Genomic DNA, 144,179 nt, shown 5'->3' with positions numbered 1-144,179 from the left:
ATATGTGTTTATGTATGACTATTATGCACCGAGCTTATATGGCGGGTATGATATGTATTGCGCGCACCACAGTTGGGTACGGATAACCTGAGCCTTGGTAAGGCACAGTATGTTAATCACCGAGCCTTGCCATGGCCGGGTATGTGAAACACCGAACCTTCATGGTCGGGTATGCTATGAATACGAATGTGAATACGATTATGAATATGAATATGGATATGAAAATGTATATAAATATGGATACGGATATGGATGTATGGATATGTACATGTGTATGTACATAAACACGCATTAGAAATGGAAGGTCCCTATGAAAGACAAGTGTTTATGACGATGGTTCTACTACCTCCCGTCTTATGCTATTTTTATGTTGTATATATACGCTTCTATAATGATGTTGATTATGCTTTACATACTCGGTACATTCTTTATCTTGCGTCGTTTTTTATTTGTGGACGGCGTACGCCGCCGGGTGGCCGGGGAGACGAGCTTGATCCATAGCTTTATTACTCAGGGACTATGTAGCGGAGCTCCATTTCATTCGGAGCCACAGCTTTTGGTATCTATTCTTTTGTGTACATACTTATGGGCATGGCGGGGTGCTGTCCCGCCTATATAATGTGGCATACTCTCCTTAGAGGCTCGTAGACATGTGTATATGGTTAGATGTCTTTTGCCTTGTCGGCTTATATTTTATATATCATTTTGATAGCCTCGTCGGCTTATGTACTTTGATATGGGCATAGTTGTTGATGGTGATATAAATGTATTATCCTTGATGAGATTAGCATGAATGATGGATAAAAAGTATGATTAAGCTATGTGGCTCACCTAGATGTAAATGTGAATGTACGATAAGAGGTGCCCGGGTGGGTTAGCACCGGGTACCCGTCATGGCCCTCCGGTTGGGTCGTGACAGGTTGATTCATTGCACATGGTCAATAGTAGGAGCATTTTACCCTATGGATTGGGTCTGGGTCTGGTTAGGGAGGAACACGCCATTGGAACCAAGGGGTTTCGGAACACAATGCACATAAAATAACGAGGAAAAGGGCGGAACATTTGGGCAAGGACCGCTGCAGCGGCTGGTTTCTCGCCGCGGTGGGCTCGCTGCAGCGAAAAAGGGGACCGCTGCAACGGACACCTTTTCCCAACAGTTATAACATTTGGGGGAGGGGTTTTAACTTCTCCCCCTTCTCATTTACTCACCCATCCATTTTTACTCCCCCAATTACCCATTATTCCTCTCTCTCAAAACTCTCTAACTCTCCATATTCACTCCCCTTCATAACCACCCCTTACTCTCTTCTCTTCCACACTTCCTCCCAAATATAACAAGGAGAAAAGCATCCCAAACTCTCCAAGTCACTACATCAAGGGTCACTCTCCTCCGTCACTCTTCTTAGATTTTAAGGTATGTTCTTCCCACTCCTCCTTCTTCATTTCTTACTCTTTTGCAAAAATTCAACTTTCCATGCTTGGGTTGTTAAAATAGACTAGCCATGTTAAGTCTATCTAGAAGAACTTCAGATTTGTGGAGAAAGTGGGTTTGTGATTTGTTGGGGCTGAAAGAAACTCAGCTTATACAAGTTATTTAATGTCCCCATAGTCTTAAAATCGTTTCCTACTAAAGAACTGTTGTGAATGTTGGTGTAAAACTTTATTTTTGGGGTGGGGTAGTTGTTTTATGCCTTTTTGTTGTTGCTACAAATCTTAGGGCATAGAGTTGCTAAAATCATATGTTAGTGGGTGGAAAGTACATGCACATTAGTATATTACTTGATCTGGGTTGAAATCCGTTAATATTGGCAAAAATTTTGGGGTTCTATTTTTGAAATGAGAGTCTTCTGGTTGGGGACAACGAGGATTCGCTGCAGCGGTCGGGATTTCGCTGCAGCGGACCCGTCATGACGAGACTTGACTGTCATGCCCTATTTTTAACTGGTTAAAACTAGTTCACAACTTATGACTATGTTTCCTTTGGTGTTGTAAATTTCAGAGTCGCCACCTAATTTTAGGGAATATTAGGAAACCATATGTGAAAATGTAAACTCCATTTTTAGTCTTTGAAACCTGTGAGATTCTAGGTAAGGGTTTTATTTACCCCGAGGGGAAGGTATTAGGCATCCCTCAGAGCCTATCCGAGGACAGTCTTTAAACTTAATTTAGTCAACACTAGAGGGGGGATTATTTATCATTTATTATCACCTGTTTAAAGAATTGCGGAAAAGAAAACTACTCTCTCAAAACTATTTGTATAAATAAAAAAAAGGGGTTTTTAATGTAATCGTAATTATGTGAATAAATGCATATACATAAAGGAAGTAATTAATGCTAATGTGTGCATGAGAAAAATATGTATGATATTTGTTTTATCTAAGAGTGGTATGTATAATATAGGATAAGAGGATATATATATATATATATATATATATATATATATATTATAAGAAAATAACGTATATACGTGATATGTATATCATGGGTAACAAAAAAAAAAGTTATTGATGCCATGATAGTACTATATGTGTACATATAATGAAAATACGACTAAGGGAATTAACAAAAAATAAGATAGTATAGGCATGGTATGCGCGTATGAAAATAGTATGTTGGTACACCCGTAATAAAGGAAAGCAATTAAGATAAGATGTAAAATTATATGTATTAGGAATATATATATTGTTTTAAAAGAGTATGTATGTATATTTTAGAAGATGGGGTATAATATGATTGTTGTATATAAGGACAGTATATATAATGTAGAGTATGAAAATGTATATTTTTTTTATGAGAAAATAATATATACATGAAGTATATTAATCGTATAAAAACAAATATAGTGTAAAAGGTATACTTTTAGAAATAGCCATGAAAAATATAATAATATGCATAAGTATCGTGATATAGGTAAGTACACGCATAATGAAAAGATTGATTAAAAAAATAAGATAGTATATGTGTATTAAAATAAATACGTACCTTGTAGTTCTTGTAAAATAACTTGGCCACTATACATAAGCCTAATATGACGTTTTTTAATTAAACTTAAAGAATTTATTTTGCCCATATGTTAGCATCAAATAAAAATGATTGCCCATTAAATATACATCTTACCCTTTTGAAACCCCGACTTAGATTGCTAATTTTGTTAAAACGGATTTAAATAGAAACGTTAGTTTGTTGAGCAATTAACTCAAAAAGGATTTTTTATTTCTTCATTTTTTTCAGTTAATTTCCTTTAGTCGGAAATCATTTTAACCTGGCAGTGCATAGACAGAAAAGAAAAAAGAAAAAACATGGGCAATTATCACTTCTAACATGCCTAAGCCAAGATTAATTATCCAAGGGGAGAGGAAAAGTAGTGACTAAATTTACCATCATACTTAACTATTTTTCCATAAGTTCCTACACAAGCGAGAAACAAATGTGCTACAATTACAATCCATAAAAATGTTAGTCAAAAATATAAACAGGTATAAACATGATAACGCGAAAGGCACGAAATTTAAAGAGAGGGAAGAAGACGGGGACGCTAGACACGAGCAATTAAATCTTGCAACCGGTTGTTCTCTGATATGGACAGAATCCGGAGTTGCCATAACTCCAAATGCTCCCAAGGTTCCTCATGAAAAAGAAAAAGAAAAAAAAAGATAAGGATTAGAAACAATTCTCAACAAGGAAAAAGGAATCTATATAACTTTAATTATTAAGAGCTAGATAAAAGAATCAAATGTAATAAAAAAAATAATTTAGCATATTAATTGCACCCGAACTTGAGTATAGCAGCCCCACTCCTTTTTATGCAAGTTTTAAGTGTTCAAATCAGTAAACTTTCAATCAAGTATGAAAATCCGTTCTTTTAAAAGTGAGGCCTCAAGTTAAACAAATTTTTCATCGGCCTAACTGTAGTGTTTTGTTTGAATTAGTGGGACTTTTACCAAGCATAGCAGCTGAAAATATCGGGATGAAACAACTGTTCAGATCAGTGTAGTATTTGATAAAAAAAAAAATGCAGCAGTTGCTTAGCAGCCTTGAGCATTTAGAAAATGTAGTAGCAGGCATATCAAGATGAAGTATCTATTCTTCCCTTCAGCACATGCCAGTGAATTAGCTCAAGTAGCAGCAATTGTTCTTAGACAGCAATTCAAGTGCAATATCCATTTCTTTTTAAAAACAACAACTTAGCCACAAATATATCAGCAGTTGCAAACCAAGTGTAGCATCTTAAAGAACATCCGTTTCAGCTAGACACCAACAATTAGCCAAAGATACCTCAGTAGCTATACTTATCAAGTGTAACAACAACCATTTTCATCGAAATGTGGTACACGATGCCTTAAAGCGCAGCAACGTTTTGGCTTAATAATGTGGTAACAGTTCAGTTCAAATGTGCAGCATCTTTAAGGTTCCGAATGTGTCGCAAGAATGTGACATTTTCACCCTCAAAAACACAACAATCAGTTGGCCAAAATGTAGGCAGTAAATCAGTCCCAAAATGAGGTGAAAATGGACTAAAACACAGTAGAAAATGGCCAAAAACGCGGCACGTTGGCCTCAAATTGCAGCGGCATTTTTGCCCCCCCCCCCCCCCCCAAAAAAAATGTTTCAAAATGTGGCATTTCCCCCCATGTTTATGGTAGCAACTTCCCGCGAAAATGCAGTAGTAAATGCAGCCACTGTTTGGCTTAAATCAGTCCCCAAAAGTGCAGCAACACTAGGTATAAATTACAGTAACTGTTTGGTTCTAAATGTGTCTCAACAATGTGGCATTTTCAGCCAAAAAAATGCAGCAATCAGCTCCCAAAATGCAGTAGAAAGTTGCCAAAAAAAATGCAGCGACGAGATGGCAAATGTAGTAGCAAATCAGACAGCCAAGCGGAACAGAATTTTACGATGTGAGTTTAAAATAACTCATATGCATATTAGGATGCCAAGATATCTAGACACACTTCACAGAACATTTTAAACCTTTGAAGCCTAAAGCAGCACCTATTAACACACGAGAGAATACTTGCCTACAAACAATATATGAAGAGGAACCGACTCATAACGGCAGACCTGCTAAAGCCATGTTCAAACAACTATTCCTGAGGTTAAAACATGGACAGATCTGTAATGCAGGATTAACTCTTCCTTAAACCATTTTGGGACCAATCACAAGATAAAGAATCAAATACCAATCCTATCTAAACTGTTATATGGGAATCCTAACCAAGCTTAAGCAGCTAATTAGCCCCCATGTGTGGTATAAGTCACATATTGCAGCAACAAACCATGGCCAAAGACAGCCACAACAAACGACAATAAAGCAGTATATCATAGGAGGGCACTTTGAGCATAACGGAGGCTCAGCCAATCAAGCACAGTAGCTGCTATTTTAGTAGCATAATGGACCTCAAAGCTTAAGCTAAAGGCAGCAGTCATGGCCTCTAAACTTAAGCAAAATGCAGCAGCCATTTTTACTATAAATCTGGCCAAAATTCAGCTCAAATACCATAACGACAACCATTTTTAGTCAAGTCAAGTGTAGGATCTATTCCTTTTAAGTTCAGCAGAAACACCAACAAACAAAGTGAAGGCTACACCAACAGCTATCTACTTATCTCTAACCATAGATCAATTAGCTTTCGGATATGAACTCTTTTTTTTTAATTAAAACCAGTAGTTTTCCCAACCAAAACAGTAACTTTTCAACCCAAAAACAGTAGCTGTTTAGTTAAAACACAGTAGCTTTCTTTTATATCAAAACAACACTTTTCCTTAAAAGAATAACTTTTTCTCTTGAACAAAACATCACCCTCTTATTTGATCGAACTTAGTAACCTTTTCTTTTCTAGTTATAAGGCCTCATAAATTCACATATGGGTTCTACACGGAGTCATGACAAAATAGTTTTTAAGAGTATTCATAGAAAGAATGTTAGAACTGCAAAACTAGATGAGCGACCAAGTTAATCACATATTCGACAAGTTAACGAATCAGTGGTATTTCGCTAAATGCCCTTAGTTTTTATTAGCCTTTCGCATGCTAACGCTCAAAATGGCTCATTTACTATTTTTTTTAAAAAAAAAAAGACTCAAAAAATATACAGAACTCAAAAAATGAACCAGCCCAGATAATCAAACGATTACACGTTAATTCTATAAACCGAGAATGAAACGAGGAGAAGTTTTCATACATATCTATATTCCAACTCAAAATATACTTAACAAGAACTATCTCATCACCTTAGCCATGATAACATTATAAATTTATGTGGGAAAAGAAGTAGAACTGTTTTTTTTTCTTTTTCGATTTATGTTGAAATAGGAACGTCACGGATTAAACAATGATTGAAACATAGAGTTAGCCAAGCAACGAGGTTAAACACATATTCGACGAAACTAGTCGCCTTATACTAATTTACAACAAATGAAAAGAGAATACATTCCAGCCAACCAAACTAAGTAAACGACGAGAAATACTTGAACGACTACATTTCTACTTCTTACAATATGAAAGACGAAGAGAGGACGAGTGTGATTACCTTCTTTGTGACAGCGAACTGAGGCTAACGTCGTCGTCGGGTCTCCGAATCCGCTTGAGGAGCTTGTTTAGCCGAGAACCACCAAAGAATTCGACAAAAACAAACTTAAAGGTAAAAGAGAGAGTTTTTTTTTTTTTTTTTTTTTTTTTGTAAAGAAAACAGATGAGATTTTTTGTTTTGGGTTATTCAAGAGGAATTTCCAACACTTGAACCTTGTCAATTTAAATGGGATTTTCTACCCTTGAAAAACTTTTCAAAACAGCCAAGGAAGGCCTGTATTTATAGGTAAACACTGAAGGTTTTAACAGCTTGAATTCGAAATTCAAAAATAAGGGAAAGGGGGGAAATTTTGGGAAATGTCTTTCAACTGATGAGATGATGAAAATGGGGATGGGCTTACCCTGAAATCGGCTGAAATTGCACATGGAGCCTGCAAGCTTTCAGAGATGGAGTGTGAGAAAAGAGAAGGCAGCGGATTTCTTGGGATGTTGCTGTAGTGGTGGTGAAGTGATGGAAGTGACGGGGAGTGGGGTGGTGGTGACGTTGGGGTGGCAGGTTAACGTTGAAAGGGAGAGGAGAGAGGAACGTTAGGGTCTGTTAGGTTAGAGATGAAATGGGACTGATTTTGGGACTTGGGGGGATTTAGTTTAGGGGGTTTTGGGCCCGGGTCGGGGGAAGTTGGGGCTGGGCTGGTTGGGGATTTGGGCTGGGGCAGTAGGAAGGGATTTGGGCTGAACGGGTGGAGGGGGATTTTGTAGAATAGGAATGGATTTTGGGATCATTATTTTAGGTAGATAAATTAATTTCTAACGCCCTTTGTACTCTAATCAATTAATTAAAATATGCTTCCTTGTCCTAAATATTTCCCACAAGATGTATACCTATATAAATTGCAATACAAGTAATTTAATATACGTATTTAGTTTTAAAATAGAGTAGAAGATGATTAATATAGTAATAAACACGATTAAAGGAAAAATGCCAACGCCAATATCGATACAGGAATATCAACACTATTTTTTTTTTTTGAGTGATTTAATTATAAAGAAATGATGTTTAGTAATTTTTATAATTAAAAATATGATGTTTGGTAATTTTTAGGAAACAATAAAAAATGTCCTTAACTTAAGAGAAATATATCTCGAAAAATAGTGTAATAATTAGCGAAAATGTTCCAAACTCATTTATTGGGGAATTTTCACGACTGAGAAGCATAGTGAAATTAATTAAACGAAAAAGAGGGCCAAAATTGGGTGTCAACATTGACTTGTCGTGACGAAGGATCGAGGGTTGGGAAACTTCGTCGCGGCAAAGGGCTACTTCGCTGGGACGAGCCTGCTGCAGCGGAACTCTCATCGCTGTAGCGAAAATTCTGGACAGAATCCAAAATTTTGCTTCCTTTTTGTGGTTAATCTAGTTTTATACAAATCTTGCCTTCGTTACCCTACATGAATATAAAACTAATATCGTCTCTCTCTTTCAGGTACTAATTTTCCCTAAACCACGGCTCAAGAGCAAAGTGCCCCGAACCTCAATGCTCCTCCTTCCTACAATCGATTTGTCTCTGGTCAGTGTAAGAAGCGCTTTCTGGAACAGAAGACGAAGGGAATAATACTGCCTGAGTGGAGTTTCATTAGATACCATGTGGATGAGTTGGCTCCCGAATTTTATAATCGCCTTCATGAAATCAAATGGACTAAATTGGTGGAGTCCCCGGATAAGTACAATGCTCACTGGGTTAGGAAATTTTATGTTATGCTCCCGACAACGGATTTGACCCTTTCCGACCCGGCAGTCATTCTTTGGGGTGTTAGGGTACCGTTTGGTGCGACGGTGATTAATGATCTCTACGAGATGATGCCATGAATGCCAAGGATCAAGAGGGTAATGGGCAGTGGCTTGTGAACACCTTGGTGGTGGAGTTGAAAAGGCATAAAGTTACTTGGGCCAATAGCCTGACTGGGATCAAGGCCAACTACTTCACAGCTGATGTTAGGAGATGGCTGGAAATCGTGTCTTGCCGAGTTCGCCCATTAAGTAATACTAACGATGTCACCTATTCCCGGCCTCTTGTGGTGGCTTGTGTGCTAGATGGGGTGCCGGTGAATGTGGGAAATCAGGTGATCTTAGAGTTGAGAGCTTTTTGGATAAGCCGAGCCCGAGTTTAATGTTTTCTACTCTCATTACCTTACTATGCAAGCGGTTTAATGTCCATAGAGAGCATAATGATTTGTGGGTCCATTCTGATAGTGACTTCGACCCGTTGAGAGTGAAGGGCTCTAAATCCCGAAGCAAGAGGAAGAGGATTAGCTCGGGTAGCGAGGATAGTGATGGCATGCAGGAGGAGAGAGGCGGAGACATAGGTGATGCTTCCCAGCCCCGAGGTACCCTTAAGCGGATAGAGTCCGAGTTGGCCACCATGAGGGGTATAATGACAGGTTAGAAACCGCTTTCTTTTGAAGTGGGTTCGTCTAGTGGTGTCGGTGGGTTTGGCTCGGATGAAATCAAGAAGTACATGACCACCCAAACCAAGATGCAGGATTCGGTGGATGTCCTTCAAAGTGTGTATAGTTCATTGGCTGAGGCCCATGGGGAGATCCACAGGGATCTTGATGCTGAGAATACGAAAAACAGGGCCCGGGACAAGTTGTTTGCTCGGATGTGGAAGGGAATCAAGAGGATATTGAAGACAGTGAAGTCGCGGTCCAGGCTCCCTAAGGGGACCAAGGCCGATGTTCATGTTACACCTCGGAAAATTTTTCCGTTGATGCACAGTGAATAGGCTAATGAGAGATAGGAGGTAGACGATGTTTTAATAAGTAAGACATAGCAATTGATGATTCTAAATGAGATTCGAAAGACATTCAATGTTAGATAAGAAAGTTGCCAAGAAAAGGCTATGTAAGCGATAAGTTCGGAAAAGCTTTATGAGTAGTAAGTTGATGACAACTTAATGATGTGTTCGAAGAGTTACGCCCCTTAGGTTGCTAATGAAGTGATAAACAAGTGCTAAAGAAGGTTCCATAAGATTGGAGATCAAACGAGACGACGGGATCAAGCTTAGTGGAACCGGAGTTCCACGGCCAGCATCGTGATTCCACGGACCGTGGATGGGTCCGTGGAACTGCCAGCGAGGAGAGGCGGCTGGTCGTGAACCACGACCAGCTCCACGACAACACTCTTTTGGTTCGCGGACCGTGGAACGGTCGTGGAACACCCGACGGCCGAAATGTTTTAAGTGTTTAAATGAGTTCCCAACTTCATTATTTCATTTCCAACCTCTCTCTACTTCTCTCTAAGACCTCTGTGGTTCCATGTATGTTTCATGAACAAGGAATCAAAGGAAATCAAGGGTGATTATCATCAAACCAAGTGAATCAAAGTAAGGGAAACCATTAAAGTTCGTCAAAAGCAAGAAATCCAAGTAAAGGAAAATCTAGGGTTTGGCTCAAGTGAGGTTCATGCAACCAAGGTTCAATCCTACACCATCTAAGGTAAGTTTTATGATGTTTCCATGTTATATAAAGTGTTGGGAAGATGAAACACTTGAACTACGAAAGAAAATAAGTAATGGGTCATGAATGTGTGAATAGTAGCACTTTTGAGTAAACGTTTGGACGAGTTATGATTCTTGATGCTTCATGAATATAATCATGTTATAAATGATATTGGGAGTATGGAAAACGACATTGTATATGAATGAACGTATTGACGAGTTATGGCTATGGATATGGATAAAGTGAAAAGAATTGTGAAGTAAGAGTAATGTAGATGACTAGAAGCTATTATGATGATAAAATGAATGTTATTATGGATGTTGGGAGTTGATATGTAATACGAGGAAAGTCGTATAAATAAAGGAGATCATGTCAATTTTCTCTAGAATTAGTCATGAATGCTAATGCTATCCATCATCTAATACGAGTATGCACTTCAATGAAGGTAGAACGTGAGCTTTTGAAGAAGATCGCTTTCAAGATAGAATAGTCGCACGATGAGGTATGTAAGGCAACCCTTCTTTCATAAGGCATGGTTCTCGGGCCAATTATCTCTCTTATGAGTTCATGATACTCTCGAATGAGATCTTAACTCGAGAAGCTATTAAGCCGATGATGCCCAGTGATACGATTGTACTACGTTTTATACGACGAGTAATGTCTCTAAGGATAGAATGTAATGAATGACGATAGTAAAAGGGTAAGAGATAGATATGAACTAGTAGGTATGTGGGCCTATGAGAGGCTAATTTGAACCCAGAGCTTATGTGGCGGGTAGAATATGATAAGTATGTATATGTATATGTATGTATGCTTGTGGAAATTTACACACAGAACCCCGAGCTTATATGGCGGGTAGAATATAGTAAATGTATATCCTTATATAACGACGCGCGCGCACCACTGCTAGATTGGGTACGAATAATAATAATAACCACGAGCCTTGGTAGGGCCAGTGCTTTGAGCCTTGTAGGGGCGGGTACGTAAAACCTCGAACCTTCGTGGTCGGGTAGGCTATATAAATACTATATGTATGACATCTATGTAAGGTACGATTATGCTATGTATATTACATCTTTATGAGTACGACTATGTTAAGATTATGTAAGTGCCAAGTAAGGGCTATAAATACGCAATGTATATGATATGAGCATGAATATGAAAGGGGACATGAATACGAACATGAAAGTAGATACAGAAAGGTAAATGAGCAAGAATACAAATGTATGCACGAGTGTGAAATAGAAATGGAACGTCCGGAAAGCGGGTAAGTGCCATGATGATGATGCTATCATCTCCCATTTGTATTATTTCGGATGTTATCCTTTATCTTCCATTGATATTGATCATGCTTTTACAGTACATTCTTCGTACTGACGTCCTTGTGTTTGTGAATGACTGCGTCATGCCGCGGGTGGCCGGGGAGGCAATTTGATCATTGTACTATCTCGGGACTACATAGCGAGAGCTCACATTTCGTTCGGACTGCGGCTTTTTGTATATATAGATTCTTTTGTGTATATATTCATGGGCACGGTGCAGGTCCCTGTCGCCAGTACGTTATGAAATGATGTACCATTTAGAGGCTCGTAGACATTGTGTATATGGTTAGATATGTTCGGACCTTGTTTTTATATTTTGGGATGTTATTTTGATCGCGCGTAATAGCAGTGTACAATTATATGGGCATAGATGTTATTGATGATATGGATATGTTATGGCCCGATATGAGTAGAATAATGACGAACGAAAAGTATGATGTAATGATGTGGCTCACCTAGTATGTGATGTATAAGTATGTCAAGGGTGCCCGCGTGGGATAGCACCGGGTGCCCGTCGCGGCCCTCAAGTCGGGTCGTGACAGTTCAGTAGTTCTCCTTCTTGAGCAAGTCTGGCCTAGACACTGACGTCTCTTACAACTCGAGTACAAGTAGTGGCGAGGCATCCAGCAGGCCGATGAACTAGTGATCCCCCCCCCCCTCCCCCTTTTTAGCAAGGTTATTTCAGCCCGCGTAGGGCTTACTTTCAGACAATATTTCCGTTTGTTTTGGGTTTGTGTTTTGGATGTTTGGACAACTTTCATTTCTGTTATTTCTCGTGATCTGATGTATCTTTGTGTTTGGATGGTTTTGTAAGACAATTGCCCTCATGAGGCTATATGTTTTATGTAAGGTTATGTTTAGGATATCGATGTTTTGCTTACCTTTTGGTCAAATTGTACAAATTTGAAAAATGTGGGAACAGGTCTTCTAGCTACTGGTTGGCCTTCACTGCAGCGGACGTTTTGTTGCTGCAGTGGTCTCATCACGGCGAGACTTGGTTGGTGGTGGCGAGGCGAAGAGAAATTGTGGGTCCACCACAGCGGACACTCGTGTCATGACGATGAACCCGCTGCAGCGAAGAGACTGACAGTGGGCTAAGGGATGCCCACTCTAAAATTTCATAAAGTACGGGGAAAACTCGATATTTTACACACATTCTTCTACTCACGCACATACACGTTTGGAACCGGACACTATAGCTACTTACACTATATATCAGCAGATACCAATTTGACTTGTCGAGATACCAATTGGAATCATCTAGCTACCAATTGGACTCAACCTAGATTTCAAGACACTGAGACAGCACGACAGGAATGAAAGAAGAGAAAGATTCCTAGATGCCCCAATAGTCTCCCGTGGATGGGTATGGATGTCAATATACCATTTCACGAGACTCTACTAGACACAACTCTTGTACAATGTGAGACCGGTAACCTAGGCTCTGATACCAACTGCCATGACCCCAAATTATGGATCACGAGGGCACCTACCGTATTATCACCTAGTAGCGAACCCTTACCAACCAACCCATTATTGAACTCGTCCTTACAACTATGTAACTACTAACATAAGTAATAGGTAGAAAACGTCATAATAATTTTCATAAAATCAAGAGAAAACTTCCCATTTTTCGGGATCTAGTCTAGACATGTACAAGAGCTTCTATGATACAAGGAAGAGACCGAAATTAAAATGATGACACAGCTTCTGTCTGGAAGGAGATACACAAAAGCTGTCGGAGGATATCTACCCTTGCAACATAAAGAACCCTCCAAGCAACTACCTGAAAACACACCTACACTCCGGAAGAAATGTAGTAAGAGTAGTATCGTATGCACACGTACCGGTAAGCATACGTAAATGAGACTAAGATTAGTTCACGCAATATAGAATAAAATTAAACAGAATAAACATATATGTTAATTAACGATTACACTTATTATTTATTCCCATTAAATAACAATGCATCGTGAAATTACTTGGAGGCCGCCCCCCTTCCCGGATTTCTATCACTTACTTACTCATATAATAAGGAATAACATAACCTAACGGCCTCATCTATTTCACAAACTCTCAGACATTCATAATTCGAAAATAAGAAATTGGGACAACTCTTTATACCGCTTTGTCTAATTTTAACTGATTACCTTTCCCCTTTATTCCCACAACACAGTGAACTTATTAATTAATTGGCATACACAATAGTATTACAATTCTAATTTCGACCCTATTCTATCTACTTATAGATTATTCCTTATAATAAATATCAACAACTTATGACAATGGAACACCCGTTTTAAGTATTTCATTCTTAGCCTTTCCTGACGTAAACATTAAATGCATGAGAAACCACAATTACTTTACTACGAAGGGATTGAACTCTTGAAAACTCGAAAGTGAGTCATACTCCAATACAATGCCACAAACCCACGGACACCATCAACAGAATATATATATACACACACAAAAAGGAAATAATTACGGAAGTACAATGAAATAAATGTAGTCTCTCACCAACCATGTACACACATGCTAAATGGTAATGTTTCCCCAAATAGCCATGACCTGCAGGGGACCCATGGTGTCCATGTACCACTTGTTCCGGAACGAACCTCAAACCACGAGTTCATAACAAGGCTATATCGTCCCCCCTGTCAAATGTGCCTTACATAGATGTATATGTTCCACCTTCAATTACTATCAGAATTATCCATCACAATATATTATTAGTAATTTCCATTACGAGCTATTATCCGTACGTCTTAGTCGAATATAATCAAATCATAAACACGAAGTGATGCCAGAATCAGTGATGCACCAATCGAATTACCACACGCCATACTGGAACTCGATATTAATCATGCATATCCACAACAGAAATTCTATAGTAAAGTGCGCGCCACCTAACATATCGTAATCCAACCTATACTAAGACCAATTTACAACCCCATCACGCCCAACCCTTCTCGACCTTCCATGATTACACATGCAACACTAATATCCCTCTTAGAACAATTAGCTAAGTTTCTCACTACTACAAGCCCCTTTCTAATGCTAACAATGTCAACCTATCGTATGTCCAACCGAACTTCTTGTCCGAAGACCTAATCATGATTTCTCTCGTCAATTCTCATCATATATACGTTTCACTAGTCAAAGTCTAACTCAAGTAAACCATAACCTACCTCGATGCCGAGCAGCTACCATGAACGTGCATGCAACCTTTCCCTACTGCGTTCTTTGAATTGAAGCTTTGACCGAGAACTCTAGGAATTTACGAACACGAGGACAAGGGTTACACAACAATCATACATGCATTACGTCTTTCTCTTTTACTAACTTTGAGAGACAAGTTTTATCTATGGGAGGAATTTCTTTTACGAATTATAGATAAGAACGATGTTTGGAGGCTTACCTTGGCGAAGTTTTTCGGGTGCCCTATCCAAGAACCCTCACAGAAGTCGGCTTAGAATAAGATTTTGGAGAAAAGTGGGACAAAATCCCGAAATAAGGCATTTATAGGAATCTGGCCCACGCTCCTTCGCTGCAGCGGTGGGCTTCCCACTGTAGCGGACCCGCTGCGGCGAATGGTCTTGACCCTGGGCCTACAATTTTGACTTCTATGAATTTGAATCCAATTTTAATATTACGCGGTACTTTTTAATACGCCTAGCCTTTTATAATGTGAAGCTTGACTTTTGTACCGGGGTTCAAGGTGAATTTCAATAATGACCAAACGGGTCGTTATAGTATACTTTATTCTTTCAGATATAATTGCTTATTCACAACTTTGTTTTAGTAACATTTATTCTATTTCTCACAATCGCAAATTACATGATTCGACCTTCACGGGCAACGCATGTGTCGAGAAACTAGTCATGTATAAAATAACTAGTAATACTAATCTTTATGCAGAGTTTAGTACCGAATAGTAAATATTGTATCACTTATACGAAGAGTGTATTAGTAATGTAGGAATTTATCTAATAGGTGAAGCGTATTAATTTTCAAATCCAAAATCTCAAGGGTATAAATGGAATTTACTCATTAATGAGGTATAACTAATACATAATCTATTTTCTGAATCTGTTATAGATTTTAAACTATGTACTTATATTATGTGAGCTACCTAATACCCCTATATTAATCTGACGCCACACAAAACAAATATTACCAAATTGTACATAGGTTTTGAGCACACTGGCGTCACTGGAGGATTGTTGGGCTGGGGGATTGCCCGGGAGATGGTGATCTGGGAGAGAAAGGATAATAGAGAAAATTGGGGGAAAACGACCTTATTTCTAGATCTGTATAAACAACGAACCCATGGATTGAGTCGGTTGGACTGTCGATTCGTCATTAAAAGCCGATATTTTTCTTTTAATAAACACGATTGACAGAGTCAGTTTTCTTTTAAAAATATTAAAATTAAATTCTATTTAAACTATTTTTAATTAAAATAAACTTAATATAATTTTTAGATAATTTTTATAAGGAAACCCACCGACTGTGTTGGTTATGGTAAAATATTTTCATTTAATTTTATAAACGAACATGGTCCGTCAGTTCCTTTATTATTTTTTTGGGGCAAAAAGATTGAGTATTAAACCTATGTTTTGTCTCGAAATATTTTTCTGCATAAATTTCCACATAAATAACCTGGGGACATCCATAGATTTATATTAAAAATGAAAAAATATAAAAAAATCTAGACAAACCTACGGACTATGTCAGTTACTCTATCGGAATTTCGGACCAGGTCTTTCCATCGATTTGTTTCCCTCAAATTTGGACCAGTTTTTAATAGTATACGCACATATTCTTTATTTTATATTTTATCATGTACTTGTTTCTTGTCACGTGCGCTGCACGTGTATATAAAAAATGTAGTATACGCTTTTGTAAAATAATATTAAAATAAAACTTTGAGTAAATATTTAAATGTGAAAGAACATACAACTAGAATAACATCTATGCGAAAATATTACGTCACATACACTTCACTACATGTTTGTACCTCATAAAATAAATAAAAAGATCTATGTAACTAAACTTTGATTGTTCATCTTCATAGTTTCAAATGATATCTAATCATGCTGATCTTGACAATTAAATCACCATACATTGATCCACATTGATCATTCAAATAACATATATTTTATTCTTTCAGATATAATTGTTTATTCACTACTTTGATTTAGTAACATTTATTCTATTTCACACAATCGGAAATTACATGATTCGACCTTCACGTGCAGCGCACGTGCCGAGAAAGTAGTCATGTATAAAATAACTAGCAATACTAATCTTTATGAAGAGTTTAGTATCGAATAGTAAATATTGTATCAGTTATACAAAGAGTGTAGTAGTAATGTAGAAATTTATCTAATACGTGAAGCGTATTGATTTTCAAACCCAAAATCTCAAGGGTATAAATGGAATTTATTAATTTGTGAGGTATAATTAATACATAATCTATTTTCTGAATCTGTTATAGATTTTAAACCATGTACTTATACTATGTGAGCTATCTAATACCCCTATATTAATCTGACGCACACTAAACAAATATTACCAGATTGAACGTAGGTTTTAGTCACGTATAAAAAGGAAGTTGTGGAAAAATCAAGCAGTGAAAGAGTTTAAAAGACGTTAGTTTCAATTTGGATAAAATGAGAAGAAAAATGGAGGAAGAACCAAAGGAAGTCAAACATTCAACTTTCAGTCAAGATTTCAGGTACATTTACAAATATCATAATTTTGTTATTTTATTTGTGTGATAAGAATAAAGTGTGTTTTCAAATTAAGATGTGAATGATTAAGATTAAGACCGTCATCAAGTGCAAACAATGAGGTCTAAATCTTAATCAAAAGTTGGAGCTTCATCAATAATGAAGGAAAACATGAATAGTTTACATAATTACAAGTAGGAATGTTTATGGTTCGGTTTGGATCGATTTTTGAATTATTAAAAATCAAATCAAGTCAAATTTAGTACTTATTTACAACTTGGTTGTTTTCGATTTGAGTCGGTTTGATTCACTTTTTGAGAAATCTAATGGTATTTCTATTTGTTCCGTACAATCAGAAAAGAATTTTTCGATCCTTGCCAACTTATAATCCGTTACTACTCTTTTAGTATGGGGCTATAATTTCCTCAGATTATGGAGAAATGCCTTGAGATATATAAGCTTTAATTAGGTGAATAAATGTTATACAAAAATATAAGAAAAATCTAGGCAAAAGTCTCATAGTTATTTTTTTTTTTTTTTTACATAAATTGATTTTGATTCATAGCTTCCTTCTAACTAAAGTCCATTAGTTTACTAGAATTAACATTAATGGTAAGAATATAATTTTGACGAAAAATTGTACAAAATATTTAATTTATTTTAAAATTAATATATTGCATATATATAATTATAAAAATTATATATTTAATTTGAGGGTTTGATTTGATATTGTCTTTGATTTGTTTTTAATAAAAGCAAGACAAACTAAATATTATCGGTTTTTTAAATTTAAAAATCAAACCAAACCAAATTTAAAAGGATATCAATTTATTTAACTTAATACATAGGTAACCCCTTAAACTTGTTGGGATATTCCATTTAGACACTTGAACTAAGCCCTGTTTCAATTGAACACCTCAACTTCTAATAAAGTGTTCCAATTTGACACTTTTGGTTCAAATTTTGAAGAAAAAAAATTGCATGTGTTTTCATTAATCTATTGAGTAGTTAAGTTAACTTTATAAAATATGTCATCTCCAGTAATTATACGTATTCGTCTGAATAAGCAGTAAAACTCCGGACATTTTGTACTTGAGTTTGAAGCGCAAAGATGGCATATTTTATATGATTAACTTAACTACCTAATAGACGAATAAAACATGCGTAAAAAGAATTTCAATATTTGAACTGAAGGAGTCTAACTGAAACATTTTATTAGGAGTTGAGGTGATTAAATGGAACATGATTTAGTTTGAGTGTCCAAATGAAATATTATGACAAGCTTAAGGGGCTGACTATATGTTAAACCTTTATTTAATAATTTGATTTGGTTTATGGTTTGGATGGATTTTTTACCGTACCATGAACCCCCTGTCTACAAGTAGGGGTGTTCATAGGTCGGTTTGAGTTGGTTTTTGATTAAAATTAAAATCAAACTAATTTAGTTGATTTTTAATTGTTAAAACCAAAACAAACCAAATATAATACATATCCATCAGTTCGGTTATTGACGGTTTGGTTCAATTTTTAAGAAACCCAATGGCATTTCTCTTTTTCATTTTTTTCCCCTACAATTAGAAAAGACCTTTTCATCATTTTTCATCTTATATTCCGTTATTACCCTTTTATTGTGGGAGGTAAAGTTTTATTGGATTACGGAGAAAATGTCGTAAGGTGTATAAGCTTTAACCAAACGAATAAAGATTATAATAAATATAACTTTTTTTAGGTAAATCATAATGAGTTTGGATATAGGGAAAAGAGTCAAAAATACCCCTCTACTTTGGGAAAATGGCTAAAAATATCATCCATTATAAATTTGGGTAAAAAATAATCCGATTTCATTTTTAAACCCGCTCCATTTAAAGCCGACCCAACTAAATAAAAAATTCATATGGGTTACCCACTCCTGTGCCTAGCGACTCCAAATGTAGGACTCGGAAACAAGTTTGTTGCATATGAGTCGCTAGGCACAGGAGTGGGTAACCCATATGAATTTTTTATATAGTTGGTCGGGTTTAAATAGAGCAGGTTTAAAAATAAAATTGGGTTATCTTGGGGGATTTGGGGATTTTCATTAAGATACGGGTATATTTAAAAACTTTAATGATGGAAGGGGTATTTTTGGTCCAGATTTGTAATGGTGGATATTTTTAGCCATTTTTCCAAAGTAGAGGGACATTTTTTACCCTTTTCCCTCGGATATATTCATGAATTTCCTTTAAGAAATGGGCTTAAGATATAAAGTTCATTAGCCTAGCAGAGTTAAAGAAAATTTTGATGAAAAAGTAAATAAAATATTTAAAATTATTTATAAAAATCAATATATTGTGTATATATAATTATAAAAATTGTGTATATTATTTTTTCGGTTTGGTTTGATTTTTTTTTTCGGTTTGTTTTTGATAAAACTAAACCACACCAAACATTATCTATTTTTAAAAATTTAAAAGTCAACCAAACCGAACACAAACAACTATGATTTACTTAATCGGTTTTTAACCCAACCATGAACACATGGTAACTACAAGTATGTTTTGGCATTAGGTAATATCAATTTGGGACATCTTTGTCCTAGGTTGATCATTATTGCATTTTTATTAGCCGTTTTGACCACAGCTGTAAAGACTATGTGTGTTTGCTTTTGAGAAAAATCTATAAAAACAGCCCTAGGCCTTCAACAGCCTAGCGAAATTGCCTTAAAAAAAAAAAACTACAAGTATGAATGAACCAAAAATCTAATAGAAAGTAAAATTAGAGAATTTGGAATAGTATAGGGGCGAAATTGTACCTTTTTCCTTTGTCGAAGGACCTGCAAATTGCAATGCATGTTCAATTTAGCACCTACCAGAAAAAAAAATGAAGAGAGCGTATTTATACGCATTTTGTACTCCACTACTATATGCTGGTCCACTCTACACACGACCATTTTTTCTTGCTTTTAATTTCACTATGAGTTGATTCTGTGGAAATGGAACCCTACGAAGTTCCTATGCAACCCCTCCGCACTACAAGGTAATATTGGAAATCATATTTGACTTCATTATATGAAAGATATTAGAGCTGCTTTTTCCTTCTAGTGGTTTTAGGGTGTGTTTGGTATGAAGGAAAATGTTTTCCAGGAAAATAAGTAGGTTTCTTACTTATTTTTTTGTGTTCGGTTAGTAGCATTTGTATATAATGAGGTGTTGGGGGTGAGGGGTGGGAGAGGGGGTGAGGGTGAAGATCAGGTGTGTTCGAGGGTGGGGAGGAGACAATCAATGCGGAGTGCCACTTGTGAAACTTGTTTTTCTACTTCCATTAAAGAAGTCATTTTTTGAAAATGAACTTATTTTCCTTAGAGAAAATGTTTAACCAACCAAAATGAGAAAATTGAAAAACATTTTCCAGAAAGTATTTCCTCCATGCCGTACACACCCTTAGTTTTTGCTTATTAATTTGTTCATACAAGTTATGAATCCATTTTCCTAAAGGCTAAAGACAGCGATTGTGACACTAATAAGTAATGGTAACTTCCCTGTCCTAGCTTATTGGCACTACTTCAAAATTCAACCAATTTCTTCTTTTGGGCTTTTCAGACACTTTTAAAATGCTTTTAATGGTAAAAAGAAGGATTTTAAACGAATTTATTTCGAGAAATGAATCAAAGATCCAATTCACACTGAAAATTAGATGCATTCACCATTATACTTTGAATTTGTCATTTTCTTGTGGATGGAAGGAGTAAAAACACAATCTTGTACCAATTAAACTAAGGTGTTCTATGTTGGGGTATAGAATTTTGATTTCATTTGCCAGGTTGTGTTTGCTTATGTTCTGTATCTGATGTCAGGCACAAGTGTTCTGCTTGTTTCAAGCAGTACAAGAAGATGGAGCATCTCATCGAACATATTAAAAGCTCTTATCATTCAGTTCATGACCCTAAATGTGGTGTGTGTAACAAGCATTGCAAGTCATTTGAATCACTAAGGGAGCATGTTGCTGGTCAGTTATTGTGCCAAGACTATGAATGTGCTTTAGGTGTAAATACTTTCTGCTGTCCTTAACTTTTTGATATTCACTTTAACATTTAGGTCCTTTGTCCAAAGTGAATTGCGCAAGCATCTTTGCAGAAAGAGGCTGCATTTTGTGTCTGAAAATCTGCAGCAGTGTGGACTCTCTCAACGAGCATAAGGAAATGTGTCTTCGAACCACTCCTCGACCCATTGTGAGTTGATGAATTTTCTCTCTCTCAATCACAAGAATCAGTTACACTTAGGGTACTCTAGGTGTATGTTTAGTTGCTGGAATTTTTATATTCAATTGTTGCAGGACACAATAGAGATGCTTTTTCCAGAAGACCAAATGGATATGCTCTATTCAGAATCCGAAATGGACATAAGTAATGAAATTAGTAGCGTAAGACGCCGGGAAGCAGTTGCCATAGATTGTGAAATGGTTGGAGGGGGGAGTGATTCGTCACTAGACCTTTGTGCAAGGGTATGCCTAGTTGACGAAGATGAGAAGCTTATTTTCCACACTTATGTTCTACCCCAGATTCCTGTTACAGATTATAGGTATCTTCTGGCAAAAACATATCTATTTATAGTGTCAGGTGACATTTTTAGCATGACACCTTTTCATACTTCCTCATCATCGTGTGTCAGGTATGAAATTACTGGTATAACAGAGGAAAATCTACGAGATGCCATGCCTCTGAAGGAAGTCCGGGAGAGGATTCTGCAGATCCTTTACAATGGAGAGTCAATAAGTAGAGTAAGATTGAATGGTGGAAAAGCAAAGGTACTTGTGGGACATAACCTTGAGCAACACCTGGCTTGCTTGAAGATGGATTATCCTGATCATCTTCTGAGGTAATTTTGTTTTTTATTTCTAATAAATGAAAATCATTTTCTCGCAACCTTATCTCCTGTATTATGTCCAGATCATGGGTTTGTCCTGTATTATGTGTATTACGCCATTCACTGCCATGCGTTAACATGAATGGTTAAATTATCCATAGTTTCGACATAACATGTTTCTTTAAGATTACCTAGTTACCCGGTGGAATAGTCAAGGTGCGCGCAAGCTGGCCTGGAGAACGCCGTTATTAAAAAGGAAAAAGAAAAAGAGAGTAGCTTAGTTGACTATTGTTGTGGGTGGAACATTTATGCTTAGGTCAAAGTAGATTGTTCCTAAGATGACCTATTAGCTCACTTAATTAGGTACTCATGTCAAGAAGCCTAGTATTTTTCCGAGGCCCTTGCCACACGTGTTTTATTTACTCCTTTAGGTGCGGCATAAAATGGCCCTCTTTGTTGCACCTACAATTTTTTTTATATAATTTTCACCCCTTTAGGTTTTTTTCGGTCGTACTCCAAATACTGGTACTTTAATCCTCCAAATGCTGGTACTTTAATCCTTCCACCTGCTTGGCCCATCCAAATATTTACTCCACTCCAAATGCTATAAATCCCCCAGAAGATGATTTTCTGTTCCTCCTGGAACTGGTTCTGAATTCCCCTCCATTATCAATAAGTAGTGAATTATTTTTGTGCAGAATTTGGTCAAATCATGATTTCAATATCAAGCAATTTTGTCCAGCACCATTATAGCATGAATTTCTATCGAACTATAGTAGTTTTTTTTTTTCTGTTTTTGAACAAGTATGGTACTTCTTTTCTGTATTATTAGTTCCAACTTTTTTGGCCAAAGAGAGACAGAGAATAGCACTCTTTCCTTGATTTGTAATATTAAGAGCTTATTTGTCTATTGAAACAAAGTAAGGTAATACTTGGAGCTATACTCGTTAGGTCTTCTTGTTACTTCTGGCCTAATTCGTTCACTTTCTCCATAAAAAGATGTAGCTCTTCCTAAAGAGTTAGCTTCCTCAATTAAACTGCTGCCATTGTTTTTCCGTTATATTCCTTGTTAAATTCATTATCTGATCAGACTCAGTATCACTCAGAAATGCTGAATTGCTACATATCAGTATCAATAACTTAAGTTTCACTTTTATGTGTGGTGAAGCCTGTAAAAAGAAGGTCAAGAAATTTGGATCTAGTAAAAATGAGTATATTTGTTAAGAGCCAAGGTCGGTACCTAATAAATGTTTTATCATAAAAGTCATGGTCAGAACTTAATATACTTTTTCATTTAATCCCATGATGCCTTCATTTCCTTCCATCCGTGGGAGACTATAATAGTGTGATCGTTATTAAAACTTGATCTGCGAGCACGCACTGTAGCTCCTGTTGCAGCTTGTGTTGACTTCTCTTGTACTTCGTTTTGAGAAATTCAAACATAAGAGATGAAGATAAAACTAAGAATTATCCAATCAATTGTTCACGTTCTCAAGAATTGTATGTCAAGTTGGGTATATGGAAAAGCAACTGTGTATGCATTGGAGATCTTTTCTGCAGGAGATGCATTCCCCTAGTCATGGCTTGAAATATTAATATCTTGCCTTCATTCTATGCAGAGATACTGCAACATACCAGCCCCTGATGAAGACCAACTTTTCCAGCCACTCTCTCAAGTATCTAACCAAGACCTATCTAGGGCAAGTTACTTACTCACTGTCATGTTTTCTTCTTTAGTTTTATCTTCTCTTGTATTTTTGCTGGTCAAGTTTATCCATTATATTCCCATTGTGTGCTGTAGTTTGACAGCCCCCTGCTAGTGAAGAAAATGTTCAGTCACTGTTGGTTTCTTGTTACATGGATCTTGAATGAGGCAATTCTGTGCAGAATTGTTGGCTTAATAGTTAGTTGCTTCAACTGTGCTTAGTACTGGTTCTCCACTTCTGTGGTATGCTAACTGCAACTTTTTGCCAAACAGATTTGAAATCCAAGTTGGGTTCCATGATCCTTACCAAGATTCCGTGTCTGTCATGCGGTTGTATAAGAGAATCCGCTCACAGGAACACCCAACGGAAGTGACTATTTGGGTATCAAATTCACCTCTAAGCTATAGCAGTAGCTCTGATCCATGGAAACCCATGGCACACGAAAGTATGACACCAGATGAGCTCTTAGCAATATCCAAATCAAACTATCGCTGTTGGTGTCTGGATTCACCGGAAGCAAGCAGATGATGCAAGAATGAAGTGAGTGTGCTTGAGGAGTTGTACCTATTAACTCGCTTAATGAGGTACTGATGTCAAGAAGCCCAGTATTTTTCTACTGGAACTGGTTTTGTACTCCCATACTATCAACTAGTTAGACAGAAAAAAAGTTTGAATCTTTCGTTATTTTTAAGCAGAATTTGGTTATATCATGATTTCTGTATTAAGCAATTATGTCCGGCACCATCATAGCATGATTTGAATCTAAATATAGTAGTAGTTTTTTTCCCTATTATTATTTCTTAACTTTTTTGGCCGAAGAGGGAGAATAACCCTCTTTCCCTGTAATATTGAGAGTTATTTTGTCTATTGACAGAAAGTAAGGTAATACTTGGAGCTATGCTCGTTTGGTCTTTTGTTACTTCTGGCCTGAGTCATTCACTTCTACCATGAAAAGTTTTTGCTCTTCCTAAAGAGTTTGATTCCTCAATTAAACTACTGCCATTAATTTTCTGCTATATTCTTTGTTAATTTCATTTTCTTGGTCACAATCACTCAGAACCGCTGAATTGCCACAAATCAGTTGGTTAACCTATGTTTCACTTTTGTGTGTAGTGAAACCTGTAAAAAACAATTCATTGGGATCTGGTGAAAAATGTAAAATATGAATGTTTTAATTAAAAGTCAAAGTTGAAACCTAATAATGAGCTAGCTTAAGAGTCAAGGTTGGAACCTAACAATTTCTTCATTTAAGTCTTTCTTGTTCCCTTCATTTCCTTCCATCTGTGGGAGAATATAACAGTGTGGTGGTTATTGAAACTTGATCTGCGAACTATAGCTCCAATTGCAGCTTGTGTTGATTCCCGTGCACTCCATTTTGAGAAATTCAAACATGCGAGATAAATAAAATTAAGGAATATCAATTGTTCACATTCTTAGGATTTGTCTGTCAAGTTGGGTATATGGGAAAGCTTCTGTGTATGCCTCGGAGATCTTTTCTGCACAAGATGCATTGCCCTGTCCATGGCTTGAAATATTCATGTCTTGCTTTTGTACTATGCAGAGATCCTGCAACATACCGGCCCCTGATGAAGACCAACTTTTATTTATATAACTTTGGTGTTCGGGCTAGCTTGCGCGCACCTCGACTAATTCCACGAGATACCTGCCACCTCCCACCAGCAACAGGTACCAGGTAACTCTATCCAAAAAGGTTAGGATAGATGGGAAGAAATCACCTAATGTTTTTTGTCTCTGCTGGGATTTGAACCTAAGACCTCACGGTTCTCAACCCACTTCATTGACTCATAGGCCACGGGTTCCTGATGAAGACCAATTTTGTCAGCCACTGTCTCAAATATCTAACCAAGACCTATCCAGGGCAAGTTACTTGCTCGCTCTCATGTTTCTTTCACTCAGTTTGATCTTCTCTTGTATTTTTGTGGGTCAAGTTTATCATTATATTCCCTATGTGCTTTGTACTTTGATAGTCCTCTGGTAGTGAAGAAAATGTTTAAGTAATTGTAGGTTTCTTGTTTACACGGAGCTTGAATGAGGCAATTCTGTGCAGAATTGTTGGCTTGGTAGTTATTTGCTTCAACTACTTAGTACTGATTCTCCACTTCTGTGCTTTGCTGACTGAAACTTTTTGCCGAACAGATATGACATCCAAGTTGGTTTCCATGATCCTTACCAAGATTCCATATCTGTTATGCGGTTGTATAAGAAGATCCGCTCACAAGACCATCCAATGGAAGGGACTTTTAGGGTATCAAATTCACCTCTAAGCTTTAGCAGTAGCTCTGATCCATGGAAATCCATGGCACACGCGACAATGACTCCAGATGAGCTCTTAGCAATATTGAGATCAAACAATAGGTGTTGCTGTCTTGATTCCGGGGAATCCAATTATTGAATATTCATTTGATCTGAGAAAAGCTTCCAGCTCCAAGTGGGCGGACACTGAAGCAAGAATGTGTCATCTTTTTTGTGTGATCTGCATGAATTCGCATTTAATTAGGCATGTGAGGCTGTTGCTGAAGGTTTTGTAGTTACTGAAGAGTAAATGAGTAGAACTGCTTGTTTTTCCTTGGTAAAAGTTATAGTATATCTGCCCCATCCTTGGAGGAGTCTTCGAGTTTGATGCTTCGGAAAAAGGAGGGAGAATTACTGGATTTTGTTATTGCAATTTGCATTCTCTATAATGTGTAGCACGGAAATACATATACAGCGTTAAATGATCTTCCATATAGGCAGTCGGATATCTTAACCGTATTAAATATGGACAGGTCGGATATTTTATCCACTTTTGTCTAACCTGTTTTCAATCCACTCATTTGTCAGCACTGCATACAGTGGCGGACCTAGTAAGAGCCCAGGGGGTCATCCGAACCCCCTTCGGCGAAAAATTACACTGTATATACAAGGTGAAAATTATTTTTTATGTCTATATAGTAGACGTTGAACCCCCTTAGCTTCTTCATTTATGGCTTCTTTATATTTTTGAACCCCCTAAGCATAAATCCTGGCTCCGTCACTGACTACATATAGCCGTTGAACATGTTCCGCTACCTGGGTAAAGAGGAAGATAGCTAATTAAGGGGGGGAAAAGTCCATTAGATTTCAGCTGTATGTAAGGTTAGTCTATGATGATCTCATTAAGAAATGAAATTTGAATGATTATTATTGTCTAATTGGATAGTGTAAATTAGTCCTACAAAAGTCTTATTTGCAATTTCAATGGACCCCATGGAGTACAAAGTTATTTTAACACAATTTTGAGTACTCCAATATAGGCTTTTAAGAAGTCATAGTTTGTGGTGGGTGACCACAATTTCAGTGAGGAAACTTTTTAAATACTCCTAAAGATGAGCAAATTATTAAATGCGTATGATTAACATCATATTATATTAAAAGTGGGAAGCCTCAAAGTTGAATTATCAAATTGCTCATTAGAAGTTGAATGACCCTTGTACCCTTTAAGCAACTACTACACCAATAATATTTTCGTACAAAGATGGAATTACGCATTCTAATATCATAAAGACTAAAATATCCTAATAATGTTAGTGCATTTATTCCCTTCAAATGTTACCCCTTTACAAGCCAATGCATTAACCAAAGAATTTAAACAGTTGCATAAGTTAGTTCTAGAAGACCAAGTCCATATTCGTATTATGTTATTCAATATTGATGCAATTAAAACAATTACTGTTGCCAAAGATTGGGCTTCCACATTTTTTTCAGAATCTTTCCCGTCCCTGCACATACATTATATATATGCCAGTATCTCTTAGGAAATTCGGCCTAGAAGACTTATTCAGTATGTGAAGATTGAGATACACATGGCTAATTAAAGGAGGTTATGCATACAGTAAATATTTCTCTCTGGCTATTTTCCAACATCACATTGTAATTATCAGTATAAAAAATCGTAGTGCAGTGTTAATATACTATGCACCCGTTTACATGAAGTTATGTATTTATCAATTATTATTTTCATTGGTATGGTATTGAAGGTGACTGGAGTAATTGTTGAGTGCAATCCCGTGCTTCATGTTAATGGTTTCTTTTGGGGCAGTAATATTTATGAGCTTTGTTTATTCACCTAAAAGAAATTGTTTTGAGGCATTCATCGTTCTGAATTTAATTTTTGAAATCCATGTTAGGATCCGACTAATTTGAATCCGCGCTGGGAAATCCAAGTTTGACATACATTATTTTCTTAAGTTACATTTCAGTTGTTCTTATTGCTAAAAGATGGTCATTACTATTATTATATTATATATTACTATATGTAATAAGGGAGAACCCAAAATTTTTGTCGTCCTCACAATCTCTTTGATGCTATATATGGCTGCTCCACGTGTCCAAACTTTTTCCCTACATAACTGCTTTTTTGCACTCAATTCATTTTCTTACTATCATTTGCATTTGGGCCTTGTAAATGGGCTATATTGACATTACTTTACTACTATATATGAGGGAGAATCCCATTTTTTATAGTCCTCACATGAATTTTTTATCCCTTTTTATCTTTAAAATTTTTATGACTTTATAAATTATCACACATTTTAGTAAATTTTAAGAACTTTAAGGACTTTTTTATGCCACGAAAAAAGATAATGTCATGGAAAATGTTATAGTGGCCCCCACAAAGCATACTCATACATATTTGAGTTTTTTGTGTGAAAATATTATTAAGCTTTTTTCAATATATACATTGTTAAATACTTTTAAAATTTATAAAAAATGTAACTAATAGCCCTTCCGTTTCAATCGAAAAATGAAATCAAGTATGGTAGTTAATTAATCAAATTTTACGTGCGCGCACTTTTAACATAAAATTATCTAATAAATTATTATATTAAAAGAGGAACTATATTATTTTTATACATATTCTAAAAATGTTTGAAAAACATTGTATTTAAAGAAATATAATTTCGATACAATAATAATACTAGACAATTGCAAAAAGTATAATTTTTTACTATTAAAATATGATGTAAAAAAAGGGATAATATATTTTATATAATTTTGGAGTAAGAATTTTTTTCATGTTAAAATTAACTATTTTGTCCTAAATTATATACCATATTAATTATCCGGTATTTTGCAAAATATTTTTATTAAAAAATAAGTTAGCCAATATGAGTTCAATTCAAAGAACTCAAATGAAATTAATTTAACATATGAAAAGCTCAATTTGGATCATCGGGGACTTAATCTCAAAAAATTAAATTAGAAGAGCTTTCAATTATTGGTTTTTTTCCTAAAAAAAAAAACTAATAGATAAACTAAGAAAAATGTTTTCCGTTAACATGCGTTTTTATACTTTAATATTTTAGAAATCTTTTGAAAACGTCAAACTGATGTTAGAAGAATAAAGAACCAAGAGCAGATTTTAAAAAAAAAAATATCTACAAATTGAATTTTTAATGTCGGTTTGGGCCCGGGCTTAGCACGGGCCAACTAACACTAGTATATATATATATAAGAGGCAATTAAAGGGCTTTTGTAGTCCTCACAATAGTTTCCAGTAAAATGTCAAACTTTTCAATTAATTACTTTTAGGTCTTGATCTTATTTTTTAAAGTCAAATTTACCTTTTGTTCTTTATGGTGTACTTCTCAAAAGTTGTCGAACCTCCTACCGTATTTTTTCTTTTTTTTTTTAATTTCTTATCTGATGTCCGGCATCCGTACTGGAGCCCGATTAATCCGAATTCGTGTCATGTAGGGCCTATTTGGGGGAAGCGCTCCCCATCAAGGATTTTTCTATACCCAGGCTTGAACCTGAGACCTTGGTTGAGGGAGGAACAACCCCATCCGCTGCACTTTATCTTTCCTATAATTTTATTTTGTTGATCTTATCTATAAACCTAAAAAATAATAATTCTTTGCTTGATTCTTGCTTCTTGTCGCTCTCCCTTTTTCTCATTTTTCATTTGTTTCTTGTTATAGATTTTTACTTGCAGTCATTTCTTTTACTTTATATTTGTATTATGTAATTTGGGAATTTCAGACATTTCTTTTACTTACCTATAGGCATCTCTTTTACTTTATGTTTATACTTTAAGGAGCTCATATGTGTTTAAAAAGATTTTTACTAAATGATTTTCAGATAGTTTTAAAATTATTAAATGGTGCCATATAGTGTTGAAATGGAAACAGTGTTATCAGTCAAGATCACGTTATCTTTAAAATATCTTCTTTGGTTAACTATAATTAATCTTTAAACACAAAATAAGTGTGAATCAAGGCGGAGTTAGAGTGTGTGTCGTCTACGAATATTGTCGGATTCGGTAGCGCTTTGGTTCAAATTATGTATTTATCTTAAAAGTTCATCAAATATGTATAGATTATTAATTTAGAACTAAAAAATTCAAAAATCAGGATTGAGAACTCATAAACTTCAAATTCTGGCTCTGCATCTGATTTGAAGTAAATAATTTCATCAAAACGAAAGTTAAAATATTAAAAGGAGTGAAATGAAAGTTTTGCTTTTATATATTGAAAATAAACTTATTTGAAATTTAATTAGTACTAACATAAATTATATTTCTTTAATTAAAATATCTACTTTAAAATCTTGAGTTCGGGCCCTAGCTTAGCACGGGCCTCGTGGAACTAGTATAGAGAGATAGGAGAAGCGGACTAAAGTATCATACATAGTTAAATTTCCTCTCCAAATCTTTTTGTCATTATTATTGTATTTCATTTTATGATTGCAACGTTGTGATAATCTTCTTATTTTAACTAATGAAAGTTGTGATATTAAACTCTTCCGTTTGAGTCTAAACAAATAAATTGAATTTAGTTGAGTGTAGGCTCATTATCCATCAGTTTTCATTTAAATTTGTTGTCTTCAAATTTTGAGTTACTCATCAAACACATGTTTTAGTATATCTTTTTATACTTTATACCCATCGAAGGGATACACGTGCAACGCACATGTTCAGATACTAGTAGATTTAAAGTCGTAAACTCTTTTCTTCAATTCGTCGTTGGAATGCCCCTACACTTTCAACGTGGAGAGTTGCTTTAACTTGGCAAGGATGATCCCAAATTTCGACAACACAAATTATCTACGGCCTGTTGGACTTGAGTCGCTTTTTTTTTTTTTTTTTTTTTTTTTAAGATTCCAAAACATTGTTCAGATTTATTACTTAGCATTTGAAGATAAGTTTTTCAAATTTGAAAAACTGATCATTATTAGTTTTTTGAGTGAAAATGTTCTTACTCACAAATTATCTATTTTCAAGTGAAATATATATATATTCAAACAGAACTTCAACTTTCAAGTATCATTTTTTTAATTCTTTAAGGAATAACTACATGGCATAACTAACTCTACAACATATTTATATTTAGTAGCTATAGTTTAAAATAATTACATCCCATAGCTAATAATAATATGTTAAATACAACTTATGGCTACATACATATATACAAAGTAGAATACCCCATCATCACATTATTCACTTCCAACTCAATCCTCCCACCTCCCTCTCCCATCTCCCCCCACTGCTCCGCCGCCGGCCATCACGAAACCGCCAGAGCTCCGGCAAAATGGAAAGCAAGCCAAAAAAAAAAGAGTGGCGCCGCCATGGCGGCATAGCCAAAAAGGAAAGCAAGAAGAGTGACGCCGCCATGTCTATTTTCAAGCAATAACAATGAGGGGAAAGGGTGATGAGAAATCAAGGAGAGAGAGAGCACCGAAGACTTACCAGATTCTCTGCAATGGAAGTTTGAAGTTTTGAACTTGAGGAAGATGAGCGGTCAGGGGAGAGGAGAGGACTAGAGGAAAATGTGAAAGCAAGCAATCATCACCACCGTTTACAACACATCTGCATCAGCACAAAGAGAGGACACCGGAAAAAAAAAAAACTCAGATATATGCCGGAAAAGAAAAAAAAACTCAAATCTACGCCGGAAAAGAAAAAAAAAGCTCAGATCTAACGGAAGTACTTCCTTTTTGTTGTATACATACAGTTTATACAATGTCATATTTGGATTTTGAAATGTATACAAATGAATACAGTGAACTTTTTGAAGTGTATACAAATGTCATACGTCGTTGTATTGCCGGAATTTTTTTCCTGTCAGATCTGAGAAAAGTCCGATTTTCTCCTATTTTTGTTGTATATTTACCATGTATACAATGTTTTTCGCTTGTATATGTTGTATACATACAGGAAAATATGGCGTATTTGTTAAATTTTTGGTGTATCTATGATGTATATAGTGTTTTTCACCTGTATTTGTTGTATACATACCGAAAAATATGGTGAATACAGTGTAAAAGTAGCTACAATGAATACAGTTGAGTTGAATACAATTAAATTGAATACAAAATTTAGCAAATTTTAATGACTGTATTCATGAATACAGTGATGCAAATACAATAAGTAACAAGTCTTTGAGTTTTGTTAGATGTTTGCTACATGATGTAAATAGGTAAAATGTAGCTAAAAAGCAAAAATAAGGCTTTCAAGTTAGTCATTTATGAAATTTTTCCTTTCTTTAAACGGAAAAGGGCCAAAATTACCACGAACTTTGGGAAACGGTTCATTAAATACTGCTTCGTTATACTTTAGAGCCAATTATACCACTTGCAGATTTATACTATGGGGTCAATTATACCCTTATGTCTAACGAGTACCGCCACGTGGCATCATCTCTTCAAAAATTATTTTTCCCTCAAATAATTTTTTACCCACTAAAATAACCCAATCCGACCCGACCCGATTTTTTTTTTTTAATCCGACGGGGGGTAATGGGTTGATCCGTATCGCCATTGAAAAAAAATTGGGTCGGGTTGGGTTATTTTAATGGGTAAAAAATTATTTGAGGGAAAAATAATTTTGACGGGCTGAGATAATGCCACGTGGCCTTGTTAGACATAAGGGTATAATTGACCCCATAGTATAACAGTAAGGGTATAATTGGCCCTAAAGTATAACGAAGGGTATAGATGAACTATTTTCCAAAGTTCAGGGGTAATTTTGGCCCTTTTCCGTTCTTTAAATTAGTACTCAATCCGTGTCCAAGTTCCTACTAGTTTCAAATTGAACAAAATATCATGATACTACAAAGAAGTGTGGTAAAATGATGGGAGTGTCTCCACCATTAATCATAAGTCTTAGTAGGTGTTTAGCCATAGATTCCAAATACTTTCACTTTATTCGGAATTTATGAATTGGTGTTGAAGGAGGAGGCTGTGTGGTTATACTTTTTGCAGAGAAGATAAAAGAATCTTATTTGAAATATATAAAGATGGAGTTGGAAAACAAATTTGAAATCCAACTCCAAGTTGAATTTAAAAAATTTACAACTAAGTTATCGGGTAAATATCTCATCTTCTTTAATTATACACATTCGCTTTAATAAGCCATAAAACCCCAAGCATTTTCTATTTGTGGTTAATGTGTATAATTAAAGAAGGTGAGATATTTTACTTGATTAACTTAACTATCTAACAGACGAATGAAAAAACACGCAAATAAAAATTCAAAATTTGAACTTAAAGTATCTAATTGAAATACTTTATTAGATTTAAGGTGTTCAATTAAAACAAAACTAGTTCATTTTTTTTTGTGTGGAATGCCCTTCAAAGGCACTGGTCTTTAATTTTTGGCCCTCAAATTTGAAATCTTCAACACGCCTAAAAAATAAAATATTAAAAATTAAAAAGTTTGTGTAGAAAATTTGAAGTTCGGGCAAAGTTCGGCCTTAAAGTATCTAATTAACTTTGTCAAATTTACCGCCTGAATGGGTGTAACTTTATCTGGATAGGCCTAATTTTATTACAAACCTTTAATTTTATAGATTAGTAAATAAGAGTATTTTAGCCCATAAATTTTTATTGAACAAGGACTAGTGATTTGAGGGGAAAAACTAAAGAGCAGTCAATATGTAGGTCAATCCGCGCAGTTCTTTGTTAAGCCTTTTTGGAAACGACTCAAAAATATAAGTGGGTCCATTACGTGTTTCATAGGTTCAAAATAGAGAAAAAATCAAAGAAGCAAAAAAGCCACCGAAACTGACTAATCTCTGTATTTATATTCCCAAAGTCCTCCCACAAACACAACGAAGAAATATCCAACACACGTTGAATAAACTCGTTTCTCCAGTCCAAACTTTGAACTCATTTCTACTACTGTTCATGAGCAATATTCAGATCTAACCTTAACCCTAACCTCAAAATCCCCAAATGGCTATTTTATCCATACAACAATCAAGCTTATATGATGGAGTAATTGAACTCACAAAGTCAGCTCAATTGAGTGGTACTGACCCATTAATGTGGGCCATACAACTTTCTTCAACACTTAACTCTGCTGGAATATCCATGCCTTCCATTGATGTTGCGAAACTTCTTGTTAATCATATTTGTTGGAGTAATAATGTTGCTATTGCTTGGAAGTTTCTCGAGAAAGCTTTGGCTCTTCGTATTGTTCCTCCTATGTTTGTTCTCGCCCTTCTTTCCAACAGGTCTTAGTTTCTCTCTGTTCTTTGATTTTTTCAAGAAGTTGCGCTTTTGTCCCTATTTTGTGATGGTTTTTAATTTTTGTCCTTCAGAATAGCCGGACATAAGTTCTTTAACGGCTTGGAACATAATTATGTTGCGAAAGTATAAACTCACGCACAGCAAATATGTTGTTTGACTTGAGGGACAAAATTAAGACTAGCACAAAATTGGGACAAAAGTGCAAATGACCCATTTTTGAAGAAATTGCACTGTTTACCCTTCAAATGGGTTTGTTTTTAATTTTTTTTTTAAAAATCGAGGCTTATCTTTAACATAGCGGGACGCTAAGTTTTTTTAAGGGAAAAGGGCACGATTTACATCTCCTTTTTCAAAAAAAGGGTAACCTACCGTTACAATAGTTGAAATATTTGCCTATTTTTAACGGAGGGTAAATATGAACCTTTTCAAAGTAGGGGGTAAATCCAAAAATAAAACATAAATTTTTACCTTTTTAAACAGAAGGAATAGTGATTTACATTAGAGAAAAAATATCGAGTTCTATATAAAATATTGAGTTTGACACACCACTAATCATTGGTCAAAGTATGAATAAAAAAACTAAATTTTTCAGCAAAACTTACTTGGTGCTTTTCAACCCCTAAAATGAAATTGAATCCTTGATGTATTTCATTTTGAAAAAAATTCAAGTTCTATATAAAATATTGACGTTTTGGAGTCTTGACACACCACTAATCATTGGTTAAAGTATGGAAAATAACACTAAGTGTTGCAAAAAATAAAGTTGGCTAATTTTTACTTTGACCAATGAGTGGGTCCAAACGTCAATATTTTATATAGAACTCTGATAGCAATAATGTAGGCTCAATACATCAAGGATTCGTAGACATTCGGATCGTCATTTTAGGGTTTGAAAAGGTACCCGAAGTAAGTTTTGGTTGAAAAAATTTAGTTTTTTTTTCATACTTTGACCAATGATTAGTGGTGTGTCAAGACAAAAATATTTTTCGCGTACAATAAACGCGATATGTAGACGTTCGGATATAAGTTGAAAAGGTCGAAGTAAGTTTTGTTTGGAAACTTTAGGGTGTTACTAATCATATTTACCCCTAGGTAGGGGCAAATATTTCAACTATTGTATGGTAGTATAAATTCCTGATAGTCGAGGGGTAAATATGAACCTTTTTGAAAGTAGAAGTAAATCAGGCCCTTTTTCCCTTTTTTTTAAAGGCCCTCGAAAAAAGTTGTTTGTCTAAGGGACAAAATTTTTAAGACTAGCAGAAAATAGGGACAAAAGTGCAATGACCCTGAAGAAATTGCACAGTTTCCCTTCAAAAGGGTTGATTTTTAATTTTTACCCTTCAAAATTGAACTTATACCTCACTGGATATAAGTTGTTAAGGGCGCGAGACATAATTTGTGGGATATTATGATGCAATAATATAAATTTATGCCTCACGAAAAAATTTGTTGCCTTGAGGGGTTAAAATTAAACACCAGCAAAAAGTGCAATTGACCCTTGATTTTTGTCTCTACTCACTCTTTTTCCTTTGTTTATTACTATTTTAAGAACGCGGGGCATAACGTGAGAGATATTATGATGCGAAAATGTTTCAGTTAAGGTTATTTTTTAAAGATCATATTAATGTGGTCCAAAAATTCAAGATTGGACAGTTTTGGTACACCATGTGTCATTTCCTGTAATATTTTGGCCAAAATTTTGAAAACCACTCAAAACAATAAGTGGGTCCGGCAAGTGTTCATGGGGTCAATAGAAGAATCAAAGAAGCAAAAACAGCCACCGAAACTGACTAATCTCTGTATATATATATATATATATATATATATATTCCCAAAAGTCCAAACATTGAACTTAGTAGTAGTACTACTACTATTCATGAGCAATATTTAGATCTAACCTTAAACCCTAACCTCAAAATTCCCAAATGGCTATGGTGTCCATGCAAGAATCAAACTTATATGATGTAGTAATTGAACTCACAAAGTCAGCTCAATTGAGTGGCACTAATCCATTAATGTGGGCTATCCAACTTTCTTCAACCCTTAACTCTGCTGGACATTCCATGCCTTCCATTGATGTTGCGGAACTTCTTGTTAATCATATTTGTTGGAGTAATAATATTGCTATTGCTTGGAAGTTTCTCGAGAAAGCTTTGGCTCTTCGTATTGTTCCTCCTATGTTTGTTCTTGCTCTTCTTTCTAACAGGTCTTTGATTTTTCTATCCCCTTTGATTTTTTGAAGAAATTGCACTGTTTGCCCTTCAAATTTGGGTTAGTCTTAGTTTTTTTGGCCTTCAAAATTGGGGCATACGTTCTTCAAGGGGAAAGTTACGCTCTATGTTTACTGCGGGAAAATATTTACGCTACGTAGCCCATATTTTCAGTTTGTTACCCGATTTAGCCAGATAAATAAATAAGCTTTTAATCAAGTGCACCATTAAGCCTATTTGTAGCATGGATGTCAGCAAGTAATGTTAGATCAAATTTAGAAAATATGTACATAGAAATATCTAATTTTGCAAAAAGACCATGGGTTCACGTGACCCAAAAATTCCACATAAATTTGCCCCTCGATTTAGCCCATATTTGTGTATAAACACCTTGTATACACTATTATACACTTTTATACAAGGTTGATACTAATGCTTTCCCCCAAGGTATAATATTGTATAATATACATGGTTCGCCCTTCAAATACACAGTGTGTATCGGGAGTGTATAAAGTATACTAAATATACATATACTAAACATACATATACGCAATATATACATACCTATACATATAGTACCCATACCTATACACAATGTATACAAACGAAGTGTATATTTGGTGAACTAGATGGCCGAAGGGTTCGTTTATGTAAGTTTCCTTTTTTTTTTTTTTTTTTTTTTTTGTGCCTTTCAAAATCGAACTTATGTATAGCGGGGCATAACTTTGGTGTATTATGATGAAAATATAAACTCATGCCCTGGCAAAAGTGCAAATGACCCTTGATTTTTATCTCAACTTCCCTCATTTTCCCTTATTTAATTATGAAGCTGAATAGTACATCATAATTTGTGCTGATATTTATATAGGGTACATATTTTGGCAGTTAAAAATGATTAAATAATAATGTTCTAACTTTAATATTTAAAGTTTAAGCTTTAAGATGAGATGATAGCTATTGAACATACTTCCTCAGTTAAAGTCTAACAGCTACTCACTGATTAATACAAATACTTTCACAAGCTTGTCCTAATAGAAAAGAAGCACCTACGTGGAGGAATTTTGGGCCGTAATCAAAGTAATGAAAAGCGTCCCATTCGGAACAATGTTTAGTAGAGAAATGAGAAGCGGATTTATCGTTGTTAGTCTTTCTTGATGTGTGGTATACCCATAGGGCTTTGGTAGGTGCACGTCACGAGTTTAAATCTTGTTGTGAACCAAATATTGTATTTAAAGTGAGAAGGGTAAAAGGGAGAATCCATTATCTGCCGAGTTTGGAAGCTATAACCAATGGATTTTTCAGTTACAAAAGAATGAAATTGGCTGTTATAGGAGGGGATGGATATAGAAGATTCGTATAGCCAACTCCAACTAGTTTGGGAATTGGGATTGGGCTGTGGTGATTGGTTAATGGATTGCTAATTTTTTTTTGTTCACACTTTCCCTTCCTTTTTTCCCTTTGCAGAGTGATCTCTACTCGAAGGAGCTATCCAGGGGCATACAGGCTTTATATGGAACTTCTGAAAAGATACGCCTTTTCATTGCCATCTCTGATTAATGGTCCAAATTATCAAAAGTACGCCTCATTTCTTGTATCCTCTCTTCAGTTCATCTCATTAGTAGCGTTTTGTTTGTTTGTATCTTTATTATTAAGTTTAATCTTAGCTCTGAAAAACATTGATGCAATGCCACATTTGAGTTGGCACCGTAGACATCCGCAAGATGGGAATTCATTTATTAATTTATTTAGATTTCTCGGTTAGATGGTGAGTTCAGAGAAGGTGGAAAGGTAAATGGGGGTGAAAAAGGAAAGCCAACTCTTATTTACTTTGTTGTCAATATTAAAGTACGTTATTGGCCTTCCTTGGGCACTTTGTGCACCTAATCAAATCGGCAGCTTCAGTTGATAAGATTCCAATCTTCGTCTTTTTTTGAGTCAAAGGTAACCAAGATCCCAATCTTTTTTTGACCGTCCCAGAAACCAAAGTATCATGTTTTTTTTTTTTTTTTTTTTGGGGGGGAAAATATTAGTTGAGACTTGAGAGTCTAATTTATCTTTTTTTGATCGTCCCAGAAACCAAAATATCATGTTTTTTTTTTTAGGAAAATATTAGTTGAGACTTGAGAGTCTAATTTCGAAAAATCTTTTTTCTGTAGTCTTTACTCTGTTGGGACTTGGTAGGGCATTTCTTTTTCCAGTAATTTCTTTTGTTTATATATTTTCGATTTTTGCCTCTGGAGCACCGGTTTTCAAGTTGAGGATTCGTTCAACTCCGTCTTGTAACGTTCAGATGATCCTTATTCTTGTGAAAATGACACAAGTGGAGCTCAGAGGACGTATAATTACTTTTCTCATGTTATGCTCCTGAAATTTTTCCTGTTTCTTATTAACCCGAAGATAGTAAGATATTGATATGAATGAAAAGTACATTGACTCAGATTTGCGAACTTATTTTGAGTTCGTTTGAACTAATGCAAATGCAGACAATTAATTCTGTACCAGCAGTTAACAAATGTGAATGCACTTGCAGGATCATGGAAGCAATAAATGATACATTACATCTTTCCCAGTTATTTGGACTTAAGGGGTCCGAAAGTGGTCTAGTTGTGGTTGAATTTGTTTTTGCAATTGTATGGGAGTTACTTGATGCGTCCCTTGATGATGAAGGATTGCTGGAACTGACTGCTGAAAAGAAGTCTAGGTGGCCTATTACATCTCAAGACATGGGATTGAATAATCATAATGGTTTTGCTGGGGGAAGAACAGAAAAGCATGAAGTATTATGTCAAATGAACACAGTTATGGCTATTGAAATAATTGGTGAATTTTTTCAAGATAAAGTGACTTCCGCAATCCTTTATTTGGCACGCACGAACTTGTAAGATCATATACCTTTATTCCCTCAACTGCTGCTCTTCTTAATAGTGACAGTTCCCATACTCAAGTTTGCATGTTTTGGTTGCCTTCTTTTGCTGTTTCTAAGAAATGAATAAGTTTTAGATGTACTAGACTATATGGATATAACAGTGGCTCATTGTTCAATTTTGCTTTCTTCTTTAGGTCCACGCATTGGGAGTCCTTTACACAGAATTTAAGACTTCTCGTGTCAAAATCATCAGCTTTAAGAAACTCTAAGAATCTTTCTCTGGAGGCTTTGGTGCAGTTAACATCTGATAATCGTGTAGTCCTCTCTAGAAAATGCAAAACAAGCTCACATAAAAGGTTTCATTCTGTAATGGCTTCTGGTTCGCTTGTATCTTCTGCAGATCAGTGTCACGGTGCTAGTCCATCGGTGCTCTGGCTTCCCATTGATCTGTTTCTAGAAGATACCATGGACGGGTCACAAGTAGCGGCTACAAGTGCTGCTGAAACACTCACCGGTATACATAGTACAATCCTCTAAGTTATTTTGTATAATCTGCTCTAAATGACATTGCTAAACTGGAGTTGGATTGTAGGTTTAGTGAAGGCTCTGCAGGCAGTTAACTCTTCAACTTGGCAGGACACTTTTCTTGGATTATGGATTGCAGCCCTAAGGCTTGTTAATAGAGTAAGCGTTCATGATGAAACCCCTTCCATCCCCTGTCAAGTTGAATTCAGGCTGTATTGTCTTTTATCTTTCTTTCCCCTTGAGCAAAATTATAGAAAAGACTATGCTTCTCAATGTGATATTGCTGGGAAGGAATGGTTTCAAGTATTAAAGTGCTGGCAAGTCAACCGATGTATTAGATAAAGCCAAACTTAGGGTGGTTTTGCTATTGAACTATTCAGTTTCTTTCTATAAAAGGTTCTGGGGATATGTATGATGCTTGTGTGTCACTATTGTGATTTGTGGGCGATGGGGGAGCAGGATGATGGACGCAGTTTATCAGAAGAACTGAAACTGCTATTTGACAATCTTGCTAAGAGTCTGATTTTTGCTTTTGGTTTCATTGTAGAATCTTCTTACCATTTTTGGTCAATGTAGGAAAGGGATTCAAGTGAGGGACCAGTACCTCGCCTGGATACTTGCTTATGCTTGTTGTTGTCGATTACACCACTAGCAATAGTGAATCTTCTTGAAGAGGCGGAAATGAATTGCAGCTCTACCAATCAAAAGAAAGAGTCTTCCAGAAAACGTCACGAAGACTTGGTATCTAGCCTTCAGCAACTTGACGAATATGAAGGCTTGCTGACCCCACCATTGCCTGCTGCTCCATTGGCAAATCTAGCTGCCGCAAAAGCAATGATGTTCCTTTCAGGTCTAAGTGTTGGTAGTGGCTATTTTGAGGGAATGAGCTTGAACGACTTGCCTGTCAATTGTGGTGAGATAATCTCTTTATTGAATTTCAAGAAATTTCAGTGCGTCTGACCTTGTATTAGTTGTCCCATGCGGTGTAACTTACGTTTATACTGTTTGACGAAATTGCTAAAAATGTGACCCATCTCCATCAATGCAATGGTATCTAGGATGAAACTTTCAATTTTTGCCATTCCTCAGTTGGGTATGTATGTTATTTTCCTGTTTTCCCTTGTTTTGTTATGTTTATTTCATTTATTTTTTGATGGTTGATTGCTTTCAGATAATATGATTTTAAAATTTAATCTACGATGGTGCATCTGCTACTTCTCGTCTATGCATTAGTATGTGAGGCTATTAATGTATGTCTTTATGCTAATCTCTAACAATTTGTAGCTGGTCTATGCATTAGTATGTGAGGCTATTAATGTATGTCTTTATGCTAATCTCTAACAATTTGTAGCTGGAAACCTGCGACACTTAATTGTCGAAGCCTGCATTGCCAGAAACATTTTGGACACCTCTGCTTATTTGTGGCCCGGATATGTAAAAGGTAGATGCAATCAAGTTTCTCGTAGCGTCTCGAGTCAAATACCTGGCTGGTCATCATTGATGAAGGGGTCTCCCTTAACTCTGCCCATGGTCAGCTCTTTGGTATCAACACCAGCATCAAGGTACAACAGAGTTGTCAATTAGAAAGTTTTCCTTGTTTTCTGATTTCCTAGTTATCTTCTGCCAAGGATACTTGCTTCAAGTAGTAATATTTTTCATGGTGCCACTGGTTCATGTTGCCTAGTTGGAGTTTTCAGACATGTTGAGGAGCATGAAAAGATATATATTGAAGTTTGTGACGCTGTCATCTAAGGGCTTAAGCTATTAGAGAGAACACACTTTTAATATTTAATAACTATATTCTCAACATGCCCCCTCATTCTTTTTCATGGGCCAAGCACGTGTAAGTCCTTCTGATAATGGGTGGCGGTGAGATTCGATCCCAGGACATCTGCCTGCTCTGATACCATATTGAAGTGTGTGGCCATCTTATTTAAAAGCTTAAGCTGTTAGAGAGAGCACACTTTTAATTTTTAATTATATTCTTAACAATATATAGATAACAGAACTGATACAGATTTAACTACTCCCAGAATGATACTTTCGGATTTGAAGAAAGCTAGACCTCAATGAAGTATTCCATCCTCGCTGGCTTATAAAATGGGCCTTAGTGAAGTATTCATTAGTATAGCGGAAAAGAAAATAATGGAGAATTTACTACTGCCAAAAAAAAAAAAAAAAAAAATCTTTTGAAGGGTTAATCTTATACTTGATCTCGCTTTGGATTATCTTACTAGAATTTTTTTTACCTATCTCATAAAAAAAATCTTACTATAAAAAGCTCTTGAAAGTGTTATAAATTGGAAAATAGATCTAGTTTAAGGGTTGATTAGTAATTCGGGCTTTCAGTTTCATCAATCTGTCTCTCCAAAAGTGCAGTTGTGCTATAAAATAGAATATTCCCTTATTTTTCGTAGTAACTGCCTGGTCTTCAGTTAAAACCTTTTCTTTCCTGAAGCCAGGTATATCAGATGTTTTTTTCGAAATTTATACAGTGGTATGGAACTGAAATTAAGCTCATGCATTTGATGGAAGTTTAGCAGAAATAGAGAAAATATATGAAATTGCTGTCAATGGCTCGGATGATGACAAGATTTCTGCTGCTACTATTCTCTGTGGTGCCTCTCTTGCTCGTGGTTGGAATATACAGGTATACTTGCCCTTTTCTCTAGATAAAACAAGTGTTTTGTACTATTCGAGGTAGTTGAACCTCAAAACTCTTTTTATTCAAAGCCTTTAGAGTCTAAATTATTTGTGATAATTTTCTCTACACTTGTTTTTTCCATTGTGAAAAACATATTTCTTTTCCTCTTTCCTTTTTTCTGTTTCCAAAGAATCCGTTTAATAGTTAGTACAGGTTCCAAACACCACTTACATTATAGAGCTAAAATTCGCAACCATAACCAATTACAGTCAGGTGGAAGGTCGAAACTCTTCATCTCTTAACGTTAATAGGATTGAAAGATGGTGTCTAGCTGAGCATCATCAACTTCCCTCCTTGATTTCATTTTTTTACATTTCTTACATGGTTGGGGGCTCGTATGACTTGTAGAACAAGAGATGGAATGGTAAAGGTGGTGACCATAAAGCGTCCACTGGTGGAGGGGATGGTAGATGAGAAGAAAGAAAATAAGTTGAGATTACCCCTTAAGCGAACACGGAAAGTAGCTCATTTGGGAAGAGTGACAATTCTTTGCTGTAGACTACCTGAAATACTCTGTCTTAATAATTTAGAGCACATTACATTTATTCGAGCTGCAAAAGAACTTAGATAATAGAGTATACTTGTACTAGAAGTTGGTTTCAGGAAAGTCATTTCCAAGTTCAAAAACAGTTACAAAAATTGCCATTCCTATGTTGACACGCTCATTTCCTGTGTTTCATCTGCATTGATGCAGGAACATACTGTTCTGTTCATCACCAGGTTGCTTTCCCCTCCTGTTCCTGCTAATTATTCTGGAACTGAAAGCCATTTGATTGGTTATGCTGGATTCCTGAATGTTCTTCTCATCGGAGTGTCATCTGTTGATTGTGTTCAGATCTTTTCTCTGCACGGATTGGTACGTTGAACTTCAGCTGCTCCTAGCTCGTTATAAATTACCTTAAATGACATTTATGTTTCTCGTATGGCTGAAAATCATATAAAAAAGCATAGAGACTAACTTACAATTGCATGGCCACTTACATGGATGGAAACCTTGTGACAATTGACAAACGTTCGAAAAAGAATTCTTCTGTGTACACTTCATGAAAGTTTGATGATATCACAAATAAATTTTGAAAAAGATATCTGTATGCACTCAGGGGCCTATACAACATATTGGAAACTTTTGTTAACCATGCCAAAGGAAGCCTGAAATAAAGTCATCTTTTATGTACCTATGAAGGCCTTGATGCTAAGCCAGAAATGGATGTTGGATTTCGGAGATATGTCTTTTCTTTAAATCTTAAGGTTGGATCTTTAACGTACTTTTTCAATGGACATGTAACTGGTTATGCTGGCATTGCTTATCTGTAAAAAATGGTATACCGAACTGTTTGAAGTAGGTTTCAAAAAAGTATCTACAGCAGCAGCTGTCATAAGATTAAGATAGATAAAAGCAGATTGTTCATATTGTTTAATGTGTATGCATTACATTTTCCAGGTTCCACAACTTGCTGGTGCATTGATGCCAATTTGTGAAGCCTTTGGTTCATGTGCACCCACCGTGAAATGGACTGTAATGTCTGAAGAAATTTCTTCACATGCCGTCTTCTCAAATGCATTTACTCTTCTGCTGAAACTGTGGAGGTTTGATCAGCCGCCTCTTGAGCATGTTATGGATGTTGTTCCGGTTGGAGCCCATCTAACTCCTGAATACCTTTTACTGGTGCGCAACTCCCAGTTGACATCCTCTGATGATCTGCAGAGAAATCAAAGCAAAATCAAGCGGCTCTCTAGACTTTCAAGTCCATTATCTGGAGAACCCATATTTCTTGATTCTTTTCCAAAATTAACACTTTGGTACAGGCAACATCAAGCATGCATTGCTTCACCTCTCTCAGGACTTGTCCCTGGAACTCCTGTTCATCAGATTGTTGAAGCACTGTTGAACTTCATGTTCAGAAAAATAAATAGAACAGGTCAGTCCCTGACATCAACTACTTCTGGAAGCAGTAGCTCATCAGGGCCTGGAAATGAAGATGTATTTCTCCACCTTAAGCTGCCTGCATGGGATATTCTGGAAGCTATTCCTTTTGTGCTTGATGCTGCTCTCACAAGCTGTGGTCATGGTAGATTGTCACCACGTGAACTAGCTACAGGTTAGAGAATCTGGACTGGATTTATATAAATTGCAATTGCCGTTGACTTAGTGTCTAGCCTTCAAGAGGAAGTGTTTAGTGTCCTGGACAGCCGAGCATGCATGAAGGTGACAGTTTAGAGAGAGAGAGAGATGTAGCTTTTAAGACTAATTATCAGATGTAAGAGACTTATTGTTCAATGCTACAATGATTACTCTACAACAAATAAAAATGGATAGTCACAACCTCCACTTTCATCAGGAGGAGAGAAGTTTTGAGGGGAGATATATCATGTTGAAGTGTGTGACCTTCTCATCCAAAAGTTTAAATTGTTAAAGAGAGCACATATTTTTACTTAATTATATTCTCAACACTCCCTGTCACGTGAGGCCTGATTCTTTTTCATGAGCCAAGCATGTGGAAGTTCTTTTTCTTTGTAATGGGTGACAGTGAGACTCAAACCCAGGACTTCTGTCTGCGCTGATACCATGTTGAAGTAGTGTGACCTTCTCATCTAAAAGCTTAAGTTGTTAGAAAGAGCATACTTTTATTTACTTAATTATATTCTCAGCATATCATATACCCAACCCAACCATCACCCTCTGACCTGTCCAAGATGCACATTCTCACTCACAAGAGTAGAAAGAAAATGTAACTAATAAGTATTTCTTAACTTGTGATTTCACTGGTTCATTGTTTAAGTGAATGAATTGTATGTGTTAGTATTTTGACAGATCCATTTTCCCGTTCACAGGTCTTAAGGATCTGGCCGATTTTCTCCCAGGTTCTTTGGCAACAATTGTAAGCTACTTTTCAGCTGAAGTGACACGGGGTATCTGGAAGGTTGCTTCTATGAATGGAACTGATTGGCCTAGCCCAGCTGCAAATTTAGCAACAGTGGAGCAACAGATAAAGAAAATTTTAGCTGCAACTGGTGTGAATGTTCCAAGTCTCACCGTAGGTAAGGACTCATCTAAGTTGAAGTGATTTTTTTTAAGACCAGTGGAAGTGTGGCACAAGAAACCTACTTTCTGCTTCTCTCTATAGTACATTCTTTTCTCCAAACCTATTGATTTGGCACCAACTGGATAATACCACTTATCTCTCGCGATAATTCCTCAATGGGAGCGTGAAAATATTCTCTTTCGCTCTCTGTCATATGTACGAGTTAGGATATAATAGAGTTTTGATTCCTATACCTTTCAAAGACCCAAATTGTGCCAGCTAAACAAACTTGCTGGTGCTAAGCTTGACCTCTCAATTGTTGATGCATGTATAACCTGTCTCCAGCCATTGATGCATTCAAAAGCTTTGCTATACTGACCTGGACATTCACACATCCTGTACATCTGGTTCAGGTTTTTTAACTGTTCATTCATCTCTTTCTGCATGTCTAGCTTATGCTGTTTTTGTTTGTAGGTGGAAATTCTCCAGCTACCCTTCCATTGCCCCTGGCAGCCCTTGTGAGCCTCACCATTACATACAAACTTGATAGATCGACTGACCGCTTTCTGAACTTAATGGGCCCAGCCTTGAGTAATTTGGCTACAGGTTGTCCTTGGCCCTGCATGCCTGTCATGGTTGCTCTATGGGCCCAAAAGGTGAAGCGCTGGAGTGACTTTCTTGTTTTCTCTGCATCACGGACCGTGTTCCACCACAATAGGGATGCAGTGGTTCAACTGCTTAGGATGTGCTTTGCAGCTACACTAGGTCTAAGTACATCTTCCATTGCAAGCAACGGCGGTGTAGGTGCACTTCTTGGTCATGGTTTTGGCTCTCATTTTTCTGGTGGCATCTCTCCTGTTGCCCCTGGTATTCTCTACTTACGTGTCCATAGAGCTGTCCCAAATGTCATGTTTATGACAGAAGAAGTTGTTTCCCTTTTGATGCATTCCGTCAGAGATATTGCACGCAGTGGAGTACCTGCTGAGAAGTTGGAGAAACTCAAGAAAAGTAAATGCGGTATGAGGTATGGTCAGATTTCTCTTGCTGCAGCATTGACTCGTGTAAAGCTTGCAGCGTCACTGGGTGCTTCATTAGTTTGGATCACAGGTGGCGTAGGTTTGGTCCAATCATTGATTAAAGAAACTTTGCCATCTTGGTTCATAGCAGCACATGGGTCAGAGCCCCGTGGCGGTATGTCAGGAGGGCTAGTTGCAAAGCTGGGGGGTTATGCCCTTGCTTACTTAGCAGTGCTGTCTGGAACATTTGCATGGGGAGTGGATTCGTCATCACCTGCATCCAAGCGGCGGTCAAGTATTCTTGAGGCACACTTGGCATTCCTTGCCGGTGCTCTAGATGGGAAAATATCCCTCGGTTGCAACAAAGCTACCTGGAGAGCTTATTTTTCAGGGTTCGTCAGCTTGGTGGTGGGGTGCACACCAAGTTGGTTGCTAGAGGTGGATGTAGAGGTTTTGAAGAGGCTAAGTTTGGGTTTGAAACATTGGGACGAGGAGGAGTTAGCATTGGCTCTTTTGGGTAGCAGTGGTATTGGCGCAATGGGCACCACTGCTGAAATGATTATAGAAGGTGGTATAAACTTCATTAGATGAGGTTGCAGTTGATGTTTTTGTGCCCATGTGAGGAACTTGCCTGTACCATAGCCTCTTAGATTTATCAAAGGAACTGCTTTTGTACAAGTTTTGGTTTTGTACATAAATCATGTAGCTGAGCATAGAAACCAAAGTATTGAAAACCCTGCTCATATGACTAGGAACTCTTATCTTGCAATCTGCTATTTCACTTGTATTGCTAACATGTGCTGGTATTAGTTGGCAATCTAGCTCAGACGTAGAGTGGTTTGTGTTATCTCGCTATACGCCTATTCTTTTTTATTAGATTCTGGAGAGCTTTATTTGAAATTTTATTTTTGTCCTATTTAAGAGAAGGATTAGGAAATTACAAAGCTAATAATAGGACATTATGGATTTCATAAAATATTGACAACGTATTAATTCTATGTTTTACCAAGAGGATCCAGAAGCTTATTACTAATATATGTAGACCTTTTAATGGAGATGGTGGCACTATTAAAATAGGTTGATTAAATGACTTATAGCCTGTTTGGTCAAGCTTAATTTTTTTCAAAAAATACTTATTTTTTACAATAAATGCTTATTTTGAAAAAAGTGAGATGTTTAGTCAAGTTTTTGAGAGAAAGTAAGGGCCTATTTGGAAAGTCACCTGGTAATTGGAATTGGTGTAATTACTAGGATAGTAATTACGATCTAGTAATTACACGGTAGTGTAATTATAACAACTTGTTTGTTTGTCATAATGTAATTATAGTATAATTATAAGCGTCTTTGTTTGATTGCACAAGTGTAATTACTCAGTTAGTTTAGTTTAAAAATAAAATTTAATTATAAAAATTTAAAATTAATATTTAAAAAATATTTTCCTTTATAAATGATATTAAATTAGTTATTTAATAACACTTGAAAATATATTAATTAATAATCATATATTTGTAACTAATATTGTAAAAAATAAATGATATATATTTTTCAAATTAAAAATATTTAATTTAAATTAATTATAAAACTTAAAAGAAGATTTTTTTTTTGTGAGAACGTCATGGATTGGATGTTTGACAAAAAAATAATAGTTATAAATATAATACCATAATATTATTCAAATGTTTGACACAAAAAATCTATCAAATGTAAGTGGAAAATAAACAACTCGCAATGTGAAAGTAAATAACTTAAAATTGAATATATAACCTAAATTCAAAATCCAAAAAAAAAAAGTTTAACATAATACTCTTATGTCAAATTCTAACATTAGATAAGTAAGTTTCAACGTAACTCAAGTAAAGTTTCAACGTAACTCAAGTAAATAATTCAAAAGAAAGAGAAAATATAAGTCTATAGCCTCATTCACAACGAAATTCTACTTTAATAACGTCACTCGTTATATGCCAACTTTGTTAATGACTCATTCTTAGAGGTGTAGTTTCAAAAATTAGAATAATAACACGGTTATGCTAAATGGATAAAATAATTTTAAAAAAATACTAGCAATTACATGGAACCACAAGAAGTAAAGGTTGAGAATGAGAAGCGAGGGAATGAAAAATAAATAAATATAAAAAGAAAAATATATTTTTAAAAATAAAAATAATTAAAAAGTAAAAATAAAAAAGAAATAAAATAAATTAAAAATCAAAAGAAATAAAAATAATAGAAATAAAAAATAAATTAAAAATAAAAAGAAATTAAAATAAACAAAATGGAAGCAAACTAAAAAGTAATCCTGTAATTACAAGGTGTAATTACACCCAATTCTCAACCCCCTTCAGAATTGGAGAGTGTAATCACACCCTCTCAATTACACTCAATCCCACCTAATTGTGTTATTACTTGGTCAAACAAACAGGTCAAACTGTGCAATTACACCCAATTCCAATTACATGGGTGGCTTTCCAAACAGGCCTTAAGTGTTTTTGAGCAGAAACTATTTTTCATAAGCTAAAAAAAAGCTTTTGCCCAAAAGCATTTTTGAGAAAAAATACACTTAGAAACATCTTTTAAAAGTTTAGTCAAACATTTTTTAAAAGTGTGGCCAAATACAAATTATTTTTCGCCAAAAACACTTTTAAAATAAATTGATTTTAAAAGTTTGGCCGAACACGCAATAAGAATTGGATCAAAGCCAAAAGCATAATTAGATCAAAACAAAAATATTAACTAGTCCAAAACAAGATTAGTTTTCGTAGTTGTAATGGTTTCCTACTCGAATCATGTATGTGTCTTGAAAAGTTCAAAAATGAGAAGGAAAAAAATAAATAAAGCAAGGGGAAAACGAACAAAGAGGGAAATCAAAGATGAGCAAGGCTAACTCAAGTGTTAAACATCTTGACTTCCCCTCAATAACTTGTGGTTAGAGTCATACTGAGGTAAATATATTTAAATTCTACATACTGATTGTGTAAAATATTTATACAATTATTTGTCATTTAATATCCAATTGCCAATAATTAACCGCCGGTGATAAATAAGAATTATATTCTTAAAAATATGGTAAATAACATATATGTTAACATACACCAATTGTGAACAAAAGATCGCAGCTTCAAACGAAAAAAGACATAATTGTCTTTTGAATTCATTCAGTCGCAAAACGTGATGCATTGAAGGAACTGAGTACAAACAAATTTGAAATTTGTGAAAAGTTTTTGAAGTTTGTCCATTTATTGGTTGATTCTAATATTTATGTGGACCAATAAATTAGTGCAACCTATTTAAATAAAGCTATATATGTTTCATTTCATAATTCCGTTGAAAAGAGGAATATCTTTAACCCAAAATTTAATGCTAAAGGGCTTCTAAATAAAAGGAGGGTCGTTGTAAACCCAATAAGTAAGATGACAATTGGGGTTCAACAAAGATAAATTTAAATGTAACTTTTAATATTTTAGGGACATTAATACAATATAGAATTTAAGCACAAGAAAATATAGGAAATTAGAGCAATTGAAGGGTTGTCCTGGGTTTTAGGGAACAGCAAGAAATGGAGGCAATAGCTGTTGGACTAACATGCACTGCTTTTCCTTCAACTTCATCTCTTTCAAGAACTTCAATTTTTACTTCAATCAAATATCCATCCAGAAAAGGTCAGTTTTCTATTTTAATCTCTTCCTAGTGTTTTTTTTTATTTTTTATTTTTTATTTTTAAAAAGAGTCATTTTTGAGCTAAATTGATTAAAAGTTACAATTTTCAGGACTGCACAGAAGAAGCAAAGGGATAGAAGAGAAGGACCTTTATGGACTTCCAAAGGAATATTATGATGATGTATGTTCCTTTTCTTTTCCCAATCTTCTGCTTCTGTTTTTTCTTTACTATATTACCAGTTTCTAGTTTGATTCTTGAAAAGGGTACAAGAGAAAGATAATACTCCACCTGTTGGAAAAAGATTTATGGGGTTATGGGGGGCTAAAAGCTTTCAATTTAGTGCAAATTTTTACATGATTTCTTGAAGTAAAATTTACTCTCTCCGTCCCAAATTAAGTGTCTTAGTTTGACTGGACACAAAGTTTAAGGAATAAAAAGAGATTTTTGAATCTTGTGGTTTTAAACTTGCCATGTAGGATGTTAGAATTTTCTAACTTACTAAATATAGAAAGAGTTGCTCTTTTTGGGACAGACTAACAAGGAAAGTAAGGCACTTAAATTGGGATAGAAGGAGTGTATATTTAGAAACTACTCCATCTGTCCCATTTTAACTGGCGCTTTAGCTCAAGAAAAAGTGTCTCAAAATAATTGTCACTTTAGGAATTCAAAGACTAAAGTTGGCAAGTGTTTCCAACTATACCCTTTACATTAAAAAAAGTAGTTCTTTTTAATACTGCCCAATTCTCAAAAAACATCTAACTTGATAAGCAAGGGGTGACTTAATAAACTATACCTTGTTTCTGTTGTTCTTCTTAATTAGCGTGAGTAGCTAAAAGGACAGTTAAAATGGGACGAATGAGTACATAAACAGTGTTGTAATTCACAATATTTTGAATAAAAGTATATTTAAAAATGGCTTGATAAGATAGAAGTTGTCTACTCCCAAATTATATTTAATAGGGGGAGCATATATATAAGCAAAAGGAGGGGAAAAGGAAAGTTTAATCTTGTTAGCATGCTTTGGAGTTGGTGCTAAGCTTTCTCTTATTAGGAATGGCAAGCTAAACAAAGGGAAAAGACCAAGGAATTCCATAAACTACGTCAACAAGAGGAAGATGAAGAGGAAAAAAAGGTGGACGAATATCGTGAAATTGGATTGCGCTTGAAAGATTATCCAGAAGAAGAGCTTCTAAAGGCCAAGAAATTGGTTGCCAGCTTTATTAGATCAGCTGAAGAAGTGGAAGAGGTGAACAACTTTTATTGCTAATGTGTATTCTTATTTGTTTCTGGTTAGATATAGATAATATACTCAAGGTGTATGAGGCTTTCCATGTGATGCAACTGTATTTGTTTTATAGCAGAATAGATTTATAACCTTGATGAGAACATTAATATTGTACCTTGTTAAGTATTTGACTTAATAACCCAGCCAAGAAGACGATCAAGGCCTGATCTTACCGTAGGAAGTTCAGTAGTTACTTCCTGACATAAGTGAAAAAGTAACAGTAGGCTACTTTAGGTAGGGTAAGCCTTAGTTTTTAATGAAGCAGACTCTATCCTTCCGTTTTCTGTGAGCCAGATTTACCTGTTGTATATTCGTGATTGTAATTTCCTTCACCTCCCCCATCTTGTTTGTTCGGTTTTGATCTTGCAATACAACTATTCTAATCTATCATGCCTTAATTATTTTTGAAGTGCATATACTAGAATTTGGGTCATTGAACTAAATTCCATTTTTTTATACTGAGAAATCACCGAGGTTCAGAAGTCGGTGGATAATGGGCCCGCCGCTCTACCTTTCTCCACTTAAAGACCAGGCTTTTGTTTAGGGCAGGGTTCGAACCTGTGACATGCGCCTAGACCACACAACGTGTGTTGCACTCTTACCACTAGACCAAAACTCTAGGGTCAATTATTTTTCTTTCTAAATTCCAATTTTCTTATAGCTTTCTTATTAGAGATTGTTTCTTTTATGGATCTTGATTTGATACTTATGTGCAGAAAATTGAGGAAGCTGCAGAAAAAGGCGAACTCGATGAACTTGTTCTATTGATCATATGGAATCGACTTGATCTTGCTCGGCGTGATGTAAGCATTTTACTGCTTATCTTACCTTTCTATGACCAACTCAACGACCCTTGCTTTTGCCTATTTGTACAATGGATTTGCCTTTTGGTCGGTAGTATAAGTCACGTTCACCTTAACATGTTCTTTAGTTCATGAGCTCAGGTGTTTTGGTTTAATTACCGAAAGGGAAAGTGGTGTCTGCTCCAAATATATCACACTTATGCAGTAGCAAATTTGGAATGTAATCTAGACGGTTTCCCCCAAATAAAATGGCTTTGTTTAAATGAGAAAACATGCCCAAACATGCATGATATTCACGAAATTCTATTATTAGGTATTGTTCATTGGCAGTTCTGTCAATTAATTTGGATTTCGTCTTGTTGTGTTTAAAGTCCTTCATATGCAGTGTACAATCTTTGATTAGTATGGTACTGTTGCATTAATAACCGTCTTTTTTCTACTTTGGGGTATTAAAAGAATTTGCACCTTCTAAGTTCTGTGCTTGTATAGAATATCCTCTAGAAGTCCATATGTAGTAGCTTCTTTAGCCCCCACTCCCAACACTTTAGGAGAAGTACCAAAAGAACAGTCTAATTCATGTAAGATATCTTTGTTGCTCTTTCCAGGATGAGAAGGATGCAGTTCGAAGTCTTGATCTCCTGTACAGGCGAGTTGAGGTATGTGAAAACGGGGTTTCAGTTGGAGTTTTTTTAGTATCAATTAATGAAATTTTGACTATATTACGCTATATTTTTATTTGACTCATTTATATTTGGTAAATTTATCCTTGATAATGTCCAACTGAGTTTCCTTTCTTCTCTTATGTATTGTATTCCTCTGCCCCACCAAAAGCAGCTTTTGTGTAGCTTACTGTCACCTTGATAAAGTGCACCTCATCTTAAGTATCCAGTTTTGATAAGTATCTTACCCATTTATTGATCTTCGACGAATTCACACCTAGATGTGGTTTACTTTTTGTTTTTGTTTATTACTTATGTCCTTTCCTTTAGTTTGTTTTTACATTTCAAATGGTAGGCTTTTCTACTTTTGTGTGTGTGTGTGTGTGTCTCTCTCTCTCTCTCTATTGTTTTTGCCTTTTGTCTTTAAACCTTTATCCTTGTATTTAGACAGAGATTTTGAAGCGGGAAGCAACTCCTGCTATGAGACTACTGAATGATCTTCTGAATATGCATGATGGCGGACTAGACAATGAAGGATGGCTCAAGGCATGTAAAAAACGTTTGGTTGATACATTTCCTCGGGAGGACCCATTTAGTATTCTTGTACCTGCAGGTTTCGATTTCGACACGGTATATTGATACTCTTTCAAATTGCTTTTCTGATTTGATATAAACTGTCTATCTTCCCGATCTTAGTGTGTGAGATCCATAACCTGATTTAACTTGTGTGATATTTATGTTCACCTTTCTATATGTTACTTCAAGACATCTGAGGTTGATTTTCTTCCACTTTCTGCATTTGTTGTTAGCATCAAGGTCCTCTAAGACCAGGTTTGGACGTTGATGATGTGCTTTTGAGGGTAGATTTTGTCAGAGAGGTGAACGAACTGTTAAAGGAGGTACGATCTGAATATACTGAATCATCAGACGCACAAGGATTTGATCCAGAATCAGTTGCAAGTAGATTGAAACAACAGGAGAAGCAACGAGCAATACACCAAGTGGAAAGTCTTTTGGATCTGGCCATCAACTTGGAGTGGTAGTCAAGTTGCTCACTCTTCCTGATTCAGGAATATTGGCAGAGTAGAAATCTCATTAGAGAAGAAAAATTCACTGAATGTTCATTAATAGTATGCCCCGTTCACGAGGTTCTCCCAGTGCAGTTAATATATATATGAAATGTCCAATTCCATCTATCATTATAGTAACGACGACTCCATGCCACCATATTGTAGCATCTCATTTCAGATAATTTTGGCATGCCTCCTTTCTTCCTGCCCCATGGAACAACTGCGTGCTGCTGCTCTCTCCCAGCCGAGAAGGGTTTCTATATATGATAGCTGGAAGCATAGTATTTGAAGCTTTATTTGTTAACCGAGTATCAGTCACTAGGGGGGATATATTACTGTTTGGAATCAAACTGTTATATAAGAGAAAAAGCTCAAATTATAACGACTCCTGGTCGTCTTCAATCAGCATTCAAGAAAATTATTTCCTTTGGCATGTTGCCCAGACACTCTTTGTTTAATGTCGTATGAAATGGTTCTATCTTGAGGAAAATGTTTTCTGTGAAGAAGCATTTCCTAGCGTTTGCTTACCAGAAAATGTTTCCAAGTAAGAAAATGATTTCCCTTACAACTATTACTTGCTCCAGCTAGTACTTAGAAACTATTATTGATCTTTAAGGCTTAACAATTTCATCAGACACCATTCAATTTCCTAATCCACTTACCAGTTAAATACTGAACTTTTTCCCAGAAAATATTTTCATGGAAAATAATTTTCATCATACCAAACACACTAAAACTTAGATATGATCAAACCTATGCTATTATGAAAAGAAGCCATAATATGGCTGCCATATGCTTGTTGGCAAATCTTTTGTTTGAAACACAGTAAGAAGCAACTGTTATATTTTAACAGGTAGGTGCATGTTTAAGGATAATCATAGTCAGTTTGGCTTTGTAGAGTGACCATTGATGACTGATTCTCCAGATGTGCCAAATTCTCCTCTCATCTTTCTACGAGGCATTTCAAAATTTAAGTGGCCTTCGTCCTTTACTTGAGCTCCAAGGATAAAAGTAGATGAACATCCATATGATCTCCATCACAATCAGCAATAAATCCCTTACAAACTAATGGATATAAACAAATAGCACTCCCCTCCACTAAAACAGGCTGGAATGCCTGCCTAATCTATGCAGAGTAGGTGCTCTATTCATCAATCCAGTATAAAATCCTGCCAATAAACTTGCGCGACAAAGATACAATGGCATTACTAGTACATGCTACACGAGAACTCGAGGTTCTTCCAGCTGCAAAAGAAAATGTCAGATACAAGTATTCTCAGTAAACGCCTCTTATTTATTCATCTGTTAAAAAAAAAAAATCCTCTTATTTAAATATATACGAGCTTTACAAACTATTGCCTCTTAGAAGAAAGTCTAATATGCTTTGTCTCCTTGCTAAAATCTATAGTGAAGGAAATAAGAGGCCTTATGATACAAGACTCAAGTTAAAAAAGCAACAAGCCAGCAGTTTCAGCTAGTCTCTGTGCTTCAAACAGCAAACAGCTGTGAGACTTCATTTCATATGCAACTAATCCATCTTCAACTGGAGTCCCCTTCTCATCAAAAAATCCGGGAAAAGGAAGAGCTGTATCAACGAGACGATGCCATACCATACCTGTTGGAGGTGGCGGAAGGATAACACTCTCTGAATCGCCTGCACTATTGAAGGCAACAAACAGGTCACCTCCGATATCAGAGATTAATGTCTGGCTGTCTAGAACATCAGCCTTCAAAGTCATAGCCAAGAATTTGCTAGACGGGTCATCCCATTTCGGAGGAGAACGGTCACTCCCATGCCACTGGATATTTTCTTCCTTCAAGAAGGTTCTCTTTTGAAGAAGATCACTTCTTCTCATTCTTAAACTAGTCAAGAATGAAATAAACTGAGTAGTCTGAATCCCAAAACCAGTTTTTAAAATATTCCAATCCAAAGACTTTCGAGCATCATATGCAGGGGAACCTCCTGTAGACTGGCCACACTCATCTCCCATGTTAAGTACAGGTACACCCAGAGAAATGAACAATATGAACAGAAAATTACGAACTTGTTTAAGTCGTCTCTCTAGGACAATATTATTAGTCGTAGCGCCTTCTTCTCCACAGTTCCAACTTAATTCTGAAGCCACTTCACTACTACCGAAGCTAACCAAGTCAACAAGAGTAAGTCCAGAATTTCTGGCAATATAATTAAACGAGAATGCAGGGCCTCGTCCACCTGAGAAGATATCCCCACTTCCACAAAGTCGCGTTGCTAGATTGCTTAGAGGACCCTCGCCTCTCAAGAAGTCCCGAATGTCATCAGAAAATCTCATATTCATCTCTGCCCATCTCCTCCAGTGAGGGAATAAATTTTCCTTCGAATCATTGGCTACTGGATCCCAACTATCCGCAATCATCTTGACATTTGAAAGTATAGGATCAAAGGCAATAGCTTCAACTAATGGAGGACGAGATAGAATCTCTCCATGGAACCCTCTCAACAAGGAAGAAGCGTTTACAAAAACAAAACCATCAATATGAAACTCAATTACCCAGTGGCGGAGAGAGTCCAAAACCATTTGTTGGACAATGGGGTAATTGCAATTCAATGCATTTTGAATATTCCGATCCTGACCACCTTTTATGCAATATGAAGAGTTATCAACATGCTTCAAAGGTGCATCCTCTGCAGTGTGAGTGAAAACAACTTCAAGAAAAACCTCTATCCCGTTAGCATGTAATTTCTTAACCATATCCTTCATAGATTTAATGACAGAAAGAGGGTCACCAGAACGTCCATACATATTTCCAGGTGAAAAGAAATGCCACGGAAAATAGGGTCCTTTCTGCTCCTCGAAAGGGAAAATTGGCTCCAGTAACATTGCATTCACACCAAGATCTTTGAAATGGTGCCATTTTTCGCTAATGCCAGAGAAAGTTCCAGCAAGGTCATCAGGTAGCTTACTGGACTTGTCCTTTGTAAATTGAGTCACATTTAAGCGATAAATTACTAGTTTCTCCATTGGTAAGCTAGGGCGTACTTCACCGCTCCAATCATAGCCAGGTTCCTGGCATAGTTCTCCAAGATATTTTGGACGTATCTCAGACCCACCCTGAGGAGGAATAACGCTCCTTATAACCTTAGCATATGGGTCCAAAAGAATCAGCTCTCCCTCCCCAGAAGTGGCCGCCTTGCATCTATAACCATAAGTCTTGAATGGCAAAGAACAATCTAAAGCAGCATGCCAAATATCACCGGATCGATTAATATAAGGATCTAGATCAATCTCTAAAGGAGGCTTTTCAACTGATATGTCATCATACAAGCACAAAACTACACTTTTTGCACTGCGTGAGGAGAGAGCAAAATTCATGGATCCATCTGGCTGAAAGGAGAGACCCAATGGAGCAGGATGCCCTGAACTGAGACCAACTGGTACAACAAAATTTGTGTTCCTGTGGCTTCTGATTTCTGAGCTTCCGATGTCATAAACTAGTTGTGACTTCATATAGAAGGAGATATAGAAGGGGGCTAAACTTGCTTCAAAATCCAGCTCGACTGTGACCTTGCCTGAAGGTCCTTTCACAAATGGTGTTTCAACAGTACTACTTTTTCCATCTGCTCCACGTCTGTTTTGATCTAGAGGCATAAAGCAAGATGCATCAGATCTAAATAGGCCCCAAACCATAACCAGCTCAGCATATGCATCTGAGAGCTCTAATGGCAAAACTTCTACAAGCACTTTGTACTTTCCATTTGTCTTTTCCACCAAGACTTTCACTTGACCACCAGTATCTGTCCTGAATAGGTAAGTGGGAACCCTTTTTGCAGTTGGAACAAGTGAACTGCCCGATGCTGATAGTGCTTTTAGTCGATGAGTCTTCCTAGAAACTTCTTGATCATTTTTTTGACCTATGCCAGAGAAATTCATCTCTTCCCATTCCAGCTTCCTTAAACTGCATACTACTGTTCCGCGGTTACCTGGAGGTGCAGGAACCAACTTGGTTGACTCACTACTGCCATAGCTCCACAAACGTGAATGCACAGCCAACTGTAATGGTGAAGTTGCCATTTAAAATGCAGCACAAAATGTTACGACAGTTCAGATGTAGAGCTTGGTGGATCACATATTCTTAATCGAGTCCTGCAAAAACACGAAAACAAACATTATATATCCCAAAGGAGTTGGAAGAAGTGGTTGCCTTCGCGAGAACTTTTTATCAGGCAGAACAACTAAAGAGTAGGACAACAATAATGGAAGTAATAGATGAATTGAACGTGGAAATAAATTACAAGAATTATTGCCAGATCAATGAAAGTGCACCCACTGCTCCCAGAAACAGTAGAATCAAGAAAGATTTTTGTAATTAGTGATTTACGTGGTGCTTGGATCATTCTCGGGAAAATATCTTGTAATGTTCTTTCAAAAAGATTTTTAGGAAAAGTTTTTTGAAAAATTGTTTGTATTTGGATGACTATCTTTGAAGAAAAGTCTTTCAAAATATAAGTGTGTGCGTTTAACTTCGTTCAAATATGGAAAACTATATTTGGACATGCTTTTACTTTGATAAACTATCAGTTAAACATCCAGGTATGTAAACACTATAACGATATTCCAAAATCTACATCATTAGACAAATAATATGTTTGAATATAGAACAATAGTAAAAACGTAGTTTCTCTTCTTAGAAATAAATCAACAAAATTACATTTTCAAAATGGAATTGCTGGAGAATATGAAAGCATAGGGGAAAAATGTGATAATTATAAGGGAAAGGGGTTAAAAATGCCCTTTAAGTAAGCGAAATATACAACATTTTCCCTCCGCTAATAGGTCGGTCCAACCTTAGTTGGACCAACATGCCCTTATTTCACACAGAACCTAATTAGAAGACTAATTGGAGGGCACGCATACATTAAGGGCATATTTGGTCCAATTCAGTTCCTAACTGCAATTATGCAACAACTCAGTTAAATTGTAGCAAAGTTTCTTGCCAATTTAAGGCATCACATAGAGCACATATTGTACCATTTTAAGCAACTTGAGTTAGAAGCTCTAGGTAAAGATACCACAACCATAATATCATTAAAAAGAGAATTCATTACATTACTTCAAACCATATAATATCTTTACGTTCCATCAAACCACAAAATGCATTTACAAAGAACTAGAAAAGCTTGAAACACCCCTAAACTATGCCGAAATTGTCAACTACACACCTAAACTATGACGAAAGTGTCAACTAGAGACCTAAATTATGAGGGATCCTATGACCCCTAAACTTATTTGTTCGTATTATTTACCCCTTTCAGTAATTACCTTGTAAAAAAAAAAAGAAGTTAAAATGCAGTATGTGCAACCATCGATTAATATAACAAAACACACCGATTGCTTAAAAAATATACTCATAAAAGCTTTTTTGGACCAAATGGGGATTCTCAGAAAATGAATTTTTACTGTTTAACTGCAAGTAAGCAAATAGTATCAGTCTATCACAAATTCAAGCTATTATATGAAGCAAAGAAGAATTTACACATATTGTAAGAATCATAATGAACTATGATAATCAAGTTGAAGTTTTATTTAAGCAACAACGGGAGTGAACAAAACACTAACATCTAATTTACTCTAAGAATTTTGTACTGAAGCATAAAAAATTAATTGCAAAATGAAGTGATATCTGGTTTAAACAGAAATGAAAATATGTAGAGAAAACATACCAATTTGATTGAGTCAGAGAAACAGAGTGCAGTTGAGAGAGTGAGTGAGCGAGCAAGTTACGAATCTGATGGTCCATTTATTTCTTCTTTTTTACATCCATGCCCTTCACCAAATGGGCCCCTTTTCCTCAAATATCGAGTGGATTAAAAAGCAAGGATGCTCGTCCAAGGGTAAAATTGTCAGATTGCTATAACTTTTTGCAGGCGTGTACGGTCTAGCAGCTCTCCTTTTTTATGATTGGACACTTGTACCAACCAATGGCATTGCTTTTTTCTGCTCTTCCTGTAAATTCCAACTAATACATAAAATTCCTCACTCCCACTCCTCTATTTCGTTTCCTCAATTCTTGAGTCTTGAGTGTCAAATAAAAATAATAAAAAGAACTGGTTGGCTTTGTGTTCTTCATAAATCATAACTCATCGATTACCTTTTTAATGTAGTGATAAAATCTAAATATTGTATTTGCTTTTAAATAAAAAATATATGTTGAGTACATATGTGGAAACTGTTAGGGATCGTTTGATAGGAGGGATAGGATGGACTGGATTATTAATCCAATGGGATTGGAATTAATCCTATGTTTGGTTGGTGGTATAACTTTTTTATATCCCATCCAATCCCATGTAGATGGGATAAAAGGTGGGATAAGGTGGGATTAGTAATCCCACATAAAGGGTGGGATTAGTAATCCTAGCTTATCCCAACCCAGTCCCATCTACATGGGATAACTGATCCTCCTACCAAACGACCCCTTAGTGTTTCATTTATTTTACATGGGTATTTCCTCTGTCTCATATTACTTGTCATATTTTTTTTTTTATCTTTTGCACATTCCTTAAAAAATCATATATAAAAGAATATTTTTTATTTATTTATCCTTATTTGTCTTTAAAAAAAATATGCACTCTATATAAGAACGAGGCTAAGCTAATATTATTGATATTTGAACAATCATAATGTCGATCAATAATCACTTGTTTGAACTCTTCAAATTTATAACTTTTATGCGTTAATCAATATTGATTGCTTTAATATTAAGGGTAAAACGAGATACAATTGATTAATTTCATTTTAATGATGTAAAATACTCGTTCCGTCCATGTTTATTTGTTCATGTTTGACTTGATACACCGCTTAAAAAATAATAAATAAAACTATCTTACTGCCTCTAATTATTAAGAGTCATCTCAATTATTGAAAACTGAATTGAAAATAATTAGAAGTACTTAATAATATAAGGGTAGGACAAGTATCAAATGATAAATTATTTCTTAATTCAAACTGCACAAATAAAAGTGAACATTTATTTTTAATATAGAGGATAAGGTAAAAGTGGACGAAGTGAGTAACAAATATTTTGAACTACCGATTTTTAGTAAACTACCAATTCAATAAGTTGTGGGCAATTTGCGCGATTGCCCTTTGTTGGGGTGGTCTTTAATTTGTGTCCCTCATATTCTTAGTCTTTAATTTTTACCCTTTGCTTAAAATATCCCGAGGTTTTGGATTTGAATTTCGGCTTGTCATAAAAATAAAAAAAAATCGCAAGACAAGACTTTGCAAAAAGTTTCGCTTTATGCGGCGGGCTTTGTCTTAAGGCATAACTAAAAATTCTCTCGGATAACCTCGGGATATTTTCGGCCACCTTTTTAAGGGGCAAAAATTAAAGACCAACAATTTGAGGGGCAATAATTAAAGACCACCCCAAATGAAGGACAATCCGCGCAATAAAATGATAAGTTTTTAAAGAAGCTTGTAGAATCCAGTATTACATAAAATTAAAAGAATAAATTAAGAGACCGATAATTATTTTTCTTAATACAAAATTTTAACATACATAAAGAAGTAACGAGTTTAAGACACATCAAATACGAAAATGGGATAACCTTCCTTTTATTTGTAAAGTTACATACAAACACAATGATACACGTCAAAAGTTAAATCAAATAACAGTGGAAAACGATAATAATACGTAGCATAGTCGCTATTATATTTTCGGGTGATTTTTGCAATACACAGAAGTGATGCATTTTAAGGAAAATGAATTGAGGTAATTTAAAGTTACTGATATAAGTTCAAGTTTTTTTTTGGAAAATAATTTCTCACTTTTGTTTATCAGAATATTTTCTAATATTATCATACTATTCTAAAAAGTGAATAATATACAAACATATTATGCTCCCGTGCTTACTTTTAATTGTTGTAGAGAAAAAACACATACTCATCCGATCCATTTTAGTTGTTGTCCTCAGTAAATATAGATGATTAAAAATAGTTGTCATTTTAGAAAATCAATATCTCCATCTTTATTGACTGTAAGTAGTATAAGTAGAAGACACGATAAATGTGAATTGTTGGGCCCGTGCTCTCATCTAGTTTCAATAAAATAAGTACCCAAATAAATCCTAATATCTCACATCAAACATTCTGTCACATTAAATTTTAAAATATGAAATACAAAAATTTATATGGAACACTTAAAAGATTTTTCTTTAAAAAATAGCAGAAATTGTACAAATTTGTACACCCCAATCCCATCGGGCATGAGAACTCTTACTTAGAGCCGAGCGAACCCTCGGCATTCACATAATGAAACTGGACATATAATTTTTTTTTGGAAATATAATGAAGTACTTTCAGTCAAACCATAGAAATTTGCGAACGATACTCAATTAATCAAAAATCGAATAAGCCAAACTGACATATCGGCCTACATGGTCGCTTTACTCAACGCGACATCTCAACATACTAACCAGAGCAAAGTCTCTAAGAGTAAACACTTGAATCATATGAATCGGGACGGAGCCCCGACATACCCGTGACACACACACATGATAACTATAATGACTAAATCTTTGCTCCGGAAGAAAAACAATTGATAGCCAACCATCCTAGCTGAATACTTTTACTCGCAAAACAACCCGGGACCGTGTGGCATGAACACGGCGCGAGTAAAGGGACGTCGGTACGAACAATGTGCGAGTATGTAAGGCGAAGTAATCATAAAGAATGAGATATAAGCCATAATGAATGTATAAGAAAAACCGTAATATGAATAGCCCCGAAGGAGAGAATAATCATGTAAGTAGCCCCAAAGGCAATGACTAGAAATGTAAATATATACCATACCGCCACTTTAGTAAGGGACTCGGTGAAATATAAATATATACCGTGCCGGCCCTACAGTGAGGGACTCGGTGAAATAATCATATATATTCCGTACCCGGCCCTCAGCGAGGGACTCGGTGAAATATAAATATATATACGTACCCGACCCTCATGAGGGTCTCGGTGAACAATGCAATGAAACTGTGCACGAATACATACCCGGCCCGGGACTCGGTGAATGATATATTAACGGCATGCACGAGCAGAATATCATGAGCAACTATATACAAATTAAATCATCATCTGAGACTCAATAGAATAATTAGAATGAACCAACACTGGAGAATCAAAGACAACTAGTATGTCAAGTACCACTGAGAACTAGAATTCATTGGAATTATGTACGATCATCGTCCGCTCATTTTATGTAATTCATGCCAAAAAGAAAGAAGGGATAGCTTTACATACCTGGTCTTAGCTCAACGGCTCAAGAACTCAACTCGTATTAGCTCCACGATCTATATGATAACAACAATGATACTATCGTTAATTATAGAAACGATTCTCTTAATCGTATAATGAAACTTTAACTTATCCTAAAATAAAATGGGCAGCAGCTCCCCCGTTCTTCTCATCTCCCCCAATTCCGTATATCATCAACAACAACTAGAACAATCCATCAAGTATATACATCAATAACAAGACACCATGTAGTAACAACAAGTCATAAACATTTCACGATGAGCGACAAGCCCAAATATAATTATCCAACACACTTCTCCAATTTTTCTTTCCTTCAACATACATATCCATGACAGCAACATCAATACACTTAGGTTACTCCAACGATTTCCAGCCACAACACAACCCAAAAACATACCTCAAATTAGCTCACATAACAACAATAATAACTTATCCAATTACCCACAATTAATTCCGTATTTCTCATATAACAACTTTGCTATGATCTAAATTGACTCCAATTCATGTATAGGAGGATAATTCTTACCTTATATGCCAAAAATTCCTCTTCTTCTACCTTAATTCACTTTGAAGAAAATTCGAATTCAACAATGTAACCAAAACGGAGCAACGAGATTGAAGCGATGCGCAAAATCCGTGCTCATAGGCAAAGACCCTGTTGTAGCTGAAATTTCAATTGCTGGACATACCCATTTCTCATGGAAGTCTTTCCCCTTCAGATTTTGTGTCAAAATAATGGTATTATACAATATGCTGTTGAATTCTCTCAATGTAATTAGTAAGAGATAAGTTATAAAGTCAAATTATGACATATATTCTCCCTTTACATGTGTCATATATGGACATCATGTGCGTTGACACATCAACCCACTTATGTGGGCTTAAATGCCACCTTTTTATCTTTAACTACTGCCACTTGTCCATTAGTCATGGATTATATCCATACAATATTTACCCATTAACCTTAATTAATACCATAATTAATCCCTTACTCTCCCACTTTATCCCAATATTTAATCAATTATCCACATAATTAATTCTTTGATCTCACTTCACTGAGATATTAAAAACTTAAAGACACATCATATACTCATTATTATACCCATGTGATATATCACTAGTCCATAGCCTCACTTGCCACACATAAAATATTATTCCAATCACCGTTATCCCACTTTCAAGTCTCAAATAATTTCGGGACTTCGTCCTTTTATGCTCTTGATTTGCATGTTTGAATATGATTAAATCCTTTCGGGTAAATTTTCTCATGTTGGACAGTTCAATTTCCTTGTCCAAAAGTACGGTGTATTATAGCTTGGACCTTTTTTTCATTCAAATAAATGTCGAACCTCGACAAAACTTATTTCTTTAATTCATTTAACTTCTAATCCTTACGACGTATATGTAATATCATTCTAACCAACTATAAGCTCGAGGGATAACCTCGTTTCCGTTACTAATGTCATTTAACTGGCACGCTTTACAACGTATGAAAACACGGGATGTAACACAGACTTTAGAAATAAATTTAAAATAGCAGAAACTACAAAAATTTATAGAGTTTGGTAAATATTAGACGGAGACTAAAAGTGCTAAATCTTTGCAAAACTTGAAAGATCAAAATTGTTCAATGCATACTTAATGAACTATTTTGAACCTACCCTTCAACATAAGGGAACATTTTTTTTTTATCATTTTCTCAAGTATTCAACATTACTTGACATATTACAACAAGGGTAAATAAAAATAATCTAACGTCCTCGTGCTATATTTTTGGTTCTCGATGATCTACGATAACCAAATTCGCACTACTATCGGCTTTCAGTAACCAAATAATGGCATAGAGCATAGTGCACTATTTTATCAAGTATTGTGTTTGTAACTTTATCAAAAATTACTTCTGAAAAAAAATAATTCCGTATCCAGTGATACATGAATGGTTAGCAGAAATAACAATTCGGACTAAATTATTTTAGTTTAGGCTACAGCAGACATCTGATCAGTTTTAAAATTATGATTATAATAAGCTGATTAAACCCTAAACTATGAATAAACCAACACGAATAAGTTCATCGATTAACCAAGTAAATCACAATACTTTCAGGGGGGAAATCGTAACAATGAAACAAAATTTATCATCAAGCAGAGAACGTTGAAGTAAAACAGTAACCAAAAGCGATTCAATGAGAATAAAAACAAACAAAATTCTTCCAAGTCCTTCTTTCTTTTGTTTCTTGTCTCCTTTCTTTGCCTATGATTTTTTTTTTTTTTTTTTTTTTGTGGTCATGTTGCAGAACCATGTGCCAAATTTAGTTCCAGAAATAGAACCATGTTTCTTACCGTCTGTTTGGATGGTGGTTTTCCGTGGTTCATTAATGTACGGTATGGTATGGTACAGTATAGTGTTGTATTGTATTGTATTGTATTGTATTAATAAACACTATGTTTGGATAGACTGTATTATTTATTGTGGTTTAATAATGTTTTTATTGTTTGGTTTGACTGTATGGTACTGTATAATAACATTTAAGTTTACTAAAATACCCTTAACTAATGTAACTATTTAAAATATCAATAAATACTAGGATAACCCAAGTAAAAGATAGAATAATAATTGTGTTCATCTCTTCTTTTTTAGTTTGACTCTTTCAGTTTAAAAAAACCAAATCACAAAGTTGCTTGAGAATATTTATATCATTAAGATGTTTTTATATCATCTTGATTACTTAAGTTGGCTGCTGCACTAAGTTCCATCCATAAATAGATGGGAACTTTCAGTTCTGCTTAATTTTGTTGATTTTTCATTCCTAGATCGTTATTATCTAGTAGGTTACTTTCATGAATGTACAGAGCATAAGATATTAGATACCTAATAGATTTTATCTGAAATAAGTCCCATATGATTAGCATATTTGACTCTACCATTCATATCGATGTGATGATCTGTTAGAGCATTGCCTTGTATATATCCCTACATTCAATCCTAAACCTCATATTCGACAACAGAACTTAAAATGAGAAGTATCAATAATGAGAATAGCATTATTGATTTTCGCCACAGGAGGAGTTCACCAATGGAGGTTCACCAACGGAGGAACAGACCATTGCTCACGTTAAAAAGGAGTTGGAGGCAAAATTGAACGTAGTAATTTATATATTAATAAAACTAGGGTAAAGGATAAAATAGGAACTTTAAATAATAAGTGGGGGTATAATGGGTAAATGAAATACGTAACCACGGAAAAACCACCAAATCTGTGGCTACAAAAATTGAGGTTTTTCATGGTTATTTAACCATGGGATTACCACGAATTTACAATACCATACCACGTAATTTTAAGAATAACGGAAACAAACATAGTTTCATAGAAAACCATACATTAATGAACCACGGGAAACCACCATCCAAACAGGGGGTTAGGGATGAAAAAAATGTTTTTAACATAATCTTGTCAATAAAGTTAGTCATTGAATGGTTCAAATTGGCCTCCATTGCTAATCGTTTTTTTCAATTTTTGCAATTTATCACTAAATGATGTGCTTGAGAGATGAGGATGCCATGCCTAATGCAACATTCCTGTTGGCCCATGGGGCTCTTTTTTCCAATTTAATTCTTGATGGAACTTACAAAGAGACCTTTTCGGTCGCTTTATACTTGGATTGCTTAGATGTTGAAGTACCACTATGGTTAAACACTCATTTTTTTAGCCTTTGAATTCTGCACAAACATCAGATACTATGAACAAGTTAAAGAATTCTTTCTCCTATAGTGAGCAATGAGCATTTACAGGCGCCTGAAATATCATCACCATCTCTGTGCCTTTGAGTTCTGCATGCAGTACATTCTGATTAGGTTATATGTTCTACTGCAGAAATCCCAACACAAGCTATAGTGGGAAACAGAATAAAGAAATACCACTTCCCTTAAATTGTTTCTTTCTATCTGCTTCGGGTAACAAAAACTGACTCTACAACCTGTGTCTCATACGCCCTCTTCAGAATGAGTCTTACTACTCCTACGTGATCTCTTGGTAGCAACAAGTGGATTGTTCTCCTCATCGTCAAGTGCTATCGGTCTGTCTAACTCCACACCTTTAAAAACTGGGTGTACATAGGCATCCTTCAGATATGCTTTTAAATTAAGGGTTGGTTCTGTTGCCCGTTCTAGTGTATCCTTCACCATTGCATCCTGCACCAAACACTTGACTATCTTAGCTAAAGTTGACAAACATGGTTAGTTAAATAGCATTCCTAGATAGAGGAAGAATATAATGTATGTGTAAAGATTGAATTCCTTCCTAGTTAGCACTCAAACCAGCACGGTGGCAGTATAATAGACAGAAATTTTCTAGAATATAATGATTTTCCTATGAATGTGTCTTTTAGGGATAATTACCTTTTTGGACCGCTCTAAAAAAAAAATAGCCACCAAATATATGTAATGTCTATTAAGTGAAAAGATATAGAGAAAAATATACATATAATATACATATTATATACATAATCATGTATATGCATTGTATATTTTGGCTAGAGCCCCTTATTAAGTTTGGCCGCTGGGCCAAAAATTAAAAAAGTCCTTTTTTTATTTCAAATTTGGAGTCCTTGCATATAAGAAGGTGTTGCAGTAGGTAATGGACACTAACCTGCAAGGGGAATTTGACGAATGCTGACTCATATCGGCCCTTGCAAAATATATGGAACCAGATTGTCAGAACTGGAAGTGCAATCAGTATAGGTGTTGATCTGGCAACATTTTTGGTGCTCAACAGACCCAGCAATAGAAGCTGGGATATCACCAAACCTGTAAGTATACGACGATGGACATCTGGCCAAAATGATGCGCCGCTCTCATACTTCTGATCGTACACATTAATGATCTAAAGGAAAGAGCAAATTTCAGTATCTGACCATTTGATGGATCTAGGGAGTAGGAACAGCAAAATATTAAATGTTGAAGCTCAAGACCAACAAAACTGCACCATCTAAAATTAGTTCAAGCTGCATGAAATGGATAAAAGAGCTGATAATTTCAAGCTGTCGTGAAACGAAGCAAGGCAAAGTAGCACAAGATAAGTACGGAAAAACATCATCTAATTTCTAACGAGTGACTTAAAGAACTGAGTACAATTGAAGTGCCATATGTATATGGTGATGAGGTACTTTTTATTCTTGTGCCTAAATGTCTAAAGTAGTAGGTTTTTTAAGTAATCCTTTCATTTCTCTCTCCGTATACCTGCTATTCTTTTAGTTGGTACTTCTTACATCTGCTATTTGTTCAAGTTATTTAGAAATAAATCTGCTAATTCAGTAAAATAGTTCCAGCATTAGTTAACTGAGTTATTTAATCAAATAATCTGTTACTATTTGACGAGGCTAAATAAAGAAAGGGATGTCATCTCTTTGACTGAAGAAAGTGTTGTTACCAGAAATATAAAGAAGGAACCAAGTGTAAAAAACCACAAAGCAAACAGATTCAACTATAGATATTACAAATGAATGTCATTTCATACTGAAAATACAGACTACACATTCTATATCTGCTTCATTGGCAATCCACATACCGAAATATAATTTTTTTTAGGTTCCATTGCTTTAAGAATTTATCACACATATCGCCTTTGTTTCCACCTTCTCAACAAAATATCTAACTGTTGCAAAAGGAATAGTGAACTAACCTGATGGCGAAAAACCATATAAGAGAATGCGAAGAAGACAATGATGAAAGGCAGGAGTATAGGTGTGACCACTGAGTACACGAGGCCTAGTAGGAAGTACAGTTGTATGCGAGGTTCTGATACAGAGAAATTTAACGAACCGGGATCTGTTGCCTGCTCTCTATCCTGATCTGTCTTTACCAGAAACGTATTCTTAAGATGAAACACAACTAAAGGAACCAATCTAAGAATCTCTGCAGCAATTCCAGCCCAACCATCAACCATTATGTAGGTAATGAAGAAAGTAGCCTTCAACGGAATAGCTACGCCAACTGTTTTTGGAATTCTGAACGAAAAGGAAAAGGTTTAACAAACTGTGTATATGATCTCAAGACAGAAGAAGAAATGCTTACAGAGTATCAACTACAGCGAAGTTATGTAACACTAAGGAATTCGTATAAACACATTCAGACTCCTATCACAATAACCCAAAGTCACTTAAATAATCCAAACTCTTGATGCCTCATACTTCAACACACATAATGTAGCCCGATAATAGATCGGTCATTGTAATGTATCTTCAGTTACAGCTTTCGTTGAACATCATATAATGAAAAACTGTTGCTGCACTTTGAGGGGAAAATATTATTCAACAAGTACGACTAAAGAATCAAAATTCAAAATATCCCCCCATCTAAGTTTCAATGCCCCTATAATAGATTGGTCACAGGCGGCGATCAGCTATCAAGTTAATGTAGTTCATGTCATACGAATAGTGAGATCCTAAAGCCAAGACGTTAATTGTTTAGATAATTCTATCGCTGAACCGAGAAATAAACAACCATAGGAGGTAACATGTTTGTGACTGGATAATGCGAATATGATCTTCTTTTGTCTTTCCTTAAAAAAAAAAAAAAAAGTTGTTTCTTTCCAGCAGTTGAACGGTAAGATGCGTCAACATTTCATGGCTTCCATTTAGATCAGCTGTAGGAACTCACTCTGATGGAGGCTCTTCCACAAATCTCTGAAGCTGCTCAAATGCTGCTCCAGTAATGATACTTCCCAAGAACACGTTGACAAGGATAAAAAAATGATATTTAGTTGCTGATCTTCTGTCCAAAGATGAAAGTGATGTATAGCCTTCTATTTTTGACATGGCCATTAGAATCATAGGAAGAAGAACCAGAAAAATCTTCAATATAATCCCAGGAAGAACACCTTGGATAAAAGATTTGACAACTTCCCTGTAACAGAAATTCCAAAAGTAAGAACCTCAGATATTGATTTTTTAATATCCTCAAGTAATATGAAGTGCAAATATTGAAGTTTGATGCTAAATTTGTGGGTTTCTTTCTCTTTGTAGATAAGTAAGCTAAACTGCTTACCTTCCCTAGCAAAATATTTTGCAAGGATGAAAGATATGAAGGGACACGAGTAAAGAGTATAAAAGTATATACATAGACCTCTAGTTCAGCGTATCTGGTAGCCCGAGCACTTATATGGAATTGGTAGAAATATTCTTATGGTATAATCATCCATCAATATAACAGCATTTCAGAAATTGCTTTCTTTCTTTTTTTTCTCTCTATTTTCTATAAACACTGGCACCCATTTTACTAACTTAACAACATAAGATCACTTTTTTTCATAAGTGAAAAATAACAAAGTAAGAAGATGACTTACATTTGTATCAATGGCCTCAAGACGGGAAGTTTATTCTCAATACCATCAATGCTTGCCAAAGATTGAACGAATGCAATAGGGATCATAAAAAAGAATGTAAGAAAGAAGAAAGCAACAGCCATTAACAGTTTGCGGACATTGAGTTCAACAAATGGTATTGATAGATTATCCCAATAGACGTCACGTGGTTCAGGAGCCCATTGTGTCAACCAAATGGTCGGGTTACTTGATTGTTGTGTTTGAGCACAGACAGCCGCTCCCCAACGAGATTTGAACGAAACAAATGCTGCAGGAACTATTGCCTTGGGATCACTCATTACCTTCTCTCTTTCAATAGTTTCCTACATCAAAGAGTAAGTCGATTACCATAATGCAACAGGAACTCCAAATATTTATTGCTAAGAACTTCAAGCCTTTTCCATTAGCAAAATTACCTTGCGTTACAAATTGGTTGCCCATAAAGTGAAATTTTAGCGGTCAAAGGATCAAAATCTCTTGAAAATGGAAAACCATCTTATTCAGCAGAGACATTAATGATATAATTTATTTTAAATTGAAACCGCAAATGCTTAGCAAGTTCTTAGAGAAAGTTTATCTACTGGTAAAGCAAAGACAGGAACCCTATGTTTTATATCAACATAATCAAACATAAATTGGTCTAAAATCACCTTGTGCTAGCTAGCATACAAAATTATGTTCAGCCAATGAAATTACCAATACTACTACAGGTTATGTTATGTTTTTCTTGACTCTAAATCCAAGAATCATCATTTTTGACCAAATATTAGCGAGAATAAAACATTTGGCCTAATTCATGAAAGGCTCGGTCACACGTTTTATTTTGGATTACCTGAATGTATATTAAATTTCCCAATGTACTATATTAATATAACTATGCACTGCCCAAATACATGCATCTTCTTTGTTCTAAGTTTTAAAGAGCTAGTTGAGACGCGTGATTTTTTCAAGATGGTGCTTAAAATATGGAAAAATCTGAAAGGTGACGTTTTATGTATGAGCATGTACTTTAATTAAATCTTAGGCTCTGCTGAAGGTTTGTATGTACGTCCTGTTAAATAGTCCTCTACGACACATTTATCTCTCCAGATTCGATCAAGTATGCCATTAATACAATGCTTATTGCTTATTTCTTAACAAACCTCCATTGTTCAAAATCAATTTGGTTTTCCAACATGTAGCTCACTTGATGGGAAAGAAAGAAGCGTGATTTATAAACAGAAATTACTTACACCAGTAACATAGAATGAATACATTGGGACCCATGAAAAACTTTAATAGTGGTGCATGTAGATAGAAGAACAGCCGATACTCCAAGCAAAAAAAAAAGTAATTATTCAGATGAATTCATAAAGAAGCAAGAGAAATAAGATACCACAGTCAGAGACACTTACTTCTTTACTCAACTTCTCAATTTCATCGGTATAATACTCGATGGCATCCACAGTTTTTCCCCAAAGGCCCCAAAACCCTGTCTATACATGACTGAACATGAGATTCGTTATGTATGATTAACTCAATAAATTTAACAAGAAAACAAACAGGAAACGAAATTAAAACAATGCTTTTGTCTTTAGAAAGGTACCAAGGTAAAGGAAAAAAAGTACCTTCGTTTTTGGCTTAATTTTAGGGTTTCTCTCATACTTGGTTTGGTAGTACGTAAGCCAATTTTGATAGTTCTTCCTCTTTTCCACCAATTTAGCTAAATTATTTGCATTGTAAACAACCTACAAGTTGCAAAAGTATAAGCTTGATCAATTGCAGTAACTGCAAAATGCCAGGACATGTAAGAATGAGAAATGGCTAAATCCCTATACATCTCAGCATTACTAGGCTAGACAGGACATATCATAATTATGTCATCTAAGAAGGGAAGAGACATGATATCAATGTCTGAAATACATCATTATTGACATTCAAATGCATAGAGACCTGGTGTGTTAGATAATGATCTGGATGATTCACGCAAAAGAAATGTTCGACATGCTCGCTCACTGATTCATCTGGATCTGGAGGGACATTTCTCACAAGGACCTGTAAGAGGAACAGCACAGGTAAACTAACCAAAAACAGTTAACTACAAAACATTCAACATTTCAATGAATTATTTCATGCACCTACAGTGAACTGATCAGGCCGACGATTTTCAGATGCAAGAAACTGCAGCCTCATGGTTGTTATTATATGATATTCTTTGTACAGTACATAGCAGGTCCAAAATGTGACTATGTAAGCCATTACCAGGTGCGCCCAAAACCTGAATTTTTTTTTAAAAAAGGCTTTAGTTAGTAAGTGTGATCCTTATAAAAACCACTAAACAAAGGAAACTGCAGCAGCTAAGCCTGACAAGAGTACCAAACGAGGTGTTATTTTATACATTACTATTTTACTATGTAAAAGAAGTGAAGAAACAAGAAAGTATATCAATGTGGTGCCATAAAATCTGACCACGAATATATGTTTCATTAACATTTTTGCAAAACATACAGATGTGTGTGAATATCTTTTTGAAACCTTGATAATATAATTTTATCATGACTTGTGAAGTGCAATTTGTTTACCAAATTAATTATTAATGACAAATATTTTACACAAGAAACTCAATTTAAAAAATGGTTGAATAGAAGCAAGTAGCTTTTTTACAACAATGTCAACTTGAGATACCAAGACAGAATGGGAAAAAGTCAATCCTCACCTCTGTGATCCAGGTGGGACATTGGATATCGAAAGTTTATCAATAGTGCTGAATGTTAGATCCTCAATGCGCTCTAATGATTTCCCAGTCCAATTGACAGGCATTAAAATCCCAAAAGAAAGTAGTGCAATAGGAACAAAGATTTTCAAGCTGCATTGATAATACTGGAGTTAGCTCTGATACATAAAAACCGCAATAATAAAATCAACTTTTTGCCACTTATCCTTTAAAAGTTCCTACTGACATTGAAGGAAAGCATTTCGTTACCAGTAAAAATTGTAGCCTTTTAGTGAAATGGAAAGGAATATTGTAAATGTTGTGAACTTACCCAAGAAGGTATATACGTATATACACTGCAGAATCAAGACCAGCATGATCAATAAGCTCTGGTTCTGGCATTCTTAGAGCTGCAGGCATCCAATTCAAGAACCTTATGTATGTTCTGCAGTCCAAGTTGACAAATTTTTTCATAAATGCACCGGAACTTCTTGGGCTTGCTCGTATACCCTTCAGATACCATTTTGAGAAGTACACTCTGTCGTTGATTGGCTGGAGTCGTAGAATAGCAAAGGCCACAAGAAATGCAAATGCAGATAGAAGATTGAGCACAGCTGACAGAAGAATATCTTCACTGCTAGCCATCTTTCCCTCGAAATGTTACTTGTAATCTGTTATTTCGGCAAGAACAGGTAAGATGTGAGTGACAACCTTGCTAACTATGGTATGTTACTTGTAATCTGTTATTTCGGCAAGAACAGGTAAGATGTGAGTGACAACTTTGATAACTATGGTATTTCTCATAATAAGACAAAACTAGTCATAATTAAGTTTAACAAATACTCCCTCAGTTTCAATTTGTTTACTTATCTTTTTAGTCTGTTTCAAAGAGAATGTCACAGTTCTATATTTAGTAACTCTTATGCCCAACATCCTACCTCCATGTTTAAGACAACAACATTCTAATGGAATTTCGGTACATTACACCCATCTTTAGTTCAAGAACACAAGATCCAAAAATCTTCTTTATTTTCTTAAACTACATGCTGAGTCAAACTAAAACGAACAAATTGAAACGGATGGAGCATGTCATCAGTGCAATCAGCAATCAGCAGATGGGGGATCCAGCCTTGTTCAAACTGGATTCAACCGGACCAGTAATTTCAATACAGAACATAAATATATGTGAAAAATTAGTACAATTTCAAGAAATACTATTAACTTCTGAACTCATTTCAAAAGTTCAAAGAAGTCAAGAGTAAGAACTTAAAGGTTGAACCTGTAAATCTAAAATCTGGGTCCCCTTTGGCAGTCAGCACCTCTTGCTTGTTATCAAGACAACCAGAAGAACTTGAACCTAGGCACTCCTTTTTGCCAGCCACAATGATGGCTCACTTTCGAGGTTTGTCAATCACCCTTACACTCTATCAGCCTGTCCGTTCGTGGTAACCTACAAGTTCAACGACAATATCTACAAATTAAATGCCAAAGTTTACTTACTTCACCACACACTAAATGAAGAAGCATCAAAGTTGTAACTTAGTATAACAAAAATTATTCAGAAACAGTATGCTATTATGTCAGAGACATGTAGGTAGAATATTCCCTGTTTTTGTAAAACCCCTCATAAAAAAAGAGAAAAAAAAAATCATAACATAAACTTCTTGGGTCACAGAGAGATGGAAGAAGTCTTGAATATGACACTGAGAGCATGATAATCATGTTTAGGCTCTAGAATACAAGGTGATTTCTTCTCATCTATCCAAGCCTCGGTGACAGAGATACCTATCAAATTAGTGGAGGTGCACAAAAGCTGCCTCGAATACCACCATTATAAAAATAAAAATAAAAAGTTATGTTAAAGCCCAGAGTTGCCAGGAATAAGACAATGAGAAACAGCTATGCCATTGACGATGGACAACCTAGGAAGTTAAAAAGATTTTCTTATACATTAATGGTGTATTAAACAAATCAGAATCAAGAACAGAGGCCCATCAATTTTTTTTTCTTTTTTTTTTTTTCCCTTCTTTTCTTTATGAATATAAAAACAGTTTTTTCAAGATCATGGGTTCGGAAGCAGCTTATATCCCTCCCATCATCAATCAAAACACATGAAAAAACCAATATGACAACAAAACTTGACAAAGATTAATGTAACAAACCAGAAACAACCCAAGATTCTTGTTTTCCGCGGTGTCACAAGAACCCAAAAGAACTTCTTTTTTTCTCCCCCAAGAAAACGAAGGTATAGGTTTGGATAACAATGAGGTTAATGTGAATGACACAACAAAACAGAGCCACCTGTTATTTTTCTGTGAGAAAGAATGTGGGTGAAGAAAGTGATTTCAGTTTGAATTAATTATGGTTTCTGCGAGGAAGGATGATGATTTGATGAAAATGTGGCCGGACCTGAGAGGCAGGGAGAGGCGGCAGGCAGCAAGCAGAGACGGGGGACCGGCCTACCTTGGGAGGGCGAGACTTTGTGTCATGACACTTCCACCAATAACGTTGTTATATTATGCTCTTATTATTTGATAATAATACTTCCTCAATACTTCATTTATTCATGCAATTCCACTATTGCCCCTTCTCTTTTACTACCTTAGCTAACACTCCCTCCGTCCCAAAAAGATTGTCCTCTTTTGACTTGGCACAAAGTTTAAGAAATAAAGGAAGACTTTTGAAATGTGTGATCCAAAACAAGCCTTAGATATTTGTGTAGCTGTAAATTATCTTATAAAGTTAAATTGTTTCTAAGTATAGAAAGGAGACAATCTTTTACAGACTAAAAAGAAAGGAAGGACAATTTTTTTGCGATAGAGGGAGTAGTATTTGTGTTTTGTACAACTCTCTCCCTTTGAAATTATCTATTGTGAATTTAAAAAAAAATAGTTGTACTCTACGAGTTCTAACATTTTTTTTTTTCTCATTGTATCGAGTTGTAATTCTTCTTGAGGAGTACAAACATATCAATAGAGTAAAACTTTAGTGACAAGAATGAGGGGGCAAAAAACCTTTTAAATAATATTTTTTTGAAGGCCTTATAAAAGAGAAACGCGATAGATATTTCAGACGAATGGAGCACAATCATACTATAACAATCATTCTCTGTTAGACTATAACACTATTTTACTATAACGATCAAGGTTTCTTTGAAATTGATTTTTTCACATTATGTTACTCTCATTGTCACAGTTTATGTGATATAATTTGACTAGGTGCGGAGTTTAAGAAAGAAAGGAAGAATTTTGGATCTTGTTGTCTAAAACAAGCATAGATAATTGTGTGATTCTAAATCATTTCATTAAGGGTAAAAGGAGAAGTTTTGAGTTAAATTATTTCTAAATATATAAATGTATATTCTTTTTGGACATCCTAAAAAGGAAAGTGTATCATATAAATTGGGACACAGAGAGTATATGCTATTTATAAAAAACATTTTACTTTAATAGCCAAAATATATCCGAACAAATGACGTCATGATAGAGAGGTTTAAATGCCCTCCATATGTCTCAATTTATATATGTGAACGTTTAAATAAGTACGGAGTTGATAAACATGTCACACCCCGAACCATGGCCTGGGCATAACACGGCACTCGGTGCCTTGCTGCATGTGACCAAGCGAACCAAATGGCTTGCTGAATCAACATGGGGTATGTACTATTGCGGAATACACTTTAAAACATGAATAGTTTGAATAACATGAGTCATCATAATACTAATGAAAATACTTTTAAACATGATGCGGAAGTAGTTTGAAAATATAATAAGTACTGAGCCAATACTGGCTATACGACTCTGAACATCTGACATGACATAACTGAACTAGTCTAGTCTATGAAACCTCTGGCATAAGTCTGACTGCTAAAGTGTTTACGCGACAAGGCCCCCGGCATACCTTAAATGCATAATTGTCCTAAAGTAAATAAAGATAAAACCTCGAATGTAATGAGGCTCACTAAAAGATGATACGACGAGCACAGTCCTAACGAGATGATCTGTCGTCCTGTAAATCTGCATCGAGAAATGCAGGCCCAAGGCAATAAAAGGGGACGTCAGTACACTTGAATTGTACTGGTATGTAAAATAACTGAATGAAATAAACATGGCACATGAAATAATAGGACTGAAACTGAAACTGTAACTGTAAGCTGAACATGGACATGAATATCATCTGACATGAGTATGTATGACATGAATAAAATATTTTAATTCTGTAAAGATATCCGTGGGAGAGCATTAGTATAACTGACATGTAACCACCACGTGGCGTCTGATCTCTGCCCGATCAGCTAACTCATCTCGAACCTTGCTGGGGCACAAGACATGAACATGACATGAATGGATACAATAACTCGCAATTAGTAAACATGAAGGAATCATTCTAACTGGTGGAGCGATCCTTATTATACGCCGGCATACGTATTTTCAGGCTGTCTGAGCCTTCTCTGTAATTTGTGCAACTCCCAAAATATGAACATGGATATAATTGGCTTAATAGCCCATGAATTAAATAAACATGATTCGTGATTGTATTATAACATGAAGATAGATATATATAGTGTAACTTGTATGAAAACATGGAAACATGTAGAAGTTCATGAAAATAAACATAAAAGTTCATATCTAGCATTTAAGAACCCATTGAATGCAAAGCATGGGTGTCCATAGATTACAGAAGGATTCTCAATAACCAAAGCGGACTATTAAGAACACTGTAATAATACAACATGATAGATTATGGTACATGCACTTAGGGTTATCATGAACATGGCTGAAAACCATAGTCTTAGTGAAATTTCGTATGATCATGGAAGAACGTGGCGTGGGGAAGAACAATGATGTTCCCACACGAAGATAGAAACCCTACATACCTGTAACGCTCCAAAACTTGTATAAAAGTCTGAACTTTGAGAAGAAGTCCAAAGGCCTTAGTCATGAATCCTTGTGATGGGTTTTCTTGAAAACCCTAGGTTAGGAATAATGAATTCTTATTTAGCAATCATGGATATAGGTTAGGATTCACTTGAAAGGCTTGGAATAGGCTTACCTTAGCGTATGAGTGTGATGGGAGGAAAAACACTTCGTCCTAGGGCTTGAGAATATGAAAAAATAAGAAAAAGAACTGAAGTCTCGTATTTATACTATTTGCTGAGACAGAAAAAGTAACGGCACCATGTGAATGTACGGCCCGTACATTGTGGCCGTACCTGGAATGGCAATTTCCAATAACCTCGATTTTTCTCCGGTGAGATACGGGCACCATGTACAGCCCATACTTTAATGTACGGCCCGTACAATGTGGCTATACCTGGAATGCCAAATATCAGAAACCTCGAATTTTCCCTTGTGAGGTACGTCCATAAAGTACGGCACGTACATGAATGTACGGCTCGTACAAATGACGTAAAACATCCATTTAATGATCTGAGGCTAATTTTCAATCCCAACACTTCCCATCTTGGTTTTGAAGTCCTGAATCGTGAACATAGCTTTGTTTGATGGTACAAGGTGTTACAAAATAAATCAAGACTTTAAAAATAATAAAATATAAACGTAGCTTTTTTATGACAAAGGAACTCGCAAGGACGGTCGAGTTGGTTGAGCAGAAATCTCCCAAATCGGAGTTTATAAAATACCTTCAAATAAAATAAGAACTTAAATTAAAATACTTTCAATTTTTATTTTTATATTGTTTTAAAAAAAAAAAAAACTTACATTCTTCTAAAATGGACTTAAAAGAAATATTTTCACAGATGATTCTCTACCTTGGGCTGTTGTGTTTGGCTCCTAGCCGTTTGTTTGTCCGATGTTATTCTTGTCTTCAAAATTGACTTCTTGTTTGTCCCAACTTCTCTTTTTAAAATGATTCACTTCTTTTTTGTTGTAAGACAGGTATGCACAGTTGGGGCATGATTTCTCGCCGAAGCACTGTCCCACTTCTACTGTTTCACCATGTAAGTGAGTTTGTGTTTGAGGCAATTTTTAATTATCTTATCTTTAAATTAATATTTATTTTATATTGTTTTTAATCGATATTTGAACAATTCAAAATACTTATAAGACATATGAAAAAATTACGGTGAAAGAAGAACTTGTCTGACTCTCGATATTAGGTGCCACATAAATTGAGACGGTGAAAATAGCATTTCGATGCATGTTAAACCAATTATTTTTAAAGAAATTCGCCAACACGTTAGACCATTTCAGGCAAGAAGTTACAGTGATAAATTTCATTTTCAAAGATATATGGGGACATCAAAGTAGTTGATCAAACAGCTATGATTTCAATTAAATCATTGGTTGAAATACAGCCGTCTCTTTCAATGCATTCGTGTGGGTAATCAACAAAGATCGTGATCTTCAACACTCTTTCTTTCGTACAACGTTCATGGGACATTTATTTTCTTTCACATTGGAAAACCCCTCGATAGAAGATTTCTCCTTGCTGGTGATCTATCTAAACTAGTAGAATCAAATGGTGATTGGCGAGTAAATATCTCATGACTGAAAAGAAAAAGAAAAAAAAGTAAATATCTCAAGGTAACTCGATCGTGAAGAATTATGCAGTAAAAGTCATTGAACTTTATTTTATATTAATAAAGTCACTCAATTTAAGGCTTTTCTCTTATAAAATCTCTCAACCAAATTTGTGATTAAAGAACTCCACTTTGCCCCCTTAGGGTCGTTTGGTAGGAGGGATAAGTTATCCCATATAGATAGGATTGGGTGGGATAAGATGGGATAACTTATCTCACCTTCTATGTGAGATTACTTATTCCACCTTTCATTCAATATGGATGAGGTTGGGTGGGATAACAAAGAAGTTAACCCACCAACCAAAAATGGGATAATTCTAATTCCATGGGACTAATAACCCTATCTCATCCTATCCCTCCTACCAAACGACCCCCAATTTAGGAAATAATACCCCCTTCACATTTTGAATGGGATTATAAACTCTCTTGATCTTAAATCAATGGCTAGTAATGAGTTGAATTATTGCATATATTTTTAAAATATCTTGATTGCTATTAATATAAAATATTATGATTTAACCAATTTGTGTTTTATGGTATGTTTTTTATTTAATTAATTTTAACAATCTAGGCAATTATAAAAAATGGGTTTATGTGATTTTTGAAGCAAAACTTGTTAAGATTTTATGAATAGGTGTGAATGGGAAATGGTCCTTTGGACCTTTTCATGGAAAAGGCTTCACACCTTTTCATACATTTACTTTGTTGGCTATAAATACTTAGTCCTTTCCATCGGATTTTACTGATGAAAATTCTTATCATCATCATCATCATCATCATCATCTTCTTCTTCTTCTTCTTCTTCTTCTTCTTCTTTTCTACACTTCAAATATTCTTCTGTGTGTGATTTCTGTCATCTTTTGCGTTCGCCGTTAATCGGGGTTTGAGGTACCGCTACGCTAGTGAGTTAATTTGTTCTATCTTCCATAACCTCGGATACTTGAGGGGAATAATTTCCTTAAGGACACACTGTGAATTCAATGGGCTCGAATTTATTTTCTTTTCTTTGCAGCTTTTGGTTTAGATTGTTTCCTCTCTTTCCAGATTTTGGTTTAGATTCTTTTTCGAATACATATTGACAACAATCTTAAGGAAATTAATATTTTATATATTTAGTATTCTATTAATCTACTAGAAACTTTGACAAAGAAGTTTTTCAGAAATAAAAGTACTCTTTTCTGATTTTAAAACAAAGGTACTTTTTCAGAAATAAAAAAGTACTCTTTTTGGAGACTGAAACCTTTGTGGTTTTCTACTCCCCCTGTTTGGAGATTAAAATCTCCGTGATTTTCTACTCCAAGTTACTATTCGGTTTAAAGAATATAAAAACTTTACCGGTTTAGTGTTTTGATTGGCTTGAAGATATAAAATCTTCGCTGGTTGTTTATTTGGTTTGAAGAAGATAAAAACTTCACCGTTTTATTAAATTTGTTAGTGTTAGACATTATTCGGTTTTAAGATACAAAAACTTCGCCCTTTTATTCTCTGATGAAGAAAACAGGTAGATAAAAATCGAAATTTACTTTCGATAGACGGCATCAAACAGAACTGTTCAGCCATGGAACAAGTTTCTTCTTTGTTATATTAATTATTGTATATGATGTTGGTTTGGCGAGTCACAATGTCAAATTAATTTTATGACACCAACAAATTACGTTGATGACACTGGTTTAATCACTAACTGATTGTGTCGTTTGAGAAAAGGGTGTCAGATGTGTATTTTTTGTTTTGTTTGGGTGTCACGTTCTTCCATGATCAATCTAACCATTAAAGTGGGTAATTGACATGTAGTATTCCTGCAAGTCATTCGTGTGTTTACTACACATTTGAAGGGAGTAATACTCTTTACATTAGAGGAAAGTAAAGAAAATGAGAGTCATGTGGAATCTTCGGTCATGAATTCAAGGGTTTGGAAATTGAGAATCAGTTAATTGTAATAAAGGGTCTTCATGACTTGTTACGAAGGAGAGTTGTTATTTGGTCTAACCAAATTTGTGTTTTCAAAAGGTACATATATATTAATATAAAAGTGCTGATCAATTTGTGGTGAAAAAAAAAATTTCATCAATTTTGGAATTTTATCGTCCCTCCGATTTAAAGTTCGTGCAATTAGAGCACATGTCACAGAACAATGTACTTTGCTTCAAGGATGAATCAATTCAAGAAGAAAGCAGGAAAAATCGGGTTCTACTTTCTTTACTCTGCTCGTCTTTCAATTTTCTACTCTTTATGATTTATGAAATTCAGGTTTTATAAATGTTAGGGTAGACGTTTATTAGTTGATGATCTCAAAGTATATTCTATTTGCGTGCCATAAAATTAATTAATTGGTATATAATGTGGTAGCATGCATGAAATATGTGGAATATTATTTTCAAGGTAGTAAGACATGAACTAGGCTTACATTAATACTTGAAAGTTATTCTAGAGATCATGAAAGTAATATGTATATATTATTTTTGCTAAAAAAAAAGATGAATTTCCTTGAAAAGCTTTTGATTTTGGGTGTATGACAAACTTTTGAAATCTGTCAAGAACTATTCTTTAAGATGAAGAAGAATGAAACATCTTCTTTGATTCCTAGACAGTCATTATCTTTGGGGTTAAACGTCTATAGACAGAGTATTTTATCACATTTACAGTGAGTGATCAGTGATGGACGGATGTTGAATCTATCTGGCAAAATTGCAGCAGCAATTAAAAGTGAAATGAACAATAGACATTTTGTTCCATACTTATGTTAAGGCTACCATCTCTAATTAAGTATACTGATAGTGGGTAATTTATTTTTTTTATCCGTTCCAAATGTGTCTCGTGTGAAGGGTATTTTGACCATGTAGAATGGAAATATATCATGAAATTTTTAGCAAAATTTGGTGACTTTCTAACAAGTTTCTGTCTTACTTTTATCCGGATAATATAAGAATTTTCTTGAATCTATTTGATAAAATAGAAAGGTTGAATCATAATTGGCAGAACCATAAAAAAAAAAAATTAAAAAATGATGGCCTGATGCCTTTAGTAACTGATTTCATTGTTCCAATTTGACAAGATGTTGTTTTGACATTTGATCTTTGGAGAACTTTGTCACGTCATTCTTGCATATCATCTAGCAAATGAAATGAATCACGAGATAAAGACACTTCAAAGAAATTGCTAAAACCATAAGACACATTTGGTAATAAGAAAACTATTTTGTGTCGTACTTTGTGTCTTATCATTGCAGGATAACTGAAGTGGCTTGATGAAAATAAAAGTTGGGTATTTTGTGATGCTCTGTGCAAATATATTTGGCACCAGTTAACAATGATTTCTTAGCATGAAGTTTGGTTAATAAGATTCTAACGTCAAAATGTTTAAGGAATTTTTTTATGTGCATGTTGACTTAGGATCATTAATGTGCATTTTGATTTGATGTTATGGAGAGAAATTGTTCATATGTCCTTTAATTTTGAGTTACCCAAGAACAGGGTACTTGAAATATATGAAATGTGGGGGCTTCCTGGCTTATGATAAAGTTAATATTAGACTGAGTGTTTAATTTGGAATAACAAGAGATATGAAAAATCATGGCATTCTTGTATATTACGACAAACCAATAAAATCTTTAATGAATTTTGATATGGTGGTCGTTGAGATTAACTAGTACCAAATTGATAATTGGTTATATACTTGTTCAGAAGAGTTATGTGCTTTCATGAAAGGATGTCATTGGAAATATCGTGAGTTTTCACAAAAATACGTGTCTATTAAAATACAATTATCTGTATTGACATGGATGTTGGTAAAAAGCTACCTGTTGTTTATTGTTTGATAAATATGATGTTCAATTAATAATTGATAATAATGAATGTGTTGTTAATGAGTTATTGTTTCCCGTAGAACTTGTTGGGGAAGCTATCCTTATGACTACTAGAATACTCAATCGAGTGCCTAGAGAAAAACACAATTTATTCCATATGAAAAATGGAAAGGAAGAAAGCTCATTCCATATGAAAAATGGAAAGGAAGAAAGCCCAACTTGAATTACTTCAAAGTATGGGGGTGTTTGGCTAAAGTGCAATTTCCTAAACCTAATAGGGTAAAAATAGGGCCGAAAACTGTTGATTGTTTTTTCGTAGGACATGCCACCAATAGTAAAGGATATTGGTTTTTGGTTCAAAAATCAGAAAATTTCGATAGAATAAGAAAATGTTGACTTATTGACATTATTCTATTATGTTAATCTCACGATAAATATGTCCTTGGTGGTATTGACATGGTATGCCCTTGGTGATATTGATATGGTAGTTAGTGAAATATTCACATAACTCGTTTCGTCTTGGTAAAGACTAGTTGATCGAACTATTAATTTGATGAGGTTGATCATATGTCTTGCATTATAGGTCATGTTCATTAATTTCGTGAACGGATGTCACTTGAAAGGTTGCGATTTTTCATGATAAAATGTGTCTGTTGAAAGACAACTCTTTGAAAAGACAAGATGGTTCATTGAATGTATAAATTGTTGACACCTTATTTTTGACCTCCCGTAATTTATTTTAATTACCCAGAGTCCTTGGATATCAAGCAGAGTGAAATATGTATTTTTTAGAAGTCAAAATGATTTTTATAAAATTGTTTAGACAGTATTTTACCATTTTTATTTGGTAAAATAATTTCTGTAATATTATAAATCATTTAGGAATTAATTTACATATTATTGCAACAATCATGATACATTTGCTAAAATTAACCAAGAGAAAAAACAATTTACAATAATTATTTATTTAATTTTCCAAAATTTTAAACTGGAAATTAGCAAGTATTTTATTCTGTTTAATTCAAAGAACCCGATTAATTAAACAATTAATCATTTTACCCCTCAATTCTTAACTTTTTTTTTTTTTGCATATTCAATTTATCAGAGTTTTAGCACAATTAATTGATTATTTAATTGTAATTAATTCTATAAATTGTCCACTAAATGGCTACAATTGAAATAATCAATTGCTTAGGTTAATTATGGCTCTAATTGAAATGGCCAATTTCCATGGTTTAGCCCAATTGAGGTCATTTGTGCCAATTAGCCTTTTCAATTGTCATATAGTTTATTTGTGGCCTCATATGAAAAGGCCAAATTTATTAGTTCAATTAATTGGGGTAATTTTTGCAAATGTTATTTTAAATTGGCTAATCAGACCAAATAAGGCCATAATTGAAATAGCCTGGTTTCAAGATCAAGTCAATTAAAGGACATTGTTCGCAAATTTAGTCTTTATTCGTTTGATCAGTCTTATTTAAATATGATTAAAGGTCCAAATTAACTGGTCTTTTCTTAATTGTGGTTATTTATTAAAACAAGTGTCAAAATCGATATATATATATATATATATATATATATATATATATATATATATATATACACACACACACAAGGATATACATGTAATATCCCGTATATATGTGTATAAAAAAATGACCCATCAATTTTTAAAAAAGGCGAGTCCATTTAAAGTCTGCTTGACCCGGCCCATTGACGCATTAAAGGGGTAATACCTCTATACTCCCTTTTCATTTTAGGGGTGGGCGTTCGGTTTTTCGGTTCGGTTTTATCAAACTTCGGTTTGGCTATTTCGGGTTCGATTTTTTGAAGGTGGACACCAAACACCGAACCAAACTAGTTCGGTTCGGTTTCGGTTTTTTAAAGTTCGGTTTCGGTTTTTTCAATTCGATTTTTTTAATATAATATTAGAAGCGATTCCATTGACACTAATTCATATTCTCAAAAGCAATAAAACATAAAATTGATAAATTGAAATCAAAATCAAACAAACAGGATATACAAGAACAGAAAACTATAATCATGACATTGGATTACTAGGTGTTATATACATACCGTAAGAATAATTAAGAAAACACATAAAGGACATACATTAATCCTAAAGGGACATCCTAGTTACCTTTCTTTGTTAAAGATTTTTGATTTTTTCAATTGAAGTAGAAAATTAGGGATACAAATGCAAAAGAGGACTTATAACAATTGGGTTTTCTTTCTTTAAACTTAATGGGCCTGGACTATTTTAATTTTTTTGGGTAATGTATTAAATTTCGGTGCGCGTTCGATTTATCGGTTCGGTTTTATCAAACTTCGATTCGGCTATTTCGGTTTCGGTTTTCGGTTTCGATTTTTTGACGATGAACACCAAACACCGAACCAAACTAATTCGGTTTGGTTTGTTGAAGTTTCGATTCGATTCGGTTCGATTTTTTGATTTTCGGTAATTATCTTGTACCTACTTCATTTCCACATTTCACATAACCAAATGAACGCCTCCCTCTTTTACCCCAAAACCCTAGCCGCCTTATTCTCCCTCTTCTCTCTTTCCTCGTCATCATCGCCAAGAATGGCAAAAGCTCAGGCGCTCAAAGCTTTTACAGGTCTGTGTGACTTAGAATGGCAAAGCATTAAATGCTCCCACCACTTCTCACCTAATCCAACCCAAACACGTTATTAAACCCCCTTTTCTTTATGTTTTCTTTTGATTTTTGAATTCAAACGATCAAATACTTTGTGAAACTTTAATTATCTTTGTTTGCATTTGTTTGAAATCACGAATTTTGATTGGTTCTTGAAGAACCTTTTGGATTGATCTCTGTTGGGTCGAAATCTGGCCTTTGTCTTAATTTTGTTTAGTAGTTAAACATGTTTTAGTATGTTAGGTTAGTTTAGCTTATTTAGCCCTGTAGATTATCTTAAACTTAGTCCCGTATATCTTATGTGTTATAGCCTATTATGTTAAGCATGGCTAGTTGTTAGTTTAGCCTGTTTTAGTTTAAGCATGTCTTTAAGCATTGTTTTAGTGTAATTTGTCCATGTTAAACATGTATCCTGTGTTAGTTGATTATTCTGTAGTAGACTTCAGATATGGTTGGTTTTTAATCTGTTTGCAAAGTATATATTAGTCTAGTTTAGCCTATTGTTTGCTTGAGTATTGGTTCTGTTAGTCCATTACTATGGTGGATGTAGTGTTACGATTTGGTCAAATGAGCTAATAATACTGTAAATGACTTAAGTGTGTTAGTTAGCCTGTTTTACATGATGTCATGTTCCATTAAAATTGATCATGATCCTGTTTCTAAACTTTAGTTACCTCTTTCTAGTTAAATGGGAGTTGAAGTTATATGTTTCTATACTAAAAACCATGTTTTAACTTTATTTGTTGTATTAAATGTGAATCCAATGACCTGCTGTTGTACTGCCTGATATGTTGGTTAAGAATATACTAAAACAATGCCTAAGTTCCCTGCTTGGCACACCCCACCCCTTTGTATGTCTCAAATCCTTTGACTGTTTTAAAACACCTCTATACTGGCTTAAGTTAAGATGAAAGCCATTTGTGATCTGTGGTGTCTAATGCATTGAGCTGTTTTCTAAAATGACATGTAATTTGAATTAGTAAGATGACCAAGACTTTGTCTGTCCCTTGTATGCCCTGTTTCCTAGTATGAGACTGGTACCATCTGTCTATTGTTAGTTTAGTATTATAATCCTCAGAACATGCTTTGAAGGTTTTAAAAGGATTTTAAAACCAGTTTTAATAGCTGAAAACTCTTATCCACATCCTGTTAAGTCTTATAAAGTTATGTGATGTGCTTGGATGATAAATATACTAGTTGCATGCCATATGATCATTTCTTGGTAAACTTGAACCTGTTTGTGCACTTGAGGACACTGTATGAGTTAGAATTGTATGTTTTTCTTGCATGATGCTTTGTTTTGGTTCATGTGAAGGGATCTGGTGACTGTTGTCTCTATACTTATGACACAAAATACTTTGTGTTCTGTCTGCTTACCTCTGCATGTGATTAAACTGAAAGTATAGACTTAAGTATTATCATAAGCTGTAAACGACTAGGCTAATACGAGGCTGTCACTTAAGGTATGGATAAAAAGGAGTGTGACTTACCTAGGACCCAAGGAAAGGGAGGAGGACTTGGAGTTTCTAGCTAACTCAGTCTAAATCCCCTATCCTAGGTTGATGGGATTCCCTCATAAGAATCCATTATCTCATGGGACCCTCCAAATGATCAAAAGGATCACCTAAAGAGATTCTGAATTTAAATGAGTATATTCCAGTGTGGGATGTTAGTTTGGGCTTGTAAAATACTGAGATGGTCATATCTAGTTAGTGTGTCAAAGACCTGTTTGTATGCTACATTTAGATGTCTACTTGGTACACATTCATGCTCATATTTGTCTACTAGAATGCTACACATCTTGTCCTTCCCTGTCTAATGGTTAGATAAGAAGGAATAGGAGCAGTGAAACATGAATGAGTCTGGGCTATTGACATGAATGAACCCGTGTATATTATGTATATTCTGGTGTTTGCTTGGTACATTGCCCTTCCCCTGATTCTGTTTGATTCTACCTAATTGAAACTTTAAGCATCCAAAGTCTTAACATGTTTCTTTGTTATTTACCTTTTGTATAATTGGTTATGTATGGTATAGTGAGGGAATACACTCAGGTATACAAAGTATATTCCACCTTATATACACTTCAGTGTATATAAGTTGGTATATTTAATGTAAATGAGGTGTATCACACTATTATTCTAAATTATTGTTTAAGTCTTGTTAAAATTTTGGGCCTATTCCCTTCTTTTATTCACTGGGCCTCTGTTCAAAAATGTTGAATATGATTCTTTGGGCCTAAGTCTATCCGCTGCTAATAAATGAATTGCTTAGGCCTTACTTGTTTCTTACTAGAACCTGACTTGGGTTTGAACCTCTTTTTAAAGTGTTCTATTGTTACATTGTGTGTTTATTTGATCTATGTGTTTAGTTCATTCTTATGTATGAAAATTATCTAGGCCTCACTCTCCTAAACACATACTAATTTTATTCTTTTGTCTGATCTATGTGAATCCCGCCTGGGCCATTTGGGCAGCCTTCTACACTAAATCCTATTGGGCCAGAAGCCCAACAACTCTTTCTTCATTGAGTCCGTTGGCAACGGAAGCTAGTATTACCTTGAAGGCCTAGTCATGGGTGAAAATGACTAAAGGCCTAACTATGGGTGAAAATAGTAACTGGTGGGCTTAGATAGGCCACCAGCCTAAACCCGTCTCTTTATTGTTTCATTTATGTGAAAAATTATATTTATAAAAGAATGCTTTATTATTATTGAAACCCATATGAATGTTAGGACTTAGGAAACGCGTAGTAACTTAGGAAAGTCGCCTCAAAATATTTTAAACTCAATCTCTCCTTTTTTCCTAAAAACAATTAGATGATTTCAAACAACTTAATTTAATACGGTTAAATTTGAGACTGGGTTAATGACAAGTTCAAATGATCTCCAAAAATAATTAAGTGATAATTTTGGGCCTTGAGCCCGTACTAGTAAACTGCTGGATGAAGACTTTTAAAATCCGAGCTGCTTCTAATTTGTTTTTGTAACTGAAAATGATAAGATCTAACTTTTCTTAAAACTGGGCTAAGTGTTAAATAAAAAGATATCAACGTGGGTATTTTTCAGGACTTTGAACCCGGATAAGTTATAAACTGCAAATTGATTCTTTGAACTTGGGAAATTCTGAGACTAAATGCGGACTGGGGGGACAAAGACCTTTTGGTCCTGGAAGCCCATAACTTGGACGGACTGAAAACATGCAAGATGAAACAGCTTAGTGGACTGAATTTAAGGTTCAGTCGGATTTGGGCTTAGAACGTGGGTTGATATTATGAGCTTCAAAATAAAAGGAATCGGATTCAAGTAAATTAACTTGTGTTTTTTCTTATATATATGCATAAAAATTGGAGATATACTCTATACTTACGTGTATATATATAATAAAACCCGTAGGAACTAAACTCATTTTATTAGGACTAGAATAGTAATAACTCTACTCGGGAGAAATTTCGGGTGTGTCCTAGTCTGGCAATAAAGTGAGCTGAACACTTAGGCGGATTTTTAAACCCAAAAAACCCTTTTTATAAGGGGATTTTTTGCCAAAATTTTTCTTCAATTAATGATATGAATGGAATGTGAAAACTTAAACAATTTTACGCAAATAATTACAAAATCACACATTGAAGCTCGTAGGTCAACCATATTCTACAAATCTTTAATACTAGGGTGCGTAGAACCTTCCCTAGGAGATCACTAGAACCCTTATCTCGAACTTTGGTCCAAAAAGATTTTTTCTCTTGCTTGAAAAACTCTTTAAATCCAGTTTTCCTAATTTCCCTTAATAAATTAGGTGGCGACTTTAAAAATATAAAATTCTATTAGAGCACCAACAACCTCTTAGTAGCTTTTATGCACCCGCGTAAAAGTGAATTGTAATATAAATTCATTGGTTTATAAATCGAAGAATCAATTGATGATAATGATAAAAATCGACAATAGCTTGGATTTTCACATCGGTGAATGTGCTATTAGTTGGATATTTGAAGATGTAGACTTACAAGAAGTGGAATGGTTAAGAATTTTTTTTTAAAAAAAAGGTTGTGGCCACAATTAATGTTAACCATCCACAAGTATCATGATGTCACTTTAAGTGTAGTCAGCAGTCTGCGATATATCCTATTTTATAAGTTTTGTATTGCATTATAATAAATATGCTACGATTATTGAGGGGTATTATGATGAAAATTGAATCACCGGGTCAACTAAAATAAAATCCACAAGTGGATATGTTTTTACCATTGGTGGGGGAGCAATGTTTTGTAAATCTTCCAAACAAATTTGTATCGCCCGCTCCATAATGTAGTCTAAGTTCATAGCTTTAGACAAGATCGGTGAAGAAGTTGAATGACTCCGGAATTTCTTGGAAGATATTCCATTCTAGCCTAAACCATTGGCACCAATATGCATACATTGCGATAGCCAAACGATAATAGGAAGGGCAGGGAGCGTTATGTATAATGAGAAATCTTTTCACATACGACGGAGACACAATACCATTCGACAACTACTCTCTAGTAAAGTTATCACAATTGACTATGTAAAGTCAAGAGATAATGTGTCGGATCCACTTACAAAAGGCCTAACTAGAGAGGCGGTTGAAAGATCATTGAGAGGAATGGATTTAAGGCCCAGGACATGTCATCATGGTGGTAACTCTACCTAGTAGACTGAAGATCCCAAGAGCTAGGTTAAAAGAGATCAAACAAATTTATGAATGACGGTTCAACTTTGTAAAATAACTCAACCTATTCTTATGATGAAGACAATGTTCAGAAACAAGGATAAAGCATTAAGGCTTTTTAACAAGTTAATAAAGCTTAAGCTTTTTAATGGTTTCTAAGTTTGGCAAGTATGACCAAATACTGTATTTACGGGATGACACGTTTAGGAATCACCTATGAGAGTGTGAAGTGTCAGCCGCTTCAAGGAGTATGTTAGGTAAATGCCCATGCTCTATGCACTTTTCACACCCCAACCTTGGGGGGTGTGGCCGGCACCCGGCACTCGAAGGTCCGAGCGAACCAACCATGGCATCTATGACCTGTAACATGAACATGGGGCCGATAAGGCCGCTAGATGATAATAATAAGAATCAATGTAACAGCTTGCAAGTAGAAGAAGCCCAACGACAACATATATGTATATCTAAGGCCGACAAGGCCACATCAACAGTCACGATAGCTATCCAGGACGCCAACATGGCCAGACAAAACATATATACACTGACAGCTAGTCTGCAAGCCTCTAAGAGTTGAATACAGTGTCAACACTTTGGGACAGGGCCCCGACATACCAGAAAACTGTATATATACATATGCATCTGTACCTATGGACTCAGAACCAGCAACTCCGAAGAAGTGAAGTGTGACACTCAAGTGCTAATTTTGGTGTCCTACTGAGGAGGCGCGCGGGCCTGTTTATCAACACTTGTAGGCATGAACTCAACACACAAAAGAGGCGTTCGTACGAAATATGTATTAAATATGTAGGGCGGTAAGCATATGCATAAAGAATGTAAATAACATGAGAAGGGATGTAGAGACAACCTGAAGGTTGATCAAGGCCACTGAGGGCAATCATAACCACAACATGACTATAAATTTATGCTCGTAAAATCATTCCTCACTGTAGAGGCATATATCATAGCATATAATAATAATAAATCCCTCTGTGGGGTGAGCTCATCATCATAACATCATCTCGGCCCAATTGATCAGTGGCATGCACAGCTACGTGCCTACCCGCCCATCTATGACACGGTGCAGTAGAGAAAGAAATACATCTAGGTGCACATCTACGTGCCTACCCGGGCGACTATAGCTCAGCTCGGTAATGAAAATAAATACATATATATATAAGTGTAATGTAAGACCGACCCCGAAAAGACATCATAAAGAGAGTCGGAGTGACCTATCATCGTTATCATTTATGTCCTTTATTCTTCAATTCAAGAGACAATAGAAAAAGGATAACATGTAAGATATTTGACATGAACTACACATAAAGAAGAGTTCAACTCAATCGGATAGTACATGGTGATTTCAAATTTAGTAGAAACATTTCAATTGATGGCTACAAGAGATATGGAAGCATGAATAGTGCTTGAGATAAATCAAACATATGGGTCAGAACTTAGTTTAATCACAAAGAGGTGTGTTCATCCCATATTTATCAGAAATGTTTCAACGGAAAGTTCAACGAGTTCTAGTCATGCCACAAAGAGGAAGGAAAGCCGTACATACCTTATCGATGAAGCTATATATGTTTCCCGAGTCCGTGGACACCTTACATGTTACATCTTGTAGCTTTATGCATTAAGATTCGTCGTACATAAGTTGCCTTAATTTTTGGATACCGGGATTTGCCTTCAAGATTATATGAGGTTAGACATACTTAACTTGTGCTTATAAGTGTTTAAATTCATGTTTGGTAAGTTACGGAAGATTAGAGAATAAGTGAATCGAAGAGGAAAGGTCGTTAAAAATTATTTTTGGAAAATATAGTATATAGACCGTATAAGTGGGATATGGTTCGTATTTTGAGATATGGACCATATTTAAGGATTTTAAAAAATTATAGAGAAGCAGAAATTTGAGGTCGTATTATACGGCTAACTATACAGACTGTATAATGTTATACGGCCAGAAAGTTGACCTTATAATGTTATACGACCAGAGATACGACCAGTATTTTTCCAATGTCGGTGGAATTTTTCTGATTTTTTATATGATGACCCCTTTTCTTTTTAAGTCATTTTAGACATAGCCCCAAGTTCATGAGGCTCTAGAGACCTCTCCAAACATAGTCAAACATTTCTCCAGGCCTAAATCAAATATCAAAGCGAAGATCAAAGTACTTAGGGTTGCAAGTGAGGTTTAAGCTTGTCTCCTCTTCTTGTAAAAGCTGTGGAGGGTATTTTAAGGAAAAGTTATCTTGGAATTGAAGTGTCCTTAAGTTTTGAAGTAAGATTTCATCTTACTTTCATGTTTATGAATTTATGTGGTAAATATGTTAAGATTTGAGGAGAATAAAATGAAAGAAAGTTCAAATATGAATTTGATAATATTTTGAGTTGTAAATTAACTGGAGCTACAATTGTTGGCATGTTTTGAGTATAATTTTATTATGAGAGATAATAGTAATGTTGAGGAAGGGCCATATACAAGTGTATATGGGGTTGTTCAATGGCATATCTTTAAATATGGAGAATATGAGGTTAAAGGAGATCATACGGAGTTGTTGTGTAAATTATTTTGGAATTGAGTTATCATTGATATACAAGCGCCATCTAAGTCGTATAGATTATCGGAGTGGCGCTCTAGTGGTGACAAGCTTGTTGTCGGGTTACTTGGACGACTTGAGGTATGTAAAGCTGTCCCTTTCCTTCCTTTTTGGCATGATCCTCATGAACCAGACGTATACGTAACGCTATTCCATAAGAACTCTATTCTTAGAGTTAGGAATGATCCATTTGATTTATGTACTATAATGTATCTTCAGAAAGTCTTCCTTTCGTGTATGATCTTTGGGTTACTTGTACTTTACCATGTTTATGCATTCATATATATATATATATATATATATATATATATATATATATATATATATATATATATATATATATATATATATATCATGAACCGACGTATACGTACCATTTATTCCATAAGAACTCTATTCTTAGAGTTAGGAATGATCCATTTGATTTATGTACTATAACGTATCTTCAGAAAGTCTTCCTTCAGATTCAGTATGATCTTTAGGGTTACTTGTACTCTTACCATGTTTATGCATTGCATTTCACTCATATATATATAAATATGTACATATACAAACATGTAACCCCTCAGCCGCTATATGCGCGAATATGTATTATATAAATATATATGTATGGGGTATGGAGAAGGTAACGACGTTATATACGCACTACCACCTGATCAGCTGGGCATATGATGATACGATGATGATGATGATGATGATGATGATGATGATGATGCCCACAGTGGACGATACGATACGATATGATATGATACGGTACGATGGGATGCCCAAAGAGGCTTGACAGGCGTTATATACACATATTTATATGTATGACCTCATGCATATATGCACAGTATTTACGCATATCATTAGCCCTCAGAGGCAGTTCAGATGCACAGTATTTATATACATGATTGACTCACAGGGACAGTTCAGACATGCATGTTGCATTCATTTACCCTATGGTTTCTTATGTCTCTCTTATGTTACTCTCCTGACTTACATACTCAGTACTTTGTTCGTATTGACGTCTTTTTGTTTGTGGATCTTTGCGTTCATCCCGCAGGTAGACAGGGAGATGGTTAAGACCCTTAAGTTGTCCTCTTACCGCTTGTACAAGAGCACTCGACTCGTTTTAGAGCTGCAGTCCAGTTGATATGATTCTTTTGTGTATATATAGGCATGGCGGGGTCCTGTCCCGTCCTTATGATGTTATGCACTTCATGTAGAGGCTCGTAGATAGATATGTACAGTTAGATATTCTATGACTTTTTTCTGTCCATCTTTTGCTATTTCATTTTGACATCCTTGTCGGCTTGTGTACTTGATACTAGCTTGATGACATAGATATGTACATATCTCTTTTGAGCATGTGTCCCTCACAATTTATGATATATATTAGACAACACTATGGCCCACTCAGGTTTAATTATGTGATGTATATATGTCTTGAGGTGCTCGGTAGGCTAGCTCCGGGTGCCCGTCGGGGCCCTCCGATTCAGTCGTGACAAAAGTGGTATCAGAGCAGATCGTCCTGGGGTTGCCTACGAGCCGTGTCTAGCAGAGTCTTGTTTATGGTGTGTAGTGCACCACACTTATAAACAGGAGGCTGCGGGGCATTTAGAAAAATTACCGCATTTAGAAAAACTACCTTTCTTTCTCATCTTAGATCGTGCAATAGAGCCATGGTGTGAGGATTCCCTTTTCCTTGACCCGTGTTATGATTTCAGTAATGCCTGTGACGAGGAAAGCATCAGCGGCCCAGAAGGGCAAGTCAGTGGCAGGTAGGAGAACTGGATGAGTACCGCTTGCAGATATAGAGGAAGGCGAGTCCTAGAATGAGGTTCCATCTCAGACCTCTCATACTCCGCCCGATTCAGATGAGCATAGAAGAGCCAAAGCTCTAGCTCCAGCACCCCCAGTTCCTCATCCTGATGCTTCAGGTCAGGAGATGCGAGAGGTCATTCAGTTGTTGACTTAGTTAGTGGCTGCTCTGACCCAGCGACAGGGTACAGGTCGTGGTGACAGGGTTGTTAGTGCCAGAGATCGAGATTTTATTAATTTGGACCCTCCAAAATTCTTTGGGTCGAAACCAGATGAGGACCGGAAGAATTTTATAGATGGAATGCTGAGGACATTACGGGTGATGCATGCTTCGGACACTTAGTCCGTAGAGTTGGCTTCCTATAGACTACGGGATGTTGTTGTTTATTGGTATGAGACTTGGGTGTCTTCTAGAGGGATTAATGCGGCCCCACCCGTGTGGCAGGAGTTTACAGATGCCTTTCTTCGATATTATTTGTCGCCAGAGATTCGACGGGCCCGAGCTGATAGGTTCCTGAACCTTAGATAGGGGAACATGAGTGTTTGGGAGTACAGTCTTCGTTTTAATTCTTTAGCTACAAATGCTCCAGCTATGGTAGCTGAGATGGAGAATCGTGTTTATCGATTTATGAGTGGATTGGGGCCATATCTGATTGATGACTATATGATGGCCTCACTTCAGACAGGCATGGATATTTCTCGTATTCAGGCACACGCTCAGAACCTAGAGGAGCGTAGGCAGCAGCGGAGGGTTGAGCGTGAGTATGATAGGGGTCAGAGTAAGAGAGCCATATCTTCGAGATTTGCTAGTGAGTTTAGAGGTGGTCAGAGGCAGCAGTTCTCTAGGCGTTCAGCCTATTGAGCGGCTAATGCGCCTACACAGTTTCCAGGACCCAAGTTTGATAGACCCACTCATTTTGAGGCAGCCCATAGTTTCAGGGCTTCCAGTTCCCAGTTTAGGTGTGGTTCTAGTCAGATGAGGCCACCTCTACTGCAGTGTACCTAGTGCGGTAAGTTACATGCTGGATAGTGCCTCTTAGGTTTAGATGTTTGTTATACCTGTGGTCGGCCAGGTCACATTATGCGAGATTGTCCCTTGAGAGTTGGTGGAGGTATAGTTTAGCCGACAGGGTCTGTAGCGGGATCTTCGACATCTATACGTCCTCCTGGCCACTATCCTCAGACACCGGCCGATCGTAGTAGAGGCAGAGGTGGAATGTCTAGTTCGAGCGGTCCTCGAAACCGCATTTATGCATTAGCCGGTCGACAGGATCATAAGTCTTCACCTGATGTTGTTACATGTATATTATCGGTTTCTTCCCATGATGTTTATGCATTGATAGATTCAGGTTCTGCATTGTCGTATGTTACTCCTTTTATTACTGGTCAGTTTGGAGTGAAACCCGAGTTGATTAAGCCATTTGAGGTTTTTACACCTGTTGGTGATCTAGTGATAGCTAGACAAGTGTATAGAAAATGTGTAGTTGTAGTATGTGACCGTCATACTATGGCAGACCTAATTGAATTAGATATAGTAGACTTTGATGTCATTATGGGTATGGATTGGCTGACTTCTTGTTATGCTAATGTTGATTGTAGAATGAAGATGGTTCAATTTCATTTTCTAGGAGAGCCAGTTCTAGAGTGGAAGGGTAATACAAAATCGCCAAGAGATAGGTTTATTTCCTATCTCAAGGCAAGAAAGATGATTGCCAAGGGTTGTATTTATAATTTAGTCCGGGTTCAGAGTGCAGAAGCAAAGCCGCCCATACTTCAGTCTGTTCCAGTGGTTAATGAGTTCCCGGATGTATTCTCGGACGAGCTTCCAGATCTTCCACTAGAGCGGGAGATTGATTTTGCCATTGACGTATTACCAGATACTAAGCCAATATCTATTCCTCCTTATAGAATGGCACCTGCTGAATTGAGAGAGTTGAAGGAGCAACTGAAGGACTTGCTTGAGAAAGGCTTTATCAGGCCTAGTGCATTGCCACGGGGAGAGACTGTGTTGTTTGTAAGAAAGAAAGATGGATTATTACGAATGTGTATTGATTATAGGCAGCTGAATAAGGTGACAATAAAGAATAAGTACCCACTTCCAAGAATCGATGATTTATTTGATCAGTTTCAGGGTGCTAAATGGTTCTTAAAGATAGATTTAAGATCATGGTATCACCAGGTGAGAGTTAGAGAGAGATATTTCGAAGACAGCTTTCAGAACTAGATGTGGTCACTTCCCGTTTCGCATAATGTCGTTTGGGTTGAAGAATGCACCAGCGGTATTCATGGATTTAATGAACATCTTAGTCAGGCATTTCCTAGATCTATTCATGACCATGTTTATTAATGATATTTTGGTATACTGTCGATTGGAGGCAGAGCATGCGGATCATTTACGCGTTGTTCTTAAAGTTCTCCAAGATCGGATGCTATATGCAAAGCTCTCTAAATGTGAGTTCTGGTTTAACTCTGTGACTTTTCTGCGGCACATTATCTCAGCTGACGGTATTCGGGTGGATACACAGAAGATTTAAGCCATAAAGACTTAGCTGAGACCCACAACACCCACGAAGGTTCGCAATTGTCACGATCCAATCGGAGGGCCATGACGGGCACCCGGTGCTAGCCTACCCGGCCATTTCTTATCGTACATTCATAATCGCATCTAGGTGAGCCACATGGCCTACTCATGATTTTCATACATCAATAATACTAATCTCATTGGGCAACGACACATTTATATCATCATTAACAACAATGCCCATATCCGTATATGGCCAGAGTGTTTTACCAGGCTAACAAAACAATGTACAAAATATGAGCCGACAAGGCCAAAGGACATCTAGCTATACACAACTGTCTGCGAGCCTCTAAAGAGAGTATGTAAAATCGTATAGACGGGACAGGACCCCGCCATTCCCATATGTACGTACACAAAAGAATAATACCAACAGAAACACGGCTACGGGATGAAATGGAGCTCACTTCTAGCAGCCACTAAACAAGTAATCTTGGATCGAGTACTGCCTTCCCCGTCCACCGCGGGCATGACGCGAGCGTCCACAAACAAAAAGACGTCAGTACGAATAATGTACTGAGTATGTAAAGCATAATCAATAACATAATGGAAGCATAAGAAATAACATAAGATAGACGAGTCACGGAATGAGAGAGTCATGTATACCTTTAGCGGCGTTCATCATATTTACTTACCCTCTTTCTGATGGGAAACTCCCATTTCATACATTTATACATTTAGAAGTATCATACCCAAACATAGGGGTTCGTTGTCTTACATACCCGACCATAATGGGGTTGGGGGTTATACATAGCCGGCCCTACCAAGGCTCAGTGTTATCTATACCCAACTGCAGTGGTGTGCGCGCGATAGACGTCATACCCGGCCCTAGAAGCTCGGTGTTACATAATAGCCCTACATACTTATACACGTATACATACTAGTCCTTAAGTATTATCAACATCATCGTCATCATCATCGTTTTCGTTACTTCTTTTCTTAGAGGATCAACTACCATATAAAGGAGGCAATAGCATCGTAAAAATATCGAGAATCATGAGCTTTAGCAACTCTAGGGATGGATTCATTTAGAAGACATTTTTAGAACGCATGAGGAGGTAGGAATCAAAGGAATCATGCCTTAATGAAAGAAGGGTTAGCCTTACATACCTCGTCGTCTTCTTAACTACTTAACGTTCACCGCCCAAGTATAATATATACTATGTGAAATTGGAAATTTACAAATGATTTAAAAGATTGACACGCCATGGTTAAGTCTTAGAAAAGAATAAAATAAAGTGTTTAGCTTTAATTAATTTCAAGCTAGAATAGTTCATGTCTTAAATTCGGAAATTGGGCAGCATTTCCCCTATTTCATCTACTTCTACCAAATTCCAAAATAACTCCCAATCAACAATGACATTATCATCAATACCACAATCGAGAGACTTCATTCAAATTAAGCATCATTCAATCCCCACAACTCCTTTCAAGACCACTTACATGCAATACTTCCTCAAAATTATTAAACTCACCCACAACAAGGTTATACTTATAACATGCCAAGAATATCAATTCAAGTTAACATATAGCTCAAAATATCCTCAAATTCCTACTTGAACTCCATTTTCATTTTTCTTCCTTCACCTACATGGTATAACAATCAAACAACCTCAACCATGTGTATAATATGTAAAAACTTACCTTAATCTCACAAGAACAAGTCTTGAATCAACTTACTCCACCAAAGTGAAAAACCCCAACATCAACACCCGAGAAAAACATGAGCTCCACAAGCCCTAGCAAAATTCTTAGCACTTGAACCTCTTAATTCTTTTAGATTTTCTTGGGTTTTGGCTTGGATTAGTTTATGGAGTTGAAGAGAGGGTTTTTTGGAGAGCTCTTGGATCTGATTTGGGAAAATAAAAGGTCCAAATGAAGTAAAACAAAATATATAAAGCGTGACTTAAAAACTTGACGGGCAATCCTGCGACCACTTTGACGGACCGTCAAAATTTATACGGTCCGTCAAAGTGCACCGTCAAACTGCCCAGCTTTGCATATCCCACTGTGACCATTATACGGTGGTGCTCCACCATTTGACGGGCCGTCAAATATTATACGGTCCGTCAAATGGTCCGTCAAAGTGCCATCTCCCGATAAGTTGCTCCTTTCGATTCGTTTGACTCCTAATCCTTATGGAACCTTCTCGGTACTTGCATAAATCTTCATTAACCATACAATAGGCCCTATAGCAGCCCCTCAAGATATTACCAAATAAATATTAGTTCAATTATAGCGAAAACCTTCCCGAACAAGGCTCATATCTCACTTCCTTCAACGAACTTAGTTCCATATATTCCTATGACTTCAAAGTCTTAAAGTACTCACTTAAAGTTATAAAATACTCTCCTTAATCTCATAAGGATCTCATGTTCACTTTAGGTTCACGCTAGTCTACTCACGATTCACACGACTCGAAATTTTTGAGATGTAACATCAATTTTGTGGGTTTGGGTGGTTATTACATGAGGTTTGTAGAGGGCTTCTCTTCCATTTCTGCACCACTGACAAATCTGACTCAGAAATCAGCTAAATTTCAATGGATTGATGCTTGTGAACGCAGTTTCAAGAATTGAAGAACATATTGACTTCAGCCTCGGTGTTGACACTTCCGGAGGGATCGAAAGACTATGTTATTTATTTTAATGCTTTAGGTGTTGGGTTAGGTTGTGTGTTGATGCAGCACGGTAAAGTTATAGCTTATGCTTCGAGGCAGTTGCAGAAGCACGAGAAGAACTACCCAACACATGATCTGGAGCTAGCCGCGGTGATTCATGCATTGAATATGTGGAGGCACTACTTGTATGGTGTTAATGTTGATATATATAATAATATCCTTTAGTATATTTTCAAGCATAAGGAGTATAATTTGTAGCAGAGGCTATGATTGGAGTTATTGAAGGATTATGATGTTAGCATTTTGTATCATCCAGGGAAGGCGAACGTAGTAACCGATGCCCTTAGCCGCAAATCCATGGGTAGCCCATAGTATGTTCAACCAGAGAAAAGGGAGTTAGTTCGTGAGCTTTAGCAATTAGCTAGCCTAAGAGTTCGGTTATTGGACTCAAGCGATACGGGAGTTACTATTCAGGATGTGACAGACTCATCTTTAGTAGTTGAAGTTAAGGAGCGCCAGTACGAAGATCCTATGCTAGTTCATTATAGTGAGACAACCCCTCTGAAGAAGAAGTCACCATTTGAGATTTCTGCTGATAGAGTTCTCAAATATCGAGATAGACTGTGTGTTCTTGATGTTGCAGGATTACGTTATCAGATTTTGGGAGAGTCTCATTACTCCCGTTATTCTATTTATCCAGGGAAGACGAAGATGTATCATGATATTTAGGAAATTTATTAGTGGGACAGAATGAAGAAGGACATAGCGGAGTTCGTAGCCAGTGTCCTAATTGTCAACAGGAGAAGATTGAGCATCAGAAGTCGGGTGGATTATTGTAAGCTATTGAGATTCTAACATGGAAATGGGAAGTAATTAATATGGATTTCATTACAGGCTTTCCCTGTTCTCAGCGTAAGTTTGATTCGATATGGGTGATTGTTGATAGACTTACGAAATCAGCCCATTTTCTTCCGGTCAGAACTACTTACTCAGCCGAGGATTATGCGAAGCTGTATATTAAGGAGATATTCCGACTCCATGGTGTGCCAATATCCATCATCTCTGATAGGGTGCGTAATTTACAGGAAATTTTTGGAAGTCCTTCCTGAAGGGTTTGGGCACTCAGGTGAGTGTTAGCATAGCATTGCATCCCCAGACAGACGGGCAGGCTGAGCGTACCATTCAGACCCTCGAGGATATGCTACAGGCCTGTGTGATAGATTTATGTGGTAGCTGGGATGATCATTTTCCGCTTATCAAATTCACATACAATAATAGCTATGCCAGAGTCACCAGAAGTCTTATGCATATAATCACCGACGAGCTTAGAATTCCAAGTTGATGACTAGGTATTCTTGAAGGTATCGCCCATGAAAGGTGTTATGAGATTTGGTACTTTTAGTCCTCGGTACATTGGTCCTTACAGGGTTGTACGTAGAGTGGGCTAGGTGGCCTATGAATCAGATTTGCCTTCAAATTTAAAATTGGTCCATCCGGTCTTCCATGTATCGATGCTACGTAAATGTATTAGAGACCTTTCGAGAGTCGTGCCTGTTGATGTTGTTAAGGTTACTGAGTGATTATCATATAAAGAGGCTTCCATTGTTATACTAGATAGACAGGTTCGGAGATTGAGGACTAAGGATGTAGCTTCAGTTAAAGTCCTTTGGAGGAACAGGAATGTCGAGGAAATGAATTGGGAAGCTGAGGAAGATATGAGATCCAAGTTTCCGCACTTGTTTCCACTCCTAGATAAGGTCCAGACAGAGACACCGTTGCCTTCAGGTGCGTATTGTTCTATTTCTTATGATTACTGGTCATGTGAGGCCATTTTGGTTATTTATTATTGTGGCATTGTATGGTTTGGGTTACTGTGTGGCAGGTTGGTAGTGGTATAGTTACAGGGAAAACTCTGCCAAATTTTTTATGGAATTCCTGGAAGTTAACATTCGAGGACGAATGGTTCTAAGGGGTGAAGAATGTTACACCTTGTAGTTTTATGCATTAAGATTTGTCGTACGTTAGTTGTCTTAATTTTTGGATACCGGGATTTGCCTTCAAGGTTATATGAGGTTGGACATGCTTAACTTGTGCTTATAAGTGTTTAAATTCATGTTGGGTAAGCTACGGAAGGATTAGAGAATAAGTCAATTGAAGTGGAAAGGTTCGTTAAAAGTTGTTTTTGGAAAATATAGTATATGGACCATATAAGTGGGATATGGTTCGTATTTTGAGATATGGACCATATTTAAGGATTTTAAAAAATTACGGAGAAGCAAAAATTTGAGGTGGTATTATACAGCCAACTATACGGACCGTATAATGTTATACGACCAGAAAGTTGACCTTCTAATGTTATATAGCCAGAGATACGGCCAGTATTTTCCAATGTCGGTGGAATTTTTTTGATTTTTTATGTAACGACCCCTTTTTTTTTAAGTCATTTTAGACATAGCCCCAAGTTCAAGAAAGCTCTAGAGACCTCTCCAAACATATTCAAACATTTCTCCAAGCCTAAATCAAAGATCAAAGTACTTAGGGTTTCAAGTGAGGTTTAAGCTTATGTCCTCTTCTTGTAAAAGCTTTGGAGGGTATTTCAAGGAAAAGTTATCTTGGAATTGAAGTGTCCTTGAATTTTGAGGTAAGATTCCATCTTAATTTCATGTTTATGACTTTATATGGTAAATATGTTAAGATTTGAGGAGAACAAAATTGAAGGGAAGTTCAAATATGAATTTGATGATATTTTGAGTTGTAAATTAACTTGAGCTACAATTGTTGGCATGGTTTGAGTATAATTTTGTTATGAGAGATAATAGTAATGTTGAGGAAGGGTTGTATACAAGTGTATATGGTGTTGTTCAATGGTATATCTTTAAATATGGAGAATATGAGGTTAAAGGAGATCATACAGAGTTGTTGTGTAAATTGCTGGTTGTGGACTTCGTGGTAATGAACAAGAAATAAGAGAAAGGTTGTCCATTTCATTTTTGAATTGAGTTATCATTGATATACAAGCTCCATCTAAGTCGTATATGTATTCTTGATTATAGGAGTGGCGCTCCAGTGGTGACAAGCTTGTTGTCGGGTTACTTGGACGACTTGAGGTATGTAAGGCTGTCCCTTTCCTTCCTTTTTTGCATGATCCTTTTGAACTAGACGTATACGTAATGCTAATCCATAAGAACTCTATTCTTAGAGTTAGGAATGATCCATTTGATTTACCATGCTTATGCATAGCATTTCACTCATATATATATATATATATATACTAGTTATGAAAGGCCCGTGCTAAGCCCGGGCCCAAACTCAAAATATAAAAATATAATCTTTTATTAAATAAGTATAACGTGCTATTTCTTCTGTCTCAATTTATGTGATACACAATTCTTTTTAATCTGTACCAAAAAGAATTATTCATTTCTATATTTAGAAATAATCTAGCTTAAAACTTCCTCTTTTACCCTTAATGAAATGATTTACAACCACACAAATATCTATGACTTGTTTTAGGCCACAAGCTTCAAAAGTCTTGCTCTTCTTTCTTAAACCCCGTGCCTAATCAAACTATATCACATAAATTGAGACGGAGGGAGTACATTTTTCTACCGGATAACTTATTTAATGTATTTGCAGGTTAATGATATCTTATTAATAAGTTTTATAATTATTAAAGTTTCTTCATCACACAATTAGATGATTTTTAACGAAAACTTTATTTATGAGGAAGAAAGTTAAGTAGAAAAATTAGCAAATCTCAAAGGGACACAAGTGATTCAATATCCTAAACTAAGATGATAAAGTAGGATAATTACAACTTGCAAAAATCATAAATCGAAAAATATTTTCATATTTTTGTGAATTTGTGTGATTTTATTTATAGATAAAAACAAATCTGTTCTGATTTTATTAAATTATGCACTCATTATTTTGTGTTAAGGGTTTATACTGGTTAAATGCGATTTTTAACCTTAGTTTTAGATTAAATCATTTTTAAAATTATAACTGAAAATCATTTTAGTACAAATTTTTTTAAACACATGAGCTCGGTAAAGTATAAATATAATGTAACAGAAATGTCTGCATGTAAGTAAACAAATTTTCAGAAATTCGCAAATTCAATAATGCAAGTATAAAGTAAAAGAAATGCCTACATGTAAGAATCTACAACCGATGAACCAATAATAGGAGGAAAAAAAAGTTGGAGGATAATAAGCAACAAATGAAAAAGGAAAAACGAGAGAGCGACAAGAAGCAAGAATATCTAGCGAAGAAATGATTATTTTTTTAGGGTAATATATAAGATCAACAGAAGAAAGTGAAAGAAGAAATAAGGTAGGTGTTGGACGGCTTTTAAAAAAGTAGACCATAAGAACAAAATAAAGTTGACGTAGGGATCTAGTAGCTCAGTTGGTTGGCTACTTGAACTTTCACATTATTGGTGAGGGTTTGAATCACATGTTGTAATCCCATCCCGCATTTCCCCTTCTCCTACCTCTATGTAATAATTTATTTATTTTTTTAAAAAGAAGTAAATTTGACTTTTAAAAAAAAAAAAAAAAATTGGACCTAGAAGTAATTAATTGAAAAGTTCAACATTAATTTGGAAATTTTTGTGAAAACTACAAAAGCCCTTGGTTCTCCCTTATATATAGCAGTAATATATATATATATATTCCTGTGACCCCTCAGGCGCTATATGCATGTATAATATGTATTAAATAAATATATTTGTATGGGGTATGGGGAAGGTAACGGCGTTATATGTCACGATCCAACCCTGTAGGCCGTGACTAGTGCCCGAGCTGGACACTCGTACACACCTATTAGCTATAATCAATTCAAACTAAACACAATATGGGAATTCATAAAAACATCATATCGCCGTAATCGTCACATATATATATACCAAGGCAATGTCTCCCGCAGTCACAACTATCACCGATAACATCGTACATACGAGCCGGCAAGGCTATCATAACATACGGGAACGTCCCAACCATACACATACGCAAGCCGACAAGGCTGCGGCTACATTCAACATCCCAAAACATATATATATATTCGCAAGCCGACAAGGCTGCCACTACGAAAGGGAACGTCCCAAAATATAAGTTATACAGACACAATTGAACATCATCTATATACAACCCACACATATGTCTACAGACCTCTAAGAGTATCAACAGAATATATACGCGGGACAGGCCCCGCCGTACCCCTGGATAAACATATATATACATTAAAAGATCCGTACCAAAAGTCTAGGCTCCCAGGGACAACGGAGCACTCCAAGATAGCCGAATAGAAATCCTGTCATGGATCACCAAAGCGAGTGTCCGTACCGCGGGCACGAAACGCAGCCCCCCGAAGAAAGCGGGGTCGCACAAGATATGTTTGAGTATATAAAGCATGAAATACGAAGAAGGGATCATAACCGAAGTAGAGATTCCAAGAGAGACAAGTATAATAGCCAAGAAGTCACCGTACCGTGCCTTACGAATGAAATCATGCATATCATTATCATATACCGTGCCGCCCATTATGGGACTCGGTGAATAAAGTCGTGTACACGTACACCGTACCCGGCCCATCATGGGACTCGGTGCCATAATCATATCATCGTATCATCATATCATCATATAGTGTACCCGGGGCATAGCCGAGGGACTCGGTGGATAATGTAGTAAAAATGTGCGTGATAACATGCGGACTCGGTGAAAGACGTAACAACAATGTGCACGAGCGAGTAGTGAAAACCATATGAAACTAAATCATCATCCGAGACTCAATAGATAAGTAGACTAACTAACACTCGAGTATCAAGACGATAGTCATGTTAAGTATCGAATGTCATTATGAACTATATTAAGTAAAGTCTCGGTGATCATAGACGTACCAAATTAATACGAGACTAGCTTGATGAAAGTTAAGGACATTAGTCATTATAGAGTCTTTTAAGAATAGGAACTTTTATGTATCATTTACTATCATATCATATAGAAGACTCGAGAGCACTAGCTCAACTACTTTAAGTGTCCTAACATCAAGAAGTGAATAAGAATCATGAATCACACTTAGAACTTATGAATGGAATTATCCCGAAGCTCGTATCGTACATTACTTACATCTAAGACATGCCAAAGAAGGAAAGGATAGCTTTACATACCTTTAGCGCTTATTCGCAACACAACACGTATACGCTGCCCAATAGTGTCTCAACCTATATTAAGACGTCAAGAATTATGGTTAAGCTACGGGAAGGTTCAAAACGTATTCCAACGTTAGAAATTCCTGTGTAGATAATTAGACGACGTTTCCCTTATATTCAAACCAACTACATAACAACCAAGCCAACATCAATAACCACACGTTCAAGTACTAATCTGAGACTATTCAAGACAAGACTCGAGAACACTCTGGACAAGTTCGCACAACATTCCAAATAAATTCACATTCACAACATTCGATAACAATCCACATACGACTACTACATATTCAAATTTCCCTTAATGACCCATAAGTCTTAACATTTTCATCGAAACGATCTTCTAACACCCAAACAATACAATAACATCATGTATAACTTTAGTCACACTTAATCTTCCAAGCTCAACAAGAACAACAACGACATATCAAAACAGCCCCTAACTAACAACATAAACGATGCTCGAAAATCTTGCGAATACCTACGAACACACCAAGTAAACCACATACCATTCTTATACATTATTTCATACAACCTTTTCATCCAATTTTGGTGAAATACAACTTGTAACCCACACGACAACTATATCACTTATTCATAGGCATGAAAACTACACTAATATCACAATAATCCTTACAACAGCCCACAAAACCAATTCAACTTCAACTTTAACCATATAATTCCTTCATTCTCATCACATAATCCATGACAACAACAACCAAAATACTAAATAAAATCAGTTCACCATTTTCACATAAAACAGCCCCTACGGCTCCAACAACATTCCAACATCAACATACATAATTTCATACATCCAATTCACATTTACACATTCACAACACGTCCAAACTCACCCTAAAACATATAGAAAATGATCAACTCTTACCTTAACAAATTGGCTCCTTAATTTGCTGAATTTAATAACTTCAACTACTTGACACTCTTGCTGCCCTCAAGGTTCACTTCACGTTGTTGTTAACCTCCCAAGGGCTGAATATCTTGAAAAAAAATAAATTTTGATCACAAGGTTTGGAGCTCTCCATGGTTTGCCAGCGTGCCGAGAGCTCCTCTCTCTCTATCTCTATGTTTTCTATATTGTTGAAGATGATGAAATGAATCCTTAGTCATCAAATTTTACATTATATATGCAGCCCCTATGAGTGACAAGTGTCCCACTCAAGGCTTGAGCCAATCAAATTTGGCCATGCCTCGGGGTCCACACGGCCCACTAATGCATAATTAGTGAATAATTAATATATTAATCCCCACTTAATAATCTAATCATGATTAATTAATCCCTAATCTCCATTAATATTTTCATACCAATTAAAATTTATAAGCAATTTGCATTAATAAAAATCGGAGATTAAAAGTCTCTACCTCGTATCCCAAAATAGTCTTGTCCTTAAACTTATCGCGATTAGCTTAAAATATCCCAATGTACAAAAATACGGGATATACCATTATATACGCACTACCACCTGATCAGCTGGGCATATGATAATACGATGATGATGATGATAATGATAATGATGCCCACAGGGGCCGATACGATACGATATGATACGATGGGATGCCCAAAGAGGCTTGACAGGCGTTATATACGCATATTTATATGTATGGCCTCATGCATGCATGCACAGTATTTACGCATATCATTAGCCCTCGCAGGTTTTTTCGTATTACAGATTATATATACATGATTAACTTTGAATAACATACATGTTGCATTCATTTCTTTGGGTTCGGTACCTCTTATGTTTCCATGCCTTATACTCGACTTTGTCGGTTAAACCGACGTTTTTTTTTGTGAACTTTGCGTTCATGCCCGCAGGTAGACAAGGAGATGGTTCAGACCCTTAGGTTGTCCTCTCAAAAAAAGTGAAACATGTGAGTCACAGCACCATATGATTCTATTATAGTGATTTACATCCCGTCCCGTCCTTATGATGTTATTAAACATGTGGAGGTCAGAGACAATGTATAGTTAGATGTTCTATGACCTTTAAATCATATTTTGATAGTAATTTTGACATCCTTGTCGACTTGTGTACTCGAGACAGCTTGATGACGTAGGATATGTATATATCTTTGAGCTTCTCGCTGGCCCTCACGGTTTATGTACATATTAGACAACACTTTCATATCTGTGTTTGATTATGTGATGTATATGTGTCTTGAGATGCCTCGGTTTTCGGGTGCCCGTCATGGCCTCTCCGGTTGGATTAACATTACGAACCTTCTCTACGTATTTCCGAGATCAATTCCGAGTTCATAGCTTATAGAAATTCTCATTTAAACATTTAATCAAGCAACTTGCGGACGTAAGTTCGTAGGCTTCTTAGTATTTCAATTTCTCCTTAAAACGCCCCCATTTTCTTCTCTTCTACTCCCACTCCTTATTACAATTCCATTGTTAATTTTCAATCCATTATATATATATAATACCCCCAAACAATGCTATGATACATAGAGTTCATAAGGATTTATAAGAACTTGTTTTGTGGGATTTCTATGTTTAAACACTTGTAAAAGCTTATGGAGATTATGGGAAGGGTAAAACATACCTTAAATTGCAAGAATCACTCCAGAATAATAGTTATTTCAAGATGAAGATTTCCTCTGAAAGACGAAACGATGATTCTATGATTACCACGAGATTCCTTACGTTGTAATTACTTGATTAGCTCTTGATTTGTTTATGATTCATGGAGAAGTGTTTCAGAGATTATAAGCGGTGTTTAGGGTTTGAAATGTTGAAGAAATGAAGGTCAATTTGTGAAAAGTTGTCCACCGACCAGCGCCTAAACCTCCCTGGACGAAAATGTGAATAGCTACTCCGATCGTATAATGAAAAATGGATAGAAATAGACTCGTAGATTTGACGGGTGGATCACCCTATAAATCCAAGTATATTGGAAAAAAGGCGACATCCGACCCTAAATTTCAGCATTTTATAAACATAACCGATTTACCTTTGTCGACTTCCGTATTATAACTCGTTTGACTTCAAAACTTAACATACGACTATCATATTATTTAAATACCTCATGACATTACTTCTTAGCATATTAGCCATCTTATGATACGATGACGCATGAAAACACGAGGTGTTATAGCACTAATCAAACCCGGCGGTATTCATGGCTAAAACGAACACAACAGTGAGAACCAAAGACCGTTAAGGGTTAGTTGTGTGACATATGGTTGTCTAGGTCTACACCAAAGCTTGACGGTTCAAATCTACTGATTGACTGAGTATATCCGACATATGTTCACTACGGAAAGTTCAAAGGGAAACCTACTTGTCCAGATGTAATTAATCTTTACTTGCAAATCACACACTTGTCCGTGCTTTTCTTTATCATAGAGTCATTCTCCATTCACGTGGGGGAGTGTTAGGATTTTATGAATAGGCGTTAATGGGAAATGGTCCTTTGCACCTTTTCCTGGAAAAGGCTTTCACACATTTTCATTAATTTACTTTGTTGGTTATAAATACTCAGTCCTTTCTATCAAATTTTACTGATGAAAATTTTGATCATCTTATTCTTTCTTTTCTGCACTTCAAATACTCTTTTCTACCATTCACGTGGGGGAGTGTTAGGATTTTATGAATAGGCGTTAATGGGAAATGGTCCTTTGCACCTTTTCCTGGAAAAGGCTTTCACACATTTTCATTAATTTACTTTGTTGGTTATAAATACTCAGTCCTTTCTATCAAATTTTACTGATGAAAATTCTGATCATCTTATTCTTTCTTTTCTGCACTTCAAATACTCTTTTATGTGTGATTTCTGCCATCTTTTGCGTTCGCCGTCGGGGTTTGAGGTACCGCTACGCTGGTGAGTTAATTCGTTCTATCCTTGGAGGATATATTTCATAACCTCGGGTACTTGAGGAGAATAATTTCCTTAAGGACACACTATGAATTCAGTGGGCTCAAATTTATTTTATTTTCTTTCCAAATTTTGATTTAGATTGTTTCCTCTCTTACCGGAATTTGGTTTAGATTATTTTTCGAATACAGATTGACAACAAAACTTTTCCACATTATGGTGACCATTATTTTTGCAACACAACTCACGTGATTGATAACCAATTTAAACATTTCGTAAATTTAATTAGACATAAAAAGACACCGTATTTAAGCCATCTAACCAATTTAAACATTTTATTTACCTGCTTAGGTTAGTGAAAAAAATTAAATCAGCTCAAAATTAAGTTACATCTTATGGTTCATCATATATTCATATGCTAAAATACTTGATGGATACCTTCAACTAATTGAAGAAATGTATCGGTAAAGTGCACTTTGCATCAATTAGCTTAAGTATAAACCAACTAAATTTTTATAATTTGCTTGAAATGATCAGCTAGTTTGATCCCATTTTTATTACGCTAACAAATTGAAGAGATATTTTTCTTTGAAATAAACACTTTAGCTAATAAAACGATCAGCATATGGTGGAAGTTACAAGTCTCTGAATAATATTCAAGCAAATTACTGGATTAATTTTTTAAAAGCAATCAAGATATTTTAAAAATATATGCAATAATTCAACTCATTTCTAGCTATTGATCTAAGATAAAGTGAGTTTATTATCCATTCAAAATGCAAAGGGGGTAAAGTGGAGCTTTTGAATGTAAAATTTTGTTAATTGATTTTATAAGAGAAAAACCCTAAGTTAAGTGAATTTTATTGATACAAAATAAAGTTCAATAGCTTTGCTACATAATTCCTCATAGTTGAGTGGCCTTTTGAGATATTTACTTAGTGATTGGCCAAATTTGAACGTGTTAAAGTGGATTGAATTAATAAATATGCGGTTGTTAATCCGCTCAAAGGTTACTTGAACTGACAGAGGATAAACATTGGGTAATGGTTCAATCCATCCAAATAATATAGGAGTAATTATTTTTTTTTACTATGGCTATATATAACATATCAAACAATACAAAATTTAAAATATTATTGATAAGGTCCTTCATGAATTAATTTGAGCTATATATCTAACAAATTAGTTCAACTTTTAGATGATTTAAATTGAACGGGTCAAATGAATTAAGTGAATAAACTGCTAGAGGATTAACACCACGAACCCCCCCCCCGGGGCTCCCCTCCTTAGGGGACAATGATTTTGCAACCCTAATCTAAACTTATAGAGATACTTCAAATTAACATAATCCCTTTCCTAATTTAGAACCAGGAGAAGACAAAGAAGGAAAAAGATAAAATTCCACCTATTCTTTTGAAAATTGTAATATCTGTGATTAAGTTTGGCATCAAAGGTTTTTTTTTTTTTTTTTTTAAAGACTTTAGACCCAACCAAACCCCCCGCCCAAACAAAAAGATTGAAGTACGCTATAGTCTCAAGACAAATAGATTCTTATTTTTTAAAAGATTGAAGTACGCTATAGTCTCAAGACAAATAGATTCTTATTTTTTATTCTTCCGTCTCAAAATATTTATCGCATTTTTCATTAAGAAAGTATTTATAAGAATAGCATTTTGACTATTTTACTCTCTTACTAACATATTTCATCATGTTCTCTCTCCTCAATAAATATTTACTCCATTAATGATGAAACCTCTTAAATGTAGGTATGTGAACTCACAAAATCAGCCCATTGATGTAATTAATACAAGGGTAAAATGAAAAAGAAAAAATTACTTAATTTTATCTTGGATAAATAAAACGACAAACACTTTGAGACAAGTATTTTTAGTAAGGATGACAAATGTTTTAAGACGGAGGGAGTATGTTATTTTATCTCGAGAAAACAGGAAGTGTCGAGAAAGAGGACTAAGATTGTTGCAGTTTGTCTTTTGAGGATTCTATTGTTATTTGCCTTTCGTTTATATATTTTGAGGTGTCCGTAAAGAATTGAATTCGTATCGAAGGTTTCATAGTTGTTCAATCTTCATGAAAGTCACTTCCAAAACCAAGGTAGCTTTGAAGTAGCAAAATGGTACCACTGCCACCATTTTTCAGATCTCGAAGCTCTTTTTGCTAATTTTTGAAGAAAGTTTCGTGGTTTCATAACTTCCGGATCATATGATGGTCCGAACCACCTAACAAGGTTGATATACTCCCTCCGCCTCAAAATAAGTATCGTTTTAGCTCATTTTACGCTCATTAAGAAAACAATAAATACATGATATAGTTTACTAAATTACCTTTATTTTTTAGATATTTCTTGAGAATTGAGCACTATTAAGAATTACTTCTTTAATATAAGGACATAGTTGGAAACAATTATTATTTTTGTTTTGAATTTCAAAAGCGACACTTATTTTGGAACGGAAGAAGTACTATTTTATTTACCCTAAGTCGGTGTTTGGCCATAGATTTCAACTATTTTTCACTTTATTTGAGATTTATAAAGTTAGGATCGTCTAAGCCACATAAAGAGATCATATATCCCTTCATGAAACAATTTGAGATTCTTCAACAGTATCCTTCTAATACATCGAGAAATTCACTATATATTTTGGACTTTCGACATAACTAATTTAAAATCATAACTTTTGTAAATCTTCTGGTACAGAAATTAATGATTTGACTTTGTATGCAATTTGCAACATTAACAAATTAAGTATTGATTAACTTTTCTATCATGCGCAGCATACCGTTGTCCATTGTCGAGATTGTAAGTCAGATGAAATAATTTTTAAAAACTTAACACAGTCCTATTTAAATCAATCAGAAGTTATTGCATAATGAAAGAGGTACACGGACATTGCCTAATTTCAGGAAGCTAATAATACAAGAGTTCAAGAACTTTGACACCTCAAACTTCACTTTAGTTGGACTGCATCACTTAAAATTCTTGACCTCTTTCACCTCAAGTGAGCATACGATTCTGTAAAGTAAGGGTGGGCATGATACGGTATTTGAAAATTCGATACGGTAATTTTGGGAGTCCGCAACTTTGTTAACTCAAAAAGTGTCAAAAGGCACCAAAATACCAAAAAAAAAAAAAAAAAAATACCGAAGTAACCTTTGCGCACTAAATTAGTGCGCAATATAGGTTCAATAAAATCCCACCCAGCTTCATTTTCCAAGCTACTCTTCTTCACCTCCTCCATTTTCACTCTTTCAATATACCCGATGTTTGTGAATGTGGTCGTTATTGTATGCTAAAAACATCAAGGACCGAAGACAATCGGGGGCGTAGTTTTTGGCGTTGTAAAGTGCCCGAAGTAAGTGTTTTTATATTTTTTTAGGGTTTAAGTTTTTTTCACATTATCTACATATTATACGTTTAAAAACTGATTTTCTTGTAATGTTTATAGGATATGGGCGGTTGCAAACATTTTCGTTGGAAAGATAGCATTCCCGTGGATAAAACGGTGGTGGCGAAGATTAAAAAGCTTCATGTTGATAGAGATACTGCAACTTCACGTATCTCAAGAGATACCGTGAAGTTGACTTGCAATTTAAGCTTATGGAAGCTAAAGAAAAGATTGACCTTTTGGAAGTCTTGCTAAAAGAATTCAAAGAAAAACAAAGTTTTCTCAAGTCTAACCTTAGAGAAACTCAACACGAGAAAAATGCTTTCAAAGAAAACTGAAATTTTGGAAGATTATTTGTGTTATCTTGTTGTTGTTTATTACTTCTATGTATTTAGTTTATTAGGCTTAATATTTCTATGTATTTTGTTTTTTTATGTATTTTCAATTTATTTTGTTATTCTTATGTACTTTGTTTTTACTAGTTGCACGTTTTCATTTATTGTGTAATCTTCACCCTTTATGTACTAATTTATCTGTTTTTTTTTTCGTTGAACTTTTCATGTATTATTAACTCTAAGAAGATTATTTAAATTAGTAATAGACTATAACAATCAAAGATAGTTAAAAAATAAAAATATTCAAATTGGTGACTTCATCATAAAATAAAAATACAAAGTAACCGCACGAGTTCGAAACTTAAATTACCCAAAATCTAAGAGTGAACCAAAATAACCCCTAATCATCATCAGAATAAAAGTCCTCAATATCGTCCTCAGAACAATATTTTGGGTTTCTTAAGACATATCTATTTTTTGTAGATGTTAATTCTCTACTTGTTGATGATGCTTGTTCTTCGGCCAACTTTAGCATGTAAAATCTACAATGTCTTGCTAGCATTCTATTGTTTTCTTTCCTAATCCTTTGTACGGCAAGCTCGCAAGTTTCTGGACCTACTCGAGGCATGGTTATTGAGTACCTTGTTGGAATTTGAGCGTTGAGATTTTTCAAGTCACGGACAAGACGTTCTGATTCAACATGCCGATGTGCCCATTCTCGACGTAACCCGCAAAAATATTCTCATGGATCTGAATATTTCACGCTGCAAAAATCATCATTACGCTCTATAAGAAGGTGGGGTTTCATATAGTCTAGTTGGAAATCATTGTTATTAAGAAAACTTGATTCACTGGAATAGCTGCTATGATTTGAACTATTATCACCACTGCTATTCGAATCCTTTGGAAGGAATAAAGATCAACCTAAACTTCTACTACTCTACATTGAAAATATTGTAGTCTAATAACAAATGAAAGGCTACTTATATAGATAGAAACCCCCAAGTACCCTCGGGGGGTGGTCATTATGACCCTACCTACTTACTTTATTATAAAAAAAATATTAATCTTCATCGGACATCTCACCGTCCGAATCCCACTTGGATCTGAATCTTACGTAACCATGTTAATCATATTCTACCCTTAGGCAACGTATTTTCATCCGATTGTTCTCTTTGCGAAAACGGTTAAGAGCAAAATTCAACTCTTGTGGAATGTCACGAGACATTGACATAGCACCTTTTTTTGGGCGTTTAAGCCGTAATGACCTCAAGTTTTGTTCAAGTGTTGCAGCCTCCCTGACACACCAATCCCACTCCTCTCTCATTGTGTTATTGTATTGTCGATTGAATCTGTTGTTCGGGTTATTTGAGTATTTAAAATCATCATCTAGTTCCCATGTTCTACCCATTGCTTCGAATATGTCTTGTGGGGTAAAACATGTAATAGAACCAATATCAGCAAATTGGGTATAGAATGACATGATAACTCGTTTTAATGTGAATGCTAGTTGTTCGTCAATCATGTTATATACTACTCTTTATGACACTAACTTGTATTGCGCAACATTTAAATACGCAATATAGTGTGTCCGCTTTTTATGACACACTATGCTTGATGTGACAACACAATGCTGCATTATTTGTCCGCTTTTTATGACACACTATGCTTGATGTGACAACACAATGCTCTATTATTTGACCACTTTTAATCACACACTATGCTTGATGTGACAACACAATGCTGCATTATTTGTCCGTTTTTTATGACACTAACTTGTATTGCGCAATATATCAGCCATAGATGACACGCTATGCTTGTCCGCTTTTCATGACACACTATGCTTGATGTGATAACATAATACTCCATTATTTGACCGCTTTTTATGACACACTATGCTTGATGTGACAACACAATGCTGCATTATTTGTCCGCTTTTTATGACACTAACTTGTATTGCGCAATATTTAAATGCACAATATATCAGCCATAGATGACACACTATGCTTGTCCGCTTTTTATGACACACTATGCTTGATGTGACAACACAATGCTTCATTATTTGATCGCTTTTTATGACACATTATGCTTGATGTGACAACACAATGCTGCATTATTTGTCCGTTTTTTATGACACTAACTTGTACTACGCAGCATTTAAGTGCGCAATATATCAGCCATAGATGACACGCTATGCTTGTCCGCTTTTTATGACACACTATGCTTGATGTGACAACACAATGCTGCATTATTTCAAAAAACCTTATCCTATTGCGCAACATTTCCATGCGCAAAAGTATTGTGCAGTATTTTCATGCGCAATAGGGTTCCCACGTTTTTTAAATATTCACTTTTGCGCTCATATTTTTCCTATTTAATATGAATGGTGGATGACCTCAAAACTCATCTATTTCATAAGTTTAAGTCTTTTAAGTTCTTGAAAAAACTCAAACTTCAAAGAAAAAATGTCTTCTCCTTCTTCAACTGTTAGGGTTTCTCTATTTTGGGATGGAGTTATACTTGATGACAATAATACCGTTCGTTATAGTATCAAACCAAAAGCCCATGTAAAGTTTCCAACAACTTTAAATTACGAAACATTAGTCACTTACATACATAAAAAAATAAAAACTGATCCCACAGAGTATGGATTATCTGTAACTGGCAGATATTCAAACACCGTTTCACAAGGCTTAGTGCTTTATAGTGTGTGAAATATCAATGATGATAACTCTTTGAGGGACTATTTGAGGGCATCTGAAGAATATAGGGATTTAGTCGCCATTTATGTTCTTGAAATGTATATAGAAAAGATACCTGAAGAAGTCCCTCAAGTCCAGCCTACTCATGATAACACTTATGGGGACTTTAGTTCTTATACACACATTTTGAGTGGTCAAGTCCCGCTGGAAACTCTAAGCCAGCAATTTAATCAAACAAATACTGAAAATTAGTAAATATTCATTTTTAAAATATTATTTTGTGTAGTAGCACGTGTTTATTTTATTTATTGGTAAATATCCATTTTTGGTATCTTTGTAGGGGTTACACACCTGATATGAGTAATATTGGGCAAAACTCTCAGTTCGGTGGAGTTGAAAATTATTCACAAAACTCGCCAATGGTACCAAATGTTGATTTTGGGCAATCCACTCAATTCGGTGGAGATGATCTTTCTCCAAACCATGTCAATATAGATCAATATCGATAGGTTCATCACCTTGATATTAAATAATCCATATATATATATATATATATATATATATATATATATATTTAATGTTGGTATTTAAAATATGTTACTTTTCATGTAAGAAGAGGCCTTTCTTAGATGGTGATGATTGTCCAAATTATTGTGAGACATCATCAAGTGATAGCGAACCGAATAATGCAGAAGAAGATGATGATGATGATGAAGACGAAGAGGTCGATGTTCAATCTAGTGGGCAGTAAGCAAATTTAATAGCATTGATGCAAAGTCCGCTGCCGAAAAACCCAACTCCCGAAAGCCCAATGCAGTGACATTCTGACAATATTCCATATCTAGACAATCTTCAAGGTCGGGCTGATGCCTTTGTCTTCACCAGAGAAGATGATCAATGTCGTCAAAAATGTGGAAAGAACCAGCCGATCTTATAAAAGATGATTGCTACCTTGAAAAAGGCATGGTGTTCGGATCAAAAAAAGCATTGCAAAGGGCAGTAAAAATTTATTGTTACAAGGAAATTAGGGAGTATAGGGTTGATGATTCAACCAGAAAAATATGGAGACTAGTTTGTAGACGACAGTATCAAGGCTGTCAATGGATGCTTCGGGGAATTGAAAAGCCCGATGGCATGTGGGTTATCACAAAATTCCACAAACGCCACATTTGTGATATGGGAGAGAATCGAGATAAATATGATTGCTCAAGTGCTACTTAAAGACGTTGCCTAAACCCGAAGGTAATCTATTCGACCAAGGTCATTATAATTCTTACATCAATTAAATTGTCATTGCTAAGTGTTGTTTGTTTAAACTTGTGCAGGATCCCCATCAAAGATTGCATTAGAAATGTTAAGATAGCATATTAAAAAAAAAATAAGCAAGAGAAAGGGATATCTTGGGCGTAGGCGTGCGTTTGAGATGATTTATCGAAATTGGAAGGGCTCTTTCAAGACGTTGCCGAGGTATATGGCAGCTCTATAAAAACTCAATGCAGGAACTGTTGTAGAGTGAAGTCTTCTGGGTGGTACAATTTTCAACTATGTGTTTTGGGCGTTCAAACCATCTATTGATAGTTTTGGTCACTACCGGCCAGTCATATCCATAGATGGCACGCATGTATATGGTGCATACGACATCAAGCTACTGATTGCAGTAGGAATGGAGGCCAATGGGTTGTATTCCCTCTTGCTTTCGCAATTGCCGCTAACGAAAGCAACGACACATAGGGGATGTTTTTGACACATTTGAGGCAGCATATTAGTAAGGATCGTATGGGCATATGCGTGCTATCTGATAGACATCAAGGCATAATGCACTTCATGTCTACTTTAGAAGGGTGGCAGCCTCCCTTTGCTTACCATCGTTATTGTTTAAGGCACATCAAGGCAAATTTTCAAATAAAGTTTGGAAACGGCACACTCAACAAATTGATGTGGGCGGCTGCGATGGAGCATCAACAAAAACAATGACTTGCGAGGATGGAGACGATCAAAGAAGTGAGTCCAGAAGCATATACTTGGGTGAAGAAAATCGAAGTTGAAAAATGGACATTACATGCTGATAAAGGCAGGAGATGGGGGATGCTCACAACAAACAGCTTGGAGTCATTCAATAGTTTACTAAAATCTGCTCGGGGACTACCCGTTACTGCAACGGTAAGAATGACTTTCATGCAAGTTGTGGAGTGGTTTGTGAAAAGAACCAGGCAAGCCAGAGCTATATTAGCACGGGGGGGGGAGGGGGGAGGGGGGGGGGAGATGAATGCCAAAACCTTTCAAAATAATGGAGCATCACAGGCAAAAAAGTCAACTGCACAAGATGATCGAGTATGGTCTGATTGAACGTGTGTATGAAGTCAGAACAGGTTATTACCAGGGTAGGGGAGGAAACATACATACCGATTATGAGGGCACGAGAACGTGCAATTGTGGTAAGTGGCAAACATACCATATGTCGTGTTCTCATGCCGTCAAGTGTTTCGAGGCAATGGGAAAAATAGTAACAAGTTATGTGGCATCGGAATACAGCGTCAAAAGTTACGCTAAAGCATATGCCGGCCGCTTTTACCCAATTGGTGATCAAGCTTATTGTCCAGACGAGCCATTTTCAATGGTTGCTAACAAGGAGCATATCCGTAAAATTCGGATTAGCGCACAAACTTGGATTCCCAATCAAATGGATATTCCGGATAGGACATACTTTCGAAGGTGCTCGACATGTAAGGAGTTTGGCCATGATAAGCATTTGTGTAACTTACGAGGCCGTGGTGGTGCAACTACGTCTCGTAGTAGAAGAGCCTCCCGTACTTGATGTATTATTTTAAATATTTTGTTATTGTAAATAATGATGTATTATTTGGTTATTGCAATAAATTATTTTGAACCTCTCGTATTGGATGAATTATGTTTTAATATAGTATTTTTATTTGTACATTCGGAAAAAAGTAATGCCTTGACTAAAAAATAAAACACTTAAAACAAAACCTTATAAAATAATAGACTTAAACCTAAACATAACAAGATTCAAATAAACAAAACTTACTTCGGGCAACCCCTAAAACGACGATCCAAACGTTTAGGTAAACTTGATGTAATGAGTCAAAATTATTATCCGCAGAAAAAGATATCAAGTTCTATATAAAATATCAATATTTCAGAGTTTTGAAACCTGATTAATCTTGCGTCAAAGTATGAAAAAAATGTGAATTTAAGAGCTTTAAAATTGTGTGGAAAAAAAAAAAAAAGCCTATATTGCGCACTAATTTAGTGCGCAAAGGTTACTTCAGTAACTTTTTTTTTTTTTGGGGGGGGGGGGGGGGGGGGGTTATTTTGGTTCCTTTTGACACTTTTTGGGTTAAAAAAGTTGCGGACTCGTAATTTTGGTTTTCGATTTCTAAAATTACTATACCATTACCGTATCAAATTAATTCGGTATAGTTCGGTATTTTAAAGTTCAGTTCGGTATTTTACGATACGGTAAATCGGTACCATAGTTTGTCGGACTTCGACTTACATATACTCATATCGTGGAGAATTAAGACTTCCGCTACTCAAGAAACGTCTCAATTATTATGTACTAAACACCTTACACATGTAAAAATATTTTAAAAAAAAGTACAAGCAATCCCCGTCTTAAATCAATTACACAAAAAAGACATTTAAATCAAGATAGAGTAATCAAAGTTCCAATGATTAAACAATTAATTTTCTAATAATATTAGTTTATATATTTGTTAGTATTATAATACTAAGATCTATGAATTGTATATGTAACTATATACTTCGGTATGGTATTTGGTATTTCGGTATTTTCTTTATGAATATCGAATACCATACCCAATACCCAACTTTTTAAAAATGCATATCAAATACCATAATACCGAAACCGCGATATAGTAATCGGTATCTACCATACCTTGCCCACCTCAACCGTAAACAATGAAAAGGGACGACAAAAAAAAATTGAAAACTAGAGCATAGAGTATGTAATACATAATTTTATATGGAAACTAATTAGCTTATGTTTTAAATCAAACGATCCTAAGATGATTACAAGGATAAGAGGCCTTATAATTTTGGGATAAAACAACAAATAACATATTTACCCTTCTCCAACGTTTTTCTCCAGAGTCCTTTAAAAAATTAAGATTACAATTAAAAATAAAAGTTTATTCAAGTTTATATAGTTTAAGCCAAACACGTATTTTATATGAGAAATAGAGAAAATAGTCAAATGTCCCCCTCAACATATCTTTCGGATTAATTATGACACACCCAACCTTTGCGGGCGACCTATTACCCCCTGGCCTTATTTTTCTGTATTTTTGTACCTTTTTTCGGCTGACATGGCACAAAAAAAAATTTAGACAACCAGTTGCACAAGGGATAGTGTTGCCTATCTCCGCCACATCAGCGCCACGTCAGTGCCACGTTAGAACTTTCTAAATTTTATCAAACAAGTATTAAAATTTTATTTTTAATATATCTTTTCATAAATATATGTATTTTAATTATTTTTTCCTTTTTTTTTTCTATCTCATTTTTAACTTTTACTCCCTCCCTCTCTTCTTTCATCAAGAGCCGCCGCCGGACTTCATCGCCGACGAGCGGCCACTGCCCCAATGACCCCCCTTCCTTCATCTCCTTCTCTCCACTGCTTGCACCACTGAGCCAATGACCCCTCCCCTCTTCCCCTCTTCCTTCGTTTCCTTCTCTCCCTTCCGCGCCACCACCACCACCGTCGAGCGGCCACTGCCCCCACCACCGTCGTCGGAAGTTGGTGTTTTTTAAGAAAAGAGAAGAAGCAGCCCCATGGAAGGGAAATTCTTGAACCCAAATAGGTTGATTTCTTGAAAAGATATGTATAATTGATGATGAAATTGAATGTATGTGCGTTAATGGAGGAAGAAAATGAGTTGGTTGATTTCTTGAAAAGATATGTATGATTAATGATGAAATTGAATGTGTGTGTGTTAATGGAGGAAGAAAATGGGTTGAATGTGTGTGTTAATGGAGGAAGAAAATGGGTTGGTTGATTTCTTGAAAAGATATATATGATTGATGATGAAATTGAATGTCTGTGTGTTAATGGAGGATGAAAATGAGTTGAATATGTGTGTGTTAATGGAGGAAGAAAATGGGTTGGTTGATTTCTTGAAAAGATATGTATGATTGATGATAAAATTGAATGTGTGTGTTAATGGAGGAAGAAAATGGGTTGAATGTGTGTGTGTTAATGGAGGAAGAATATGGGTTGGTTGATCTCTTGAAAAGATATTTATGATTGATGATGAAATTGAGTGTGTGTGTGTTAATGGAGGAAGAAAATGGATTGATTGATTTCTTGAAATGATGAAGAAGAAGAAGGGTTTAGTGATGAAGAATATAAAATTAATGGAGGGTTTAATGATTAATTAGAGGTTAATTAGTGTAAATATAATTAATAAAAGAAAAATCAAATGAAAAAAAAAAAGAAAGGAAAAGAATATAAAATTAAAATTTAGAAAGTTCCAACGTGGCACTAACGTGGCACCGATGTGGCGGAGAATGTGCAACACTCTCCGTTGTGCAACTAGTCATCTAATTTTTTGGTGCCACGTCAGCCGAAAAGGGGTACAAAAATACAGAAAAATAAGGCCAGGGGGTAATAGGTCACCTGCGAAGGTTGGGTGCGTCATAATTAATCCGAGTATATGTTGAGGGGGCATTTGACTATTTTCTCTTTTTTATATTACATAGTGTATATCTTATAGGAAAAAATTTCACTTTTTTCCAAAAAAACATTTTCACTTTATTTGGGAATCAACGTTTGGCCATGAAAATTCCTGAAATTTGAAAAACATCAAAGAACTTTTTTTTTTCACTTTTATAACATTCAAACAACCAAATATTCTTTGCAAAAACTATAACCAAACACAATTTCATCTTCAACTCCAACTCCAAAATACCAAATAAAGTGAAAAATATTTAATTTTCATGGCCAAACGCCTACTTAGTTTAATAAATCAAATATCTATCAATAAAATATATTCATTATTTAATTTTTATATTATAATTCTAATACTTCCTACGTTTCAATTTATATAAACTCATTTTTGACTAGGGCGATATTTAAGAAAGAGTGAAGATTTTTGAAACTTGTGATTCAAAATCAGTCTTGAATATTTGTGTGGCTGTAAATTATTTCATAAAATAAATTTTTTTTCAATTTAGGAAAGAGATTATTTATTTTAACATAAATTAAAAAGAAAATAGGTTCACATAGATTAAAATAAATGGAGCATTACTTATTTACGAACTACATGCCCCAAGAGTCAAATCCGACCCCACTTCCTCTTCCCTTTTTTTAAGACAAAAAAGTGTAGAAGTACATTTGAAATCGTGCACTTGAAGAGGTAAATTCGCGCAAACGAGATCAATTGCTTGTTTGACCATGAGAATTATTAACTTGTTTAGAATAATTTTTAGTATATTTTAAAATTAATATTTGATTATAAAAATTTTAAATTTGAAAAACTGTTCCAAATCTGTTTTCCAACTCCGTTTTTAAAAATTACTATCTTCTCTCCTTTAAAAAAAATAAAAAAGTATAACCAAACTTATCTTTGACTCAAACTTCATAATTTTCAAATAAAGTGAGAAAAAAATTGAATTCTATGGCCAAACGCCTACTTAGTAAACATGCTAACTCATTTACAGAGTATTACTCAAATCAAATAAACATAGGTCATTTATAACTCCAATATCATACTTATAAAACAGTAATTAAAGAAAACAACAATACATTCATTGAATGGCCACAAGAGAGAGAAATTCATTTATTCAATCAGATGTCCCATTCTTGCACATGATAGATACTCTTCATTGCTCTTATGTGTTGCCCCTTTACATAATCGTCAAGTGCCATGGCCTTCACTTCCGCCAGCCGCCCAAGTTCGTTTGCTGGCTGTCTGGCACTCGCTTCATGAGATGGATTATTATCACCGCAATTCCAGACCCTCAGCGAAAATCTTTATTTTAAAATGGGAGTCTAGTTTTTTTTTCAAGTGGGAACAACTTCAAAGTGACTATTTCCAATATCATTTTTGGGACCATTATAACTCTGGATAAAATGCATGACTAATACTACTAGTACTACTTTTTGACGGATCAGCTGGCGAAGTTAAGGTAATTGTTTCAAAAATTTGAAGAAGAAATTTTGCAAAAACGTTTTGGACCTTCTATAAAAGTTAGTAGTACTTATTTTTTCAACCAAACATCAAGGAATAATGGTTTTTTCTTTTAATTTTTACAAAAACCAAAAAATACCTCAAAAATTGACTTTTTGTTTTCGTAAAAATTAAAAAGCAAAAAATTCTCTTTTGGTGTTTGGTTGAGAATTTCTTCTGGCAACAAATTATAAAATGATTTTCAAAAGAACTCTTCTTCAAAATTTTCAAAACAAATGCCACCTTTATTTATGTAAATAATATCTTCCATCTTAGGACAAGCTCTTTAATCAAGCATTTCGACAAACCACAAAACTATCCCCTTTTCCTTGTTTTCACTCTGTCTCATCAACAAAGCCATCACTATTCAAAACCCATTACGATGTGGGCACGTTCTTTTGACCAACTCACAGATACATTAACTTGCAATCCGGTTCCCATGAAAACCGCCAACTCTGCCGTTATCTTCATCATCACCGTCAACGTCTTTTTCATCATCTTCATCAGACGATAAAGGCACAAGCCAACAACTCCCATGTAAATGCCCATTCACACACACAAAATACTCCAACCCATTTTCAACCGTACCTAGCCTCCGTGCCGCGCTCTTAGGCACAAGCCGAGCAGCTGTCATGCTCCAAACCCGGGCCCCACAAAAGGGACACCTCACTCCGTCTTCTAACTCCACTTGTCTCATAATTAAACACGCCCTCGTCTTCGACTTCATAAATCCCCCAAATACCCCTCTAAAAACACCCAAATCATCACACCTATCCTTAATTTCATGCTCACACGGATCACTCACGTATAACAAATCCGTTCTACATCTCTTCACTAAAAAGCTCCGACCCGAAGTCTTCGAAAACCGGGTCGATTTTACAAAGTGACCCGGAGATGACTGACCCGTTTGGAAATGTCGGGTCGAAGTGCACCCGCAACAGAAGAACAGCAATTTCGCTATAGCATGCCATTCGCCTAGAATACGACCATTTGGCGCACCGTCCATTAACGATGCTATCATACGCGGTGCGCGATATATGCACATCTCTCTCCACAAAAGCCTTTTCGCGATTGCTCGAAGCTTTTGATTGACCGAAGACATTTGACATAAAGTTTGAACATTCCACTCCATGGAAGCAAAAACCGAACGGAGAATTATCTCCTTGTGAATCCCCGAGTCAGATGACTCGGCGATCGACTCCATAGCTCCCTTCGGATTTAGCCTCCGTCTTTGACTCATTTTTATTCAGATTTGTGCCTTCAAAAACTTGTTTTTTGGCGCCTATATAAATATCGTAACATCTAAAACACATGGTCGGACACGTGTAGCATTATGAATAGATAATTAGCTCGTCCCAAAAAATTATTTTACTCCAAGTTTAAAAAATAAAGAAAGACTTTTGAAATGTGTAATTAAAATATCTCAGATATTTATAAGGCCGTAAATCATCTCATAAAATTAAATTATTTATAAATATAGAAATATATCAATCTTTTTTTGATAAACTAATAAGAAAGGTAAGACAATTTTTTTAAAATTGAAGGAGCAAAACACATGGTCGGACACGTGTACCACTAAGAATGGATAATTCATAACTGTTACATCCATGATGTTTTTTAGAGTTGGCGTACGTGGGTTTCTCTAATTGGTTGACATGAGCATGGGGAATATGATTTAATGTGTTACAGAATCTAGAACAACGTATGTGTTTGAAAGAAAGTGCGGATCTCTCGACACGTGTCCTAACAAAAGTACTCCTACCGGATAAAAAAAAGTCCACCTAGTCATTTCAGACAACCCTTAAGAAAATACTAACTCTTATATAAAAATAGGTAATTTGACTAAACTATCTCTAATTAAATAGGCATTGGATTTGATCATATAACACTTAATAGGGGCAAATATGGAAAAACAAGGTTAATTATTTCTTGATTTGCTTAGTGAACTCTTTTTTTTATCTAAGAAAAAAAGGCTAAGTGGACTCTTTTTTTATCTGGAGTGAGTATCTTTCTTTTTCGTTGCTCAAAATCTCTCAGGGAGTACGTGGCAGGATTTGGAAGTGGTAAGTTTGTTAGTGCCTGAAACGCTGCAATGTGAAAGTTTATTTTTGTGTTCTTGGTGCTTTTTTCAAATGATTTGGTTAACAGGCGTGCATAATCTTAGGCGAACACGTATATAATTTGAATTGATTATGGTACAAAAGTTGGCATACCTGTTTGTTTATTCGTGGTAACATGGTCTCCTCATGGAACAAAGAATTATACCGTCTTATTAGCTGCAGTGTCTAATTTATTATGGTAGGATGCATGTTGTTGGAAGATATTTCCAGGTGCCAGAAGATGGAAGAAGTGGTTGTCTCAGTGTACTTTAAATGTAGAAGAAGTCCTATTTAGCTCATTAGTTTATCTTCGCATTTTCCTAAGATCAGTTCCTTGTTCGATCCTTATCCTAATTAGTCAGAAGATGACAAACTGGAAAAAAGAAATGGAGCTCGTAAACTACAGATTTCTTGTTTTTGTTTCTTCTTGTCCTTATAGCAGGTCTTTTCTTAATACTTAGGAGTCATTTGGTTTAAGGGATTAGGTAAGTTATCTCGGTGTAGATTTTGGGATTAAATTTATCTCATGTCTGGTTGGATGCATTAGTTAAAATCGGTACTATTTTTATATCAAAATCTTGATATACATCATCCATTTAGAAAGTGGAATAAGTTATTCAGGTTATAGTTCCGGTTTTAATCCCAGAATAACAATTCTGCAGTGTCCTGTATTTGAACCAAACAACCCCTTGTTTTACGAGTCAAATATGGGTGGATTAATGATTCAATAACACCTAGTAACACTTTGACTCATCCTGAGCATGATTTTCCTGCTAAAGCTTTTACTACTATTATTCTTTTCTAGTTTGTGAGATCAATTAAAATCATCTCTTGGGCCAATCTATATATACTTCGGAAATATGCATCTCAACATTCTAGTCGACAGTATTATATATATTAATTGTCTGTCAAAGGCGGATGGAAGATTTAGGGTGAGTTCAGTTGAACGTATTTATTATTTTGGCTCGAACTATGTATACATAATGTAATTTTAATATATTCTGAATTCATTGAAACTAGATCTTAGATTTGCCTCTATTTGTGGACTGTTATGGGTTAGTCACGGTGTACAACAGGCGGGGCGGATGCAGTAATGTGTGGGGTGTTCACCATTATAGTGTATATTTAGGATAAATTTTCTGTGTTTATATACATATATTAACTTTTGAACACCCTGAACATATATTACAGTGTATATTTAGGTCCAATTATTTTTCCAAACACTCTGAGTGAAAATTCTGGATCCGCCACTGACAACAGCACATTAATTTTTTTTTTGACATGTTCAAATTTATGTTCTATCCTTTTGGACAAACTAACCACTACAGTTTAGTCATTATGTAGAGGGTGCTTGTCCTCTGCTATACAGGTCTTACGCTGCTTCTATGGCTGAAAAACTTCATGCTTTTGGTGCTAAATTAAGGATGATTAAAACAGGAGTATGAGCCCGTTTGGATTAGCTGGAAAAAAGTGACTTTTAAGCATAAGTGCTTAAAGTACTTTTTAAGTGCTGAAAGTTATTTTATAAATAAGCAGTTACGTGTTTGGATAAAAGTACTTAAAGGGTTTTTAGAAGAAATGGTAGTATTGGAATTAACAGAAAATATAAGGGATAAAAGAGTAAAGCTGTTGGTCAAACTAAAATGACTTTTAAGCAAAAAAAAAAAAAAAAAAAAAGTTGGGGTTGAGCAACTTCTTGGTTTTGACTTATTTTAAGCACTTTTTAACTTAATTTAAGCTGTTTTTTGTTTTACCAAACACTTAAATAAGTTAAAAAATGGCTTATAAGCTAAGCTAGTTTGACCAACTTATAAGCCAATCCAGCACAAGTACTGTATACTATTATTTCAAGAAAGAGGGGTAAAGGATAAAAGAAATGGAAAAATCAGTTGAAGGTACCTGCAGTGAAAGAGATAAGGGTGATTTTTTAATAAGACATTGTAAAAAGCACTATAAATGATAGGTATATGAGATGTGCAGAGATAGTGGTCACTGCAGTTTGTGCATGGAAGTAAAATCAGTGGCGGAGCTAGAAGTCCGAATATAGGTTTGATCAAATTCATTACTTTTTGTTTAAGCAATATATTTGTGTTAAGAAGAAATGTTGCGTACACATTAAATTTAGAATTCGATTATTAATACTTGAGTCGCCATTCTAAAATGCAGAACTCGTAAAGTTAAAATTCTAGCTCCGCCTCTATGAAAGTTCACTGGTTGCTTGATAAAACAAGTCTATGCAGCAGTTGCTACCAATAATTGCTATATAGAAAGTTTTTCGATTTGTGAAAAAATAAAATTTGTTCTTTAAGGTGATGGAACGCTCTTAGATGGCTGGATAAAACTACTTTTCTGAGTAGCCATTTGCAACTCTGAGTTTGACGGACACAAAGTTATGATAGAGTTTTGTGTTGGAAAAACTTTATATAGTCCATACAAGATCGCAAGTAAATAACTAAACAGAGATATAAATCTAGAAGATTAGTGAGGGCATTTATCTTGATCCATTGATTGATTGAAAGAAGGCATGATCTTCTAAGGGTGTGTTCGGTATGGAGAAAAACATTTTCCGGAAAATGTTTTCCGATTTTCCCATGTTCGTTTGGTAAAAAATTTTAGACAACATCTTCTTTAAGAAAATAAGTTTCTCAAAAATGGGAAAAATGACTTATCTAATAAAAATAGGGAAAACAAGTCTATAAGTACATTCCACCAAGCTGTGGAGATTGGAGGGCAACTATAGTTGGACTGGAAGTGGTATTATAATCAATAATTTGGATGGAAGCTTGTAGAAGAGACGGTACTTGGAAAATAAATTTACATTATGATGATTCGCCATATTACATACATTATACAATGTTCAATTAGGTGATACACAAACATTCTAAGTAGGTTGCATTTCTAGTTAGTTCAGGTAGTTAGATATTAGCACATAGCCCGGCTAGTTGGCTTGTAGATTCAATTGGTAAATTGGTAATTATGCCTAGCTAACTCATGTAATTAACTGCCAATAGAAGTGAATGAGAAGGTGAGAATAGTCCACCTCAAATTCATTTCTTGTTTTTTCTCTTCTTCCTTCGCTAGCAAACTGGTGAACACTTTAATTGTGAAATAATATTTTCTTTAACTCCTTTGATGGACATAGCCGGATTACACAAGTGTTTTTTTAGGTTACCATTCTGATTTTATTCCTATTTTTTAAAGTTTTGCAAATTTAATCCGTTAAAAATTATTTTTCTGGACAACGTTAGACTATTGCCTAATGTTTGCTGGTATATTTTCAACCTTACAAACAAAATATTAGATTGTCTTCTAACGTTTGTAATTTTAAAGTTTTAGATCGTGAACTAATAATTTCTCATAAGATTGTCTTAACGGGGTATAAGTTACAAAAGAAATAAAAAGAAGGTCATTTACTAAATAGTTATTCCAAAAAAGGAACAACTGGTGAAAATTGCTGAGAAAATATTACACCTACAATAATATTTGTTGTGCCCACATTTGAGAAAGGGAAAAGGGTCAAATTTACCCCTGTACTTTGAACTAAGGGGCAAATGTACCCATAATACTTTAAACTTTTCACCCCTACCCCTACCGTTATCAAACTTTGCAAAAATAGCCCAACCCTAATGGCATGCTGACTGGCCGCCTAGGTGACTTGCCATGTCAACCACCTGGGCAGCTAGTCAGCATGTCACGTGAAAAATAATTTTTTTTTTTTTAAATAATTTTTTTAAAGAAACAAAAAAACTGATTTTTTTTAAAGAAATTAAAAAAAGTATTTGTATAATTCTTTTTTAAAAAGTATGTTTTGTATAGGACAAGTATGTTTTGTATAGGACCTATCATCATTTTGTGAGGTACTCACAATCTTTAGCCCAAGGGACCTATCACTATTTTGCCTTCTCTGTACCATGATTTTTCTGTATAAATTTACTATGTTTTCTTCATTTTTATAGTAGAATGAATTAAAATGTAGGGGAAAAAAATTAATGCCTAATAACTAAATATTTGATAAATAACTGAATTCCCTATGAGGAGATATTGAATTTTCGGAAGGATAAAGTACTTATATATACATATTAAGGAGAAATATTTACGAAACGTGACGATAGTTTTCTATTTACAAAACATAACATTACAAATCCTATAAAAAACATACTTTTTTAAAAAGAATTATACAAATACTTTTTTTTATTTTTTTAAAAAAATATTTTTTTATTTCTTTAAAAAAATCATTTTTTTAAAAAAATATATATATATTTTTCACGTGGCATGCTGATTGGCTGTGGGCTGGGGATATTTTTGCAAAGTTTGATAACGGTAGGGGTAAAGGTGAAAAATTTAAAGGATTAGGGGTAAATTTACCCCTTAGTTCAAATTACAGGGGTAAATTTGACCCGTTTTCCTTTGAGAAATATGAATTAGGATAAGCAATTTCAAATCAAGAGTTAGTTTAATACTCTCTCCGTCCCAAAAAGATTGTCTTAGTTTGACTTGACACAGAATTTTAAAAATAAAGGAAGACTTTTAAAATGTGTGGTCCAAAATAAACCTTAAATATTGTGTGGTTGTTGTTACCGTCCACTTCTACACTCGCGCATAAAAGCTTCTCATAACTTTGGCTCTTTGTCGTGAACAAACAGAGTCGCCACCTAATTTATTGAATGGGAATTAGGAAACCAATTTAAAGATTAATTATTGAAAACCTTTAAATAAAATCCAGAGAACGGGTAAGGGTTCTGGTGATCCCCCGAGGAAGGTTTTAAGCACCTCGGTATTAAGGATCCGCCCAATGCGGTTTACCTACGGATCTAACATTTTATGGCTAAAAATTTGTATAACTTGTTTTGTAAAATGGGTTTAAAGTAGTCACATGTATAAAGTTTGAAAGAATCATATTCATGGCTAATTAATCAGAAAAGGAAGTATATTTTTTTGGAAAATGAGCTTTAGGGGGTGGTTATTTTACTTTTGAAAATTATTTTTAGCGTTTCAATCATATCTTTAATTCAATTGATGAATTAAGTCTACACCAAGCTAACTATGAAGGAATAAATCTTTTCAAAATGTGTACAGTTTATTAAAACTTTGAATTATAGATATAACTCAACCTCTCACTCCATTAATGGATTTCCGTGTTTATAACCAAAGAGAAAACCTCCTAAGTCATTTGACAAGTACTCAGGCTTTATCACATAAAGCAAGTTTACTTCTAAAATTTTTGCAAATCGTTTTGGACCCTAACTAATGTTGTTTAAAAAAAGTAAAATTTACTTGGCATAGCTTACATTATTATCTATTTATGGAACATAACTAAACTTTACAATAATTATATTTAGTAGCTAAAATATAACATATTTACTTCCTATAGCTATCACTTTTTTACCACTAATCTGATAACTTCCCACACCCCTAAATTTAAGCAAAAAAAAAGGTCCCTCTCTCCTATCCCCCTAAATACACGCCATTATGCCCAATATCCCTTAATTTCCTCCAAATTCAAATCGCTTTTTTACAATAGTTCAACTTCCTTGTTTATCTCTAATTAACTACTCATTAATTTCACTCATAATTCAAATCTAATTCCCCAAAAAGGTAAGATTCTATACTGATTTTTACGTTTCACCGTGTATTTAACCTATATTTTCGTTTTTTTTTTCTTTTTCGTTTGAATCAGCAATGCAACTCTAAATAATTAATTATCACTGTTTGTTCTTGGTTGTTTTTCATATATATTTTGGCTATATTTTAATTGTATTTTGATTATTATGTTCAATATTACTTATTCTGGTTTCTGTTGACTATATTTCAGATATATTTTTCATATATTTTGACTATATTTAGAAAAATTTCAGAAAAATAAAAAAAATAAAAAAGTTACAGTGAAAACATTGTTACCTCAATTATGAACTCAATTATGACTATATTTTGGCTATATTTTAATTGTATTTTGATTATATTTTAATTGTATTTTGATTATTATGTTCAGTATTACTTATTTTGGTTTCTGTTGACTACATTTTTCATATATTTTTCAAAATTTCAGAAAAATAAAAAAATAAAAAAGTTGCAGTGAAAAAGTTGTTACCTCAATTATGAACTCAACTTGAATTCGATATTTCAACAGATGAATTCAAATATATATTCGTCGTTTAAAATGAGCTCTGTTCACTGGTTTGATATTGTTATTTTTCAAAGTTTTTTGATGAACTAGTTTTTGAACCTTTTTTTTTTTTTTTGTTAAAAATATGAATGTACTTTTTGAATTCAATTTTTTTTTAATTTGTTAGCTGTTTGAATGAGATATGAGATCAGATATGGAATGGGAGGATATTTGCGTGAATCGGTGGAACATTAAACCGATTTTAATTTAAATTGGAATAGATTTTGTTTCCATAAATATAACACTTTCAGTTTTCTCAGCGTGTGTATTTTCATTATATTTATCTTATATTTAAGTCGTCGCGTCTACTAGCTAAATATAGGTCCTCCAGCTACGAATTGTAAATGTAGAACATGTAGTTATAGGTTGTTAGAAGAAGCTAAAAGGTAGTTGTTTGTGAAAATTTTACTTAAAAAAAAAACTGTTGAACTTTGGAGAAGTATTTGGACTTTGATGGCCCATTTAAATCTCGATATTTCTCATGACAAAAAGGGAGTATCTCCCATTTAATTCTGAAAATACTTCTTGAACTCAAGCCCAAATTTTGAAATCACATAACTGAAAAATGTATCATCTTTTTAGTATTCAACACTATTTCCAGAAAAATTGCTTTGTTTATAAATACTTCTCTGAATTTGTTTAAAACAACAAAATTATAATAAGACACCATTTAATCGTTTTGGCGACTACAACTTTCACACTCTGCTCGGGGATAACATCTGGTTAGAAAAGTTAGAACAAAGTAAAACGTTAGTAGTTTTTATAAATCAAATTCAGCAGATAACTAGCATAACATTTGATAAAGAGAAAAATCAAACTTATGGGCTCGGGGCCCATCTCCTCCTTTGAACTGCTACTATGCATCTGGTTATTGCATTTGGGCTTGGTCCAGATCCTTTCTTCGTTTGGTGAGGATAGAGGTTGACTCGATCTAATGATAATATGTTGGGCCATAATGCGGGGAAGGAGTCCGATGGACTCAATGATGATTCATGCATAAAAAGGAAATAAACATTAGAGAGGGCACCTCATGATTTAACAAAAGGAAATAAGAAATAGAGAGACAAAGCTCCAAACAAGATGTGGATACAGTAGCCTTAGTTATAAAAATGAATAAAAAACTTGACACATTCTTTTTACACTCATGCTAGAAACAAACGTTAGCTACAAAACATACAAGCAGTAAATGCACATAATTTCCATTTTTTTGATGAATCAAACTTGCAATGAAGCTTAATAACTAGAGAACAGGTAGTTATTCTTTTCTCTTTTGAAACTTATGTAAAGAAATAGATGCCTATCATCATTATCATGACGAAACTTGAAACCAAAACATCTGCTACGTAAGAACCAGAAGCTAAACTCGAAGTAGAATTATCATAAGACATGATATCTTATTTTTAAACACAAACAAACAAATATTTACCACATCCAAGATCTCTAAACTTGAAGTCTGAATAATGCAGGCACCGTTCAGGACACACAAACTGACTATAAACTTGCAATTTACCTCAAACATGCTAACAATTACATACCAAACAATCTCTTTGGAGAATATCTTGAGAAAATAAACTAACTAGACATACTTTTCAGAGCAACAAAGTGTGAGCTGATTAGAACTTAAACTCTGAGCCAAGTTTGCACAAAGAAAAACAAAATCATACTTGTTCAGATTTCAGGAAAAGGAAATAAACTCAATAAAGGGATACATTGAACTCTGAATACAAGTTAACATTCATTCTTTCCTGAAACATAAATGAACTCAGATCCTAATACCTTTAAACTCAACAAATCATATTGATTGGAAAAATAAATATCATATTAGGAAAATCGAACAGAGACGGAAATTTCAAATCGAACTACATGGATAAACACAGTTGGAAAATGAAAAGAAAAAGGAAAATCATCTGTTGCGGATCTTTTTCACCGCACGAACTAGAGAACGACAAGCAAATATTAAACTTTCTCCGACACTCAGCTTTAAAAAAAAAAGGTTCTGAGATTTTGGGGGTGTCAAAAAACCGTCCCTTTAAAGATGAATATGGGGTTCTATTTTTTAGGTCTGAGAGAAACAAACCGCGTTGAAGGTTTGCCAAAAATGGCGATTAGGATTCGTTTGGTTGCTGGAGAGGCTAATGGAGTGTTTAATGCGCTTTATGTGGGCCAGCTTTGCAGACATATTGGGCTGGATAATGTTGTTCGAAAATGGGCTGTTGACAAAGGTTCAACCAGAACTTAAAGACTAGCCAATTTTTTCTTACTTCAATTAAAATTAATAATATTGAAGTAAAATGAGATGAATTAATTATCCATTAACTAATTGAGTTTCTTAGTCTAAAAAAGTAAAATATATAATTTTTATAATTATAATAATTAATTCATAAGTGACTTTAGTTTGACACCTTTGAATAGATACTAAATTAAGCGCTTATTTTGAACATAATTAATACTTAAAACATCTGTAAAATATACATATAATAAATATATTATGATTTTTTTCCCAAATGAAATGGCAAAATAATACCAATACTAGTTAAGAAAATATTTTTGACTTTTATAAATACGTATTTCACTCTGTTTGAAATTAAAGAAGTTTGATTAGTTAATTTAAAAATATGGAGGGCCAAAATTGGGTGTCAACAGTTGTAAATCATCTCATAAAGTTAAATTGTTTCTAAATATAGAAATGTGTCAATCTTTTTGAAACAGACTAAAAAGGAAAGGAAGACAATCTTTTCGGGATGAAGGGAGTAATAAGAGATTCTAGCTAAAAGCAAAAGTCTTCGAATCGAATTCTACTCTCTCATAACTTCAACGTGGGATGTATCTTTTACAACATAGGTGTGAATACTGCCCTGCATTCGATTTGAATTACATTGTACACATATATAATAAATGATATTCTTTATATCTACACATTATACTAAATTATCTCCTATTTGTCACGGCCCAACCCATCGTGATGACACCCACACTAACCCCTTTAGTGGGCGAACCATCCCCTTAATCAATTAATCAACCATTTAACCAACTATAACTTAAATAACAACAAAACCAATAAATATAAGTCTAAGTCTTGCCATAGATAATAGAAAGTGCAAAATACTACTTATTACAACCCCAAAATTCAAAAGTCATCGTACAAGGACTCTAATCATAAAACTATTTAAGAAGTACATAAATGTCTGAAATAACATATAAATTTCTAGAAATGAAATAGACATCAATAAGGAGAGATCTTCAGGCAGCATGGCATAGATAGGAGCTCACCCTCAGATCTGGTCAGAAGGTAGCCTCAGGCTAGATGTGAGGTCTAGAAGACGTCCTTGACACGCAATCTGCACTCAAAAAAGGTGTTGTAAGGTAGTATCAGTACAAACTCTATGTACCGATAGATATCATAGGCTGACTAAGATTAGTATCATGCATACATTCATAAAACCAGCAACATAAACACAACAACAACAACAATATTAACAATACCGATCAATAATGAATCACAGGGATAAGATGATGTCCAATGCAATGCAATCAATGATAAGTATCTCAACTGTACACACATGCTAAAGGTCTTGTTCGCACGATAGTCATGACCCGTGGGGGACCCATGGTGTCCATGTACCACTCGCTTCGGAACTGATCTCGGATCACGAGCCCATAACTAGGCCACATCATCACCCCCTGTCAAATGTGCCTATATATATATATGTTCGTAACCAAGATGAGTCTCAAGATATGGTTCAAGTCCAGAATCCAATATAAAGCACCACCCCAATGTAAGCATGATCAATCAATAATATCAATGCTAAGAAAGTACAAGTCACAATGCCACAAGTCATAAAAAGACTCAGATAAATCAACTCGACAATAGCATGAAACATACAAGCAATCTAATCAACACGAAGAGTATATATATCAACCCCTTCCTTCCAATAACACATCAAATACATCTCATGGTTCAGTACATAAAGCAATGGGGACAAGCCCACATAATCAGAAATCATATACTAACCTAGGTAATATCCAACTAGACTTCATGCCTAAAAGCCTAATCATGCTTTCTCTTGTCAATTCAACTTCATATACAATCTACTAATCAAAGTCTAACTCAAGTAAGCCCTAACATACCTCAAAAGCAGAATTGGAACCACAAGCTACTCCAACAAAGCCTTTCCTTTACATAAAGCCTTGAAACACTCAAAGTCTCCAAGGATGATTCCCCCAAGTTCTTCAATAATCGTCTCTCTAAGCTCTAGGATGGGTTTTGGGAGAGTTTTTACTAATGTATTCGGACTTAGGAGAATAAATGGGATTTTGTTCCCGTCATCCCGCCATGCCGATCACAAGGATCTCCATAGCGGTCTCGCCGTGGCGATTAGACCATCCACCATGGTTGAAAATCATTAAACCCAGGCCTTCGCCATGGCGAAAAATCATTAAACCTAGGCCCTCGCCATGGCAGTCGAGATCCCGACATGGCGGTCACACCAGAACCAGCAAAAATCTGATTTTCATAAGTCTTTCCTAAAATCCCGACATCAATCTGAGGCCCCACATACACAAACCATATATGCACACACATATAAAAACGCGCTACAAATTCACCCGTGGCCTCGGAATTTACAACAGGCGCCTAATTTACCAAAACAACCCCCAAACGGAATAAAATAAATTTCCAACCAAGTACCCAAAACGAAACTAAATGCCTCGGGAACCGAACCATCCACCCTACCAAGTCATAATCGACCCTCCGGACCTCACGAAGTCGACAGAATTCGAAAAAGGTCCGTTTACCCAAAAGTCAACTATTGGCCAAATACTTTCACTTAAGGATTCTAAATCCTTCAGTTTTCACTAGACTCGCTTAAAATCTCGGGAATGGATCAACAAGGGTAAAATAGTCAAAATGCACATAACGACCTAACCGGTCATTACACTATTTCTACTAAGAATATACTGAATGTAATGATACTCCGCACTGATCTTGATGATTTTACATTTTTATAAGAAAATGTATCAAGTTTAGGAACTCTCTAAGTGGCAAGCATACAAGAAATAATATAATATCCAAGGACTCAAAATCACTCGTCACCTCTCTCGTAAGGGTAAGATCAATAAAATCCTCATTTTACTCCAAAATTTACGTAAAATCCCCACAATTCTTCCTCTTTGTTTTTAGAACTTTTTTACCATCTAAATACTTCCATAATCATTCTATAAATTCATCACATATAGTATAATGTCAAGGAGTTTTAAAAAAAAAAAAATGGGGGGGGGGGGGGGGGGGGAGGGGGAGAATAGAAAAAAAAATGTCCCATGAAATTTTAGATACACTCTTTTCCGCTATGCTATCAGACTCATCTCTAGCTTCTTCACCAGGCCCTTTATTGCATCCTCATCAATTAACGTAGATGCAGCAAGGTGCGAAGATAGGATTCCGAAAAATAATAGTGAATCCTCTGCACGAGATTCTTTTTCTATTTTCTTGCTAATCTTTGAAGGTGAGCAGACTCACACAAAAAATGTAGACAAAAATCTCATATGTATAAAGCCAAAAACGACGTACAAAGATGATTTTGAAGTGAAAGAAGATATAAGGTTGAAACTACAATGTCACTGGAGTTATATTTATAAGTTTGAAAAATAAGAGAATGAGTGATACTATCAGGAGGCCAAAAGGTAAAGAAAGAACGTGGGTGTAAAAAATATACAGTAACTGATAATAGTGGAGTAATAATGAATGACATAAAAGTATATTTAATTTTTTTCTTGCAGATTTTTTGGACATTGTATAAGGGGGAAAATGCAAATATAGTAACTGATAATAATGAGTAATAATGAACTACATAAAGAAGGTGTATTTAATCTTTTCTTTGCAGATTTTTTGGACATCAAATAAGGGGGAAAATGCATCAAAAAAGAGAGAGAGAAAATAGGAATGGTGGCTACATAGAGATGTCACATCACCTTGTTTATGCCTAATTTTATAATATATATAGACTTGTCTACTACTAGTAAATTGATTTGCGCTTTGCACGATCATAAAAGAGTCAAATAACTTTTTCGGATATTCGGATGTTACAATTATATTAGGCGTTCCCCTACTTTTTATGGTGTAAATATGCTTCCTCTCTATTATTTCTAACTAGTTAATTTGTCCGCGCTTTTTGCAGTCATAAAAAACATATTCAAAGCGACCTTATACATTAGTCAATATAGAAAAGGAAGAAATATGACCAATACTTATAAATAAAACTTTTTCACTTTTTTTTTGGAATTTTTGAAGTTGGAGTTGGAGTTGTGTTTGGCCATAGTTTTTGAAATTGTAGTTTTTGTGAAATGTAGTGTAAAAAAGTGAAAAGTAGAAATTTTTTGAAAAACAAGTTTTTCTTGTTTTTATCTTAATACAACTCCGAAAAAAGTGAATAATTTTTATAATATATTCTTAAAGTATTATCCCCTTATTATAATATACCATTTCTTTATTATTTCATGCGAAGAAAATGACATGTTTTTTAATTTGAAAAATAATAATTACTTCGATATTTCCTCTGCATAAGCTTTCAATTTGCCGTTGATCATCAAATGAAATGTGAATAATCCGTCCCCCCCCCCCCCCCCCCCCTCTTCCTCTCAAAGGAGGGATGCTTCCGGTTCTGCGATGTTTAAAATAATTTTGTCTTCTCCATATTACTATGTCTCTAAAGTCAATAATTTTATATGAGGAACTACTGAACTCAAACCTTTTTTGAATGTTCCTTGATATGGTCCATTTAACAAAGAATCATACATGTTAGGCACGTAGTCTTTTTTTAAAAGTTTTCATCTCTTTCTTAAATTGTTTGCAATTTAAACTATGAAAAATTACAAAAACATGTCAATAGTAATATAAAGGAAAGAACAACTAACTATTTTCTAATCAAATAGAAAATGAAGCTACAAACTCGTAATAATAAAATTGAAAAGCATAGATATCAATATTTCAGTAAACAACGCGATACAAATCATGTAGCCATTTCTGAATTCGTCTAAATATCGAAGAATATGTAGAGCAAAATACCGGATAATCAATACTTTTTGTAATTTATGTTTTAAAATAGTTAAGTTCAACATGAAAAAGTTATTACAATATAGATCTCATAAAATGGTTCATTAAATTGAGAAAAAGGAATAATATTTTATTTTTTAACATGCATCTTTTGGAAGTAAAAAAGAAAGCTTAAAGTAAGAACAATTTAATTTTATTGACTTGTCAGTAGTTTTTTTTTTTTTTTTTTTTTTTTTTTGTGATTTCATTTGAAAAAACATCTACAAAAGTATCTTGCAATATGAAATCTCTTAATTATTTAAATTTATTCATAATCTAACTTTTTTGATTTCATCATACAGTATTATTTTCTCATTAAATATTTTTGACATTAATTGAATAATGTATATCTTTTGATAAAAAGTAAGTTAGCCAATTTGGGTTCAACTCAAAGAAATAACGAAATTAATTTAACATGTGAAAAGCTCAATTTGAATCATCAAAGACTTTAATCTCATAAAATTTCAATAAAATAGAAATTAGAAGAACTTTCAATGTTTGATTTTTTTTTTTAAAAAATCTAATATATAAAATAAGAAAAAAAATCTTTTAACTTGCAGATACGTTTTTGTACTTTAATATTTTAGAAGTCTTTTGAAAGTTTCAAACTGATGTTACAAAAATAAAAAAGCAGCAGAAAAAACTAAAAAATATCTACAAATTGAATTTTTAATGTCAATTTGGGCCCCTGCCAATGACACTAGTATCATAAGAGGCATATATTGTAATACTAGGTGATTATGGCCCGTGCAACGTTATAAAAATTAGTGCTTGATTTTGATATGTAATTGAATTATCAGTAGAATTATTTGAAAAAACTAAACTACTTAAATTTGTACAGGCTATTGCTGCAACAAATGATGTTTAGTATATAAAGGAAATGTTACTCTTTAAAGTATTCTTTCCCTCGATTCTGTTGGAGCTTCCCCATGTGTGGACTTTCTTCTGCCTGATTCCATGACCTGCTCTTTTGCACAAAATGACACGACAATTCTTCTACTTGCGACAACAACTGGGTATTGTTTTTGTATCCAAATAGATGCGTAGAAGCCCAATCTTCAAGTCCTCCTAATGAAGGCTGTAGAAGTAGTCCCTGTCAATGTTTCAAAACCTGTTTCTGCCAATCTGTGTTGTTTAAATGACTCATGATCTCAAAATTGCTAATGAAAGTAGTTTTGTAACCAGAATGACTAATGGAAAACAAAGTAGAAAAGTTTTTCAAGGATAATCATTATCTTATGGGATTGTTAGAAATGTACATTTGTTCTCAAACCGCTATCATATCTATCATGTCACTTACAATTGAAGCAAAAGCCTATTTGAGGTACTTGGCTCTCTCGTTATCTCAAAATAGAAAGAGCAGATAAAACTAAACAAAGAAGAAAGAAGAATATATACAGAAATAGAAAAGACAAAGTTAAAAACCAAAGGCAAAAGAAGATGTATCAAAATCTGATAAAGTTCAATATACAAATTGTGAGCTTTACATTAGAATCGTAAGAATAAGTGGAGTAGAGATAAAACTTCTTACATGTTGCAAAAGATTTAGCTAGTTTTCGAGTTAAGTTTATGGATGAAATTGGGACAATTCTGTTGGTTTTTTAGTGAAGAAATTGCATACGAAATTAAGGATATGACAAATTCATTGTCCCAACTCAACCAAAATCCATGAGATTTTCCAGTGTTAAAATTTACATATGTTCAAACTCTTTGACTGTTCAGAAATTCATTGACTTTGTCTAATGTTGCAACGGAGTGTAATATCAATAACTGAATTAGTTGTAAAGAATTATTTTTATGTTATAAACCTTGTCTCTTATTATTTCTAGCAATCCAGCCAATGCACATTTTTTCACTAAATAGTTTTGTAAATCTACAAATTCAAATGTACATACTCCTAAAGACTGGCGTTTGTTCATTTGTAGTTTACTCAACACAATAAACATTCAACACGTAAAATGTATGAGAACGTAGGGGTAACACATTACTTTCACGTTAAAGATCACTAAATTTGCAAGCTCAAAAATAGGATGGCATATTACCTTGACATCAACTAAATTTAATTGTTTGATAAAACTCTCTTCTCGAGCTATATGTAAGGCACATCTCGGTAGTGGCGCAACCTTTTTTTAATGTGACAGTGAAACCAATACATACACATTAACTCCTCTCCAAGTCAACATAAACACATTTAACCTAAAAAATATATAGCTACAGTCTAAGCGCCATAAAATTTTGTACATGAAGTGCGAAGCTCAAGTATAACAGTGTCGCTGGTTCATCAATCATACAAAATCAGATTTACTGTAAATTCGGATAGAATAATATCATTTTTATGAGGTAAGATTTAAATGACTTAAACAGATCGCATATAATTTCACAAGCGCAATAGCAGGGGAATGAAATTTCAGTTACAGATATGAGTGTTAATCCTTGTAAATTTCGAAGTAAACTTAGTGATCCATGTCAAATTTAAAGAGTTATGTGGAATTTTAAACTTAGAGTTTTGGATATTTGAAATTTTCTGACTTGCTGTCTTGGGTAAAATTGGCATAAAACAGTCACTCAAAATATTCAGACCAAGCAAAATCTGTTGATTCCATAGAGTCATAAGATATATGCATTCCATAATTAGAAACTCATAAAAGCTTGATGCGTAGTCCGGATTAAACAGAAGGGAGGGTAAACCGTATGCAATATGAGAAGAAGGGAAAAGAATTAAACAACTGAGTAAAGTAGATGAAATTAACTCTATGCGGCTCAACCAGAACCCAATTTCTTATTTCAATGATTTCTGAGTTCCAATCCAACTTGACAATTCTAACCTTGGAAAAGCATCCACCACAATAAAATAATAATAATAATAATAATAATAATAATAATAATAATAAAATGAATGGACAGAGCAGACCTAAAAACTGTGAAGAGAACTGGAAAAAGATGAAAGAGGAGAGAACGAACTTGTACGCATCAACCTTCAATTGAAGAAGAGAAATCGAGAGAGCCTTTGTGTAGAAATTGTTGGCACAAAATGAAGAAACAAGTGTTCTAAAAGTAGGAATGAAGTAAGAAAGGGAAAACTATATCACTATGTTAAAAGACACGTAAAGCTTGATTAAACAATTGAAAGACACGTTTCTTTTGGCGACTGAAGTTAAAGTCTAAAATGCCCTTGACTTCAATTTAAATGACCTTAAGCAGGCACGTTGAAACCAACATTTCTATAATATAGAAATACTGCGTAAATATTTTAAAGACATAAACGAATAATGAAAAGGGTGTCACATACAGATACTTTATATTTGTTCCTCATGTCAATCAGTTCTTTTCCATGTCTTATCGATGCTTTTTTCACTAGTTTAGGTCGTGTAAACAATTGAGTCGAAATTACTACATATATTTACATGGAGAAATACGAAAATTAAATTCGCGAATCACAATTTCTCTAGCAAAATCCAATTTAGCTTCTCTAAATGTTGAACGAAAGCTTTTAAATGGCTAGTTGATACACACTTGGTGAATTCTTTCTGTGATTGTAGAGGTTTAAGAGACACAACTTTATTATGTAAAAAAGTCATTGAAAAGAAGAGAAACGTTGAAGTAGCTTTTCGCAATTCACAATTCTTTGAGTGTGATTTTTTAAATAATTACCTGAGGTGATAATGATTGGGATATTTCGATCAAGGGAGGGGGTTCCATTTTGGATGGGTTTTGGTACTGATTGCCAACTTCGGAAAAATAATTGAGATTTTTACTCATCAGATCTGTTAGTAAGAAATAAATACAAGAATAACATATCTTTTTAGTATTATAAAGAGAAAATAGTCAGATGTCCTCCAGCGTTTGGCGGTTTAATTATGGCCGACCTTTGCGGGCGTCTGTACCCACTGCGCTATTTTTTACGTATTTTTGTGCACTTTTCGGCCATTTCTTACATAGGCGTGTCAACGTGAAGCGACGCGTGAGGGCATTTTTTTTAACATGGCCACGTCGGCGCCATGTCGGAATTTTTAAATTTTAGTCTTTTCCTTATTATTCATTTGATTTTCTTTTATTAATATATTTACACTAATTAATTCCCTTAATTAACCATTAAAAATCATCCAATAATTTTATCTTCTTCGTCACTAAAAAATTCCACCACCACACCTCATGGGAAAGACCATATCCGCCCGCTTCCTCCGTTATCTTGCTCGATTAACGGAAAGATATCTTTTAATTTTATCTTCTTCCCCTTTATCTTCCTAAATTAACCCATTTTATTTTTCTTCCTCCGTTAACATTTCATGTTAAATGTTCATCGTCAAACATAGGGATAATAGTCAAAATACCCCGATGTTTGGCCAAAATCCAACTACACACCTAACATTTTTGTTGGTCCTATTACCTGGACAAATTTTTTTCGGTATTAAAATGCGCCCAACGTGTGGCGAGAGAACGTGAATACACCGCCCGATTAGCGCGTGATGGCACTTCAAAAATCTGCGTACGACGTGTTTTGGACTCGACTAGTACATCACGTATGATGCCACGTAGATATATTTAAATTCCCT

The 144,179-nt window shown here is 35.1% G+C and overlaps 6 protein-coding genes across 14 annotated transcripts; 3 read left to right on the top strand and 3 right to left on the bottom strand.

Moving 5' to 3' along the window:
- Positions 1-19,942: 19,942 nt before the first annotated feature.
- LOC132052469 (RNA exonuclease 4) lies at positions 19,943-26,437 on the top strand. Of its 4 annotated transcripts, XM_059444050.1 has the most exons (8): positions 19,943-20,098; positions 20,916-21,067; positions 21,157-21,290; positions 21,395-21,639; positions 21,730-21,936; positions 23,903-24,214; positions 25,192-25,316; positions 25,788-26,437. In XM_059444050.1, exons 1-6 carry the CDS (start codon positions 20,055-20,057, stop codon positions 24,156-24,158), a joined length of 1,038 nt encoding a protein of 345 aa, XP_059300033.1. In that variant the 5' UTR covers positions 19,943-20,054; the 3' UTR covers positions 24,159-24,214; positions 25,192-25,316; positions 25,788-26,437. The 4 variants fall into 4 exon arrangements, with proteins under 4 accessions (XP_059300033.1, XP_059300024.1, XP_059300016.1 ...); XM_059444041.1 differs by lacking the exon at positions 25,192-25,316 and having other exon boundaries at positions 25,699-26,437; XM_059444033.1 differs by lacking the exon at positions 25,192-25,316 and having other exon boundaries at positions 19,944-20,098.
- Positions 26,438-33,753: 7,316 nt separating this feature from the next.
- On the top strand, positions 33,754-47,330 carry LOC132052459 (mediator of RNA polymerase II transcription subunit 33A-like). Of its 2 annotated transcripts, none has more exons than XM_059444019.1 (12): positions 33,754-34,123; positions 37,814-37,924; positions 38,880-39,227; positions 39,410-39,729; positions 39,808-39,899; positions 40,317-40,653; positions 41,092-41,302; positions 42,276-42,390; positions 43,139-43,300; positions 43,886-44,543; positions 45,277-45,483; positions 45,942-47,330. In XM_059444019.1, the coding sequence occupies exons 1-12, from the start codon at positions 33,843-33,845 to the stop codon at positions 47,072-47,074; spliced, it is 3,975 nt and encodes a 1,324-aa protein (XP_059300002.1). In that variant the 5' UTR covers positions 33,754-33,842; the 3' UTR covers positions 47,075-47,330. The 2 variants fall into 2 exon arrangements, with proteins under 2 accessions (XP_059300002.1, XP_059299993.1); XM_059444010.1 differs by lacking the exon at positions 33,754-34,123 and adding an exon at positions 35,969-36,345.
- A 2,628-nt stretch (positions 47,331-49,958) lies between these two features.
- LOC132052453 (protein PALE CRESS, chloroplastic) lies at positions 49,959-54,342 on the top strand. The gene is made up of 7 exons (XM_059443997.1): positions 49,959-50,139; positions 50,248-50,318; positions 51,190-51,384; positions 52,140-52,226; positions 52,832-52,882; positions 53,333-53,515; positions 53,695-54,342. The coding sequence occupies exons 1-7, from the start codon at positions 50,037-50,039 to the stop codon at positions 53,926-53,928; spliced, it is 924 nt and encodes a 307-aa protein (XP_059299980.1). The 5' UTR covers positions 49,959-50,036; the 3' UTR covers positions 53,929-54,342.
- Positions 54,343-55,228: 886 nt separating this feature from the next.
- LOC132052440 (isoamylase 2, chloroplastic) lies at positions 55,229-126,469 on the bottom strand. 2 transcript variants are annotated; one of them, XM_059443984.1, is made up of 2 exons: positions 126,450-126,469; positions 55,229-58,079 (listed from the first exon to the last, which is right to left on the bottom strand). In XM_059443984.1, exon 2 carries the CDS (start codon positions 58,005-58,007, stop codon positions 55,401-55,403), a length of 2,607 nt encoding a protein of 868 aa, XP_059299967.1. In that variant the 5' UTR covers positions 58,008-58,079; positions 126,450-126,469; the 3' UTR covers positions 55,229-55,400. The 2 variants fall into 2 exon arrangements, with proteins under 2 accessions (XP_059299967.1, XP_059299959.1); XM_059443976.1 differs by lacking the exon at positions 126,450-126,469 and adding an exon at positions 59,657-59,685.
- Positions 66,804-75,781, bottom strand: LOC132052415 (CSC1-like protein At4g02900). Of its 4 annotated transcripts, none has more exons than XM_059443938.1 (13): positions 75,461-75,781; positions 74,578-74,769; positions 73,630-73,969; positions 73,302-73,451; positions 72,728-72,863; positions 72,539-72,640; positions 72,214-72,333; positions 72,001-72,081; positions 70,589-70,929; positions 69,904-70,149; positions 68,927-69,251; positions 67,895-68,128; positions 66,805-67,437 (listed from the first exon to the last, which is right to left on the bottom strand). In XM_059443938.1, the coding sequence occupies exons 3-13, from the start codon at positions 73,941-73,943 to the stop codon at positions 67,231-67,233; spliced, it is 2,256 nt and encodes a 751-aa protein (XP_059299921.1). In that variant the 5' UTR covers positions 73,944-73,969; positions 74,578-74,769; positions 75,461-75,781; the 3' UTR covers positions 66,805-67,230. The 4 variants fall into 4 exon arrangements, with proteins under 4 accessions (XP_059299948.1, XP_059299921.1, XP_059299929.1 ...); XM_059443946.1 differs by having other exon boundaries at positions 74,578-74,748; XM_059443956.1 differs by having other exon boundaries at positions 74,578-74,730.
- LOC132029459 (EID1-like F-box protein 3) lies at positions 123,786-125,532 on the bottom strand. Its single transcript, XM_059418719.1, has one exon. It carries the CDS (start codon positions 125,515-125,517, stop codon positions 124,696-124,698), a length of 822 nt encoding a protein of 273 aa, XP_059274702.1. The 5' UTR covers positions 125,518-125,532; the 3' UTR covers positions 123,786-124,695.
- Positions 126,470-144,179: the final 17,710 nt, after the last annotated feature.

The sequence above is a fragment of the Lycium ferocissimum genome, chromosome 1 (genome assembly GCF_029784015.1).
Source record: "Lycium ferocissimum isolate CSIRO_LF1 chromosome 1, AGI_CSIRO_Lferr_CH_V1, whole genome shotgun sequence".
Lineage (NCBI taxonomy): Eukaryota > Viridiplantae > Streptophyta > Magnoliopsida > Solanales > Solanaceae > Lycium > Lycium ferocissimum.
This window is presented reverse-complemented; position numbering and strand designations above follow the sequence as displayed.

What these genes read in the sequence shown, in the direction of transcription:
- LOC132052469 (XM_059444041.1), top strand. Translation starts at nt 20,055, where the DNA reads ATGGAACCCTACGAAGTTCCTATGCAACCCCTCCGCACTACAAG. An exon ending in ACTAAGGGAGCATGTTGCTG is followed by an intron (nt 21,068 to 21,156) that starts GTCAGTTATTGT and finishes TTTAACATTTAG; the next exon opens with GTCCTTTGTCCAAAGTGAAT. An exon ending in GAACCACTCCTCGACCCATT is followed by an intron (nt 21,291 to 21,394) that starts GTGAGTTGATGA and finishes CAATTGTTGCAG; the next exon opens with GACACAATAGAGATGCTTTT.
- LOC132052459 (XM_059444019.1), top strand. Translation starts at nt 33,843, where the DNA reads ATGGCTATTTTATCCATACAACAATCAAGCTTATATGATGGAGTAATT. An exon ending in GTATCAACACCAGCATCAAG is followed by an intron (nt 41,303 to 42,275) that starts GTACAACAGAGT and finishes ATTTGATGGAAG; the next exon opens with TTTAGCAGAAATAGAGAAAA. An exon ending in CTCGTGGTTGGAATATACAG is followed by an intron (nt 42,391 to 43,138) that starts GTATACTTGCCC and finishes GCATTGATGCAG; the next exon opens with GAACATACTGTTCTGTTCAT.
- LOC132052453 (XM_059443997.1), top strand. Translation starts at nt 50,037, where the DNA reads ATGGAGGCAATAGCTGTTGGACTAACATGCACTGCTTTTCCTTCAACT. An exon ending in CAAAGGAATATTATGATGAT is followed by an intron (nt 50,319 to 51,189) that starts GTATGTTCCTTT and finishes TTCTCTTATTAG; the next exon opens with GAATGGCAAGCTAAACAAAG. An exon ending in CAGCTGAAGAAGTGGAAGAG is followed by an intron (nt 51,385 to 52,139) that starts GTGAACAACTTT and finishes ACTTATGTGCAG; the next exon opens with AAAATTGAGGAAGCTGCAGA.
- LOC132052440 (XM_059443984.1), bottom strand. Translation starts at nt 58,007, where the DNA reads ATGGCAACTTCACCATTACAGTTGGCTGTGCATTCACGTTTGTGGAGC.
- LOC132052415 (XM_059443965.1), bottom strand. Translation starts at nt 73,943, where the DNA reads ATGGCTAGCAGTGAAGATATTCTTCTGTCAGCTGTGCTCAATCTTCTA. An exon ending in GTCCCACCTGGATCACAGAG is followed by an intron (nt 72,864 to 73,301) that starts GTGAGGATTGAC and finishes AAAAAAATTCAG; the next exon opens with GTTTTGGGCGCACCTGGTAA. An exon ending in ATATGGTTTTTCGCCATCAG is followed by an intron (nt 68,129 to 68,926) that starts GTTAGTTCACTA and finishes TCTTTCCTTTAG; the next exon opens with ATCATTAATGTGTACGATCA.
- LOC132029459 (XM_059418719.1), bottom strand. Translation starts at nt 125,517, where the DNA reads ATGAGTCAAAGACGGAGGCTAAATCCGAAGGGAGCTATGGAGTCGATC.